Here is a 144179-nt window from a genome sequence, read left to right on the forward strand (position 1 = left end):
AATATTTAAAAAACCATAAAAAGAACGAAAATTACCTATCGTACTTGTTAAACATTTAACAAAATTAATGCCTAATTTGCTAGTGAATTAATTACATGTAATGACAAACGTGGAGGAGGGGGTAATCTCTTCGGTTCTAGTCAGATATGCGAACGGCGCCACAGCGTTAAAAAGACAACAGATATAATAATTCAGTGCAGAGTATCTATTGTTCATTTTGCAAAGGGTCTATTTTTTCCGACCCACAATTGTATACTGGAGCTTTTAAATGTCAGATTATGATGAGAGGGCCACATCAAAGAAATTAGTTGCTCGTTTCAAGAATGTTTTTTGTTGGCAGATAATTTGGTAATAATTTGAACAACATTTAAGAGTTGCAGCAGCCCCGTGAAGACCCTGACTAGAATATGTGTTTAGTAGCTCATGCTTGCCATAACGACTGACAGGATCGAGTGGTCTGGCAATAATTGCAGACCTGGCTTATTTACAGACCAGAAAAAGGAATGCAAGATTCGTAAAACCGAAATCTCATAAACGTAACATTTATGTTCATTTTTATGTCTAAGATTTAGAAAATGTGTTGCTGTTCAGTATGTGTGTATGTGTATATATATGCCACCGATGCTTATAAGACATCTACGATCATGATGTCAATCACATGTCAATGCTATCTGCAGTGAATGCATTGCCGTAGCCAACAAAATTACCATGAATACCAGATGAGTTCGGCTTTCCCAGCGGGGTACCCTGAAATGTTACCGAAATAATAAAAGAGCGCTCAGCCAATCAGAAATAGACATGTATGTATGAGGTAAGCTAACATATATTATACAGCAGGATTGCTGGATAGTAAACCAGTGCTGTGTTTTTCGATTCTGGGACCCAGAGTAGGGGCTATGGGCACTGTAGGCTCAGTATTTTCTCTTGTTCCTGTCTAAGAGCGTCCTGTTGCACTTTATATGTTTTCGTGCGTCAGGACATTGTTTTGACCTTTACGCTAACACAACGGATCGCTTGGTGTTGATCACATTCGTAACAATAAATATGGCATAGCAGGTGATTGAATTATGTTATCACGATTTTTCACAGGGCATGAAAAACTTCGCTTGACGTGAAAAACATCATATCGTAATGTGCAAAAAACTTACTGCGTTACGTGAAAAAACTTTTGTAAGTCACTCAGTGACATCTTATTTCACTAGTCACACGAAACATAGCCATTTTTCCGAGTTCGTACCATTCATGACAGTTATTCGCAAACCGCAAACGAGATCGATCCAAGGTAGCAGAATGTCCACCACGTATTTCATCAAATAGCTTCGAAATGAGAAACTAAGCTATAATTCTGAGCTTCAGATCTTTGAAAAAGTTTACTGCGCTTAAACCAGATTCTATAATGAATTACATATGCGTTGCAGTTGTATAAACGACAAGACTTACTTCATGAACACCTGGTGTCATCACTGATTTTTCAGTGAGTCAGTAACGTGATTCACAGTTTTCCGTTTCACTTCAGAAGGAAATGGATTCTTAGGATAGTTAAGACTGGATATGGCTTTGCGTCCACGTTCTGTGTTGGCCTATACGCTAACACCGGGTGTCATCGGTGATTATCAGAGCGGCAATCACTTGATTCACACTTTTGTTTCCCTTTCATCAGTAATTGTAGGTCATTCGTTGATACATTCTTCGTACCTGTTTCACTTCTAATATGTTTTCGAATCTGTATCGGCAGACGTTCGAGAATGATTATTTTCTGGTTTTGATGTCTTAATATGTTAAAATGCATTGACGTTTATTTAAATGTTTAACGAAGAAAACGTGTAGCGATGTTATAATATTTCCTTGATCATTATGTGTTCATTAGTAATTGAATTATGTAAATATTTTCCTGTTTACGAATAGACACGCAACCGCCAGGTTTCAAATTTCAAAATGTGAATATATTCCTCTGTGAGTTGTATAATAGTAGGGGCACACAAATGGCTTCCGAAAGTCAATAACTCTGTAAGAGTAGTTACAGAACAAGAGAGAAACAACGAAAACGGCTTAACAATGATGTAATCCAAAAACCAAAGAAAAAATAAAAAGAAAAAAAAAACCCACAGCAAGTACACGACGAACAAAGGTAATTAACGATTGATAAAATGATCATTTAATAACACACAAACTATTTAGCTGTCAGGCCGTGTCATCCTAAATAACCTCTCCCCCATCCCCTAATACGACCCTCCCGTTGATCTACCTCCCCATCCTCTGGCTCGGCGGCAACATGCAGGTGCGTGCGCTGTGTGCTTGTTAACAACCAATACATCCTTCATTAAAGATCATGTCCTGCGATGAGGTACGCTTAATCCCACACGGCACTATGCGGGTTGTGGTTTTGTGTTAACGATGGGTAATTTCCAAAGTTCAAATGGATATTAGTGATCTTGGAAAGTTCATATACGTCAGCTAGGTGATGTAAATCAGCAGGAATATACCCGCTGCAATATTCATCACCGTGTGAAGTTGTAACTGCCATGGTATTGTCTCGGTGTGAACACGAGGTCAAGATTTATTGTAGTATTCGCTGACTTGAAAATAGGGAAATTTATTTTAAAATACGGCAAAATGTTTCTCCTGTCAAACATTTTCGTTTAATTTTTAAGAATTCTTTTAGTGATTTAATAAAGCTATAAAAGAGGGAAGTTGATGATGTTGTTTACATCAACAACATCCTACATATGGACTGGCCGGCAAGGTCGCCTGATCTTAATCCCACTGACCATGCTTGGGACAACGTTGTTGTGTTTCCCATCTCCTTGTTCAGCCCCAGACTCTGGAAGACCTTGAGTAGACGTTAGAGAGAGAACGGCAGAACATTCCACCACAGTAACAGGTTCGTTTGGTCAATGCAAACAAGTGTAGAAGCTTACATTCGTGCTCATGGTCGTCACACGCGTTACTGAACACTGCTTCACTGCCCAAAACCGACTTGAACTTTAATGTCTACATTTTGCTCCATTAGTGCACCACATTTTGCACGGCTGTTTCACGAGCACCTGCTTTTGATGGTTTCTAAATCTGTTACTGTTCTATACTATTTCATTTCATTTTGTAAACAGTGAGTGCATGTTTCACCTTTCTATGGCATCATTCAGTAACAGGCAATTTCAGTGAAAGAAAAGACTCGTGAGGGTCCGGGATAGAATAGGCCTTCAGCAACCCATGCTTGCCCTAAAAGGCCACTATGCTTGTCCTGCTAATGGGTTTAGGGGACACAGGTCATCGGGTTCCACTTGCGCAGATCGATGCTCATGCTGTTGGTTACTGTATTGTCTGGTCCAGACTCCAGTATTTACTGACCGCCGCCATATAGCTGGAATATTGCTGAGTGCCGCGTAAAACTAAACTCACTCACTCAGTCACTAAAAAGGTCAAATTAGTGTTGCTTAACTTTTTGTGAGGAGTATGACGACGTCTAGAAAGAACTATTTCCATAGAGGGAAAGTGTTTTACATGGTTTTCATACTTAGGAATGTTAGGAAAGCCTAGTGCTGTTATTTCTGGATCAAACACTGTCTATCAATCGCTTCCACTATGTTCTGGATGCTTTGAATATGTTCCCATCATTTCAGTTTTGTTTTAAAATTTCAAGTGCCTTTTCTTGTTTCTTCAAATTTCTTTTAAACAAGCATAAAAATTCGATTATTTGCTTTCTGTTGTCTCAGATGACATAATCTCATCATGATACAGCCCCCAAAACCATGGATGATCTTGGGTGGCCTAGTGGTAAAAGCGTTTGCTCGTCACACCGAAGATCCGGGTTCGATTCCCTACGTAGGTTTAATATGTGAAGTCCATTTCTGATGTCTCCCGATGTTGGAATAATGCTGAAAGCACACTCGTTCACTCACTTGGACGATCTGTTATTGTACTCGTCTGTTGCACACGGCTCTCCACAGTGTGTATTGTCTGACGATTAGAGCACGTGAGCTGCTTCAATGGGTTCTCAAGCGTGGAGCCTTTCCACGACACGCTGTCGTTACTGAATTGTGTGTCGTCTTTTCAATGACCTTGTAATTTGTGATGCATTTCCTGTTTAACAATGTTCGTGCATTGCATGATTACAAGACTCGATGCCGTTTAAATTTGTTTTTCAAGCTTTGTAACACATTTTTCACGTTTCCTGTCACAACAGTTTTTCAAACAAGCTATATGTTATTGCTGTTTTAGGTAGACCAGTGGATAAAGCATTTGCTCATAGCGAAAAAGACCCAGGTTAGATTCCCTATATGGGTAGAATGAGTGAAACCCATTTCTGGTGTCTTCCGCCGCGATATTGCTAGAATATTGCTGAAATCGGTCTAACATCACACTCACCTATCGCTGTGTGTATGACATAAGAGGAAAATAGTAACAGGCACCCCTCAACTCTTACATGTATTATGTGTGTCAGTTCTTTTGGTATTATTTGAATATACATATCACCCTCGTGAATTATCGGAAGATGTAAGAAGCCAAACAACAGACAATGGGAGATTCTTATTACAGTCGAAAAGATTATGCATTGAGTGTACAAAAATAACTGAAAAAAAACGTAAACAAAAATACGAAAATAACCCCCACCCCAACCCCACCCCATCCTTGCAAAAAAAACCAAAAACAAAACAACAAACAAAAAAAAACCCCGCAAACAAAAACAAAAACAAAAAAACAAAACCAAAAACAAAACAAACAAATACCTTTGCTTGGTTTGTCTCAACCCTACTGCAGCTGTATGGAAGCGTTAAGTAAGTATTCGAATCTAGACCATGCGATCCAGTGATCAACAGCATGAACATCGATCTACGCAGTTCGTTTCTATGTTCGTTTCAACACACCATCTAAATGTTGCTAAAACGGAAAACAAAAATGAAGAAGAAGAAGAAGGAGCATCAAAACACGAATAATGAACCCACTTGAAACATTCTTCCAAATGTACTTTAGAAAACTGGCTACTGTAGATCTATCATAAAGGTCTAGGAACAAACTCAAATTACAGCTGTGGATTTTACATGGAAACTACGAAATACGGTATTTTTCACATGATTAACACAGATGAATGCATATCCAAGCTTGGACAGATTATTTTGGAATGACATAATTAGTATAGGACCCAGTGATAATGCCAATCACGCAGTCTCTTCTGCATAGATCCGTGAAGATCCGGGTAGAACAGTCTTTCACAACCCATGCTTGTCATAAAATGCAACTACGATTGCCGGATCGGTTTGACTTGATCGACACATGTCATCGGTGCCCCACTGCACAGATCAATGCTCATGCTGTTGATCACTGGATTGTCTGGTCCAGCCTCGATTATTTAAAGCCCCCCGCTGTATGTATGTATGTATGTATGTGTGTGTGTGTGTGTGTGTGCGTGCGTGCGTGCGTGCGTGCGTGCGTGCGTGCGGGCATGCATGCATGCCGACTTGTATGTATGTATGTATGTATATATGTTTCTATGTATGTATGTATGTATGTATGTATGTATGTATGTATGTATGTATGTATGTATGTATGTATGTATGTATGTATGTATGTATGTATGTATGTATGTATGTATGTATGTATGTATGTATGTATGTATGTATGTATGTATAATTATATTATTACATAATTGAGAAATTATCAGTTGGACTGATAAAACTAAAATGAACTAAGACTGAACTCACCCACATATTTAGACGGTTCAATTTCAATTTTTACAATACTTTCCTTGTACTGACAAACCGTCATATACTCCATCCATTTATATCGTGGACTGTTTCTCACTGGAGGTATCAAGCGTGAAACGTATTAATAGTACAATCGTTCAAAACAATTTTTTCTCCAAATGTTCTTGAAGGCAACACAAAACCCAAACCGTGACTAATACTTGAGACCCTGGTTTGAATTTGTGAAATTCAGAATGCGTATTTTCTTTAGACGCTCAAATCTATTGATCAGCTCAAATTAAAGACGCACATTAAGATTATATGTTAAGCCATCAAATTCCATTGACCCAGTATTATTATAGGGTATTTATGAAGCGCACATATCCAGGCAACTATTGCTTGCTGAAATCGCTGACATTTATTTCCCCCGATCATTGGATGACAATCTCAACGGTTGCTTGCAAAGCAACATTTGTCTTTTTTCTGTTTACACATAGCAATATCAGTCGCCCAAACGTAGCCATATTTAGCAATATTTGCATCAATTTCACGTGTCGAATGATTCTACAGGGTATAAAGAAAGACTAGGCATGATATAATACATATGGACGAGAAATATGACACGATTAACAGCTGAAGAGAGCCATTGGAATGGTGCAGATGGGGTCGACATACAATGCTGTAGCCAACGCCGTCGGATGCCACAAGACTGCAGCGCTACAGTGAAACTGAGGTGATCGTGGACAGACCAAGAAGTGGGCGGCCACATCTCACAAAGCCAGCTGAAGATAGGTACCTCCGTCATTGTGGAAGATGGGTATCGTTTCTTTTGGCGTTTAGTATATAAATACGTTTAATAGAAACACATAATTTCTTTTAAATTGAAACGGAGCTTCTGTCAGATGACAGATTTAGAACTCAGACAAGAGGAAATATGTCTCGTTCTCTTCATTGCTTTACTGCTTGACAAGTATTAGATTAGCCATGACCGTACAAACGGCCCCACTTTGCATATATGGGAACATTTCGTTTGAAAAAAGAGGGAAACAGGTTGTTGTCTAAATATTGAAAAGTTCAATTTCCTCATGCGAATGGTATCGTGATGGTGTCTTGCTGAACTAAATCGCTCTACGAGACACGTGTTAAACAGTGCCGGTATTGATTTCACGCCACTGTCAGCATGTATTGCACGTGCTTAATCGCCATTCTACCCATAGCAACCAAGTGTATTCGTCCAGATTACTTTCCCCGCCTGCTTGTCACAAACGCGATCACTCCGCTGGCTCATCTAATACTTGTCAAGGAGTAAGATTGCAGAACGACCTTGTCAGAAGAGAACATAGTGCAAATTGGGACTGTCAGATTACCCTTCTCCCCGATTCTTCACCGCGAGGAACTAGGAGGACAATGGTTGGGGCATACGAGTCAATAAAATTGGGATCGTTGTGTGTGATTGTCCCGGAATGTGCTCTTTGGTCATCAGATCGGAACGCAGCGAACACAGCTCGTTTTCATCCAAATTACAAAATTGCTATCTATTATTGTCAATTTGATTAAATGTATCTGCGGCTTGTTCCAGTTTTCTATGAAAACCCTGTCATCCTGAATGTAATCCTTCAATCAAGCGTTCACAAACTGAAAACTGCAATTTTAACAAAAATCTGAAATAAAAAATGAAATAATGTTTGAATTTCTAACACAACGTGGCTACACACGTGTCAGAGAAGATATGACAATAAATATTAATGGTGTTCTCAACGAGCAGGGTGAACTTTAGCTGGGATGATTAGAGCTTAGATTTAGGCTTGAACTTTATACAAGCAGCTGCGAGTTATTTAGGCCAATTGAAATCCGTCAACAAAGTTCTCTGTGCTAATAAATAAAATATTTTAACCGATTAGTCATCGCACACGTGGAGATATGATCGCCGTTGCCGAACCGCTTGACTTCAAATGCCAGAATTGAATGTAACGATTTTAACTGAAAGGACAATAAAGATAGTTGATGAAATAAATGCTGTATAAATGAATGATAAATGTGGAACTATATTCCAGATATCGGTCACTCTGCACATCAAACACGTTGGGCAATTTAACTCAAGATTTTAAAATTTGATAAATAAAAACAAAACGTTTTTAGAAAGTCATGTGAAAAAAGAAAACACAATCTAAAAAAGTATTTAAGACGCAAACAAATTAAGCGATAGAAATCTCAATCCATTTTCTTCTATCGCATATCGTTGTTTGTTAACAACCTTTTAAATAGATACATTATCAAGTCATGAATCCGCCCGACACCTATAAAAGAACAATCATTATCGTAATGACAGCAATCAGATACACGATACTAATTACGTCTTAGATGACGCGTCCTTTAGTGTACATGTGATCTATCCTAGGGGTTGTCAAATGGCGATAAACTGATGAATATGGACATATGATCAGAACTATAGATGAAGTAAATACGGAGACGCATCAACCCTAATTTGTAGCTTATTTGGCGTGGTCTGTGAATTCTTCATGTTTGACACCATTAGGCAAAATAAGTAAAAAATGACACATCCGAAATGTCATCTCTCGCTTCCTCGTACACAATGACATTACGTGTTGTCATTAGCTGTCATTAGCTGTCACACGGTGCCATCGTCATAATTGGAATAATAGATCGAGGAATTAATAATAATGCTGAAAGATGTCTAGAATGTGACTTTTTTCGCTAACAAGCTATGTGGTAAATAGAGGCTAGTTTTAAGTGGTTGATACGGAATATCCGTCTTGGACATATGCAATGGATTTAGGTTATCACTTGTTCTGTCTACGCTGTTACTATTGGTGGCTTTTAAGACAAAAAAGAATAGTTATGGAGCTCCAAAACGTCTTGCACTAACGTTTATAAGAAATGACAACACCGTGCCCTTTGGAGAATGGCCATGATCAGTCTGTCAAAGTAAAATGCAAATTCTAGCACTTTTAAAGCGTTTGGTGTACAACAGTTACGTGGTTCTCCCTCGCTTGGTTGGCACAGGTCATCGTACCCCCGTAACGTAGAACGATGCATATGATGTCAATCACAGGATAATCTCCAGACTGCCGCCAAACCGCTTGAACATTGCTGAGTTGGCCTTAACAATAAAAAAACAAACTATATTAAAAAATTATAAATATGAAAATAAATAAAAAGACGAAACCAACTAACAAAACAAAAATGACTTTCATGCAGTGTAGGTAAACTAGGAGTTGGCGCTGTTATTTGATTATTATTAATTTTTTTGGCGTAACAAACATACTAATAATAATACTAATGAATCCCACAGCCATTTGATCGTGCCATGGTTGTTGGACAGAGTCAGAAATATGAGGTTGATTTCTTGATGACGATGCACTGTTGGTTAGTACAACGATGGGACATCTGTCCAGAGTCGGTCATTAATTAGGATAGGGTAACTGAGAAACCACAGCATATTGTCTACCTATGCGCAACATATAGACACTGTATATACTGTGCGCAACATTTAGCAATCCACTCGACACTTTCCTCTAGATAAGGTCTTCATTTTTAATAAGTGAAACAGATGGCGTTTTGGCTCTCCTGGACCAGTCACTATCAGTCGTAAACGCCAAAATGTGATTCTTCAGAGAATGGTAACATAAAAGTCGTGTCTACAATGAGTTTACTCAAACTGTTACTGAGATGTCTCAGACGTCTTCTTTGGCATAAGCAGCATGTCCCATAGGGCATGACAGCATGTCCCATAGAGCATGGCAGAATGGCTCATCACTAATATACCCATCTTCGATAACGATATGTGGTTTTCACTCTGAAGTCCATCCAAGGTACAACACTGAACTGGTCCAGGGAGTCATGGAAAATGAAACCTTTAAACTTCTCTGAGACAGGACAGAATGTGGCCTGAGGCATATATCTTCCAACAATCCTGAGCATGTTCATTCTGATAAAGGCAGTGAAACTGTGTCTGATATTGAACTGTCTGTCCCTCTTGACAGCAGTGCCACTGACAAGATTCAGGAAAAACCTCATGAATAAACAGAGTCACCCTTGCATTCCATCTACACTGTCTCAACTCCCCAAACCCATGGAATAATCCCCATCACGACACGTCTGGAAAAACCTCATGAATAAACAGAGTCACCCTTGCATTCCATCTACACTGTCTCAACTCCCCAAACCCATGGAATAATCCCCATCACGACACGTCTGGAAAAACCTCATGAATAAACAGAGTCACCCTTGCATTCCATCTACACTGTCTCAACTCCCCAAACCCATGGAATAATCCCCATCACGACACGTCTGGAAAAACCTCATGAATAAACAGAGTCACCCTTGCATTCCATCTACACTGTCTCAACTCCCCAAACCCATGGAATAATCCCCATCACGACACGTCTGGAAAAACCTCATGAATAAACAGAGTCACCCTTGCATTCCATCTACACTGTCTCAACTCCCCAAACCCATGGAATAATCCCCATCACGACACGTCTGGAAAAACCTCATGAATAAACAGAGTCACCCTTGCATTCCATCTACACTGTCTCAACTCCCCAAACCCATGGAATAATCCCCATCACGACACGTCTGGAAAAACCTCATGAATAAACAGAGCCACCCTTGCATTCCATTTACACTGTCTCAACTCCCCAAACCCATGGAATAATCCCCATCACGACACGTCTGGAAAAACCTCATGAATAAACAGAGTCACCCTTGCATTCCATCTACACTGTCTCAACTCCCCAAACCCATGGAATAATCCCCATCACGACACGTCTGGAAAAACCTCATGAATAAACAGAGTCACCCTTGCATTCCATCTACACTGTCTCAACTCCCCAAACCCATGGAATAATCCCCATCACGACACGTCTGGAAAAACCTCATGAATAAACAGAGCCACCCTTGCATTCCATTTACACTGTCTCAACTCCCCAAACCCATGGAATAATCCCCATCACGACACGTCTGGAAAAACCTCATGAATAAACAGAGTCACCCTTGCATTCCATCTACACTGTCTCAACTCCCCAAACCCATGGAATAATCCCCATCACGACACGTCTGGAAAAACCTCATGAATAAACAGAGTCACCCTTGCATTCCATCTACACTGTCTCAACTCCCCAAACCCATGGAATAATCCCCATCACGACACGTCTGGAAAAACCTCATGAATAAACAGAGTCACCCTTGCATTCCATCTACACTGTCTCAACTCCCCAAACCCATGGAATAATCCCCATCACGACACGTCTGGAAAAACCTCATGAATAAACAGAGTCACCCTTGCATTCCATCTACACTGTCTCAACTCCCCAAACCCATGGAATAATCCCCATCACGACACGTCTGGAAAAACCTCATGAATAAACAGAGTCACCCTTGCATTCCATCTACACTGTCTCAACTCCCCAAACCCATGGAATAATCCCCATCACGACACGTCTGGAAAAACCTCATGAATAAACAGAGCCACCCTTGCATTTCATCTACACTGTCTCAACTCCCCAAACCCATGGAATAATCCCCATCACGACACGTCTGGGAAAACCTCATGAATAAACAGAGTCACCCTTGCATTCCATCTACACTGTCTCAACTCCCCAAACCCATGGAATAATCCCCATCACGACACGCCTGAAACTCCGAATAGTGCATATTCTCCGGAATTTTCTTTGACGGCTCGCCTCTACATATCATGAAGAAGGGACAAGGGTACCGGAATTGACAATGTGCTCTACCAGCCAACTCCTCTCTGTAACATTTTATTCTTAATCTGTAAAAGATATTAACGTTGTCTGTGTTACACAACATGTTCATCTCCCTTGCGTGTATACAACCCAAGTTGCTAAGCTACAATTCATGGGTATATATCATGCATCAGCCTTCACTGACTTCCCTAATGGTTCAAGGCAAACTGTTGTGTTCAACATACTCCGATTACCCTAAAGCTCCGAGGTGACACGCTCGCCAAAATTGTCCAACAATTTTATAACACATAATTTGCCGTGTACGTTATTTATTGAAAGCATCTACCCAGGCGACGGGCAGACGACACACAAGTCAGGCAATTGGTTCGCGTAGTGGTTAAGCAATGATGACCTTTATTTGGCGGGCAGAGGCGAGGTGTTGGGATTCATGGATGGACAGCACGTTCACACGCATGCCGGAAATGAATCACCAACGAGCTCTGTCTAACGACCAGAGTAACTAGGGGCGGGGCACCTGACCTGACATTTCAATAAACAAGGGACAAACAAGTGCGCTTCATTTTCAGGCATTTTCCCTACTCTACTCTTCTGATCTCCTAGCATGATAACAAGCTGAATTTTGATGGAAACACAGATGCTACATCCAAGAGGTGTCAACAAAGATCTTTCAATGTTTATCAATAAGTTATGTGTTTGTTTTTTTTATTAGAGCTTTTAACGAGCGAAGCTCTTTTAGCGCTAAGATAGTAGGAAGTTAATGTTAATGTATGGCACTTACAATTATCTTAGGGCTAACAGAGGTTGGAACATGCAGGCCCTGGTATGGAGCCTTGCCTCAACAGACTAGTTTTATTGGCCAGTAATTGAAACTGCAGGTGTATTGTTTGCTAACCTACTAAAATATATGAAGAAGAAGTTCTCCAATCTGTCTGTAAGATTATACCTGATGTGATATAGTATGAACTAATGAAATATGGGTATCGTTATAGTTTTCCACGTTTTAAATCCAATCGTAGCACGAAATCCTTTGTTCCGAACAGTATTAATCTTTTAAACGATTGCTAGTGTTTGTCTTACCTTGTACCTCATATGCATCGTATGAACACAATTTAATCATTTTATCTATACTTCCCATCAAACGTTTAGACTCACTCGAGTAAATAACGCCACTTACTTCAGTCAACTGTTCTAAAATAACCTTTTTTAAAATATTCCTGTTTAAAGGTAATGTTCTCTCATAAACTGACGTATTGTTAAACATATCATAACATTGAAAAGATGATTGTCATGAGTTTAATAAATGATGAAACTCCGTGAAAATTGTCGAATTCTCAACATGACTTTATACTAATACGCACCTGTTCACATGCACGATATTTGGAAATGCTTTTCAGCTGTTTGATGCATGATCCTCGTGCAGTTCAACTGCATAAAGTTTGAAGTTGGTTGCCCAAATCGGCAGTCGAGTATAAAAGTGGGCTGCACTTCCTGACTTCCATAGGTCAACGTCCTCGAAACGCTGCGTCCCAGCCGCAACATATGCAGCATGAAAAGACGACATCGAAGACCAAGTCGTGACTGGGTTCGACCATGGCTGCAAGCTGATAGAATGATGCTATATGGGCAATAGTGCAGACTCATGGATGAACAGTGTGGGGGATACAACGGCATCCTTCAATGTACTGAAAGCTACACCAGGACGTCTTGATGAATTATTTCAGAGTCTCGCACCAAGGTTCACGAAGGATGATACCAATGCCACGAGAGCTCTTGAACCTGGTCTCAAGAGGTAGCCCGGAATAATGCCGATGTGATGTAAATCCCAACTCAACGACTACACTCAACAATGTTCCAGATGTTCTAGATACTTCTATTTGGCAGTTCCCGTAGTGGGTTCGGTTGGGTTGTGGAATTCCCCTCCCTCACCCACCCACTCAGACACAGACACACACAGACATTCACACACAGACAGACACACAGACACACACAGAGACACACACACACACACACACACACACACACACACACACACACACACACAGAGGGTCACACTCTCATATTGTACTTCGCCGCGCGTTACTGTTCGTTGGATGACGACCTTCTTGTCCAGATAGAGACCAACGGCAAGGCCTCTGTTTGCTACCATATTCATAACTCTTTAACACCTTACACACCTAGCCAGTCTGGTTGCCTTATTATTTATACGATTAGAGTGATGAAGTACTTGGAGCCTCCAATCGGAGAGCGAAAGGTCACAGGTTCGATCCCGACCGCGTCATACCGAAACACGTTAAAATATGGTTCCCGGGATGTATTGCCAGGGTACAGCAGGTACTGGTCAGCTATACTGTGTCTGAGTGGGGTATTCATGCTTAACTGCGGCAAGATATCTCAGTGAGGTCGCACTATAGAACCAGCTTAAGTCTGGGCTAGTACAAGCAGCCATACATACGCATGCACGTTGTCATTTGAGCGCAATAGTCTTAAATACCACGTGAAACCCCATTTCAGCTCATCTAGTAAGCCTACTTACACATATACATTCTGGATCCATGCAGCTTGTTAATAACAAAATAATAATAATAATAACGACATATACGGACAAAAAAAAAACAGCAACAAAAAGTCCAAAGAAATGAGAGAGCGGGAGATTTTGACAAGAGCATGGTTTGCTGAAGGCACAGATTGACAATACCACGACACGGAACAGGTGCACAGACTGACCTAGGTTACCGATACGGAGATCCATTCCGGCACTCGGACGACAATTCTCAGCCGGGGAAGAATGTACTGAGGTGTCACGCTGACACTCCCAGAAGGTGATAAGAGCTGAAAGGGTAAGTAGACACATTTGTTTGAGTGTTGGCACACGTGACTGAACTACTTTCCTTTGCCTATTTTGATATGAAGGAAATCACACGTGTCCAGTCACTGGTGACCACAAAGTCTGATTGGCGAATTCCCTACTGAAAAATGCGAGGGCAGAGTCCAGATGGCGATTAGGCACTCTGTTTTCAGTTTATTTGCATTTCTGAGATGTTTTTTCTGTGTTTGAATTCGAATCCCACCTTTCACCGATTTTATTCTTGATTTACCACCACTAAACATGTACCCACTGCTTTCGTGATGGTCGTACAAAAACTTTTGATGAGTGAGTGGGTATGAATTTAACAATATTCCAGCAGTATAACGGACACCAGAAATGGGTCTCACGCACTGTACCCATGTGGGGAATCGAACCCGGGTCTTCAGCGTGACGAGCGAACGCTTGAACCACTAGGCTACACCACCATCAGCCTTTATAGTGAGTGAGTGAGTATTAGTTTTACGCCGCTTTTAGCAATATTCCAGCAATATCACGGCGGCGGACACCAGAAAATGGGTTCATACATTGTACCTATGTGGGGTATCACACCCAGATCTTCCGTGTGACGAGCGAACGCTTTAACCACAAGGCTACACCACCGTCCCCAGCCTTCATCGGACTACGAGACAAAGCACAATCTCGTAAATGTGTTGAAGATCTCACTGTTATATCACCCACTGTATATACGTAGATGAGTGCTCGTGATGATAATCACTGTTATGAACTACGAGGGCGAACATATAAAGGCTCATATTTTTCATAAGATGCCCTAGGGCGAAATATCACTTTGTCATGGTGACGTGATGTCATGAACAATGCCATGACGTCACGGTTCTTTTGCGACGTTGCGTTCTACATGCGGCGACGCGGGTAGTCAGCCCATTGAAAGTAGATTTGGGTTTACTTTCCTCAATTTTACGACTTCGGTAATATTCGTGCACATAACATACTACGTTTACGACACTTGTGCTTAAATATCGGCATGTCCCTCTCTCGCTCTCGGGAAATACCAACATTTCGTCACTCGTGTCGTAAACACAGTATGTCTTGGACACTCATATAATATCCCCTACGTAGGTCAGACAGAATATTTACAGACCGCCGTCATAAAGCAAAAAAGGGGTGTGGAGCGTTAAGAACCTATTCAAGAAATTATTTAACCACGACTTTGATTATAGTATTAACATTTTAATTCGTATCACTCAGAAAGTGGTTACAAAGCAATATTATTTTCAATGAGATGTTTCATACAGTAGGGGTGCAACTTCCCAATTAAAACAGTATAGGGGCTGTTTGAAGCCATGTTACATATATCACAGACGTCGCACTCTGACACAGAAAATATTGTCGCGGTCATCATCTTTTGTAAATGGAATGACTTCTAATATTGGGAATGCCATCATTCAATTTTCATTCGCAAACGTATGAGCGTGGGGATTGAGGTCGGGTTAATTAACAGCTCACAAATGAAAAAGAAAATCAAACCTCCGACTGGAATATTATGCAAAAGTTACATTAAAACATTTTTTCAACTCGAGTTTATCTCAAGTGAGGATTTTCATTTCTTTGTCTGTGAATATAATACATGAACGATGATTTGATGTGAATGCTTGTATGTAACGGACATGGGAGGCGATATTTTCCTCCGCTGGTCTAGAAGACAACGTACGCGTTGACAGTTAGGGCCCGGTCGCGTTGGAAGCGTCGAACTGTTTTATCCGGAACTGGTAACCATGGAGACTGAAAACACACTCCGAATCGGGTTTAGTGAGGTAGCACACGGTGCCGAGAGCCATGTCAAAGACCTGATTGGAGCCAATCATGAAGGAGTTGGTGTCTTTGTAGTGGCCGTTCTAGGTGTATGGGAATTTTAACAATTGTTTCTGCAAATCGGTGGGGTTAGTTTACGGGTTGGAGACTTTGTTTAACTCCACACTGATTTAACTCTGTGCCAGCCTTGAGCTCCTCTCAAGAAGCAACCTTTACTAAGGTTGACTGTAACTCCCATTATTTAACATTGCACTAAGGTTACCTCAATGACTTACGGTCACCTTAGTGCTTTGTGAAAGCAGTCCCTTGGTCTAGATTTTCGAAGCTGTCTTATAAAGTCGTAGTGTCTTACACTAACATTAACTTACCGCTTAACGTTAAGAGAGCTTCGAAAATCTAGTGCCTAGGGGTGGTTTCACAACTCATCTCGTAGCACTACGACTATCGTAAGTCAATGTTACAGTATACGAAGTACGAATGCTACGTGAAAAGTTACGAGATCTTAGGCTTACGAGAGCTTTGTGAAACAGGGTCTAGGGCCTAGATTTTTGAAGCCCTCTTAGCGTTAAGATAGTCGTAAGTGCCATACTTTAACATTAACTCACGTCTGTCTTAGCGCTAAGAGAACTTCGAAAATCAAGGTCCTGGTCTACAATGTTTCTCAGCTAACACACACCGTTTTTATGAGATTATTAACATCATGATACAACGTTGTCACAACGTTAGACGTCATTTTATGATATTATTTCACAACGCCATAACAAATTACCGTAGGGAGACGTTATGCTTTGGGCTCCTTGCAACGTTATAGCGACGTTTCTTATAGCTTGCCAGCTTCAGCTTCAAAAACACAAGACAAAAACAATATAGAAATTGTTGAATAAACATTGAAGAGAATTTCTGCTTTGTTTCCCATATACTGTTCACTACCAGGATAACTATTCAGCTATCAACGTTAAACAGAACGTGTGGTCAACGTAAACTACGTTACAGCGTAAATCGTAGGAGTCCACAGAATGACGTTGTAACAACGAAAACATAACCCTATGACAATATGAAAATGTTTGCCAGGTTTACACTTTGGTTAAAGCCAAACAATCAAGGACACGTTCACAAGTTGACCGTAACGCTGAGACGTTCATTGCTTCCATGCCTTGCTACAGTTCCTTCCATATCTCACGACAGTCCTAGCAACCATCGCTTTGTGAAACGGGATCCACTTGTTGACAGTCCTGTGAACAAGTGCTGGGCCCATAACGATATGTTTTGGGCAGTGCGATTGTTGCAGTTAGAAAGCCTGAAGTGTTGCAGGTTATGTTCGTTTACTGTTTAGGTAAATGCAAAAGCAATGATATGCTACTTTGGGCTGGGACGGGTAGTCGGGATATCAGGGACGGGTAGGTAATGTGTTGCATACGGGTATACGTCTCAATAATCGGACCCCTTATGATCATGTGACTAAGGGATTAAACAAATGTTATATGTTATTCTGTGTTTTGGGTGTTTGCCAATGGGAATGTAACAACGTGCATGAAATGTCTCAATCAGGACCTTTATCGGCTTTTATCCTAGAGTCATCTGTTCCCCGATCAAACGCTTTATCTACCAGATCACGTAGGCGATCGTTGTCAAACGATAGCGTTAGTTGAATGCTGGTGTTAGACACAGGTTTGGCATTCGATGTCGGTAGAAACAGGTCATACATAGGGCTTAGGGAAGAGTTTAATGTCGATCGTAGACACAAATCCTACCGCTTTATACAATACAATGTTTTTCCCTCGATCAGTGGATGTCCATCACAACGGCACATAGTATTTTCAATCTCAACTCCCTGGGTATTATACAACTCTTGCAGCCTACCAGGCGCACCGAGTTAAGGTGGCTTTCCCATCCTTATGAGGTACCCATTCACAGCTGGGTGGACTGGGGCAGATAGTCACAGTACTTTGTCCATGTTAACTACACGTTGCTGTAACTGCAACTAGGTGTTTGCATGTATTCGTCTGGCCACCATCTGTTCATCTACCAACGGATTCGTGGGTTCTTTTAAGTGTACAGGGTTGTGTACTGTACACTAGGGGTTGTGACAACACTGAAAGAGTCTGCACATAAAGTTGACTCCAAGGTTCTTTACACCCGGTCACAGGTGGGCTCGGTCCCGTCACCTCCACGCTCGCTGGATTAGTAGCCTGGGATCTTAGACAGCTCGCCCACCGCACCTTAGACACAGATCCTTGAGTTTACTGCAGGTCTAGACACACGTGTTTCATTTTAATGTCTGTCCAAGGCACAGACACAGAGTGTCGGTCTTAGATAAATACCTTATCATAATGTCGACGATTAGCAACATCATAATGTATATTACACAATTTTCCAATATTGATCTTAGACACATGTCCTGCACGAACTAGGGCTCAACATGGCTCCAATTTCAAGACGTTAAATGTCGGTTCCCAGACACGTTTGCTACAGTTTAATGTCGGCCCTAAACGCTCAAGAGTTTAATGTCTTTCCTGTACATGGTTGCTCGAGGTTGCTTGATGTTTAGTGTCGATTTCAGACATCGGTTCTGGACGAGCAATGTCGACTTCAGACTTGTCTCTAGGCAGTTAATGTCGGTCCTGGACACAGGTAAAATGTCGGTCCTAGAAACAAGTCTTAGACGGTTAATGTCGGTCCTGGACACAGGCTAAAAGTCGGTCCTAGAAACAAGTCTTAGACGGTAAATGTCGGTCCTAGACGTTAAATGTCGGTCCTAGAAAAAAGTCTTAGACGGTAGATGTCGGTCCTAGACGTTAAATGTCGGTCCTAGAAAAAAGTCTTAGACGGTAGATGTCGGTCCTAGACGTTAAATGTCGGTCCTAGACACATTCCGTAGACGTTAACTGTCGGCCCTAAACAGGTCCTGAACGTTAAATGTCGGTCCAAGACACAGGCCCTATACGTTAAGTACTGGTCATCAACAAAGGTCCCGGGCTTTAAATGTCGGCCCTAGACACAGGTCTTAGAAATTTAATGTCGATCTGAGACACAGGTGCTATGAATTCCATGTCACCGACAGACACAGGACCTAGGCGTTTAATTTCGGCCCTAGACACAGGTCTTGACGTTACATGTTGGTCTGGGACACAAGTCCTAGACGTCAAATGTCGGTCTAATACACAGGTCCGAGACGTCAAATGTCGGTCCTAGACACAGGTACTAGTCATTAAATGTAGGTCCTAGACACAGGTCCCATGCGTTTTCAAGCCCTGTGAAAAGTATAGGCATGCTGACAGCCCAAGAATGGCAATCATATTGAATCTGGGATTCAAAATAACATCGAAAAGGACTCAGCACAAAAAAGAACAGAGCTCTGCCTCTATGGAGCTTCAAAAAGTCGATATCAATTTACATGTTCGTTGGTGTTCAGCTATGCAGCCGAGCCATACAGTAACGTCAAGCGGATATTCGAGAAACTTAAACGAATGGGCTAAATGTCATTTCAAATACACCCCTTATGGCTGAGATATTGCCGATGTGACGTTAAATAATAACTCACTCACTGACTCAAATACACCCGTCTTATCTCCCTGAAACCGTCAATCCCTTTTACTGAAATGCCGTTTCTTATTCCAGTTCTTGATAAGGTTTCAAATAGGCCACACAACTCCGGACAAGTTACTTCATGACACATATTTTGGAACTCAGTCTTGACAGCATAAAGATAAGCATGCAGTGTTTCACTCTTGTAACTTCCGCATAGGACATGACTCACGCACGGGGTAGGGGGATGTGTGTCCGCACACTGCCGAGAAGTCGCTAAGTCGGTGGCAGTTCCACTGACACGACTTGTTTGACAAATGACTTGCATAGCAACAGTGATGGTGATGATCATCATGAAATGAATGTATGAATGAATCGATGTTAAAATACCCATTGATTTTGGTTAGGACTGCCCTTCGTATTGGGAAGCAAAAAAATAAATAAATAAATAAAAATATCACCTGCATATCGCTCCGCAACCTGGGAAGGGGTACAGTGTAAAGCAAAGCAAAGTTAAGTCATTGCAATTAACTATACCAAAGAACAAACAGTTTAAGGTATGGTAGTATAAACACTTTGGTTTGAATATATTGCAATGAAAGAAATGTCCATCAAAGAATTGACTGATTATTACCATCAGAATGGGATACTTTTTTCAAATTCTAGATTTGATGCATATTATGTCATACATATCCTTTCAAACAATAATCGGATGGTCAGGCCCATTATCCTGCTTGACACGTGCCCGTGTTCGATGCTCATGTTGTTGATCACTAGATTGTCTGAGGCAGCCTAGGGTATTTACAGGCCGTCACCATATAGGTCTAATATTGCTAGGTGTGTAGATATCTAAACTGACCAAACTTAAACTCACTCACTCACATTAAGACAATATTGTTTTCAAGTGAATGAATGAGTTTAGGCAACAGAGAGCTCCAGTGTTCGAGATCCCTCATGTGTACATTATGTGCAACACATGTCTGATGTCCCCGCCGTGGGATATTGCTAAAAGCGGCGCAAAACCATCCACACTCACTCACTCACTCGCTGAATTGTGAATTTCTGACATTTCATCTTTTCATGGTTTCAGACAGCCTTTCTGAGCAACATTTACTGGATTTATTAAAATTTCAAAACAAGACTCGATTTCAAGAACAGAATTTACTATAATGTCAGATGCATGAAAACATGTATGCATGTGCCTAAGCATGCACTATAGGCATAATATAAGTGTCCCTCATGTATTTGTTATTTACAGCTAACTGGAATCCTGCTGGAAGGTAGTATTCACCTCTCAACTGTCGCCAACAGCCTTTTATTTCCCTATCATTCCATCAGAGGGCTGCTTCTCCATTGTCTTATGTATAGGGTGTTGTACCTTCTATCCGTATTTGACTCACCACGGAAATCACGGGTTTCTATACCTGTGACGTATGGCAGTTTGAATTCACATTCAACTGTCATCCGTCAGCCATCACGTGTACATGCCTGACACAGCATTTTACTAATGTTTGATGAATTCACAGGTGGGCACCCTCTTTACATATTTTTTTTCTATTTCTTAGTGCTAAATGTCTGATTATTATCAGCATTTTACTAATGTCAGCATTTTACTAATGTTTGATGAATTCACAGGTGGGCACCCTCTTTACATATTTTTTTTCTATTTCTTAGTGCTAAATGTCTGATTATTATCAGTTACGTTCAGTTAAGTTAGTAAACATATTGTTACTGATCGCGCATGAAGTAAACATTATCTATCGCGTATCTCTTACTAACTTAAGCACTAACACGTAAGACAGTGTGTGAAAGCATAATTATAACCAACTTTGTAAATCTTTTATTATCCACAACAGCTAGGTATATTTTTAGCGATAATATGCTGCATCACCACTATATGACTTATCAGGTTATTAATCACCATCATTCAATTGTTATCATCATTATAACTGAAGCACACTGTGCCATGGCATTATCACTTAAACGATTAATATGCCTGATAAATACATTCAGTTGTCATTCGTCAGCCATCACGTATACAGGGCTGACACAACGTCTTACTAATTTTGTATAAATTCATAGGCAATAAACGAGATGTTTTAAACCAACGAGGAACTCCGTCCGTTATTTTGTCTACTTGGCAACAGTAAGGCCTGAACCCGTGACAGAACAATAATATTCATTCTAGAAAAAGAAATAGCTTTACAGATAATCAAGTGATCTTCCGCTACCACAAAGGTATATGTGTCACTTATGGCATAATTAACAATGAAACGGTTCCATCGTTTTGGCTTCAACTTTTACCTCCGCCGTGATATTGCTGGAATATTGCTAAAAGTGGCGTAAAATTAAACTCACTCACTCACTCACTCAAACTTTACTGCTCCCTACATGAGTCTTATTCGGCGTCAGATGTAACACCAGTCGTGCAACACGACACAAAGCAGTTTTTGGACATACTCGTCTTCGGTCAAAAGAAGCAACGTAAAATCTCCCCGAGTACTAATCAGTACACGTTTCACAAAGCCAAATTTTCCCATAGACTTCCAGAGTAGCGTTATAATTGTTCTAAAACATCTAGGTTATTCTTAACAGCTAACAGCCATTCAATGTTTATGTGTACACATTATAGTCTTATAGCCACTAAAAACAAAATTGGCCTTGGTTAACCACTTCCCTTTCCGATTACAGGAAGTTGAACATACAACCGCAGTTCTGTACAAAATGTCACCTTTCAGCATGAGCCATTGTAATAAAAAGACAGCTGTAAATATTGAAGCATGGTTTAAATTACTGGATAGGCGTACATTTAAAAAACGCAACAATCTGATACAAAATCAGCCAATCACAACTGTCATTGATTCAGTCGAAGCTGAAAGCTGCATGCGGAAGTGTTTGTTACACGAAAGTATATTATTTGACCTACTATATAACCTGCGCTGTACGATCTGTGAAGATCCGGAATACAATGATCCTCAGTGAGTGAGTGAGTTTAGTTTGACGCCGCACTTGTTCCAGCTGTATGGAGCGGTCTGTAAGTTATTGAGTCTGGACCACACAATCCAGTGATCAGCAGTATGGCAGTCGTAACTCCCATAACACTGACTTACGACTGTCGTAGTGCTACGGCAACCGGGTACCCACTCATTACTCCACACTGATGTCGGATACCATACCAAGACACATCTGCATTGGATGGTGGGCCATTGCAGGGGCGGTGGGATAGTCTAGAGGGTAGCAAGTTCACTCGTCACACTGAAGACACGGATTCGATACATGTACATTAGTGAAGACCGTTTTGGTGTCCCCACTCCATCTCCAAATTTCTTCATTCATTCTACCTTCCCAAAGTTGTAATTCAGCACTATCTCATCCTGCCGGGTACTCAGTCCACGCAGGATCTTTAGTCCTAGCGGAGAAAGGCCTGGTGTTATTACAACAGGTCAGCGATTACATTCTACAAACGTTAACGGAAGAAAAGATTGTCCGAACGACTTCGTTATTTGAGTCAACGTCATACTTAAGACATACGTAAGAATGTCCGCGACGCTCAGCAACAGAGCACTAATTAGCAGGTCGGTAAAGCCCTTCATTTGTAAAATGACACAATAAACACGTACAGCTGTTTCGTAAATATGAGTTGGTGCCGGCTACTTATCTCTAGGTTGTTATCTTAGTCAAGTGACGAATGACAGTCGTGTTGTCTCATTCAGAACTAGATAAACATTCTGTTACACACGCGTGATGGCACAAAGGAAACTGTCCAAGTTACTACCGTAGACGTTGTGCCTCATCCACACATTCATACCTTCATATTATATATTGTTTCAAGAGATTGTGGAAAGGGTTGTTTTACTTCCGGGCAGAGAAAAAGAAAAAACATCGTGAGTGGCAGTTTGAGAAATTGTGACGTCATTACAGCTCCAACGACGGAGGTCGGGTTTGGGCCAGATACTTCAGTGATTGACATCTTGAGTATCGATCTGCACATTTGGAATACAATAACGTGTGTCAGCCATGTCAGAGAATCACGCCATCCATGCATGAGTTTTTACGTGGGTTAAGTAAATGTAATACATGTTTTAGAGCAATATCACGTGAGTGAGTGAGGTTAGTTTTACGCCGCATATAGCAATATTGTAGCTAGATGACGGCGGTCTGGAAATAATCGAGTCTGGACCAGACAATCCACTGATCAACAACATGAGCATCGATCTCCGCAAACGAGAACTGATGACATGTGTCAACCATGCCAGTAAGGCTGAGCACCCGATCCCGTTTGTCGTCTCTTACGACAAGCATAGTCGCCTTTTATGGCAAGCATGGGTTGCTGAAGGCGTGTTCTACCCCGCACATTCACGGGTCAGCAATATCACGACGGGGGACACCAAAAATGGGATCCACATACAATGCTCATGTGGGAGATCAAACCCGGATCTTCGGCGTTGCGAGCGAACGCATTAACCACTAGGCTACACTTGGCCGGCCCTGAGATGGTCGAGCATCTAGATGGAGTGAACTGATACAGTTCCGACTTGGTGTGGGACGGCTTGGGGCAGGTGACGCAACACCCAGCTAAATAGGCATCCAATCAAATCATGTGATGTTTTCAGTTACCAATGACCGTTAAACATTCTTATTCTCCTCCTACCAACAGCTATTAAAACATAACAGAGGATGACAAACACAGAAATAATTTATTCAGACAGACATTCATGCTCGGACTAACAGACTAACAAGTACAGGCACTAGTGTAAATGTAAATTTGAATGAGTGAGTGAGTTTAGTTTCACGCCGCTTTTAGCAATATCACGGCAGGGGACACCAGACATGGGATTCACACACTGGACACGCGTGGGAATCAAACCCGGGTCCCCCACGTGACATGCGAACGCATTAAGGCGACCCCACCGTCCCAACTTGCCTAATACGAAGTCTGCACTTTATGAACAGAAACGTTATAATATAATGTGATATTTTGGATTTTGGTTTTGTTTTCGAACAACAATCTGTTTAATTTCCTATCTCGTTTTTATCTGAATTTGTATGTTGTCTTAAATGTATTCATGAAAATAAATATTGTTATAGTGCACTTCAAAGTGACTGCAAATCGTATTCTTACTTCCAAATATCATTTTCCAGGGAGTTGTATATAAATTTAATTCACATCAAAACGTTTATAGTAGTACACGCACTATCAAGATATTTTTTACATCAGTTACGTGTTGAAACTGGAAGGTTTAGAAACGACAGATAATGTTAACAATGCGATGAAGGACATATTGCGGATGGATACCAATTTTCTTCACATGTGTTCCAGTTCAGCTCAGCTTGACCTTTTACCAACAATCTATTGTACCAATCCATGTAAAGCCAAATTCAAACTGTTCATGTCACCATCAGACTGTAAATTTATCAATAATTTAGGCAGCAATATTTAGTATGCAATGTATCAAAGATAAAGTATTAGTTGTACCGTATACACCATGTTTTGCCATGTCCAATCTAACCTATGCAGCTATGGGCCTTTGGTCCACACTTCACCTAAATGACACGGCAAATCTCACATATTCATTCATTCACTCATTCATTCATTTATTCGTTCGTTCGTTCGTTCACTCAATCACACCATTAACATTGTATTAAGGCAAGTGTTCATGGTGTGTTTAGAAGACGGTGTAGGCGGTGGCTACTTGTACTCCGGACGTGTGAGCCTCATCATACTGCTTTATGTTGAAATGGTAGCCGTTGAGGGTGTAGGAACAAGACGTGTTCGGTCTGGTCAGTATACAGATTGTGGCCAGGGCCATATCGAACACTGGACTGGATCCCACGATGAATGAGTCAATCTTCTTGAAGTGACCGTTCCAGATGAAGGAGAACTCTACCATCTGTGGCTGAGGTAGGAACCAACAAAAGGTATATTATAAGTAGTTCACTGGTCATGGGGGGACATGTACCCTTGACGTTTATTAATCGGCCCAGGGAACATAAACATCGCGTACATCGATCCCCGACGGACCAATGCACAACGTATTTATCTCACTGAACACCTCACTGTTAATTTTGAATTGTTTGAATCAGGGGTACAATATAAGTTGTTCACTGGTTGCGAGGGGGCCATGGGCTCATGTACTCTCGAGGTTTGTTTACATACCTCGAGGGTACATGAACCCATGGCCCCCGAAGGACCAGTGAACAATGTATTTATCTTACTGAACACCTGAATTTTAATTTCGAACTGTCTGAAGCACTTCTGCTGAATGCGAGACGAATCGACATTTTGCAGACGACACAGGGTAAACAGATTTAGAGTTATCTCATTTCTATCGATTTTCAATTGCAAAACATTGGTAATATCCGTGCTTGATGCGTGATTCAATGTTATTCGAGGTATAAAAAAATACTAACATGAAGCACCAGAGGAGTTCGGAATTCCCATCTGTGTACATTGAAAATAATACATCGCCCGTAAGCTGGGAACATTTTCATAGCCAATCAGAAAGCGACATTCATGTGTGGGGTAAGATTACATGTGTTGTAACCATCGCTAGATTTTGTAGACAAGAAAACAGATCTAGTGGTATCTCTCTTCCGTCGATTTGCATTCGCAAAACATCTGTAATTTCCATAGATCATACATGATTCAGGGTTTTTTTAGATAAAGAATTACTACCACGGCATTCCCAGCGGGGTACATCGACATGTTACTCGCATGTACGTGCGGTACATTGACTGTAATAGAAGTGTGCTCCGCCAATTAGAAAATGACATTTATGTGTGAGGTAAGTTAATTAATATCGGATCGTTGCACGCTTTCTCGCACGTTGTGGTTGTTGCTATATAACACCACTCGCAGCCATATTTCAGCTACTTGTTGATGTTCGAGTGTGGACATCCATATCCAGACACTGTTGCTATAAGCATCGATCCATAAAGCCTGATATCCGCGAAGATCCGGGTTACATTTATTGATCTTCAGGAAACTATGTTTGTCGTAAGAGTAACGGGATACGGGGTCAGACTCGAAATATTGCTAGAATTTTACTGAGTCGTAAAACTTAACTAACTCTCTAATGATAGCATTCAGCTCCCTCTCTGTTGACCACATCGGGATAAGCCAACTATGTCAATCGAGTCAGTGAGTGTGACCACCCGATCCCGTAACGAGTATTGGTTTCTGATTATCAATTCTAACCCAGACGTTTACGGACTTGAGTGCTATAACTATATTAACACTTTTATTTTCTATAATTGGTATCAATTTATTTCAGTTCTTGTAATTCCTGAAAGTAATAAGTGAATATTTCTGCGATTTCAGGGACGAGGAATCAGCTTTTTACTCTTTGTTGGGATTCGAACCCGGCGTGACGAGCGAACGCTTTAACTACTATGCTACCCCACCGCCCCATGCAGATTTATACACCTACCCCGACTTTCTTGAGGTACCCGAGGTAGTTGGCACGTCCAGCTTGTTCCTCTGAGTAGAAGCGCAGCCAGCTATGGAACCCCTCCACTATGGACGATTTGTACTCGCCAACAAACACGTGTTCGAATCCACTACTGTCCTTAGACGACCCACCAGACCTAGAGTAGGGTTCAAACCAGAGGGAGAAGATCTTGTCTCTGAAAACTGTCTTACTTCCGCTGAATGTGTCTGAAATAGATTAGAATATACGTACAAATTTTAACCAAATATTAGAGGTAGCTGGATGTTGCCAGCAGTGCGATCAGGGTCTCTCCACCAGTAATGATGGAATTATATGGGTACTTTGTTCAAGTTAATTTCACTCACTAATCTTTTACTAAAAGAAAATCAAATCAGCCATTGACAAGCGGGACATTCTGCACAAAATGTATTGTATTATAGCTAAAATACATGGAATTATCATGATACGGACCTCCTATTATCAGAAATTTGCGGGCATCTGCAAATGATATTGGACCGCTCAACCTTAACGACGGGCCATTATCAAGCCCGTTGTTAGGTGACGTCATAAGTAGCTCAGCTGTTGAAGTTCAATCACCTACGGCTCGTTTGAACTTGGTTTCATTATTGACCATATGTCAGGCTCACATTCGTCACGTGCTTGTGCCATTATGCACTTTCCTGCCTGTGCCAACCATAACAATTGTACCATAAATGACAACATACAGCAATGAAAACATCGACTTGAAGTATAACGTTGTTGATCACTGAAACCAATGGCGGCTGGTAGTATAAGCAAAGGTCAAGGTCGAATGTCGTCACTCTCAATAGTGACGTCATCAGTGCTGTTCTATGACGTGTGTATATTTGTAAAATGTTTGTCAGTGTCCTCCGTCGATTTGTTGTTGGCAGTAAATGCTTCTAAACCGATGCCGCTGTTTTTATTCTCATTTTATTAAAAATTCTTTTCATTTTAGCTATAATAACGGTAACGCTATTTTTCAGGGCAGTATCATTTTCAAAAGCCCTCGGTCTTTTCAACTGCCCACCTTCGTCGGGCAGTTAATGAAATACCTAAGGCTTCTTACAAATTATATTGCCCTGAAAAATAGCGTTACCGTTAATAAAATTACTCGCCCGTTGAAGATACCGCAGTGTAATATTTTTACGGCAATATTGCACTAGTGTAATACCGCTTGACGTATGATGTCAAAATGGTTGTCACGTCACAATGCTAATGTCGCTGTCGCAATTTTACTAGACCTTGCTTGACTCTCGGAAAGCTGAGAGTCCTCACACTGTTGACAATTTCGCCGCAGTGTCTGTCATGAAAAATGGAATTACACGGAAGGCCGTTTAGTATCCTCTATAACTCCAACGACCAATATCTCTTATGGGTAATATCAAACGGTTAATCTCTAATACACCAATCCCTCTCAACAATACAGAACTGACCTCAAACTTAACTACGTAACGTCAGCATCATGCAAGCACTACTCACGCTGGTCGACGAGGTAGTTGTATGTTGTCTCCATGACGGGGGATGCCATAGCAAGGTCAAGGAAGTTGTCGATTTCAGCTTTGTCATTAATAGACACGAGGTCCGAGGCGCCCCTTGTTGGGATGTAGTTGTCCCACAGTTCCATCAGTGCCTTGTATATAGGTTTGCTTAATGGCGCAGTATTCACATGGGTGAACAAGCTGCAACAGATTAAAGAACAGCTTTGAAAGATGAAGATGGATATTTTTTTGGCGTCGGGGCTGACAATGTTGTTCCTCATGCAAGAGTCTGTGATAAAACCCTTGACTATGAAATGTACTTGATGTAAATGCCTTATAGGTGTCTCAATACCGACCTTCGCGAAACGTGATTTTGTCAACACTATCCAACATGGCGGAAAGCGCACTTCCGGATTCGTGTAAGTGTTTGTTCGAAAACATCCCAACCGATTCTAGGTTCATCGGCAACGTTTCAGTATTATCATTAGTGATTTCATGAAAAACTGATATCGGCGATCATTAATATGATATTTTGGAAATTCAATATTCCCCGTAATTATCCGATTTTCAATTTTCAAACATTTTCTATTTTGAAAGGCAATTTTAACGACTTTAGCTTTGCCTGAGATAGTAGTCGATGGTATCAAGAAACAGGAAATTTCCCACAGAAATCAAAACTGTGAATTATACTTGTGTCCGAAATATAGGTCAAATGAGACTTCTATTGTACTTCAAAGTGAGGGTTGAAGACAAAGGACACATATGTCCGTGTGGCACCCAGGAGGATTACGAACCGATCGAACAGTTTACGAATGTAAAATAATCGAATTTGGAGGAAATTAAGATTTGCTCTTCTGAATTGGCCTTTTTTCTGTCGCGGCTGCTGCACGAGAACTAAGGCCGGCCTGGACGTACACAGCCGACTCGGCGAGGCTGACATGAGCCAATATTGAACTGGTGACATTCTTAGTGGCATCGTGAAAAGCCTTTTAGCGTACCAGGGTCAAAATAATAAAAAAAAAATACGTTTTCTGGGTAAATCTAGATTGTTGTACGCAAATGCGTCCTTTGCGAAATAGAAGTTTCGCCCAAGTGTCTCGTAGATTTAGTTACATGACGCCGACGTGATGTCGTCAGATTTGATTGAGGTGCTGATTGATACATTCAAGCTATTTACCCTTGTGAGCTCGAATTGGTACTTTTTAGACAAAAAATCGCGTCAACTATCGCCAAAGTACAAAAGCGGTCAGCGTCATCTGTTGAATTTTTCACGACATAACCCGTATTGTGTACATCCTTATATGGTCATCACGTGTTTTAATCTATGATCACAGAAATACAGGTCACATCTGGGAATGTAGGTCAAGGGTTTGGTGTAACGGGATTGTTTTTTTGTATTTGTTTTGTTCAGCAACATCGAGATCACCATATTCTTAATATTGGCGATAGGTAATTGATAGAACGAATAGTAATATCCAGCCTACACAGAGAATGAAGCCTAGTCGTTAAATCGTTTGACAGTCATACCGATGATCCGGGTTCGATTCACAGGATTTCATCTGGAAAAACGACGTGTAAAAACACAATGTAACCAAATGTCATGTAAACCAAATGTCATGTATACCAAAAGTTCCACATGGGTTTTACTGTCTGCACTCACTGACACTGAGTACAGGTACAGTTGAAGTGATATCAACTGGCCGTTTCATCTGGTTCCCATGGCAACATCTGAAAATGTTCTATTGTGACGTCATTCCGACTTTATGTCACAATAATATTTGAATGACGTCACCACTGCTACAACACAGCAATACAATGGTGTGCAGTGTTTGTACGCCTCAATACGTAGCGCATAGCCTCTAAATTTCCGAGAGTACCATTCGATCATATTTTTCAACCAATCAGATTAAAGAACACGGTGACCTTTCTTACAATACAGAATTAGAAGGGCCACCTACTTATCTTGCGACACGTCGGTTGTCTTTCCACTTATTGCGTGGTTGCCAAGGTTGATGGTGATGTCCGCCATGTCAAACTTGTCAGGGTCAACCTGCCAGAGCACGTCGGCGATGTTGTTCCTGCTAACAGGAGTGTGGGGTCCAAGGGTGTTTTGTCCTGGCGAGCTGGTTGTTGCGGCAGGCGCGCCAGTGTGACTTTGAGGAGAGGTGCCTGCATCATAGTAACGATATCCAGATAGCGCGACTTTCCTAACATTCCAAAGTATGAAAACCATGTAAAACACTTTACCCCTAAGGAAACAGTTCTTTCTAAACGTTATTATACTCCTCACAAAAAGTTAAGCAACACATCTTTTACATTTCCATTTATTGAGTGAGTGAGTGAGCGAGTTTAGCTGTATGCCACACTCATCAGTATTCTAGCCACATGGCAGCTGTCTGTAAATAATCGAGTCTGGACCAGACAATCCAGTGATCAACAGCATGAGCATCGAGATACGCAGGAGGGATACCAAGTCAGCAAGTCTTCTCGACTTTATCCTCACAGGGTGCATGGGAGAATGTATAACAGAAACAACAGAAGTACGGGTGAATATTGCTATATGCCGTGTTTATCAAATTATCGCAGAAGTACCTGTCTTCATTCATTATTCTGGAATGCAACGTTGAAATAAAATGTAAGTTTAATTTCATGGTCATTTTTACATGCTTACCCTTTTGTCTAGTCTTGTCGTAAGTATGTGTCGCCCCTTGAGCTTAGCAGTGTGTCTATCCCTCTGTCTTAAATATTTCTCGACCCCTAAGCTTAGCTATTTGTCTAGACCTCTGTCTCAAGTATGTGTCGCCACTGAGCCTTAATCTCTGGTACATTAACACGAAAAAGATCTGCATGCAATGAACTACACCCATGTCTTAACTATGCGTCACCCCTTACCTCACCATTATGTCTACCCCTGTGTCTTAATTATATGTGACCCCTTGATCTAAGACATTTTGCTCACCCCTCTGTCTTAATTTTGTGTCGCCCCTTGACCTCACCATTGTGTCTACCCCTTGCCCTAACCGATGTGTCTCGTTCTTTGTATTTCCAAACTTTACCTATAAACTAATCCACCGACCTCACCATTGTGTCTGCCTCTCGCCCTAATCGGTGTGTCTCTCTCTTCGCCTTACCCGTGCACTTCCAGACTTTCCCTACAGGCTAATCTACCGACCTCACCATTGTCTCTGCCTCTCGCCCTAACCGGTGTGTCTCTCTCTTCGCCTTACCTGTGAATTCCAAACTTTACCTATATGCTAATCTATCCGACCTCACCATTGTGTCTGCCTCTCGCCCTAACCGATGTGTCTCCCTTGGCCTCTCTCCAAACTTTACTCATGTGCTGATCCACCGATCTTACCTTTGTGTCTACAGGCGTAGTCGAAATCGAGACAGCAATCGCCGTACTTGTGACATATGTAGTTGCACTGGCATCCACGAGAATTGTCCAGGTGAGCGTAACATCGACCCGAACAGCTGTCATCCGACACTGCCAGAGAGAAGTGAGACATTGCATGAAATGGTATTCATATGTTAAGGACAGAAAAATATGTTGCTTTATCTAGTTAAAGGTGCATTTCAAAGTCTGTTCATATTGTCTAATAGGATTCAGTAGAGGGTAGTGGTGTATTCGTTGCTGTATCAGGATACTACTTCAGGCCAAGATTTGTCTGGAATCTCCCAGGACAATCGGTGTAATCCACTTTTGTTTTGAACATAAAGAGGCAACATCTCACATTCCATCAATGACACGTGCTCAACCTATATATCCACTCCGAGGCTGAGTTTGGTTAGGTGATTCCTGTTGTTTATAGGTGGGTGTAAACATTACTCCAGAAAACACATCGCTTTCCGAGTGAGTGAGTTTAGTTATGCGCTGTAATCAATACTCCACGTACATGGCGGCGGTCTGTAAATACTCGAATCTGGACCGTGCGTGGTGTGCGTGCGTGCGTGCGTGGGTGTGCGTGCGATCCGACAGCATTTGGGACAGCACAAACGAAAGACAGTTACGCAAATTGAAATAGTGTTACATGTTTTAGGAGAATCGCTCAGTGAAGGTAAACCATTCTATCAAAGAAGTTTAGTTAGATGTGTAGACTTGTCAAGAATTATGGTTAATGTATTGAATGGACTCGAATCATCTCCCCCCTCTCCCCCCTCCCCCACCCCCGGCCTGTGACAGAGGAAGTATGCTTTATGCATGGAACATAATCCATGATATTTTAAAAGCCAAGCATTGGTTAAGACCATCGGTTTGTTGTCAAAATTATATAAGGGATATTAACTGTAAACGTATTGAGAATGAAAGTCTGATTGTTTCTGTTTTCTCTCCACAGCATGACATTAACATAATAAATAATGTCATTATGTAAGCATATTTTTCCGACTTCCTGACTGGGCACCGTTTCACAAAACTCCCCTAAGCCTAGGGTCTCGTAACGTATCTCGTAGCATTCCTATATCCTATGTTACAGTACAGGAAGCACGATGTTTTGAGAAAAGTTACGACATCTTAGGCTTACGAGAGTTTTGTGAAACGGGTCCCTGGTCTAGAGCCGGTTACGTGACCGTCGACAGAAAAGCATATTGTCTCTGCCAGTGACCAAAAGTTATACTGACTTGTGTTACTAAAAATAATTCTATATTTTACATGTCACAACATTGTTAAATATCGCTGTTTATTTATCGTGAAAATAAATTTAATTTTATTGACTAAATGAACATGTTCTGTTTGTTTGCTTTGTTTTTTTTATCTTATTTCTATAATTGCATAATAAAACAATTATAGACAGGTGAATTCGCTCAAGACCTGTTTTTATGGACCAACGAAAAGCAATAGTAACCTCGGCGTTCGTCCTCGGTCAGTCGCACTCACGAAATGAAAGAAGTTGTTATCCATGGAATTTATGCAATATTAAACTCCAATCAGGTAGAAACAAATTGTCCCTGCGTCTGAGGAATATATCAGATGATGTGAACGTAACACCGGGTGTTCTACAAGCATCAGTACGGAGGAACCAGTTTCTGCCATGTCTCAAAGCGAGGTCATCAGCGGTGCTATCTTAAGTCACCTAGTTCTATAAGGCCAAGAAAATAGACCGCACCTCTCTTTGTTGAACTCGATGGCCTGTGGCCAGATAAGGTGATCATGACGAAATCTGTTTGATCATGTTTGATCAATCTCCATACTCGTTTGAACATGTTCCTGTTTTTGTGGAGGGCGCAATTCTTCAGAGTAAGAAAGATGTTTTCTCTGCAAGTAATCGAAAAGGTTTGTGGTGTTTCCACTGTACTTCAATACACATCGATATTTGCTACAGGCAACAAGTTTGTTGTCGACTGTACTGTCTTCTTTAACGAATCCAAAGTGGTTCCAAACTCCAATGAATCCAAAGTGGCATTTTCCACGATGTCGAAAGCAAGACCAGCCGCCATTTTTCACCATGTGATCAGGGGCAGAAAACTCTAAACCAAAGTGGTTCATTGTCGTAATTGCGCGTTTTCAGACGTTTACACACATTGACTATGAAGTGAGTAGCTCAGAAATTCACATCTCTATAAATGCCGAATATCTGAATATGCAGTGGATCTAAAATAAAAAGAAAACGCTCAAATATATGTACTGAAAGTTAACATGAGATATCACAAGACAACAAACACTTAAAAAGCCAAGTATGTAAACTGAAGTACATTTTTAACTGGATCAAACCATCACATCATGATCAGTAAATATGAGAGTTCTTTGATATCGAGTGAAATATTCAACGTATGTACTAATTATTACATAAACAATTCGAAACCCAGACGATGGAAAGAAGTTTCTCTTTTGATAGCTCTCATATCTTTCACATCTATATGTAATTAACACATGACAGATGCTTATGTGCTTATAACCCAAGCATCAAAGGACTGGCCGATGTGTAATTTCCTTTGATATTAGCCTCAAAATTAAATGTCAAATGACATATAGAGACAATGCCAAGTTCAAAACAACGCTCAGTGTGATGGTCATGCAATTGCATTTAATAACAAAAGTAAAATTCCTTGATTCATAGACAATATATTTTGCGAAACAACTCAACGACCTAATAGAATTATTTGAAGGAGCAAAATGCAATGCTCTTAAATGAAGACACCAAGAAACACAAGATACAGCAATTGACAGTGATGAAGTTTCGGCAACTTACTGATGAAAGCAGTAGTTACGTGTAGTCCCACCAGGGAAGAAACAATGATGGTCAATGCGTTCATGGCGCTGGCTTCGTGAAGACTGATTCGATGTCTTTGGGGCCCGCCTTTTTATCTCGGCCAGAACATTAACAGTACATATATTTGCATAATGTTAGATAAAGAACCAGCAAGAATGGAATCACGAAGGAATCATATGTGTAACCGGCGACAGGTGGTCCGATGCGTGTAAAAACAATTTGAGACTCCCTGCAGTACTGCAATATGGCCCCCATAAGCTCTTCTGGAAGATACATTAACGGTACCCGTGAAGATCCGCGTTAGAATTGATCTTCAGTAACCTACGCTTGTCGTAAGAGGCGACTAACGGAATCAGTTGGTCAGGCTCACTGATATGATTGATCGATATTTTTTATCACTGGATTGTCTGGTCCATATTCAGTTATTAGCTGGAATGTTGCTGAATGCGGCGTAAAACTAAAACACTCACTCAGTAAACGGCTAACAGGAAGTCAGTTCACAAATTTTAAATGCTTTTGACGAGTGCCACCTGCGGGGTCTCCTTTCACGAAACACTTAGGTGATCGCAAGTCACTAACGTAGCCTTAGTTCAATGTTAAAGAATGGGAGTTAAGGTTAACCTTAGTAAAGGTTGGTTCGTCAAAAGAGCCCCAGGGCAGGATCCGATCGTCATTGTGCCAACAGGTCGCGTCATCACTATTTCACATTTCGAACATAAACGACGCTAAACGGGATTTAATCCTTTAGGAAGTTTTTGAGAGTTTTGTCGCTTATATTCTAGGCCGAAGAACGAAGGACATGTGACACATGTGATCTCAACTTTGGTAAGTGAGTTTGTTGCCAAGGGCCTCTGTTCACCCAGCAATGAATGGTATAAGATGGTCATATGACTGTTTACCTTCTAGCGCCTCAAATACAGCTTGTGTTAATTGGGTAACAATTTTTTCGCGTAATATGTACGACCCGAGAAGGTGCGGAGTAGAATAGGACTTCAGCAACCCATGCTTGCGATAAAAGGCGATTATGTTTGTCGTAAGAGGCGACTACACTCACTCACACAATTTAGTATACAAAGTGACTGTTGGTGTGTTAGCCGGCGCAACACCACAGTATTCCTATCAAGAGACGGTGGCGTGTAGTGGAACCAGTTAGGCCAAAGGTCAAGTGACACGACTTACACACATGACATGAAGACTGTGATGACGTGTACATACTACAGTTGTCAAGCGCCTAAAGTACTGTAAACAATGCTACGTAAATGGTTATCGCCTTGTATTGTCTCATCGCAAAATTGTCTCTAAAATTTCAAGTAAGGTAACAACTACCTGGTTGAGATTTCCAGCTTTATTGAAATCACCAATCCAGTACAATCGTTTTCAGAGGGGAAAGTCGGAAGAACTGGACGGCCAGGTGTGTGAGAAAGCATGGAGACAGCACAGCCAAGGTTAATGAATAAACAGCTTTCTCGGCACTTGTGCGCGTGCTTCCCGAACACCTCGCTGTGCCTTGCTCTGGACGCCCCCCACGTACAGAGTTGGTATGATGTTTTGATTATGATCAGCGTTTCATTGAGTATGTTATGTCTATTGGTTTTCGAGCTAGACTGCAATTCATCGGTCTGCTTTCAGCCATACACACGGACTATACACGCGTATACCGCATGCACGGGATTATTATGTTATGTAGAGCCTACACATCTCACACTCAAAATAACTGATATACTACACATTTTCGAGGCCTTAACAATGGAGACTGATTTCAGTTTATGATTGAACTAATGGTCTATAGTACTGTTCAATTCTGACCTGGGTGCGAGACCAACTGCATAATTAAAGTCTGCTTCTTATTAGTGTTGTTCGAACCACCGGCTGCCATGGCCAACCATTGTCAACCTCATCCATTTTAATTTACAATTGTAAGTCCTAAACCTTGTCAGAGATTGCCTCCTCATTTTATCATAAGCTACCATTGTCAACCATTATCTAACCACCTCAACCATTACCTTTCTAAGCTTTACAAGATCCCCCAAGCCGTCAAGCAGTCACTAACGTAGTCAGCCATTATTAACCCTCATCAACTCTAGTCCTTATCAAACCGAATCAGCCATTATCTATTACTTTCTCTTTTCTAGATACGCAATGACAAACCATACAAAACATTACCAACCAATTATCTAGCCCAGTCAACCATCATGAGCTCTTTTCTACTCAACTGAACCATTGTGTCACATCTTAGCAAGTCGCCGCTTTATCGTCCTCAGCGAATTACAGCCTTGTCTTATGAAACCTGTCAGCTTCCTTTGTCTAACCTACATAATAACCGGCCAACTCCTATCTAAGTTACTCTACCTTTGTCAACCCTTTCTAGTCTAGTCAACCATTGACAGACAATGCCTAACTTTTTCAACCATAGCTTACCTTTATGAAGCCAGTCACCCATTGGCAAGTTTTAACTGAGCAGCGCAGATTCCGAAACAATGCACAGAAATAGCATTTCAAATAGTAAATTTTAGACTACATGTATTTGTTTTGTTAGTCGCCTCTGACGACAAGCATAGTCGCCTTTCATGGCAAGCACGGGTTGTTGAAGGGCAGGTGAGATGAGAAGGACAAAACATAAAGATATATCGGACACGAAATATCCACGAACCTAATTTTTCCCTTCAATATAATTATTACACTGAACAGGTAGACTGGAATGCAGGCATCATTCCAGAATTGACGGACTTAAATATTCTCATGGCCTAGGCTACAAAGATGTATATACAACTGATATCGGACTTGTGATACTTGGCGGGCCATACGTTTGATAAGTAGAGTCTAACTTGAAACCACGGTATCCATCTGTTGTATAGTTAACTTACCTGTGAAAATCCGGGTTAGAATTGGTCTTCGGCAACCCATGCTTGTCAAAAGAGGCCACTAACGGGATCACTGGATAGTCTGGTCCACACCCGAATACTTACAGACCGTTGTCATATAGCTCTAATATAGCTCGAAGAGGCGTTGATAAACAACGAAACAAAGAAATGTATAGTAATTTGCCAACGGTCCACAAGTATCGTACATTCCACGAAAGGTAATTTAAACAAAATCCAGTTTCTGCGGACATACTTTGATCTTTATTCAAACATTACGGAGAGGGGTAAGAATTGGTGACCACAATCCCTTGTCTGTGAGTCACGACACTGAGCGAGGTGTTGTCGATCTTATAACTGCAGGTGCCAGTGGTGTTGCTGAGAGCACAGATGGTGCTCAAGTTGATGTCAAATATAGGACTGCTGCCGAGGAAAAAGCTAGTGGCAGCTGAGCTGGTGTAACTTGGCATTGTGAACACTGCTTCAACAAGGAACTGGAATATAGAAGGTAGGATGTTGTAATGATCCTACTGAGCACAGTAAACTCTGCCTTAAACAGGAACTGGAATATAGAAGATATGATGTTGTAATGGTCTTACTGAGCCTGCCTTACACAGGAACTGGAATAAAGAAAGTGTAACGGGTTTGGGGTGGCGGAACGTGGTTGTCAGGTTAATTGAGGTTTGGTTCCACCTCAACCGTTAGTTTACAAGATATATGCAAAACGGATTAAACTCTAACCGATAAATAAAGTCAATGAAAATCTTTAATTTCTGTTGTTTGTTATTTCTACATATACTACGATTCAATTTAGAGATAGGCAAACTGCATGATGAACTTAAGGTTTGCTAGTCTAACGACTTGTCCATTACGACGGTCCAGAAAAATGTATTCTGCACTTTCTATATTTTTAATTCTCCAGGGATAATTATTGTGCGCCAAGCATTGCTCACATTGGAGCACCGTAATTATTACAAATTCTGACGTATAACTCTAAAAAATACCTATGCAACTGGGAAATTTCCTAAAACTTATCTCTGCCCGAAAAATCAACAACTTACGTTGGCCTGTTATGTCTCCATCTGCTTCAGAACGAGAGCATGCTATATGTGACGCCATTCTACTTCCGGTGACCAAGAAGCAGAAGCCGCCGTACGTTAGAGCGAGAAGAATGCAATCTAACATCCAAATAAGACGTGACGTTACGTAAAATGGATTTACTGTTGCTAATACCACGTCCGGAAACTTGTCTGCGTGAGTAGTTTTTAATACTACTTTGTAACTTCGTAGATTTAATGTGTTAAGCAATCTCTGAATCAACGTAATCGCCTGGAGATCGCGGGACAATTCGAGCCTGCCTCTCGAGCGACTCATAACTGTTAGATCTCTTACGAAAAAATATATTAATTGAACTTGAAGTTCAATAAACAATGTGATAAGATACAATCACATGACACTATCTCGAGAACGTGACACAAATGCTAAGTCCTCGATCTTTGATCACCTGACTATTACAGAAGGTAAGATGTTGTAATTGTCTTACTGGGCACAGTAAACCCTGTCTTAATCAGGAACTGAAATATAGAAGGTAATACATTGTGGGCACTGTGCTGGGCACAGTAAACTCTGCCTTACACAGGAACTGGAATATAGATGGTACGATGCTTGTATGGCCCTACTGGACACAGTAAACCCTGCCTTAAACAGGAACTGAAATATAGAAGGTAAGACATTGTGATGGACCTACTGGGCACAGTAAGCCCTGCCTTAACCAGGAACTGGAATATAGAAGGTAAGATATTGTAATGGTCCTACTGGGCACAGTAAGCCCTGCCTCAACAAGGAACAGGTATATAGAGTGTACGACATTCTAATGCTATTGCTGGGCCGACCACAATCGGGAACTGGGGTACAGAGAAAAACACAATCGTGTTAGTTGTTTGAGCCTGCAACAATGAGAAAAAGAACTTTTGGAAAATGTACACTTGTTGAAGTAACCCAGAGCGTCAACTAGAACAGCAGAAAAAGCGTTTGAATATTGTGACCGGTTACTACGTCAAAAAGGACGTTTCAGCTGTTAATCCATGATACTGGACTGGAAGATCAACGATCCCCAAGTTCTTTGAATCGGTTTGTAGCCCAGGAGGTGCTAGGAGGTGACCAAATATTTGTCTGTACGGTGTAATGTGACTGATACACCTTCATCGAACCCTTTTGTATTAAACATTATCGATCTGAGTAATGCTACATGTATTTTATTTCTTGTCAACCTACGTCTGTTTTCTTGGTGTATCCTCTGTAACGGATTCTGCCAGTTTTTTCTTCAAGATAGAATCGAACCCAGTTATGGGGCCCAATGAGATTGGATCCTCCCTCTTTGCCCATGACCATCATCTGAAAGCCTGTGACGTTAGACGTTGATCCGCTGCTTGTGTAGGGTTTAAACCAGAGATGGGTTACAGTGCGCCGGTAATCTGACAAGTTGCCGCTAAAATAGGCTGAAAAGTGAAAGTAGGTTTATACCATTCCGCAGCAGAGTTAGTTTTGTTTTATTGCAAAGTTATATTTGATCACCTCAAGTAAATTATGCCTAGTTAAGTTACGTTCTAAGCTTTTATTCCGCTTTTAGCAATGTTTCAGGAGGACACTCTGCAAATAGTTACACACAAGTCAGTTATGCAACAGGTGTCACCGAAGACTCAAACAAACACCAGGCGTTTCAGAATCATATGACTGTGGAGGGGAATCTCGGTTCGCTGACTTTGACAACACAATATCCGTACAGTGGTATGTGGAAAGAACGGTAAAATAGAAATTCTGGCATTGTTTTAGGCCTTTCCGTACACATCAAGCTGACACTCTGTGAGGTAACTGGAAAATACTGCGGAAGCGGAGTGAGTTTAGTTTTACGCCGCATTCAGCAATATTTCAGCTATCTGCGGCGGTCTGTAAGTAATCAGATAATCCAGTGATCATCTGCATGAGCATCTATCTACGCGTTTGGGATACTATGACATGTGTTAAGCAGATCCCGTTAGTTGAAGACGTCGGACATCGCAATCGCGAATTGCCTTTCAGGATCCGCTTACAGTGCGTTTGAATATTTCCACACAATATTATGATTTCTGGTTCTTAGGTGCGGCCCTGCTATTCACAAAATATATGATCTTCGTGGATTTGGATTTTCCTTCTTTAGTAACCGGGGACCAACTGATTTAACACAATGGGAAGACATTATTACTATGATCAGCCCTCTTCACGTTACCCCGTAACTCGTGTAAACTGAGCACACTCATAGTCTTCATCATATCATGTTGTATTCTTGCATAAGAAAAATCCTCTCTTGTGGAACTTACTGTTTTCAAGGAGATGCGCATGCGCCGTTCTTGTCACCTCGGACGTAAACAATGAATCTAAAAAGGCATCCACAAGAGATTGATCAGCTTGAACCCCGGAGTTTGTGTGATCAAGTGGAGGGTCATAGCTGTTCATAAGAGCGATGAACGTCTTGTATGTGGGATGTGTAAAACGGCTTTCGTCCACTTTGGTAAAAAATCTGGAAATGAAATCGCTTATATTGTCATGATGGTAATTTATGTTACAAGCTGTGTCTTGCAAAATCCTTTTGGTCATGATTCAAATACAGGTTTATCTACTAATATCAAGGACCTTAAGATTTTCTAACTTGATGAAAACAAACCATAATATAATTTATTCTCAAACAAACATTAGGTCGTGACGCTTTTAAGAAAATGGCGACGCTTTGTCTGGACCATCTGTCAGGTAAAGAATAAATACTATTTAGGTTTGTTTTCACCGAGTTACAAAATCTAAACAACTTGCTCCTGGTAGTCAGACATGCAGTTGATTGACAGACAATGTGACGTTTGCATGACATTATAACACAACAGTTGTACATAATAATGATATAAGCATGTACGTCTAATGCCGCAGAACGCGGCCGGAGTGTAAATACAGTTGCCTCAATCTCCCAAGTCCATTAGTGGGATGGGTACAAAATGTCATGGCCATTTCTGTTGCCCCTTGCTACTGGAATTTTGCTGAAAGCATCGTAAACGTCATTCACTCACACATTAGTCAGACATTACCCCAGGTTTGGGCTGCAGAAGATCTGTTGCCGGTTCTACACAGAACTCTACATCATTCTTTCAACTGAACGCACTGGCGACTAAACAGTGTAATGTATGTAGATATATAGCCTGCTTCCGCATATTTCAGTATTACAAATACTCACGGTTGTGCTGACTGGCTAAAAGTGCCGTTTACGGCCGTTCTGGATCCGTAGTTGACAGTGATTTCGTCTGGTTCAAATCTGTGCACATCAATCTTCCACAACTTGTCTGCAATCAGAGTTGCTGCTGCCGCTGACGATGATCCACCTACGTAGAACAGAAAGACACTGCACTTCGAACGACCATATTGTGCATTATAGTGACGTCATACAGATGGAACTTAATCATGACGTCACGTAGGGGTTATTGTGTCATACAAGTAACGTCATACAGATGCCTAGAGATGACAGTCATGCCATAAAGAAGACAGTCTATCATCACTGTTACGTCAAATTGAGGTTATCCTGTCATCGTAATGACGTCATATATAGGCGTTTTTATCATCATAGTGATGTTAAATACAGATATTCTCTCATCATAATAACTTCTTATAGAGAATATTATACCACGGTAGCAACATCATTTAGATGTCGGGGTTATGGTTCGAGAGGATGACAAGAAAATCAAGTGATATGGAAGCACATTTGATGCTTTTATTTTTTGTTGTTGTTGTTGTTGAAACCAAAAATTACGTAACCGTTTTTTCTTGGATTACAGCTGCTCTGGAAATAGTGAAGAGATTCTGATGCTTATACGTATATCAGATACGTCACCTTTATCACAAAGAGTCTTGTAATCGCCACAGCAATTACTGTATTCGGAACAGCGATCATTACATTGACAGGGTAGTGCCGAGTCGTAGAAATTGTGGCACTTCCCCGCACACGTGCCTGTGGAACACATAGATACCTGCATTAAACTAGAAAAATACATAACACACAGAGATCTACATTAAACAGGGGAAATATGAAATACAGAGACCTCTAAACTGGTAACAAGAACACCAACGTTAGAAGTATCTGCGTGCCCGACCACCCGGGGCAACGTCTTTTCATTACGGACAGCCAGATTCTCAGATTCACCTGTCCGACGGTCTCGTTTAAATTTTTAACATGCAGATCTATGAAGATGTATCTATGAAGACACTGACATATTTCAGGATGATAAAAGTTATTAATGCATGATTAATAAATGTTTAAATCGGAAATAAACAGCAAATTCTTTTCTAACATTGGTACTACTAGCTCTCAATATTTTACAAATGATTTAATTAGGGTACTTACCTTAATTTTCAAATTTTAAATTTAAATATTCTGTGGGCAAGTAAGCTTTGTTCCCGGTCTGGCTAGTTCTACACCTAAGTAGTCCCGCTTTACTCACCGCATTCGTGTTTATAGTCGGGACAGCAGTCCCCATGCCGTATACACTGGTCGTTACAGAAACACACGCTGTTGGCGATATACTTGTGACATCTTCCTCGACATGACCCGTCAACTGCAAGAAGCAAAGAAACATGGGACCGCCACTTAGTGTAACCTTGCTGAAAAGCTATTGTCTCTGCTTATTTCTAACAACTGATATCTCGATGTACGTTTGATGCTGGAATAGATAAGGCTGCCAGATATAGCTGATGGTTACTACTTGAGGCTACTACAATCTGTCAGATATCCCTGGAAGTTACTAAGTAAGGGGCGCCAGGCTAGTGAGCAAGTGAGGTTGAGGTGTCGGGATCGAGCCCACCTGTGACCGGGTGTAAAACCATTGGAGGCAACTTTGTGTGCAGACTCTTGCCGTGTTGCCACAACTACTAGTGTTCAGTACACAACCCTATGCACTTAAAAGAAGCCACGAATCCGTTGGTATGTGGCCATATGGTGGCCACATGAATACGTGCATACACCTAGCTGTGGGTACAGCAACGTGCAGTAAACCTGGACAAAATACTGTGACTATATGTCCCAGTCCATCTAGCTGTGAATTTGGTACTTCGTTAGGATGAGAGCCAGGATAAACTCGGTGCGCCTAGTGGCAGTAGGGGTTGTACTCTCCCCAGGGAGCTGAGATTGGTAATACGATATGACGCTGACATTAACATCCAATGATCGAGGGAAACAAAAGCTGCATGCATATGTCCGCTATATTAATACCTTGTCTTGTCCTATCCTATCCTATAATATCCTTACTGCTACCCTCCACATAACTCTGGAGGTTACTGCGACCTTTCAGATAGCACTACGGGTTACTAAGATCTGCCAGATACTCCTGAAAGTTCCGAAGATCTGCTAGATACCAGTTGCTGTTACTAAGACAAACCAGATACCCTCTCTGATTACTAAGATGCCGGATGCCAGATACCACAGGAGCTTACTAAGGTCGGCCAGGTACCCCTGGTGGTGACTAATATCTGCCAGGTATGCCTTGTTTTACTAAGATCTAACAGATACACCCGGTGTTTACTAAGACGAGCCAGATACAGCTTAGCCTTACTAAGATCTGCCAGATAGACCTTGTGGCTACTAAGATCTGCCAGATACACCCGATGGCTACCAAGACGGATATAATGCTTCTAATACCCAGTGACGAGTTACGTCCCTTAGATATGTCAGAATCCCAGTTTCGCCCTGACTATGTTTAGTGGCTTGTAAGGACCATATCCTGGATCCAGCTTCCGTATACGTCTTGTATCAGGTCCAGTCAAGTTGCTACGGCGTCATGGAATCTCGTCAACGTTGTGACGACATTCCCGCACGTCAGCAACACCATGACGTCAAGTTTTTTCACCCAAGTTGACAAGATGGTTTGACAAGATGGCTCAACAATTTTGCCACAACGTCTTAGCAATACGTATGCCGTATGAATCTTTTATAGGAACCAGTGATCGACCAATACGTATGCCGTATGAATCTGTTATAGGAACCAGTGATCGAGCAATACGTATGCCGTATGAATCTTTTATAGGAACCAGTGATCGACCAATACGTATGCCGTATGAATCTTTTATAGGAACCAGTGATCGAGCAAAGGAACGACACTGTGATGGACTGTCGTGAAAGGGTGGGGAATTGTACGTTTTGATTCACGATGCAATTTTGCCACGGTGTAGCGGCCACAAAATTTCCGAGTCCCTTGCTGGGATTCCAACGACGGACTTTCTGTTCAGAAATCGAACGCCTCGTGAACATGATCAAAGAGGTTAACCCCGTCAGCAAGCTGCCAAGGACAGGATATCATCTGTGGGATGACTCCACGCCCTACTGCATTATATAATATTATGTGATTATAACAACCCTCCCTGCTTTCAGTTGGCAATTAAATCTGTGTTAGCAGTTATTGGCGATTGTAAATTTGCATGGTCAAATATCCCGTAAAATATAACATTTGACGTGAGTGAATTACGTTTTACGCTGCACGGTATTCCGGCTAAATGGCTGCGGTATGTAAATAATCGAATCTGGACCAGACGATCTAGTGATAAACAGCATGAGCATCGATCTGCGCAATTGGGAACCGATGACATAGGTCAAGTCAGCGTGCCGAGTCAGCGAGCCGAGCCACCGGTACCCTATCCCTTTAGTCTCCTCTTACGGCAAGCATGGGTTACTGAAGATCCAATTGTAACTCGGATCCTCGCGGATATGTTGAATAGTACTGCAACATGGATGAAACATAACCGTGATAAAAGACGACAGTACTTACATAGAAGTGCTGACACGAGTGGTACACTCAACAACACACATACCAAGCACGTCGCCATTTTCGTTTGAATCATGATAAGATAACATATCTTGTGTGAAATGGGCAAAATATTCATTTTTTTCCACGATCGCCGCGTGCGCCCTTCCCCATCGATACCATCACACGTGGCTCACTGAGGCTAAAGCGTTACCTGACCCGTGAAGGTCCGGGGTAAAATGGGCCTTCAGCAACCCACGCTTGCCATAGAAGTCGACTGTGCTTGTCGTAAGAGACGATTAACTGGATCGGGTGGTCAGGCTCACTGACTTGGTTGACACATGTCATCGGTTCCCAGTTGCGCAGGTCGGTGCTCATGTTGTTGATCACTGGATTGTCTTTTCTGGACTCTATCATTTACAGACCGCCGCCACATAGCTGGAATATTGCTGAGTGCGGCGTAAAACTAAACTCACTCACTACCTCACCTGCCATGTCAGGCACCATCTCCGTATTACATAGCTTTACCACATATCGTGATTAAACCGTTATACGATGACTGATAACCGTGAAGGCGTTGGACATAGTGATTGAGTATGGTCTCACTCACTCACTCACTCACTCACTCACTCACTCACTCACTAAAGTGTTACCTCGTTACGTTGAATGCCGAGTTCGCTTCCCCACATGGGAACAACGGGTTACCGGTATCCGGTTTCGATTTTCCATATCGGTACAATGTGTGAACCAATATTCTGGTGTCCCCCGCCATGATATTGCTGGAATATTGCTAAAAGTTACACAAAACTAACTCACTCATTAACTAACAATGGTTAGGCCCATTTTCGTTGTCCCCATACAGTGACATTTATGGACCGTTGATTAAAGGGGCATAAAGCCACCAACACTCGCCATTCGGTATACTAGGAGACATAGGAGAAGCAGGTTGTTTGGCAGTTTTAGCGTCCCTTTGCCTCAAGGATCCGCTGACTGACAGACTGAATAGCAGATTCGACCACGCAGTTTGCCTTTCAAAACAGACTGAGACTACAAACAGGTTGGATGTTTACTTCAAAATCACAACACCAGAGAATAATCGAACTATATATCGGAAGAGATTCCATTTGTGGCATCTGTCAAAACTGTGGAGAAAACTATATACTTGATCACGGACAATCTGTGATGACACCAGTGTATAGTGTATGTCAAGGAAACAAATCTGCGAGAGTATGAACACAAATACAAGACTTCCTTTGAACAACAGAATGATATTTTATTGGCATCTTCAGGAACAGTTTGGACATATTAATGTCTATAATAAAGACACTGTAAATGTTTACAGAAACACTCAATGGTTGTTGGGAGCATATATGGAAAGTGGACAGGAAACCGACAAAAAGATTCAATTCTGACAGGAATGTGTTTTTTATTTCATTTCACTTTCAATTTCGTTCAGGTTTAGCTACAGAAACAAAGATCTAACTTTGACAGGAATTGTTTTCGAATTTCTACATTAGTTGATCCTGCAGCAGAAAAAATTCAAAGTTGACAGAAAATTCTTTATATTTCGGTTTGGCTACATAAAAACACAAAAAAAGAAATTTGTTTCCAAAGTCTACTTATTTTGTTTTGGCTACAGACAAACGTCTAACATGGACAGGGAATCTTTATAATGTCTTATTGTTGGTTTAACCGAAGGCACAGCTTGATGTCAATGTTAGTTTAAGTGCACATGTCCTGACACGTGCACTCATGTCATGTTATGGCATGTCGTGACATAGGCAGTGTCATCATGTTCTCCCTGTCTGATAGTACCCGCCATCTGGAAAAGTACACACACACGCCAGTTCGACAATTACACTGAATCACGGCACGTGATTACCATTTTTCCCAGATAGTTTAACATGAATTTCAGTACATACATAAGCATCTTTCTGAGGTAAGAACTTCTTCAAACCTCAAAGTACGTTGTCTCATTTTGGTTTGATATGATACACCACATTCGCTATCTAAGAAATCGATATACTATGACTTGTTATTTATTTCTACTTTATTTTATTTTTATTTTTTTGATAAATAAACGTGGCACTGGTTATTAGCTTGTTGTTTAGAACATTGTCGTTTTGGGGTCGATTCGCAAAGCGTTCGTAGCGCCACGTCATTCGTAATATATACTTACGATAGTTCGTAACGTTGCGAAGACCCTGTGCAATCGGAGCCCGGTTCTCAAACGAGTGAAACCTCTTGTAACATTATGCGATATTAAGTATATTTGTGACTGTTCTGACTTTTGGTTTCGCTTCGTAATCACTGAAGAACATATCATTATTTTGATCATCAAGAATTCCTGCATTATCCTTAAGTGTTTAGACTATAATATGAACCCGGTTGTCTTAAAACTGACCTTTATAACCATTTATATTCCTGGTTTAGCTACAAAAAACACAGATCTAACGTTGACAAGAATTGTGTTCGAATTTCTACATTTTTGGACTAAGCGGCTCTCAAGAATTTCATTTATATTCCGTCATAAGCAGTATAGGTAGAATGAAAATACTGAAAATTTATTGAATTCCGATTTTTTGCGTTTTCTATGTTATAACTTAATAACTTAGAACAGTAAAAATAAGTATTCCTTTTTCACTATTATTTCGTCATATAATGTTAAATATCTAACTGTTTGATATTCACTACCTGTCACCAATCTTGTTTATTATGTAAACTCATTACCTGTTGATTCAGTAATCCGGTGCTTCACTCTCCGCATCCGGACGCTAATCGGCGGTAACAGATTAGCTAATTACACACAGTTTTGCTTCATTAATCCGGCGGTACATCATAAAGGTTCGGATAATCCCTTCACACCATGAGCCCGATTCAGTGGTAATTGTTAAGTGACACTTACGAGTTTGTGATTTTGATCAATGAGTAGGTCTCACTTTTGGTTAGTTGGAGTAATACCTGTCATGCTGACTTCATTCATAACCGTATCATATGCACGTTTATACCCTTATGGCATATATTCATAACCGTATCATATGCACGTTTATACCCTTATGGCATATATTCATAACCGTATCATATGCACGTTTATACCCTTATGGCATATATTCATAACCGTATCATATGCACGTTTATACCCTTATGGCATATATTCATAACCGTATCATATGCACGTTTATACCCTTATGGCATATATTCATAACCGTATCATATGCACGTTTATACCCTTATGGCATATATTCATAACCGTATCATGTACATTTACATCCATATGATACACATTCTAACCATTTCATTTACATGTATAGATATGACGTACATACTTAACTATATGATATTTTAAGTTGTTCACTTGTCACGTGGGGAGCATGGGGTGATGCACCACCATTAATATATTCTGTTGTTGTCATGGAAACCAGAGTATACATGCATAGTCATTTAAAACATATACGTAGACAAGCAACACGCTTTCGAATATATAATTATCGATACACATTCATAATTGCATTTTATTGGCATGATTATTAAAACGGTGTCCAGCGACCCATGTTTATCATAAGAAGCGTGTAACGGCACCGGGTGTTCAGGCTATCTGACACAGATGGTACATGTAACAGAATCATAGAATAATACTTTATTGCCTTTTCAGGAATATGTGTTTCATCAACAATCAACAGCTACTGACACACCAGAGAGATACAAATGTGTAACATATGTACATAAATTCGTGTATGTTTAAGTATCTTCCCTTTTGTTTTGATAGAGATATCGTAACAGAAATAAAGGATGTTTGGGCTGTCTTTGCTTCCACAACTGGACCTTTGTAGCGGAGACCTGAAGGGAGGAGGTTGTTTTCCGTATTTAAGTTGGGTCATCCATAATACTGAAAGCTTGATTCACGATTTTCCGCTCAAATATTGATGACAAACATTATATTCAGACTGGACTTCAGTGGTGTTACTTGCAGCTTAAACAGTTTTGTCTGTTTTAAACTTGGGATGAACTGTGATATTTGTATCCTAGTTGCATAGCTCGATGCAAGGAGTTGTTTAATCCAGCCGCCATTATTTGTAGACCGTCGTCACATAGCTGGGATAGTGGTTGAAAACAAAAACAAAAACAAAAACAAAACCGAAAAAAATAAACACAAACAAATAAACAAAAGCAATATTTGCAAATGGAAAAAACAACATATTTTCCATTTCCATTAAAAAACGTAATATAAACGGAGTTTTTGGTAATAACCGTCAAGCACTTCCAGTTTACAAACAAAACGTCAAATAATGACAGTCACTGAAAAATACATAAACATACAAATTTGTGGTGTCAACACTGAGAAGATTCCTATGATTTTACGATCGCTTCGATCCGTTAACGCGTAAGGAATGTGAATGTGTATGGTTTTACGCCGCCTTTAGCACTGTTCCAATCATATTACGATGGAGGACACCGAGAAGGTGCTTAAGACGTACTTTCAATTAAAGATTCTGCACTCTACAGCATCACCCGATACCTATATACACATACACTGGTCTCTCTACTCTTTTCTGCTTTGCGCCGTAAGTTCCACGTCAGTATCTCTCATCTGATATACAGATGGCGAACGTAAAAGCCGGACAATGTTTTTCACAGCAATATTCGATACTGTGATCCATTTACCATGTTCACGGACCAATAGTAACTGCAATACGAAAGGGACTGTTAAAATTTGAAACTAGTCCAAGAATATATGTCGGTTTTAGGAGTACGGGCCGCTGTCTGTTTCGAATCATTCTGATACCTATCTTAGGTTATACTATGTAGATCATATCGCATTTACCTGGAAAAAGTGAGAAAATAAATTTGTATTTTGTATCCACGCATATGTTGATTGACTACCCAGATGGCTTTGACCGGACCGTTTACCACGATACTGAAAGTTTCTGAAGTCGACCCCAGTAAATCAGCCTTGATAATCCATCGTATTTTATCTCTGCATTTTCCCTACGTAACGAAAGATGTAGATAAGGATAATTAATTTGAGCCATAAAAACGAAAAGTCAACAGGTGAATATCAATGACGTCACGTTTGTAATAAAACTGTTATATCTAGTACATATTCCTTGAATCCTCGTCAGTGAGCATATAGATGTAACGAGAAAATCATCAAATAGCAACGAATAGCGGCACCCTCATGATTCTGCACCAAATAAGCACTGACAGAAGACAGAACAGGACTAAGTGAATACTGACTATGATTGCAGTGAATAGTGATCACACAACAGTAGATAGTGCGTACAATAACAGTGGGTGAATACTTGGAGTGAATAAAATCTGTAAACTGTGCATGGTAGCGTTTGGATAAAAAATTCTTTGTCACATGAGATGATTAATAAGACGTAAAACACAACGGGCAAATTCATGTACACCGAAAATTAAATACCACCCAAACTTTGCTTTTTTTAAAACAAATAAAAGTGACAAAGAAATCTCTTATAGAAACTATATTAAATCTATTGTACAGTTCTAATTTTTCTTTTATATCACTCTCAAACAGGTGTTCGAGAAAAGGTGGGAGTATCCTGTCGCACCGACGGCAATGTCACCAACACTTGGAAAGGAACACCGGTTCTTCATCGGTATACGTCTCATATACGTCCCCAAAACATGTTCCACACTTCACTGTCACACATACTTATCCGTATGTAAGTACTCAGAACCAAAATAATATGTAAATGTTAAACAAATAACAATCAGTTGGATTGCAGACAGAAGTGCAAGTATAGGAACGAAAAATATACACCTGGAAAAGGTTACGATTCGTTGATGACGTATGTCCACATTGAGATGGGACTTGACAAATCGTATCCTGCTTCTTGGAACAAGAAGTTCAAATGTAAAGACTGTTAAGATATCTAGGAAATGTCTTGTAACTGTTTGTTTGCAACACGCACTGTACTATCCTCCAAATACTTACTATTCCATGACTGTTCTTCTGGGTGATGCAATTTTTAACAGTGTCAAAATGCAAATATAGACGAAGTGGAGTTTTCAAGGTGCAATTTCAGGCGCGTTGCAAGTCGATTTTTTCCTGTAAGCACGATAATTTGCAAACCTTATTTAAGATGGTATTGGGAACGTGTCCAACCTTGTAAGCAACAATCATGTGTAAGCCAGGGCGTTTTAACTATGAATTGTGAATTTCCTCCTTGAAACATATATTTTACCGCTTCCTGTTACTTGGTAGATCAGTTAGTCAGGTGTCTTCCACGCCCATTCTATTCGTAATTGCTAATTGTTATGCTGATATACAATTTGATGGCATTTTTCGCACATCGAATAAACCTCGCCAGTTGGCGATTGGTCCTAGCCACGTAAACACAAGACACCGATGTGAAACACAGGGAAATAATTGATATTTGAATCTATGATGGAGCTAGGATGCCGGCTACAACGCTTAAGATGGAGATCAAAATAATCCTACGAACTAACCTAACAGCCCTTTTGTTTCACAATAGCTATAAAACACATTTCGTATAATTCTAAACATACTGGACCTATTTTATAGGTAAAACATTCAACACAATATTGTATCTCACAGCACGAAAACATGATTTTTACACCTGTGAAATATAGTTAATGCAACATCATGTTCAGTGATCAATGAATATTTCTTGATAAATTGTAAACGTTGTTGGCAGACAGTTTAACGTGACGTAACACGCAATAATGCTGACACGGAAATGCTGTAGTAATGCTGGAATAATGCTGTAGTAATGTTGCAGTAATGCTGGAATAATGTTGGAATAATGCTGGAATAATGGTGATCCGTATCTTGAATCAAGCTTGTGGAATTTTCACGCCAACAGATGTCTGTGCAGCAGAGTTGTCTCCCCTTGCGTCATCTTTCGACGCGGATTCTTCCGCAGGACTATTTGCTTTTACGTCGTGTTCTGAGTCATTTTCATCACTAACAGACGCTTCTTCAACTGTCAGAGTTGGTATATCCATGCTTGTAGCGTTACCCAATACTGGCCCTGCGTCTTGTCTTTCGTCCATAGCGTTCATGACGTCACGATCCCCATCCGGGTCTTTTCTGTTTTGACCCTTCTCCGTTAGGAAGAACGCAACACTTACGTCATTGATCGGATTGGTTACAAGGGAACTACGTTCTTGGACAACCTCTTCCTTAGAAGGCTCTGTCGGAACCACAATGCCAATGTCGACGTCTGGTGACGTGTCTTGCTCACTCGTCTGCAGCGGCTCCATTGAAGTTCCATCCGTTAAGCTTGGGAGTTCAATGTCCAAGTCTTTAGATATCACCCGTTCATCGTCAGCCACAGCTTCTTCACATTGTGTATCCTGCTCCTGCTTAGGTTCTTTCGTTGGATTTTCCACGATTTCCTCTTTAATTTCCTCTGTCTCCGCAAGGATGGTGACAGTTTTAGCACTTCCGGGTTGGGATCTTGCTGGAGGAACTGCTGGTGAGCTGATGATGAGCAGATCATCGTTCCAATGATTCGAATCACCGGATACAGATGGTACATTGACAGATCTGTCGACCAAAATCGGCTTCGGTTTCCGTGGCTTCATCATCGGCTCCTTGCGTGGCTCGTCGTCGTCCTTGACCTTCTCTTCTGTCGTGTGATTCGATTTATCCGCTCCGTCCTTGGCCGACATGGCATTTGGTGTTGGAGGTGGCTGGTTGACTACTGATGTTTCCTCCACAGGATCACGTGACTTCCGCATCCGCTCCATCGAGATTCCTTGCACGGACGGTAATCGGGAGTTCAGTTTGGGCATGCTGTTTGCTCGGCTCAGAGTGACACCCATTCCACGACCTGAAATGTATTTTATGTTCTTTGTCTCGTGGATTTAAAGGTAGAAATTTCCTGACTTTATGCCGAACAGCCAAAGAAACGCAACTCTGCTTTTTTGTTAAGTTTTGAAATATAAGACATAAATGTAAACGCTAACTTTCATGAGATTTCATCTGATCGAAACTTGCGTTTCATTTGATGTTCAGTAATATATCTACAGTTAACCCATCTATATCGTACATTATCTCAGTTCGTTTAAAGAAATGCGATTGCTTCCGTGGACTGCCCTTGGATATTCTCTTTATACTGCTTGTTATATATGTTTCACAGGAAAGTGAATTTGACCTTTCAGACAGTATTCCAATTTTGGAAGAAGAACGCGCTGTTTTCATTTGCTTGATAATTTTCTTAAAGATATGTATGCCACTGTGATTTTTCATCATAGTTTGTGTGTATTCCTTGAGAACAATACAGACCTTTCACGTTTAATCCAGTTGGCCAGAATATCAGCTCTTCATAAACCCTCCCATCGCCACACTTTTCAGCCTCGTTCCCATTACTGTCGCCCCAAGCTTGTTTTGGCTGGGTGGTAGACGGAGTTGGTCTTCGGCCGTAGCCGGGAGCTGTCGTTGGTCTTCGGGGGGTCATTGGGGAGGACACTTCATCGACGTCAGAGCGAGGCGAGTCTGTGTGTGCAATAATAGGGTGAGTGAGAGAGGATGGTTAGCATGCGGTTTTAACAATATTCCAGAAATGTCACGGCGGGGAACATCACAAATGGACTTGTACAGATCTGAGGAATGGAACCGAAGTGTTCGGTGTGACGAGCGAACGTTTAACCGCTACACCACCACTTCTAATGGTAGGGCCAGCTACGAAAGGAAAATATAAACGACCAAACCCTTTCAACGCCCATGAGAAATCTCCGATACCATCCAACTGCACGATACCATCGTTAGTATTTCTGAGTTTTTGTATATTTGGCTGACTGCTTATCAACTTTACACTTGGGCATGCATGCATACATACATACACACACATCATGTAACATGCATGTCTTACATACACTAGTCATATAAAGAAAGTGTGCATTGTCAAATTATCATACCAGTTGCTAAGTACGATAACAATGCCAAAGGTACATGTAAACTTTAATGGTGGACTCATTTGTAAAAACAACATTTCTCCACCAAAACAAGGGTTTGCAGACATGATTTCGGCACCACATTCGGCGAGCTTGTCGATGACGTGTCATGATTGGTTGTATGGCTGGATGTCGTGGTCTGATCCCGTGATGGGGGGGGGGGGGGGGGGGGGGGGATACGGTGAAATCCTGGGATGGTCTGGACAGCCATCAAAGCAGTCTGAAACCCGTGGCGACGATGGGTCACCCCTATCCATTCTCTCCTCTTAGTGGTGTTACACGTGGACGTCCACTATCGTGTTCTATCACTCGTGCAGAATCGGTGTTCCGGTGGCAGTGGCAATGAGCTGTCCTTGTCGTTGAGACATTTCCCCCACGGACCACCCCAATGGCCTCATGACGTTGTTTCAATGGCCATTTAATTTTGAACGATATCAAGGGCAGGGGTTGAGCTTTCCAAAGAGACAGTATTGTGTGGCATTCATTTACTCTGCTTCTCTATCCCGGAATGCACGTGCAACAACGTATTGCACGTCTCAAGCACGAAGCCACTAACGCCACGGAATGTGGCACGTGCATACATGTTGGATACATGTCACTTATGTCTGGGTTTAAATCCTTATGTGTCTACACAGGTTTGATAACTTTAGATTTTAACTTTTTGCATGCACTGTTTCTCTTTGTGCCTAGTATACATACATGTAAGGACCTACCTGGACATGTCGAGTACCTACCTGGAGGTGCACAGGGAGTTTCGAATACATCCTTCAGCTTATGACCACCAGTGACAAAACAAGCTGTAGGATTGGTTCTGGGCATGTAGACTCCATACATCGTCAAACTCTTAGAATCCAGGCAGTGCGCCCTGTAATTAGAAAGACACCTATTGTGTCATTGTAAGTCAGGTATAGTATGTTTACAATAACCACAGGTGTTTCTTTTATAAGGGTGGGTATTGCAGAGAATTTTCATATTGCAATATTGCGATTCGAAAGCATACATTGCGATATGTATTGCAATATATTGCAAGAACATTTTATTCACAAAAATCTACTTATAATCGAGTTAATGCTTGATTTAAAAAGCAAAACCACAACAAAATCACTATGCTTGATTAGGCTTTAATAAAACCGTTCAACCATGTCATAATTATGGAAACAAGGAAAAGAACAATTTAACATCAACACAGTGGTAACTAGTTTTTCCACTCTCACAAAAGCCCTGGGATTTTAGACAGCGGCTTGACCTGTCAGGACATATCACAGATCACTCGTCATTAATGAGTAAATATTTATAACATCCAGATCCAAAAACATTACGAAACATTGAGATTTCGAGTTGATATGCATTCAATACGAAGAGGCTTAGCTACACACCCACGTTGCAAAACAATACACTCATGTAGGGAGTCGAACCCGGCGTGACGAGCGAACACTCTAACCGCTAGGCTACTCCACCGCCACCAGGTGACCTAAGCGACTGTTGTTGACGCACTAAAACGAGTACCAGCAAGTAAGTAAGGAACCGGTTTGATACATTAAGTTTGTCACAACGAAACCAGTTGCTCTGTCTCACCTGTTGTAGCGTGCTCCAGTTATGAAGGAATGGAAGGACTCGCCATTGGCTGCGTGGAGTTCTTGAAGGAACCTGCAGTTACAGATGATGATTACAGATATTACGTCCTCATCGCCAAGCAATGGTTCCAGTTACTATCAGAAATGTTGACTGAATTATTAAAATGTTCTGAAAACTAAAATCTTTGGGTTGATAAGTTAAAAAGGCGTTCTTAAACACGTTGAACGGTGACACTAATATGAACAGCTGTTAACCAATATCTTGGATGTATTCCAATATGTTCTTCGAAAGACCGAATAGTCGGTCCATTCGCCACTATGGTATGGTCAATCCAGAGTGCAAGTGGCACTAAGACACTTAATGGTCAGCAATATGAACACATACAGAATTTATTTGAACCTACTTTGAAAGATTTAAACCTTTAACATGTCATTTCCAGCAGGCCAGAACATGTCCTTGTCATTTAATCACATCGTTACGTGAATATATAACATCGGGAATCAAGATCTGGGTCTCATTTCACAGAGGACTTAGGTGACCATACATCACTAATATTGTTAACAACCAGACACGTGCAATGGCTTGATTACGCCTGGAGTGCTGTTACCGTTACTGGACAAAGGAACAATGCCAGTGTATGAATTTAAACATTATAACGTCATAAAGTCTCAGTCCCACCCGTGGCTTCTACCTTTATCATCAGTTCTACAACCCGGCTCATGTTTTCAACCGGATTGTTTTTTCAGTCCCGGTGAATGTCGGTTTAGACAGCTTCCACTGTACTACATAATATGTACACTTACTCTTTGGGGTTTGTGTAGGCAGAACCAATTCGAATCTCTCCCTCGCCTGAAACAAAATATACATAAAATACAAGAGTAAAAATACAAGAATATGTCAATTCTATTCCCTCTTTGGTATCTGTTCTTTCATCGTTTTCTCGTGTAAAACGATAGATATGTACCACTGTAATTTGATTTTGATATACAAAGTATATTAAAGTAGTGAAATATGAGAACGTGTTTTTAACTGTCATGAAATAGATGATTGAAACATAGAGCTTGACTTGATCGACTACAGGGGCTCGTTTTTGGCGATCGGCCACTAGAAATATTAATATACCAACAGAGAAATTCAGTGTTGCATATTTGGACAATGCAATTGTTAACATCTGTGTTAGAGTATGTGTGCATGCCTGCATGTATTGTTTAGCCCAATGTTATGTTTACATGACGGCAACCTGGAAACGATCGATCAGTGATTAATGTTATGAGCGACCTTCCACGCATTGTACACTGACCCGCCGTCCCACATAGCCCAAACACGTGAACCAGTTATTGCTTTACAAGTATTGGATGAGCCAGCACAGTGAACGCGTTTGTGGCACGCAGGCAAGTATACATTTGGCTGCTACGGGCAGAGTAGCGATTGAGCACGTGCAATACATGCTGACCGTGGTCTGACATGAATACCGGCTCTGCTTAACATGTGTCTCGTAGAGCGATTTAGTTCAGCAAAACACCATCACGACACGATTCGCACGAGGAAATTGAACATTTCCACATTTGGACGACAACCTGTTTTCCTCTTGTTTCAAATGGAATGTTCTGGGGGGCGTCACCAAATATGCAGATTGGCGTCATTTCTCAGGTCGTGGCTCAACTAATGCTTGTCAAGCAGTAAACGTCATTTAGAAATACGGTGTATCGCACATGTATCTCCCTAACAGTATAACTGGAGAACAAGGAGATGATTGGATCATTTATCGTTTTGCCAGCCTAGGAATATAGGTAAAAGTACTCACGTTTCATAATTTCTCGTCTCACTTCATAGGAATTCACGGGTGCAGAATTTGTTCGTTGTCTTGCACGAAGCAGTCTGGAAGATACAGACACAGCCTATTCTTGACTGTAGTACGCTATATAGTGCCATTGATTGTAGTGTTGTTAGTGTTTCATATGTATGTTTGAATATTCATTGATTTACGCAGATTTAAGCTCAAGCTTACATGGGTGGCTCGTAAATGTTTCTATTGGTGTTTGTGACTTCAGCAATATTCTGTGATTACGCAATGCCATATTCGTGTGGTTTCTCGGACTTGAGTACTGGTTTGAATATTGATTGATATGGCGATTCGAACAGGGCCTAGATTTTCGAAGCTATCTTAGTGCTTAAGATGCCCGTAAGTACCATACATTAGGACGCGGCCATGGGTGTTACTCGTGATCGTGCAGTTTATTTATCACACTGCCCAAACTCCCCAAAACAGCTTGACACGTTTTCCCCTGCTTTCATCATTGGTGTGGTGAAGAATCACGGACAAGTACAATTTTACACTATCAGCTTAAGTGTCAGTGTCTGACTAATGGCTGTGATCATCCTCAAACCTTAAACTCAACGAACAAGTTTCAGGAGCTTACCAAAAATATCGGAACACGGCATTTGGGCTAAATGTCGCCTGTCTGCATCCTCATGCAGCAACGTCACGGATGTTTGCACAATTTCCTTTTGTAATTTAATTGTTTTAAATTGTTTTCCAATTAGTAACCCGTTTTGTTCTGTAATTTCATTATTTTCTATCCTTTCACTTTCCACTCACGTCGTTCTTGTAGGTCGGCCGTATTTCAGGTTGACCTCATTTTGGCTCTGGTCCTTCAGTTCTGTGGCAGTAAGATATTGATGGGTTCTGTTTGGCCGGTAATACGTCACACCGTCCCGTGATAATGGTGGCTGACATTTGTTCGGGTTCAGTACTGCTGACTTGCTGAGTCGTATATACTGATGCTCCTCCTGAAAAATATATTCCGTTTCATATCTTTAGTTTAGTGAGTATAGTATTACGCCGATGTTAGCGATATTCCAGCAATGTCACGGCTGGGGAAACGAGAAATGGGTTTCACCGATAGTACCTGTGGAGAATAGAACCCGGGTCTTCAGCGTTACGAGCGAACGTTTTAACCAATAGGATACCCTACCGTCCACCATACATTGGACGAAAGGCTTCATAAAAGTGCAAACAGTGACGCCCAGTATCATCTCTAAGTGATGCGAATCAACACACAGAAAGATCATGTATTTACCAAATATGTCGAACTCCTCCTTCATCTGAAGTGTCTGAAGCCTTCCAGCAGCTACCCACCTATGTCAGATTGTCACAACCTTTACCTACCTTTGAGGGAGACATAAATCTGTGCAAGAAGAGCGGCGACTCCCCGCTGTGAGTGACCGCCTTGCTGGCCTCCACGCTCCATGTCGGAGATCCATGGACCTCCAGAAACTCCTCCTCAAACAGTTTGTCGATCTCCGCGCGCAGCTTCCGGTGGTACTCCCGGCTCTTGTCCTGAGATGTTGGCGTGGGTGGATGTTTCCGACATCCTGCAACAGAAGTAGCCGGCGGTCAATTTGGTTACCTGGTGTTTGATGGAAAATTGAATTGTCATGCATAATCGCTGGTATCTTAAGTTATTTCCTAATCTATCAATTTGGCATCTTACAAAGTGGGTCCAGTGACATACAGTCTGAATCAGTATCAGTGGTTGATACAAAGATTTCTGCGGAGTGCCAGCGCTATATTTGAAGGACAGTGGATAATTCTGAGAGAGAGTAGACCCGGTATCTTCAATTTTATTCCGACCACTTCCTTTAATGTAATCGAAAATCTGTTATGGCGAACTAAAATTAGGGGTCCCTGAGTTCGTTATAACGTTAGTACATTGCATATATCGAACCATGTACTAGTACTAAGTCAACCCTTTGTCTGAAAGTATTGTCTCTCTTTTCATAAAAAAAGCAGTTGTAAACACATTGAAAAGGATCCATATTGACATGTCATGGAAGAGTTTTTAAAATGTAGACATGCTTTGTGCAGAGTTATACCCGCAAATTTAATGTTATATCGGCTCCGCTTACTCGTCGCTGATTTTACTGTTCTAGTTGAACTAGTTCAACTTTAACGCTGTTTGCCGTGAAGGAAATTAATTATTTAAACCATTTCAAAGTTCCTCTAGGCCAAGGTTAATCATATCACTTCTTGAACTTCACAATCGCCAGAAAAAGTAGTTCCCTGTTCAAACTTCAACACGTTTGTTATGTGCACACTGCCTAAATCTGACAATGATGAATAAATCATAGTGTTAGAGTTATAGGTGGAATTGCCATGAAACCGCCCTCCAGCTATCAGATATGAGCCGGCCGCAACAAATGATAATGGTCAGCTGATTCCGTAACGACGAGCCATTAACACACTCTCTTAACCAGAGTTCCATGCGGCCAGCCAGCAGAGTATCTCTGCCACAGGCCAGAAAGATGTGACGATTCTTCACATCTTGCACAGTCCATTCAATATTATGTACACAGTTTCTTAACTCTTTTAGTTTTGATGAGTCTACACATCTAATTAAACATCGTTGTTAAAATGGTTTAGTTTCACTGAGAAAATATGCTAAAACGTGTAACACTATTTCGATTTGCGCAGCAATCCTTTGCTTAATGGCTTGTACGGCTCCACGTGCTCTCACCGAAGCCTTATGGAGAGCAAACGATGCAGTCGGTTTGAAACATAGATATATGTTGTCATAAAACCTTTTTGTCGTAGTTGTAGAAGAATATTTACGTAAACGTGTAAAACTGTAAAACTTGCGCTGTGCCAGTCTCGGCCTGTTTATGAATATGCGCGTTTGTTTACAAACAAGCGAAACGTCGGGTCACGTGATATGCAAATTAGCCTGTTGAATTAATGTCGCTGCGCCGGAATGTGCCATTAACCCCCTGGATGCCGAGTTTTTTTTCAAGCGCACATTTTCGTAAGGTTTGAAAAGTGAACGTTGTGCGAGATTTGCGCTCGCGTGGTACTGGATCTGCGTACGGCTATAAAATTGCACAGAAATGTAGCATATTTAATTTCCCATCAGTTGGTATAAATATATATGCGGCTACCTCAGGGGTCTATAGAAATAGACACTGCTAAAAGTTGTCCAAAACTTTTGTGTGTGTTGAAAAACAGTAAATTTCTCCGTTTTTTATCGTGCACCAATAAAAGCACTCTGCTACGGTTTTTTTAATTTGGCATCTTTGCGGAAAGTGTGAGCGAAGAAAATACAGCTTGATATCTGAACGACATAAGTGTATAAGAAATGGATGTATGTACTAATGCATAACGTCATAATCACAAAATCAAAAATGACCTGCAATAAATGTCAAAAATCGATTTTCTACCATGACGTCAAACGTCGACACAGTATTCATGCACGTATAAAGATAAGGGGGCATAACTCAGCTATGGTTTACATTAGGTCAATGTAACTCCGATCACATGGAGAGAATTTGCTGTGGATACCGACAGTATATTTTCGTGATGTTTTGTTCACAGTGAACCAAACTATTCCAATACAAAGTTCCCCAATGTGAGAGGATACCGTTTGGTAGATTCACAATTTGTAAGATAAGATGCCAGTGTACTACATCAAAAAGCAGGTAATAGCGATTTGGATTTCCCTATCCGATACATATTTTAGTTCTTAGATTCCAACATTCTCCTGTTTGTGTATATGTATTTTTATTAATTTTGCATCATTATTAACGAAGTAACAGCCACATTTTCAAATGTAATGAAATAATTGAAAATAATGCGACATTTTAGTTGACGTCACGGCATGTGTTGTGCATTTTGTGACGTCGGAAAAAGACGAGTGTGGTTGCTGATTAGTATATATCTAACCTAATTTCCACTCAATGTGTAAAAGATCTCGGCTTCTGTGTCGGAATTCAACACTTTCTAGCGAAAATATAAAATGAGTGGTTTTACCACTGAAATAGTGTCCTGAATATATCAACAATTACACGGTTTTACTACATATCTTATTGTCAGCAACACGCGCACCTGCCTAGCATTAATTTAGCGTAGATGAAAATTTCACAATACCTGATTATTCATTGAGTATCCATTTAGGAAATAGACTTTTCTTCTCATGATTATGAAATCAATTCCCTTCATAAGTATGCACTCAAAGGTACAAAGGGATCGGTTTTTCTGTACAGAAGTATTAGAATATGGACGTAACGCTTGTCCAAATTAAGGCATGACCTGGTTTATATATTTTTAACAATTTTCGTAAAAATATTGTTTGAGTTAGATATTCTGCCATCAGATATATTTTAATCGAATTTGAATTGACTTAAGTTTATTATCGAAAAAAATGATAATGAATCATAAAACGTTTTTGACAAACTCGCACCTGGTCAATTAATATGCTTGAACATTACTTAAATATTATAGCTGCTGATCACCCGGACAAACAACTATTTCTAGCTGGTGACCTAAATGCTAGGACTAAAGACTTTTTAGACTTCATTCCTCATGATAATATTGATTTTATTGTAAGAGATGTTGATAATTATCCCTCAGATGATTTTGAAATGTCCAGATCAAGTAAAGACAACATACATCATAACAACTTTGGTAAAAAACTGATGGAACTGTGCTGTGCATTTGGAATCTATATCATGAATGGTAGACTATATGATGATAAACAAGGACAGTTTACTTGTGTTACACATAATGGTTCTAGTCTAGTAGACTACATGATTGCATCAACATCTGTGTTTCCTAGAGTTGCTAATTTTGGTGTTGGTACATGTGATGTGTCTGATCATTTTCCTATTTACTGTTCTCTGAATATCCAGCCACCCAACATTACTGGTGTGCTCGAGTCACCTGTAGCAACAGATCCTCCAACTAGCAATTGCATAGAGAGTAATTCAACAACAGTATGGACTAAATACGTGTGGAATGAAGAGCTCTGTGATATGTTTATCTCTAAGTTCCAAAGCCTGTATGGAAAACTACGTAGAGAATTATATCACTATATAGACATTGATATTGAAGATTCATTAAATGTTTTTACTGAGCTGTACCAAAGAGCTGCAGAACACAATAGGAAGGTATTTTCAGGTTTCCATGACATTAATTCCAAACCTCAGCCCCCATGGTGGGACGAAGAACTTGAACAATTAAAAAATATAAAGCACTGAGAGACCATAGAGATAATAACTTAGATATATTGATTTATAAAACCCTACGTAAATCATTCAAGGAGACTTTCAACTACAAACGAACAGCTTACTTTGATATTCAAAAAGAAAAACTTATGGCAGCAAGAAACAACCCAAGAGAATTCTGGAGAACACTAAAGCAATCAGGTTCAATATCAACACCTGACAAAACATACGATATACGTTGTGAAAACTGGTACAATCACTTTTCAGGGCTTCTTACTGAGTGTTCTGGTAATGTGCATGACATAGATATCAATTCAGAGGTCTACAAGGATGAAGAGCTTGTAACATTAAACTGTGACATTACCGAAAATGAAGTCTTATTTCACATTGATAAACTGGCAAAAAACGAGTCCCCTGGACCAGATGGTATTGCAATTGACTTCATTAAAGCTTCTAAGACATTTATCAGTAATTACTTAACAGTGCTGTTTAATAAGATTTTCCAGGAAAGTATTTTTCCTGTGCACTGGGGCAGAAGCATTATTTGTCCTTTTTATAAATCTGGTGGCAAAAGTAACCCTAATAATTACAGAGGTATTTCTCTTATTGATTCAGTGTGTAAAATATTCACTTCCATTCTTAACAGTAGATTACAGGTTTGGTGTGAGGAGAAGAATATTATTCATGAAGCACAGGCAGGATTTAGGAGCAATTATTCTACCACTGACCACATTTTCTCACTTCAAGCTATGGTTCAGAAATACTCAGTTAAGAAAAAAGGAAGGTTCTACTGTCTGTTTATTGATTTCTCTAAGGCCTTTGATACAGTTAATCACAAAATTCTGCTGTCAAGTCTGAAAAGAGTTGGTGTGGGTGGTAAATTCTATAACATCTTGGTATCAATGTATGATAGGTTGTCAGCCTGTGTTAGAACATCTAAAGGTCTGTCAAGCTATTTTGATTGTAGTATAGGTACTAGGCAGGGCTGCATCCTCAGTCCCCAACTGTTTATTATCTTCATTAATCAGCTCATGCAAAGTATGGAGCAATTTGGCGGCCGTGGTGTATTTATTTCACCTAACGTTAATAATCTATATGCTCTAATGTTTGCGGACGATGTTTCCTCAGTCTCAGATACAGCATTCCAGCTACAGAAGAAGATTCATGGCCTTGAGAATTTTTGTCGAGTCACTGGTATGAAGGTCAATATTGATAAGACTAAGGTTATTGTGTTCAGAAATAGTGGGCCCCTTAGACAGTATGAAAAGTGGTTTCTTTTTGGGCAAAAGCTGGAAGTTGTTTCATACTACAGGTATTTGGGTATCGTGTTTACTCCTAGGTTAGTGTGGACTAAAGCTCACACTACTCTTGCATCACAAGCCAATAAAGCCGTTATGGCTATCTTTAGATTCCAAAAACGTGTAGGTTTTCTATCATGTGCAGATCTTTTTAGAATATTTGATGCTATGGTAAAACCGATTCTCTGCTACGGTTCAGAAATTTGGGGTGTTACCCACTGCAAAATCATCGAACAAATACAGATAAAAACATGTAAATATTTCTTAAAAGTTGGTAAAAATACTTGCAACAACATGGCACTAGGTGAATGTGGCAGATTCCTTCTTCAGCTTACTTATATGTCAAGGGCAGTTAAATATTGGTGTAGACTTTTAACTCTCCCAAGTTGTAGGTTGCCCCACCAGTGTTATTTAATGCTAAAGTCACTAGATGAATCTGGACGAACGACTTGGGCATCTCATATCAAGAATATATTATATAGACTTGGGTTTGGCTTTGTCTGGATTGCACAGGATATTGGTAATATTGATGTCTTCATGTCTGTTTTTAAACAAAGACTATCTGATAATCTTTCACAAGACTGGTTCTCATCGCTACATAATACAACCAAGTGTTCTAATTATATACTCTTTAAGTCCACCTTGAATGTCGAATCTTATCTCTCTATAGATATTGCCCCATATTTGAGAAATTCTTTAACAAAATTTAGATGCGGCAAATATAAACTTTGTTCTGAGACTGGCAGATACAACAATATCCCTTATGATTCAAGATTCTGTCACTTTTGCTATCAAAAGAATTTGTATGTAATTGAAGATGAAATACATGTTTTACTTTATTGTAAAGCCTACCTAGACATAAGAAAAATGTTTCTGGATAAATACTTGAAACACCCTATATCACAACACAGTTTTATAAACATTATGACTTCAAAAAATATAGATGTTATAAAAAACTTATGCCTATTTTTATATAATGTTGGGAAAATAAGAGATTCTGATGTATTTAGATAAACGCATGTAAATTCTAATTATACCTATGTTTGTATTTTGGGCCACTGGCCTATTACTGAATAAAATGTCTGTCTGTCTGCCTTGTCTATAAAAACGACACAAACCAATACAATGAACAAGACAATTCCTTTAGATAGTAGTATGTGTCCCCTACATTTCATAAAATGTACAAATCATTTTCATTAATATTATCCGTTTTAATTATAAATTGAAATTAAATCGCTGTTTATTAATCTGTTCATATGAAACTGCAATATTTGTCCCAACGTATTGAATATTGCACATCACGGGAACTGAAGCACATGTTGCAGTAATGGCTACGTGTGATCTTCCAACACTTGTGTAGAGGCTTAAAATGTGGTACAGTACACTTACTGAGTCAATTTCCTATGTAAATATCATTCAAACAATCAATAGCTTTCAAAGAATAAAAACGCATACCTAATATCCACACATGATATGGTGTTGAACATGGATATATGTACATACTGAAATCAATTTCATGAAAAAATATCTGAACGATATGCAAAATACATATCACAATACTAAAAGTGCAATCGGAATGGTATGGGAATTGTGTTTACTCTTGTTCAACCGACCTTCACCTCAAAGAAATTGCCTAATATGTGCAACAATGTTGACGTGTGACATCACTACCGATGACCGATTTCTTTCAAAATGGCGGCTTCGCTGACAAGGGTACACAGGGTTTTGCGTGGACTTTTTGCTTGATTCAGGGATCTTTTTGTTTATAAATGTGAGATGTAAGTAATCAGAATTATTCTATCTGTGTATTGTTATATGTTTTTGTCGTTTACATTGTAAACGACGGAAGAAGCCAGAAATGCCGATGTCGTTCTGAGTGATTTTGCGTCAGTCATGGCGTCACGCTGCACTGAAAGTTTGACAGTTTCTTATGAATTACCAAATGATTTCATTGTATCTATTTTCAATTTGCTTTTTCTTGCTACGATACTCTTCCCCTGAATATACTAAGCGTATTGAGCCATTGCAAGCAATGATTAGACGTCTGCATGTTGGAAAATTTCCGAAAATGCTACGCAGTGTAAAATTGGAATTTTTCTTTGTTTACATTTCAGTCAAGCGCTGTCTTTCGAGCACAGCGTTCGTTTTCATACCAAGTAGATTTTGTTTCGTTTTGTCTAGACAGTTGGTATTGGTGACAAAGACCACTTGTAATTTAATTCTAAGATGCTTGGGGAATTCAATGATGCATTTGTCGCAGCTAGCTATGAAGTATACATGATGTAATAGGCGTCTCAACACCGGCTTTCTCGAAACGTGATTCCGTTACCCCAATAGTGTATTGATACATTAAAGGTTTTTGTGAATCGTTTTTCAAATTGCGACGGTATAATCAGCATACACTGTATATAACGTGAATTATAGCATTGACCAGCCAGAACTCGTGTTACATACTAAGTTGAAGTAGAATAATATGTTTCACAGATTGTTGCTGTTGTTGTAGTAGCTGAAGCAGTAGTATTAGTAGCAACAGCAATAACAACAGTAGAAGTAGCAATGTCAGCAGCAGGTGCAGTAGTAGTAGTGGTAGTAGTGAGTGGTAGCAGTAGTAGTAGTAGTAGCAGCAGCAGTAGCAGTAGTAGTAGCAGCAGTAGCAGCAGCAGTAGTAAGTAGTAGTAGTAACAGTAGTAGCAGCGGTAGTAGCAGCAGCAGCAGTAGTAATTGTAGTAAGTAGTAGTAGTAACAGTAGTAGTAGTAGTAACAGCAACAGTAGTAGTAGTGGTAGTAGTAGCAGTGGTAGCAGTGGTGGTAGTAGTAGTAGTAGTAGTAGTAGCAGCAGCAGCAGCAGTAGTAGCAGTAGTAGCAGTAAGTAGCAGCAGCAGTAGTAAGTAGTAGTAGTAACAGTAGTAGCAGCGGTAGTAGCAGCAGCAGCAGTAGTAACAGCAACAGTAGTAGTAGTGGTAGTAGTAGCAGTGGTAGCAGTGGTGGTGGTAGTAGTAGTAGTAGTAGTAGTAGCAGAAGCAGCAGTAGTAGCAGTAAGTAGCAGCAGCAGTAGTAAGTAGTAGTAGTAACAGTAGTAGCAGCGGTAGTAGCAGCAGCAGCAGTAGTAATTGTAGTAAGTAGTAGTAGTAACAGTAGTAGTAGTAGTAACAGCAACAGTAGTAGTAGTGGTAGTAGTAGCAGTGGTAGCAGTGGTGGTAGTAGTAGTAGTAGTAGTAGTAGTAGTAGCAGTAGTAGCAGTAAGTAGCAGCAGAAGTAGTAGTAAGTGGCAGCAGCAGCACCACCAACAGCAGCAGTAGTAGTAGCAACAGTAGTAGTAGTAGCAACAGTAGTAGCAGCAGCAGCAGCAGTAGTAGTAGTAGTAGTAACAGTAGTAGCAGCAGCAGCAGCAGCAGTAGTAAGTAGTAGTAGTAACAGTAGTAGTAGTAGTAGTAGTAACAGCAACAGTAGTAGTAGTGGTAGTAGTAGCAGTGGTAGCAGTGGTGGTAGTAGTAGTAGTAGTAGTAGTAGTAGTAGTAGCAGCAGCAGCAGCAGTAGTAGTAGTAGCAGTAGTAGCAGCAGCAGCAGTAGTAAGTAGTAGTAGTAACAGTAGTAGCAGCGGTAGTAGCAGCAGCAGCAGTAGTAGTAGCAACAGTAGTAGTAGTAGCAACAGTAGTAGTAGTAGCAACAGTAGTAGCAGCAGCAGCAGCAGTAGTAGTAGTAGTAACAGTAGTAGCAGCAGCAGCAGCAGCAGTAGTAAGTAGTAGTAGTAACAGTAGTAGTAGTAGTAACAGCAACAATAGTAGTAGTGGTAGTAGTAGCAGTGGTAGCAGTGGTGGTAGTAGTAGTAGTAGTAGTAGTAGTAGTAGTAGCAGCAGCAGCAGTAGTAGTAGTAGTAGCAGTAGTTGCAGCAGCAGCAGTAGTAAGTAGTAGTAGTAACAGTAGTAGCAGCGGTAGTAGCAGCAGCAGCAGTAGTAATTGTAGTAAGTAGTAGTAGTAACAGTAGTAGTAGTAGTAACAGCAACAGTAGTAGTAGTGGTAGTAGTAGCAGTGGTAGCAGTAGTAGTAGTAGTAGTAGTAGTAGTAGCAGCAGCAGCAGCAGCAGCAGCAGTAGTAGCAGTAGTAGCAGCAGAAGTAGTAGTAAGTGGCAGCAGCAGCACCACCAACAGCAGCAGTAGTAGTAGCAACAGTAGTAGTAGTAGCAACAGTAGTAGCAGCAGCAGCAGCAGTAGTAGTAGTAGTAGCAACAGTAGTAGCAGCAGCAGCAGCAGTAGTAGTAGTAGTAACAGCTGCAGCAGTAGTAGTATCAGTAGCAGCAGAAGTAGTAGTAGTACCAACAGCAGCAGCAGTAGTAGTAGTAGTAGTAGTAGTAGTAGTAGTAGTAGTAGTAGTAGTAGTAGTAGTAGTAGTAGTAGTAGTAGTAGTAGTAGTAACAGCTGCATTAGTAGTAGAAGTAGCAGCAGCAGCAGTAGTAGTAGCAGCAGTAGTAGCATAGATTCTATTAAGGATGCAAAAGTAATGTGTAATATCCACATATTTTCAGCGTTCGCTCCATTAAAATATCCAACTATATATTACTATATAGAATACTTTTCGAAGCAGGTAACAAGAATGCTTAAGTGCACCTGTACTTGCACCAGCAGCTGTAACGAGACCTTTCACGTTTAAGGTTTAACGCAAAGGGCTTCTGTATGTGCACCGAACGTTCCTGTGTAGACAAAGGCTGTAGTACTGAATTTCGCTGAAGAGTAGATAATATTCTCATCAACTCGCGTAATACACGAAACATTGCGCAGCAGCATATCAGAAACACATTGTCAACAACGTGCTCTATCTAATTTGCCCGGATACGTAATATTTCTTCAAAGAATTCCAACTTTTGAATGCACCAGGTGCGTGTTTACAAAACACTCTATGTGCATTAAGACATTAGCGGGAGATCACAAAAGGTGCATTGACAACAAACGGAACGAAATCTATGCAACGGGCTCGATTCACGAAGCGGGTAGCTCGACGACTAAAGAAGGACTGTACAGGAGACCTTAGCAATTCAAGTACGTCTTTTAAATAGAACTGAATGGTTTTGGAGATACATGGAATGTAGGGAACACATACTTTAAACGCCCTGCCCTTTCTGACACTGCCAGGGGAAAACGGTTTTAAATTATGACAGTTTAACATTGGACTACGATCAGACAATTTGAATACAAGATATGGTCGTGTTTGTTGGTAAGTGTCAAGCTCGATGCTGAGATCTCTGAATAAAGGTGACGGATGATTGACAGTCTCTTTATTACCGACCGAGTGCTAGATGAAAAGGTGTGATAGATGAAAGGTGTTTTCAAAGTTGAAACGATCTTTGCGTCGTGTTTGGAAATTTGTACGTTCACACCTAGATATTCCTGCTGTGTTATCGCTGACTAGACTGAGTGATTATGGTTTTACGCCGTGTTTTGGCAATATAAAAACATCAAGGCGAGAGGTATCTGAAATGGGATGCATAGTGTACCCGTATGGGTCGTACGCGTGATGAGAGAACGCTTTAATCAAGATGATGTCCCACCTGTGTCAAGTCAGCCTGGACCTGTGACCCATGCTTGTCGTAAGAGACAACTGACATCGTATACCAAGCAGCTAGCTCGATGCTCATGATGTTGATCACTGGATTGTTTGGTCAGGATTTGATTATTTACAGACCACCGTCATATAGCTGGAACATTGATGAATGCAGCCTGGAACAATTCGGGTATCGATCTGTATTAGACAGACCGGCGACTGAATATAACTTTATGCAGCGTTAAATAGTACTCACTCATCACTCTCTGAATCCTCGGATCATTTGGGGGGAACCAATGAGTCACTTAAAACGTCTTCGAAAACAGTATGAATGAACGATTCTTTTTATTCTTGTAATCCAGGCTTCAAAATTAACCAAGTGGTCAATATCAAGAGCAATATCTGACATCGATGACACGTTACGATCGATTAATCGATATTCCCCATTCTCACAGTCTGGCCATCGAAAAGAAAACTTTACGACAATACCGCTGCAACACGTAAGATGTTCTCAACCAGTGTTTGTTTGTATGCGTACGTGCGTGTTTGCGTGTGTGCTTGTGTGCATGCGTGCAAATGGGCTGGTAAAAGAGTCTTTATAAAAGTCAGTTCGGTAGAAAAGTAGTGAACTATATGTTGGGGACACAGGAGATTAAAAGTGCTGAATCAGTGTCATGAAGCGTCATTGCATCCGAACGTCTTTTAACTTTTAACTCAACATTGCCATTCCATTGGCTACTAATAAAATAATGTGTATGTATGTGTGTGTGCGTGCGTGCGTGCGTGCGTGAATGTACGTATGCATGCTTGAATAAATGTCTTTATCAGATCCCTTTGTAATAAACACACAGTCAGCAGATAAGAAACACGGGCCTATATATTTTACCGCAGGTTAAAATTAGAACTGAAAGAACTGAATCATTTGATGATTTTTTTCACGTGAAATGATCATCAACGTACCGGTAAATAGTCAATCAATCAGTCGATCTCTTCATTGAAAAGTCACCTGCAATGGCTATACTTAATTACAGTGTGTGTCACCGGAGTAACAGTAAGCAAAGAAATAAATCGACACTGGAGCAATTACCGAAGCTTATTTGCGTTTCCATTTTTATCTAACTATTGATTTCACTTCTACCAAACATCACTACCGTGCGCTCGAGGTCGGCTATGATGTCGGGTGTCGTACATCGTGGCGCTATAACCAAACGGACATATAATGAAAGTATTTTAGTAGCTCGTGCAAGTCAAACAACTTTGTATGAGAATCGATGTGCGCTTGCCGTATCAGTACTGGAGGTGTCTATAGCAAGGCGATATTTCATGAACGCGCTTCTTCGGTCTCGCCTGTGCCCATCAAAAAACCTATATTTTGATTTATTATGCTGATTTCAAATATTCATTCTTTCCATAACGATTTATTTAAACTTACCACCCCGTGGACAGGAACATGTATACTGAACAGCAATGGAAACGCAACTCTGATTTTGTCAAGTTTTGAAATAAAAGACATAAACATGAACGGTTACTATTATGAGATTTCGGTATTTTTCGAAACTTGAGTTTCTTTTGCTGGTCAGTATATTTGCAGGAAATGCATAATAATCATAGAGCAACTCCAAAATCAAAAGAAATATCTACTGAAAGCAGAGGCGATTGCTTGATCGTCACAGTATAGCAGGTACTGGATACCCTGTCGAGTAATGATGACAGCTAGTGTTTGCTAACAGGTGTGCGTATCCGATCGAAACCGTCACAGTTACACGCAATGGAAAGTATATTGTTCACCTAAAGTATGAGGAATACAATAAAAATTTGTCGTTGTAACAAAGCGCGATGACCTGGGGCTGCTTCACGAAGCAACCGTTACTAAGGTTAACTTTAAATCCCATTCTTTAACATTGCACTAAGGTTACCTAAATGACTTACGATCACCTTAGTGCTTTGTGAAAGAAGGTCCGGCATATTGATATTGTGTAGGGCATTGTATTAAGTGAGTTAGTGAGTGAGTTAGTTAGTTGTAGCAAATGATAAATAGCGTCTGTACCTGTGAAAATAAACTAAGCATTTGCTGTCATCGTGACATTATTACTCCAAACTTTGAAAACACCTGCAGGTTAGGCTGCACTTGAATAAATGACAGCGCTTGCATAGCAAGACAGAACTATAATCTCCTGGCTTGTTATAAGCTTTGATGCCAAGAACAGACAAATAAATTAGGGTCATTTATCAAACAGATGTCATGTAGTCATATAGAAAAACTTTTTCATCAATCAAATCTCGGGACATACCCTCAATACATGGACATTAGAACGTCAACAGCCGACTTGACCTCCCGAGACATGTTGTGGAAGACCGTAAGCCAAATGTACACAACGTTAAGAGCTTCAAACGATATGCGCATAAAGACTGATTGAACACGTGCTAGTCACGTGTTATACTCAGTAAGGTATCGAAAGGCTCATCGTTGTGACCGTATTAATGATGATGGCGACGACGACGATGCTGCTGCTGATGGTGATGACGATACAATGATGATGCATCCAGACATGTAAATGATATATTTCTTTAAATTCCTTAAATACCGGAAATCACCATTATTGTGTTTCAATCTGAACTCTGATTTCAGTTTTACATGAGTAAAATATACCGTGACAGATATGTGTTCGCTTTTCGTCTCATGGTTTTGTACAACGGCACCCGGGCTAGTTATTCTCGAAACATTCGTAGCCCTACGAACTTCTTAAGCGCATTTTAGTTCAAGATGAATGGATAAATGATTGTGTTCAATCCAGTCAGTGTTGAATCTTAGAAAACAGGTTAGCCGCTGACAGATAAATCACCTCAATACCCCCACCTCTATATGAGTACCCCCAGGGAGTATCTCATGCCTTCCTTTTGAACAGACCGCGGAGGTTCGGTGATTTTGCCGACAGCGTGAATTTGTCACATTGGGCAGTGGCGTGGATCACTGTTGCGGATTCGACTGTTGAATGTCTCAGTGCGGCTGTAGCACAACATTCGTGTTCCCATTTTACACGCCGGTAGAGACGGTATTGGAGTGGTATTGTAACCGATGCAGTTGTGGATGAGCTGTAACAGATACTTTGGGAGCGACTGTAACCGGTGGCTTGGTAACAGATACAGTAGTGAAGGCGAGGTAGCAGATGCAATCGTGGTGGCTAGAAGACATGTACAAACAGTGGTGGCGTGGTAACAGATACAGTCGTGGTGGCGTTGTGACAGAGACAACTGTGATGGTGTGGTAACGGGTACAACTGTGATGACGTGGCACCAGATACAACTGTGTAGGCGTTGTAACAGAAACAACTGTGATGACGTTGCAACAGATACAACTGTGATGGCGTGGTAACAGATACAAGCGTGATGGCGTGGTAACAGATACAACTGTGATGGCGTTGTAGCAGATACAACTGTGATGGCGTGGTTACAGATAAAACCGTGATGGCGTTGTAACAGATACAAATGTGATGGCGTTGTAGTAAATACAACTCCGGTAGCGTTGTAACAGATAGAACTGTGGTGGCGTTGTAATAAATACAACTGTGGTAGCGTTGTAACAGATAAAACTGCGGTGGCGTTGTAATTAATACAACTGTGGTAGCGTTGTAACAGAAAGAACTGTGATGGCGTTGTAACAGATGCAACTGTGATGGCGTGGTAACAAATTCAACTTTGGTTGCGTTGTAACAGACACAGCCATACTGTTTGGTAACAGATACAACTTGCGTACCGTAATAGACACAACCGCAGTGGTTAGATAATAGACACAGTAGTGGTGGCGCGGTGCTGCAATCAAGTAACATCGCAACAGGTCCGATTTCTTGTGGCGCTGTAGCATTTACAATTCTTCAAACACACACACATAAAAACATATACATTTGTAATTATCTATTTAAGTTAGTGAATGAGTTTAGTTTTACGCCACACTCATCAATGTACCAGCTATGTGGCGGGATCTTTAAATAATCACGTCTGGACCATACAATCCAGTGATCAACAGCATGGGCATAGATCAACGCTACTGTGAAACAATGACATGTGTCAACCAAGTCAGTGATCCCGTTTGTGGCCCGAAGGACAAGCATGGGTTACTGAGGACCAATTCTACTCCGGATTTTCACATGTCTCGTTGGAACATATTTTTGAATATATTTTATTTATCAAGAAAATGATTAGGCTTAGGAAAGCCCACTCCCGACATATACACAGTTCGCCTTATAACAAGTACACAAGTGACAGACAGAGGCAAGGATATGTACAACAAATGTTAACTGAGAGAGCGTTTAGTTTGAGAAATATAGATATGTACATATTTGAAAACATTCTGGTTTTCAGTATTGATACGGGGGGCTCAGGGCCTCAAATTTGTTTAAAAGCCTTGTGGCAAGTGGCTTTAAGTAAATACCTTGTCCTGATTTTATGACATAACCATGATGACGTAATTATGAAAGAATAAATTAACATATGCATGGTATTTGATGTTTATGTTTAGTGGACTGTTTATTCAGAATTGTAAACCAAAAGTCACTGTGTTCTGTAATCTGATTGGTTGAAAAACATGATCAAATGGTATTAGATTCCCGGAAACTGAAAGACTATTCACCGCGTATTTACACGTAAACAATTGTTTTGTTGTGCCATCAACAGTGGTGACGTCATTCAAATCAAATTGTGACGTAAAGTTAGAATGACGTCACAAATGAGCAACTCCAGATGCTACCATGGGAACCAGCTGAAACGGCCAGCTGATGACACTTTACTGCTGTACTCATACTCGATGTAAACGAGTGCAGACAGTAAAACCCCTTTGGTTTACTTTTTTGTTTACAATGTCGATAAACATCATGTGTTGGCCATTTTCCGGGTGTTATTGAGTATTTGAAGCACGGGAATATTTCATTTGAAACCTCCGGCTGACGCCGTCGGTTCCAAATGCATTCCCGTGCTTCAAATACTCAATAACACCCGGAAATTGGCCAACACATGATGTTTATCTCCTAAAAGTGATAAATAGCAAAGAATGACAACTCTACTAATTATCTTTGTGAAATTTAATAGCTACATTTTGAGCAGATATGAAATGAAATCCACTTTGAAACCGTAAGCCGAAATTATCTAGAAGCCCATGAACAAGTTAAATATCATTATTTGATTGCCCAAAATTTAAACAGACTTGTCGCTGGCGTCGGGTGATGGGATTATTTTAACCCCTGTAGCAATGCCGATTATACAAGTTACCTATAGCGGTGCCCCGTATAAACACACGCCATTACAGAGCCATGCCATTTGTTTATTCGCCAGTTCTTACTCATAAAGGGTTTTTGTGTTAAAGGTCACCCAACAGTACACGCACTTTCACTGGAGAGATTTATGAAAATAGGCATTCTTTGTTGAGATCGAAAAATTGTATTGGCTGTAGGGTGTAGCCGAGCAGAGAAGTGGACATACGGTAGCTTGTTATTGCCTGTTTAGGACCATATCCATGCGACGATTGAGATCGTACGCGTACTGCCTGGAAGAACGAACGGTGAATAAAAGTGCAAGACAGTATATACGAAGTGTAAGAACAGTTGTTAAAAATAGAATCCTTAAATGAACGCTGTTGACACACAGATTCACCATTGTAATAACAGAAAATAATAATTATGATTATCTGCGCCATTACCCATTCATCATGAGTATGGAAGCACTATTAAATAATGTTATTATATACAGAGAATCTCACCCAAGTGTCTACTGATATAAAATATATCAACACCAGTTGATAAAGTAACCTGTATCAACGAGTGTTGATTTAATAGATATCAGCAGACACCGGGGTGAGATTCTATTTATCATCCAAGATCATTGTTCATTAGTTTTCAATGAAAAATGTACGTCTCTGAACACAGCAATGGCATTAGATTTGCATTGCAACGACGTCATCAAGTTCATGACGTCATAGCATTGTCAGGGCATTGTGCAAAATCCACTGTCAAAGCGATATCTCCTAGGGCACAGGGTCTGATTTCACAGAAGAGATATCTCCTGTGGAAACAGTTTTGGATGATAAAGTGATATCAATTTATGCTTTTTAAATAGTTACATATAAAAGCTGGGGAGGTGAGGTTGCCTTTTGGTTCAGGCAGCGCCTCGTTGCGCCGAAGACCATGGGTTGATTTGCTACATATGTGTGGAATGTGTGAATCCATTTTCTGGCGCCCGTCGTCGTTATATTGATGGAATATTGCAGCATAAAACCTTACTCACTTACTTATCTACACTTTGACACCCGTGATCGGTTCCCGAGATAAGACCAGCGTAAAGCCGAGGAAAAATCGATCCTTTTAACCTTTGTCTTAATCAGCAGTGAAGAAGTTTATCAAAACCGTGCGTGGAGGGTACACCTTGAGACTGGATATGTGATTGTGACACTGCTAGTCTCAGCTATCTCATTATATATACAAATATCTACAAAACAAATCTTACCAATGGCATAATTTCACGCCACACCTAACTCCTCTGAAATCTAACATTTGTTGACGCAGTGGACAGAAACAAAATAGTTTTCTGAAAATTCAGATCGACAACATTAAGTTGACTGATCCAGTCGACGGTATGTGTTGAATACCGTCGTTTTCATTAAGGGTCAGAACTAACAGAGGAACTCTGATAGAAATATTCTTGCTATATGTTACAAAAGTTCTTAAAATAACTCTTTGATAAGGTAGACATAAATGATAGGTCCTTCAAAGCCTTACCTTCCTTTGATAAACCCATTTACGTTTTATCCAACGAATACCATATAACATCCACAGCGGTAGAGTTTTATCTTAGCAATACTTTCCTATAGGAATGTCCACAAATGAACCAATGAAAAATTATCCCATTGGGTCGAACTGAATTTTATGTATTTTTTACCTTTTATGTTATTTAACAATATCACCTAGTACGTTACGTTTAGTACGTTACTTTTATATGCAGCATGTCCAATATGTATATAGTGTCTCGTAGCTCTATGTTGGCCGGACACTCTTGTGAAGTGAGTGACACATTTTAATAATACGTTCATCGTTCGTCTTCATTCTTCTATAACACAGCTTATACAGCGTGCTCGGGGTTGAGAGACTCCCGTGACCTTGCGATACGGCCACTGTGACCGAGATAGTGATGTCACGTTATGGAAGGTTTATATCGATAAATCGATTCTTCACTGCCAAAGCAATACTCTTGATCACCTAATCTCCTTACCCCAGTATGGAGCACCGCCCTGACAATACCGACCGTACGATCGCCGTCATAAAGCACAGTTGCTTTCACATAGCACAGTTGCTGTACAATGATCACTACTAACTTACTGCTGATGAAATACCCTTGTAGATTAATTTATGGATGAAGCAGGCTGTGTTATTAAAGCCCTTTGACAGAAACGTGCCCATCTCTGGTTCTCCCTATATAAGGTCTGTGGGGTAGCCATGCGGTTTAGGCGTTCACTCGTCACACCGAAGACCCGGGTTCGATTACCCGCATGGGTACAATGTCTGAAACACATTTCTGGTGTCCTCCCTCGTGATATTGCTGGAAAAGTGCTAAAACTAAACTCAATCACTCACTTCTCCCTATCAATATGTTTGTTACTGTCTATCCATGAGTCTGTTTTGGTGTTGCTCCATTGTCCATCAAGACGTCTGTATGTGCCTCAAGGTGTCTATCCACGTGTCTATGTGTCTATTCAAGTGTCTCCCAATGTGTCTATCAAAACGCATCCCAATGTTTCTAGAGTATGTTCAGGTGTCTGTCAAGGTGTCTATTTATATCTGTTTTCCCAATTGTACGTGTTTATGAAGAACACCTGTTAACGGAACAGTTTAACACAAATATGACATACTGCAATTGTTATGAAGGAAAAGGTATGACCGCGACAGTGGTGTGCCGTGCACCTGCTATACAACACACCTATGAACGCGACAGTGGTGTACCGTGCACCTGCTATACAACACATCTATGAACGCGATCGCTTCAACGCGAGCCTTGTGCATCATCCGTATTACCCAGGATGTTAGTGACACCACTGTGCATATATTACCCAGGATGTCAGTGACACCACTGTATATCTATTACCTGATATCAGTGACACCACTGCGCTTATATTACCCAGTATGTCAGTGACACCACTGCGCTTATATTACCCAGGATGTCAGTGACACCACTGCACAACTATTACTCAGTATGTCATTGACACCACAGTGCAACTATTACCAAGTATGTCAGTGACACCACTGCACAACTATTATCCAGAGCGTCAGTGACACGGCGGTACAACTACTAGTATTACCCAGAACACCAGTGACACCACTGTACAGCTATTACTGGGGACACCAGTGACACCACTGTACAGTTTTCACTGGGGACACCAGTGACACCACTGTACAGTTTTTACTGGGGACACCAGTGACACCACTCTACAGCTATTACTGGGGACACAAGTGACACCACTGTACAGTTATTACCCATGACTTCAGAGACACCATTGTACAGCTAGTGGTCAGGGACATCAGAGACACAATTCAGAGTAGTTATTACGCGTGGAAGGCTACGACATACCCCCCCCCCCCCCATCCCCCAAACTGATAAATGTTTCTTACGCATATTTCACACACCCCTACCAAGATCAGTAAACAAAGAGCTTCTACATACCTAATGTTAATGTTATGACCTCCGCTGACGTATCGCGATCAGATTTTCGCACTGGGATCTTGTTGCGTGTCAGACACTTAACTTTGAGTCGGTGGAGTGGGTTGTGTATAGGATATAACCTATAACCGTAACAGTCTATATCAGTCTGGCTGTGGGTCATTGTTAGCTTGAATTAACTGATTCGCAGATCAAGCGTACTGGGAAGATATGCACATGTGATCATTACACTTCGTTGCTGCATGGTTTGGGAACGAGTCCTGATGAGTGAGTTAGTGAGTGAGTGGTCGCATATGTTATTTTGCGTTTGTACCACCGAAAATTGCCCAAGACTTTGTTGCTTGTATGACGGTTAAAATGAGTTTAGACTATACTTGAATACACGATAGTGGTTGGTTGGTTGGTTGGTTGGGTGAGTGAGTGAGTGGGTGAATGAGTGAGTGAATGAGTGAGTGTGATAGTGAGTGAGATGGTTTAAGGGTGAGCAAAACGTGGTTTACTGAGTGAGTAAATAAATCATATGGTGGTGAGAGAGCGATATTGTGGATGAGTAAGTGATATAGCAACTATTGTAGATATTGAGTGAGAGAGTGAGTGAGTGAGTCATTGCGTGCAAGACAAAGAAAAAAGGTTTTGTTAGAAAGTGAGTGTGTAGGGTTCGGGGTGAGTGTGAGGGGATAAGTGATCGAGCGGATTACCAAGGAAGTTGTACAGTGTAAGCGTGTATGAAAGTTACCAAGAGATTAGGTGACAGCTGCAACTGACTGAGGAGCTGAGTGAGGGATACCCATAAACAAATAACCCTATAATAGACAATAGACAATAGTGACGTCATGTGGGAAGTCTTGAAAACCCACGTCTACAGCGACAGGTCAAGAGCGTCATCTATCGACGTTGTCACGGAGATTATCGACGTTCTTTCAAGGCCATGAAACGCCACGTTCACAGCACTCCAGAGATCAGACTATGTCAGACTATCTGGAAAGAACAATCTAGCTAACGCCATGTTATCTGTGTCCTAGGCAAACATGATACCCATGGGAAAATATAGTGTCATCTTTGGCCGGGCACAGATCTCACCAAGCTAATCACGTTTACTGACACAAACCAAAGGTCATTATATTAATAATACTTCATTGTGCAAAAATGTATTTATTGTATCAAAATGATAACGTTGAATGTAACCATATATTTTTTTAGTTCATGCAAATAAAAATGCATACTCACTCACTCACTCACTCACTCACTCACTCACTGAACAACACTGGAGTGGTACTGCTGACGCATGAGTACGACTGCCATACTACGGTGAAAGTTGAGAAGTACATGCACCCTGCCACAACGTTGGAATTATCTTGAGTGTCGTTATATGACAAAACCTACAGCGCAGTCTCGACACATTGAATGGGAAGCTAAGGTGAGTGAGTGAGTGAGTGAGTGAGTGATAATCGAGTCTAGACCAGACACAACAGATATCAATCAGCATAAGCATCGATTTACCTATATGGGATTCGATAACGTGTGTCAACCAATACAGCGAGCCTGACCACCCGACACCGTTAGTCGCCTCTTACGACAAGCATGGGTTGCTGAAGGTTGGAACATTGAATGAATGACGTATGATTGGTGTGCTTGTTGACCTCCGTGTTTTCCGACAAAAAACATGGATGAAAACGTTGAATGATTATTAAAGAGAGATTCATCTGTAGTATCTCAGAAGCCGATATTCAGTCCAATGTCTCCAGCCAAAGTTAGTTACAAAATTCCAAATGGAATTTGGATAAAAAGAATTAAAACAAATATAGCTCAGTGGCTTTCTGAAGTGGCCAGAGCTTACAAAAATATCCGGAAGGCTTTAGACGCCTGTTTTACACTTTTGCACGAATAAAAGCGGTTAATATACGTTCAATTTGCTTTAACAACAACAAGAACAAAAATATACAATAAATATAACCTATTCCCAATTTTGACTGAATCCATTATATTACGTATCAATATTGTTAATAGTGTGTATTTTCTGTATATTTTGTTATTAATTAAAGGTCACATGCAACCAAAAAATCAAACATAATTAAAAAACAATTATCACTTATTCAAGACATATAATATACATTGCTGCTTGTTAAAAAACAAATAAACAAAATTATAAGCGTGCAATCACGATTCAAAAGTACAATATTTTGTACTTGGGCTTACTCCCCTCGAAGCGAAGCCCTCTGGAGACCGAACCCAGTCATAGCGGGTGACTGTGCACTCAAGTGTAACGACGGCTTCCGATTGGCTTTCATTGTGCTTGATGCATCGTTTCAGTATGGATTTACATACCGCTGTCAAACAAAATAATTTACACTAGAAGAAGTTGTTATCCATAGAGAATGTATATAGAGATGTTGGGTTTTGTAAATACACGTTCTCGAATTTGAGTTCGATCAAATAAAAAATCAACTCAGCACAGTAGGTGAACTACTGCGTGACTGGAAAGTGTCATTCGTCCAAGTACAAAGCAGGACTTGAAGCTGACAAGAGTTTGCACCAGTTTCCGTCAAATCCAGTCATCCGAAAAAATGGATGGAGTTTGTTTGCAACCCACAGACATAAAAACTTGTCATGTGTACAAGTATCACACCTGCCTATATTACATAGCGTGGCAGAGGCAGGACTCGGGTACACGAGTCATAAATCAAATTATTTTGTTTATAGCGTATAGCCTGATATGTGTTGAGTTCAAATTGCGTGTGGTCAATGATTGAAGCTGTGTATTGTATATTGTCTGTAGCAGACAGGCAGGCAAGCATACAGGTGTCAATAAACCAGACATAAAACTTTCTCTGTGACAGAGGCCGCTTACTACAATCAACAAGATTTTTATGTAACGAGTAGATTATTTACTTGTTTGTTTACACAACCAAGATTAGACCACTGCTCACGACCTCATACCCCGGGCATGCATACTGTTTCATGCGCCGAGAACCTATTTACCGCGCATGCATTATTGGCGCAGCGCAGCTGTTGAAACCAGCTTTTCCCCAAAGCGCTGGGGGAAATTTAGTGAATGGTGTGAACTCCGATTTTGCGGGGCTTTTTATAGGCTGAACTGGAACTTTTCATGATTTGTTTCGGTAAGTGCATACCGAAAGGTATCAGAATCTGCAAATCTGATTTACGTTGCATGTGACCTTTAAGTAATAATTATTATTGGGATACACATTCACATAACTGGAGGATATACATCACCGCCAACACTTGATCATCAAAACCCGTTAACGCCTGAATCTACATTATCTGCTGTCAGACCGAGCACTGTCTTCACATTCTGCATAGTTGATCATCTCTCGTACTGAGACTTGGTGAGTTATATCTTGTAACCCATTGCCTTAGATTTTGTCTCATTTGTATTGAATTTGTAATGAGCGTTGTGACTATTGACTTGCGACTTTGTATACCTTGCTCTCGTTGCATAATAATACAGAATTTGAACGTTTACGACTTGTCTTTGTTCTGTTTTGCTGGTTCACAGGGGATTTCTTACATAGTTTGTCCCGGTAAATTCTTAACCGTAACCATATATTTGATCAATTGTTACATCCAGGCGCATTTCTGTACGCGTGAGGCCAACTGAATAAAACAAGATGTAATTGTTTATGTATGAAAATGTCTAATATTACCTGAATAAAAGTCTTACATAAATACTGTATTAGGAGAATGATCATGGAGCTCACTGTTGACAGTGTAGCCATGTGAAATATACAACTCACGTGACACACTGCACTGACATCCACGTCATACGGGACAACATTGATTATGAAATGTAATATAAACCTTCAAGGACTTGTTTATGAATTATGAAGTAAGATTATGATTGACAAACCGACAACGCCTCTACAGAAACAGAAAAGAGTGCATATTGTAATCAAGGAGGAATGCTTTCACCATCTTCGCTGAGGTGGTCCACTGGTTAAAGCGTTCGCCCAGCACGCCAAAGACACGGATTCGATTCCTCACATTTGTACAAAGCGTGATACCCCTCCTGAAATATTGCTAAACACGGCGTAAACCATACTCACTCATTTCTCCAAAGCAGTTAACATGCACCATGTTATTTTGAAGGTGGTCAAATATAACGCGTTATATTTGATATTACACATTCTCAGTAAAATACACACTCGTGCACATCTTTGTTGATCGATGAGAGTCCCATATGGGATTCGAAATTACACGTTCGTGCCCGCGATCTAACCCACCCAGCCAACTATTTTTCACTTTGAAATTATGTTCATGAATTGATGAAAATTGGTAAAAATGGAAAAGTTATCACTGAGCGTTGATGGGAGGTGGGTGGGGTGGGGGTGGAGGTTATTAGGCGGGAGATGCCGTCGGTTCGATGGTCATGTCGAATTTCGATACCAAACATGCCATCAGAATTTAAACAATTTGATAATAGTCCGATGTTCCTGAGACCTATCTGAAACACTGCTAAACGCGACGTAAACCACCAAGTACATAACTGATACGTGTGTATTCAACAGGATTACTTTAAATAAGTTGTTGAGTACACGAAAAGAATATTTGGACAAATTCAGTGGAGTGAAAATATTATCAAACGAAACAAAGCTTCAAAATTGATGAACCTTCCCCCTGTACAAAATTCCCAGTAAAATATCTCGTGCATGTCATGGCCAGCTGAATATTAGGATATCGTTGACTCAACAGTAATCAAATGGTGCGACATACTGTCTAATCAAATAAAGGCACACAAACATGAACAATCTACGAAACCACATGAAAGAAAATCGGAATTTCAACTAAATTTGTGAGCCGGGGTGGTAGGATAGCCTCGTGGATGAAGCGTTCGCTTGTCACGCCGAATACCCGGGTTCGATTCCCGATATGGGTACAATGTGTAAAACCAATCTGTGCTGTCCCCTGCCGTGATATTGCTGAACTATTGCAAAATGAGATATAAAACTAAACTCACTCGTTTGATTGATTGAGTTTATTTTTACGCTTCACTCAGCAATATTCCAGGTGTATGCCGGCGGTCTGTAAATAATCGACTCTGGACCAGACAGTCCAGTGATCAACAACACGAGCTTCGGTCTACTCCCATATAAGAGAATGCTCAGTTGTTAGACTCCCAGTTGACAGACAGTGGAGTAGGTATTTAATAAATATAGCACACAATACTCCCCTATGTGATAAAAAAATGGCGTATAGTGACACAGAGGACATACAACATATTGATACATATAAAACATTGTCCACTGTTTATTAATTGGAGAGTTCAGTGGTGAATAATCAAAAGTCATTAGATAAACCTTTTTGTTTAAATATAAGGATGATTGGGGAAGAAATTGATGCCTAAAGGAATTTAATCAGATGCTCATCACAGACAGATGATGTATAAAGTTGGCAGATTCTATTACATGTATATCTTTCAAAGCCGTAGAGCCTCCTGTGGTTTGAAGTTTGAAGTTTAGAAAACCAGCGTAATTGTAACCACAAGACTCTTAAAGTAGTCAATACTTATACATTATATACTGATAAACTTTGGATGAGTCTACATCAGAGCGCCACGACAATCGTACGTTTAAGCCAAGCAATGCTAGGTATTAGGTACAGATTGGGTGAGCCGAATACATGTATAATACAATCCAGTGAAAAATTCAAATCAGCATTTGAAGAACATAAACTTTACATAGCCTCATAAAATACTGTATTCAACTTGCCATTTCAACTTAACATTTTAGCCCAGTGTGATATGATTCTAACTGATACTGATAGGGTATCTACTAATTCACCATAAGAGGAAGAGAAATTAATTTGCATGCTTAGATTTACAGGTTTGAAAAGGTACCAATAACTGTTTTAACTATAATTAATAAAAATGGATTATATGACCGCCATTTGACCACTCTTTTCGATCACCATTATGACAGGCCTTCAGCAAATACCGATGTCAACCCGACTGATCCATATCGTTGATAATCTGTTTCATTATTTCTGTATCTATCGATGGTCTTCAGTGAAAACAATAAACGCTCTTTAACGAAAAACAGTAACTCATTAATGAACTATGACTTCTCGTGGGTACTCTTCAGCAACAATGTGTCAACCAAGTCAGCGAGCCTGACCACCCGATCCCGTTAGTCGCCTCTTACGACAAGCATGGGTCACTGAAGATCAACTCTAACCCTGATCTTCACGAGTTCACCGGTTTGAGATGCACTTTCTGTATTCAGAAAAAATGGATGCTCTTTAACTTTATGCGAGAAGCTGATTAACTGTAATCATGTAAACAAACAACCCGTGAAGGTTCATGGCAGAATAGGCCTTCAGCAACCCATGCTTGCCATAAAAGGCGACTCTGCTTGTCGTAAGAGGCGACTAACGGGATCGGGAGGTCAGGCTCGCTGACTTGGTTGGCACAATCATGCCATCGGTTCCCATTTGCGCAGATCAATGCTCATGTTGTTGACCAATGGATTGTCTGATCCAGACTCGATCATTTTCAGACTGCTGAAGCTGGAATATTGCTGAGTGCGGCGTAAAACTCAACTCACTCACTCACATAAACAAACGTGTTCTTTAACTTCTATTGAGTACTATATGCTGCTTAATTGATCGTAAATATAAACACTCAGTTCGCATTCCCCAATTGGCGTGCGCGTGAACACACAATAGAGGCGTTATATAACCGATCAGGCGCTATTGTTGTTGTTCAAACATTACTATTGGCCAAAGCAGGAAGTACAATTGAACATGTGTACGGGGAAATATATTACACCTCCTTATAGATAAGCTTCCGGGCATAACATAACACTTTCTTTGTGCTGACGTTAGGGTAGCTTATTTACGTATGTTTCGCAAGTGGTACTAGGAACATTTTCTGTCACTGATATTCATTTTCCGGGAACCTGTCCATAGCGGACGGTTTTACATTCTGGGCACTGTATTCATGAATTATTAATCGGTATGTTCATTTGTGTGGTATTTTGTTGACTTGCTTTTGTGTCTTGGAACGTGCATATTTGTAACTTGAAAAAAAAATTATATACGAATACGCCATGTTTGAGTTTTGATTGATCGTTTAGAGAACAGTAGCTGTTTGACGAACTTTGACGATGTTTTCATAAATGCATTCGTTTAAAACCTAAAGTTGTGTTCAATGAAAGAGGTTGGGGAAAACAATAGATAAGTGTTACCTAAATTAATAAATATTTGTATTTTGAATAGGCAGTGCCTTTCAGTTAATGCTATATAACATAACCTGCCACGCCGAGTGTAACAGGCATGACTATCAAGAGCGTCACAGACGATGCATCCAAAAAACGGGCTCGAACCCAAGACTAGGCAACCCATTTGCCTCATAATAAAACTAGTTATCCCGGCGTCATATCTTTAAGTGAGTATAATTTTACGCCGCGAGCAGCAATATTCCAGCAACATCACGAAGGGGGACACCAGAAATGGGATTCACTCAATGTACTCATGTGGGGATTCGAACCCGTATCTTCGGCACGACAACGCTTTAACCACAAGGCTACCCCACAGCCCTCGTAATATGTAAAACAGATCTTTAAAACTGATCGTTTGACAGAATGTGTGAATAGTGATTACTTGCAGTGTTTCCGCTGATTTTAGCAATATTCCAGCAATATCCCGAAGGAAGACACAAGATATTAACTCCACACACTTTACCCATGTGGGGAATCGAACCCGGACCTTAGTTTCAAGCACTAGACTATCCAATCGCATCTCAAATAGAAATTACGTCTGTCAAAACTAGTATTAATTCTTCAAACACATAAAAAGCATACCCATTTGTATTTAAATATTTAGGTGAGTGAGTGAGTTTAGTTTTACGCCGCACTCAACAATATTCCAGCTATATGGCGGTGGTCTGTAAATAATCAGGTCTGGACCATACAATCCAGTGATCAACAACATGAGCATCGATCTATGCAACTGGGATACGATGACATGTGTCAACCGTCAGTGAGACTGACCACCCGATCCCCTTCGTCGCCTCTTACGACATGCATGGGCTACTGAGGATCAAGTATAACTTTTCTCTTCACGGGTCCTAATTAACTAAATCCTTGTATCATTCAATGTTATCAATCAAAACATAGAGATACTACTAACTGTTTGTTCTTTTAGTCAATAAACATGTTGGTACAAAAACTAATCTGGACAATCCAGTGATATGATGACATGTCAACCCTGACTGACAAATGAGATTTAAAACGTACTTATATGGTGAGTCATAATAGCACACAGTCCTCTTGAACGTAAATTATTTCATTTTTCTCTTTCATCCTCGCCGCACAAAACAGTATTCTGTCGGGGACTAAATACACGAACCTGGACCAGACAGTGCAGTGAGTGACTACATGAGCATCGATGTATCCAAACGAAAAATGATGACGTGCTCAAACCAAGTCAGCGTCCCTGATCACCGGATCATGTGAATCGCGCCTCACAAGCATGTGTTGCTGAAGACTAAATCTACGGGACTTTTTACGGTTCACATACTTTAAAAAGAGATACATGCAAATATTTACATTTCATTCATACGTATCTATACCATATCTACTCATAAAACAGTCAGTCGTGACTCACAACCTTTGTCATCACACATGTTCTTGCATTTGAATTTATTGCACTATTGAGCTTCCATACACTAAACACAGTTACCTTTGTAGCCGCCGTGGGGTCGTCTCCCGTTGCTGATGCCGGCGCGCTGAGCCTGGTCACGTCCTTCAAATGACAAGTCCAGATATCGCAGCCTCGGCTTCTTAGCACACTTGGTCTTGTTGGTCATTCTGGGAGAAATAACGTCATTTTGCGAGACTTAGGCATTTAAAACTCCAGACGGCGTCACATTCCTGCGGCGATCAGTCGGCGACTTGCCTCGACTGTAGCGGGGAGCTGATTGAGCGATTACACCGCCGCCATGTTGTTTACTGGTTGTCAATGGTAATGGCTTTACCCTGAGTGGGGACAAAAACCAGCCGGTTCTGTTGACAAAGCCCAAAGCGCTCACAAACTGCGATCAGTGGTACTGTACTGTTTGACAGGCTTAAAAAGTCACTAACCGCTAGTTTGGCCGCTCCTTATTGCTGAACGTGTACGCGAAATATGCCATTCCGACGAGGTGAGCCTGTAGGTATATATCGTTGTTGGGACACAACTCCGAATGAATAAACGGAGATATATCATACGAATTCGTGTGACACGCTAAGATCTGTCTGTGAGGTTAGGCTTGTAAAGAAATGCTGGAATCTCTAAGTTCCTTCATTGATTTCCAATTCAATAACAGTGCAGGTACTGACATTTGGTGTCAGAAGTTTTGAGTAGGGCATTTGGACGGGAATGCACACACACACACTCACACACACACACAGAGAGCGATAGATAGATAGAGAGAGACAGAGAGAGAGCGAGGAAATATGTTTTAATTTTGCAGAAATAAATTTCATATGCATTAAATCGAATTGAGAAGCATGATGGTATCTGCACACCATATGGCTATATACCTAGAAAGATCCGGGTTAATTAGGAATTGTCTTCGGCAGCTCGTGCTTGTTGTGAAAGGCGATTAAGGGGATCGAGTGATCAAACACGCGGATTTCGTTAATGGACATCATCGTATCACATTAACATAGAGTGAGTGAATGAATATTTAGCGTAACATCGTCAATATTGCAGTCATATCCTGACAATCGAGAACAATTTAATTTATATCAAGACAAAAAATTGAATATTTAGAATAAAAAATCTGCCATTATTACAGCTCATTAACACTGTAACGCTATCATAAAAAGTGTATCAATCGAGACAACAGTATACTGTAAAAAAGGGCTATAGTTCACCAGCATCTGAGTGAGTGAGTTTTGTTTTACGCCACACTCCGCAATATTTCAGCTATATGGCGGCGGTCTGTAAACAATCGCCCAAGACAATCCAGTGATCAACAGTATTACCATCGATCTGCGCAATTCGGAACCGATGGCATGTGTCAACTAAGTCGCCGAGCCCTTTTAGTCGCACAGTCGCTTTTGTGGCAAACATAGGTTGCTGAATACCGTCTATCACGGATCTTCACGGGTCCCGCATTTCAAGTCTAAGCACCATACTAGGGACCGTGGGGACTACGTTTTCAAATTTCACATTGATGGATGCAGATTATGACGTCAATCACTCGATTGTCGGGTTCGGGCTAGATTATTTACAGACCGATGCAATACAACTGGAATCGTGTTGAATTCGGAGTTGAACAACACAAAAAAACCATAAGCTTATTCTTAACTGAAGACACCCGCGTACAACATTCACTTCAACAAATGTGAAGGCTGTGTGTAAACGTAAACACGGAATCTGAAACAGACAACGGGTATTGGTCCGCACAGTCGTGTTACGACTACATGAAATAATAAAAAGCCGGATCAAAATCACCCGGTCCAAAATGCCGATACAGCCATGTTGGTGGGACCAATATCCTCACCCGGAAAACCAACGGGTGGAACAAAATGAATTATTTGCCCCTGAGGATATAAGTCTTGTGTATAAAGTAAAGGTCGGTATGCAAATATCAATGTGAAGATGAGACTTTGCAGCGGACATAATACGATATATTTGGTCATCACGGTTTGGAGCACCAAAGCTGACTGTGATAACCTCTAACAGGAATGTAACAAGATTTTCAGTTGAATATTCAACTCGGGATGTGCTGCGTTCGCCAGATAGACGTGTAGACTGTGAATGATCCAAAGATCTATCACCATTGACAGGACACTGACAGGCGCATTTATTTGCTCTGTTCGAACCCCGAGTGACCTTCACTGCAGGTCGACTTATTGCAACTTGCTGAGAAGATGAAACAACTGGCTGTTTAGGACGACGTTTGACATTTGCAAATGACACAGGCATAGTAGTGTTGTTCTCTTTGACCATTTATGGGACTTCGTCTTAAGAAACTTTGTTCTCAACTTTTACACGTTGGATTTCAACCGCTTCCTTGTATTTACTACAACATCTATAGGCTGCGCTGTTTTCCTCCACGATTTGGACATTTCAAGGTATCTTTAGAGGGACAGGCATCATAAGCATGATCCCCACTGCAGAAACCTGAACTGTACTTTTACAATTGGTTGATGTATGGCCGAAACGCTGGCATTCATAACATCTGAGGGCTGGTGGTCCATATGTTCTTACCGTGAAAGACTGACAGTACATGTATACATGCTCAGGGAGTGTAGTACTTGCAAAAGTTAACAGAACTGATGTCTGCTCTTTTCCCTTACCTCTGGTCAAACTTTTAGCATCAGTAACTTTGAACGATTTCAACTGCTCAACTATTTCATCTTAAGAAATCTCCAGATCGATATTGTAAATAACACCTTTTGTTTCTGGCAGACTTTTGGCGGACATAAGCTTTGATTTGTTTCCCGCAAAGTCGCGTCAGAGAATGAGAGCCATTTTGGATTGCTCATCCGATCTGCAGTTTAACACACTGTCACCTTTATCCAACCTCTTCAGGCTATGGATATCACCAACATGTTTTTGAATGTCCTTAGCTAGTGCAACGGGACTGACGGATTTCAAACCGACACTAGTGTCGACCGAGGAAAAAAATAACAATGGATTTCAGATTATATTCATTAAAATTCAATTTTGCCTGAACATCGTCATCATGTTTTCATTTCGGGCGTTTAGCCAACATGGCATTATATTTCTCAGCGAATTCGACATGAATGGAAGTTTCCTCAAAATCATCAGGAGCCGACCAGTCGGTTGTAAATTCCCCATCAGAATCTGAATTGATAGCCGTATCTGCGAAGCAAACGCTATCACTGTTGTCGACAAGCATAATCCGCGAAGTAGGTTCTGCACGAAAAAAACGTGCCAAACGCACGCACAAAGCCGAGCGTGCTCAGCCAACCGAAAAGCGCAAGTGAAGTTCACGAGCACAAACTTACAACTAAAGGCAATTGCAAAATATAATTACTAAATTAATTACCAAAGCAAGTTTTACCAACTATGCTTATGGTATAGTACAAAGGACACCCCCAACTAACTACTGTAAATCTCAGCGGGAACAATCTACACAGGACCACTGACTCAGAAAGCGAGATAAACACGTCTGTCCTCGTCAGCAGACCAAGCAAGAGACCCTCTCTGCAGCTGCTCTTGTGGATCGATAGAGTAACCTCCCTTTGCAAACGATTCCTCCCATAACGGTGGGTGTAGTTTGATCAAATGTCGTGTCGACATTTTATGTATGGAATTAATAACTCGGACTGTTAGTGGTTGTATCCTCGTGCTTTACTGCAAAAATATTGTCCTCCTGAGAGAGTACGGTCCAAGCCCCCCATATTCAAAGTACATGAAAACATGCAACTGTTCTTAATCGTATCATATCATGTTTTCTTAGCCTTTAGGTAACATTATTCACAACAATTGTATGAAAGTCAACATGATGACTTTGCCATACATCCCCACAACCTATTGAAATTAACAATTCTCGCATGTTAGTCACCCAGTTAGTCACCCAGTTAGTCTTCCCGTTATCGTACATTAATATCATATCATAAGACTGTATAGGGTATCTATCAGATGGCATATTTAATAGACGTATCCAATATTTTATTATTCTAGCTTTAGTAAAAATGTATATGGGAAATCTTCCACAATCTCCATATACCATGGTATTAGGTGTACCTGTTTTAACTCCTAAATTTGTTTTGCAAGTATGTGAAGGTATGTTCTCAATTACGTTAAAATGATTGTAACCCATTACTTCGGAACCATACAATAGAAGAGGAAGGACTTTTGTACCAAATATTTGGAAAAGGAATGATCATCAAAGTCTACGTGTTTGTCAATGTTTTTGCGAACCCCAATAAGTACCTTTTGGGCTTGGGTGGAACAATATTTAGCATGTGCTGAAAGACACGTTTTTCCGTTTCAGATAGTTTGCCCCCATTTTGTGAATACAACTATTCTAGTTTTCTCAGCATTAACAATTAATCCTGCCTCATTGCAGCAATGCTCCAATTTATGTATATGCCTTTGTAATCTAACAACAGTAGTCGTAAACAAAATCACATCATCATCAAACAACAATAAAAACAAACATGTTGAATATGGGTGTAACGGGATACCACATGTACCATTCTGTTGTATTATCGTAGCCAATTCATTAATAAACACTGAGAACAGGAATGGACTCAAAATATAGCCTTGTCAAAGCCCAACATTACAACTGAAGGTATCTGAGATTTCATGAATCAGATTTATTTCTGATGCAAACTTTCACATTATAATATATCATCTGTAGCAATCTATGCGTCTTTGAGAAAAAAAACCCATGTTTTTGCATTACCCCCAAAGTTGTACTCTGTATTGAATCAAACACTTTCTTAAAACCAACAAACAAAGCATACATGTTCTTTCCCCTTGTATTTATACGCTTTTGAACAATTGAATTTAGTATAAAGGTGTTATCAACAGTGCTGTAGCCTGCACTAATGAAGGCTGGAGATTCATCTATTTTATCAAAAGTGTTTTGCATATGAAGCCAGTGTCTTTGTGATGATATAGACGAAAACCTTTCCAAATATACTTAACAGATTTATACCTCCATAATTATCAACATACTTAATGTTCCCGCTTTCATGAATTGGAATAATAATTCCATTTGTCCAAGACAATGGAAAAAACTAACATTAAAAATCAGAGTCTTCAGAGTCTCTAATAAAGTCAGCTAAATATCATCAACACCCTATGCATTATTTACCTTTAAGCGTCTGGTAAAAGGTGAATCTAGAATATCGCTAGTCGGTAGGTCAAAGTCAGTTGATATGCTTGTAGTACTTTCGTGGCTAGCGCTGACATCCTCCGTTACATCACTGCTAGTTGATGTAAACAATTGTTTGAAATGTTCAAACCAATCACTTGTACTGATGTCATAGTTAGTAGACTGTTTACCATTCACGCCTTGAAGGATTGACTAAAACTCTTTAGAATCTATAATGTTTTTATAGCTTTATCTGTTTTTGTTTATGGTACTCTAATTCTTTCTGCTTACACTTAGCGTTATATTAGTTTGTAACTAAATGATACTCATCTAGGTGTTGTTTGTCTTTATAATATGAACTGACTTCAAACGCGTACATTCACTATCAAACCATGGGCTGTTCTTACTGAAATATCTATGTGTCAGTTTTCATTTCATACCCATTGCGGATGAGCACAAATTCAGATTCGATTATTTACCGGCCGCCGCCATATACCCGGAATAGCGAAAACTAAACTCACTCACTTACATATTTAATTACAAATGTATATGTTTTCTAGTGTTTCAAGAATTAATGCTAGTTTTGACAGACGTACGTACTATGCGAGATGCGATGGGATAGCCATGTGGGTTAAACGAAGGTCCGGGTTCGATTCCCTACATGGGTACAGTGTGTGGAGTTCATATCGTGTGTCTTCCGTTGAGATAATGCTGGAATATTGCCAAAAGCACCAAAAATACTACAGGTAGTCACTATACACCTATGCTGTCTAACGGTCAGTTTTAAAGATCTGTTTTACATATTACGAGGGCTGTGGGGTAACCTAGTGGTTAAAGCTTTGTCATGCCGAAGACTCGAGTTCGACATGTGTGAAGCCCATTTCTGGTGTCCCCCTTCGAGATATTGCTGGGATATAAAAGCGGCGTAGAACCGAACTTCCCCACTCAATGGTGAACTAATTGCGGTAGTTGATTCGGAAATATTTCTTGTGAGGTGAAGCGCCGTACAATGACAGCGACGCGCCTTGGCCTGTGTGTCCGATGCTTAACTGAAAGTGCTTGGATGATCAAACTCAAACACTTCAGAAACATTCGAGCGGCGAAGAGCACTATAACCACGCTTTAGTCAAGTTGAATCCTCACTTGTATGAAACACAACCCATCCTTGTCGCAAGCGGCGACTAGCGGGATCGGATGGTTTGGCTCACTGACTTTGTTACCACATCTTATCGTATCCCAATTGTGAAGCTGTTCAAGTTTTGTAAATATGTGTTAAAAGTTGGGAAGTCCACATGTAACATTATGACCTAAGGTGAATGGGGAAGAATATAGGTACAGTTTACTTATATATCTAATGCACTAGACGTGTGAAGGTCCCGGGGTACAATAGGTCATCAGAAACCCATGCTTGCCATAAAATGCGACTGTGCTTGTAAAAGGCGACTAACGGGATCGGGTGGTCAAGTTCGCTGACTTGGTTGACGGATGTCATCGGTTCCCAATTGTGCAGATCGATGCTCATGTTGTTGATTACTGGATTGTCTGGTCCAGACTCGATTTTGTACAGACTGCAGCTATATAGCTGCAAGATTTCTGAGTGCGGCGTACAACTAAACTCACTCACTCACTCTAATGCAGTAAAATATTGGTGTAGACTCTTAAACATGCCTGATTACAGATTACCAAAATAGGATTATCGTATGTTATTATCGTTTGACAATGTAGATGGCATTTCATGGGTATCTAAAATGAAGAATATTCTTTTACAATTTGGTTTTGGTTTTTCTTGGATAAGTCAGGGGATTAGTAATCAAACAGTCTTTGTGAAGCTATTTAAACAAAGATTATCTGACAATTTATTCCAGTCATGGCAATCATCTTTACAAGAGAACGGTAAGGGTACTTATTTTAAACATTTCAAATCTCTGTTTACTGTAGAGAAATACTTGTTATGTAATGAACTTCCTCAATATTTAAAAAATATTATATTTGCTAGAGTCAAATGTTGCAATTTTCGACTAGCCGTGAAAAGGGGCAGATAATCTGATATTAACTATAATGATAGATAATGTCTATATTGTAAATCTAATGGTACTTTATTAATTGAAGATGCATGGCATGTATCTTCTGTATGTGATGCATACTCTAGTATCAGAAATAAATATTTTAAAAAATATAGGGATAGCCAGGTGGTTAAAGCGTTCGAAGACCCGGGTTCAATTCCCCATATGGGCACAATGTTTGAAGCCAATTTTCTGGTGTCCCCCGCCGTCATCTTGCTGGAATATTGCTTAACAACTCCTCAACATGGCCTGAAACATTTCATATAATTATCACACTTAGAAAAACACGCACGCACGCATATACGTACATATGGATCGCCCCTATGGTGTAATGGTTAGAACGTCCGCCAGAGCAGCGGAAGGTTGCGGGTTCGATCCCCGATTGCGTCATACCAAGAGACGTTAAAACGTGGTTCTTGTTTGTCTATGCTTGTGCCTAGTGCTCAACATTAATGGGTTGGCTACAGCAAGGAAAGGTCGGCTTGGAGTCATGAATATTGTGTTTGAGTTGGGTATTCATGCTTCACTGCAGCATGGTATCTAATTATAAGTGAGCCAGTACTACAAAGCCAGCTAAAGCCTGGACTAGTACAACCAGCCACATACAGTCCATTTGGGTCAAAATGTCCCCAGGGAATTGCACTCGAACTCAAAAATAAATAATCGTAAATGATTCAAACTAACGCTAAAGTAAAAAGGAAAAACACACCAACTCTGTAGAATTTTGTTACAATTTTGGTCAACAAAAAATGAAGGTTGTTTAACAAACAATCATTATTTTCATTCGATACTGCAATATTTGTGATGCGGGTGTGCAGGTAAGCGAGAGGAGCGGGCAAATTGTCACGTGACGGTTTATCCTACTGAATGAGTGATTGATTCATCTCACACAATGAAGTTTACAGCTGATGTTAAAGCTTTAATTTGCAAGGCATACGACTGCTTCACGTCTGAATCTCAACGGGGCAGACCATTTTGTGCACTTGATAAATGTCTTAAACGTGCATCTTATGCTGTTGGGGTTCCAGATCAGCAGCTGAAAATATTTTTAAAAAAACGACAAACTCCATCGTCAAACACGAGTGCCATGGAGGGAGGCGTATCAAAATCCACGAAAAATGAAACCTTGATTCGTTTCGAAAACAATTTATCCAGTACCAAATCCGAAGTCTATATAGCAAGAATAGGCAATTATCATTACATGCATATGTATTCTGCAAAATGAAAGAGAAACTCAGAGAAAGAGGGGTTTCAAGCTATTTTGTTGAGAGTTGGTTGAATACAAGCCACACTGCAGAAACGCAATGGGTCGCTAGCACTGAAGGGGCATGTTCCAGACTACAAATAAGCAAAGGAGAGCGACTCTCGGTGCTTCATGCAGGTTGTTTATCTGTGGGATTCTTACTTGGGTGTTCTCTTGTGTTTAGGGCTAAAGCCAAAGAAAACCGAGATGACCACACCGAAATGAATGGACAGTTTTTTTATGGAATGGATAGAAAAACAACTGGTACCGGCGTTGTCATGTAAGAACTTAATTGTCATGGACAATGCTTCATCTCACAGAGGCCGGGATCGTGATACGAAAGCCCCAACTTCAAATTGAAGGACCTCAGACGTGATAACAAGGTTAGAAAAACATAACGTACTATTTCCACACAACACAACAAAAACAAAAGTTTCTGAAATCATTAAAATCCACAAAAGATCACCTGTGTTAAATTGACCAGGATCTGAAATCTGAAGGTCATGATGGCTTACGTTTGACTCCTTATTATTGTGATTTGAATCCGACTGAACTGATCTGGGGTATCATCAAACCTAACATTGCTCGGAATAACACAGCGATTGAAAATTACAGACGTTCAAAATCTAGTCCACGAATCCATGGCTAAGATTTCACAAGACGCAAAAAAAGAAATCAGTTGAGAAAGTTGAAAAATGCTGTGGAGCATCAGTAATGGCTTCAAATCGGTTTACAACAGGCAATTATCAGTTACAACAGGCGATTATCAGTCCTGTTATCATCCGAGTGCACTCTGATGACTGACAGCACCGACTCCATGTCCGATTCAGAAGCTCTGTGTGACGACTTTTGATGCCATCCCCTACCAATGAAATCAACATCGCACGTGTCTCTCGCTTACCTGACTGTCACCTCAGCCCTTGCTATACCCATGTCACAAATCTTGCAGTATCAAATGAAAATAATGATGGTTTGTTAAACAACTTTTGTATTGTTTTGACAAAAAATATAATAAAAGTTCTACAAAGTTGGTGTGTTTTTCCTATTTACTTTGGCGTTAGTTTGAGTCATTTACTATTATTTGTTTTTGAGTTCGAGTGCACTTCACTGGGGAGATTTTGACTCAAATGGAATTTGCACACGGAAGCACGTGGTCACCACTACATGCACAATAATAACACGTATACACGCCTGAACACACATAGATGACTTGCTACATGCATTTTGTGATAAAATCAAATATCAAGGGGAACATATATTCTACTTCTTTTAACGAAAACTTTCTGTGCTTGGTACAACTATTCAGTGGTACCGTCATTCTGGCTATCTCAGTCGAAACTAGTGCATTTTCAAACACAGTTTACACAGAAAACAATAGAAATGAAACTTTAGCGGTAACGACAAACAGACTGAGAAACATTCTTCTTTCCAAAGATTTAAAATATTTTGTTTTCATGTATGGTGGCGATGGTACGAAAGCCTATTAGGGTCAAATCTGAAATTTGCGTGTTGAATTATCAGTACCAGATTAAAATACGTAATTACGAGTTTAAAAAGTCGTAGTTACTAAAAAAGTACTTCCGAGATTTTAATAAAATCTCGTAATTACGACTTTTAATCTCGTAATTACGACTTTTCAAGAAAAATCTTGTAATTACGACTTTTTTAAAAAAACTGTCGTAATTACACTTTATGAAAATCTCGTATTAAAAAACTCGTAATTACGACTTTTACTCTCGTAGTTACGACTTTTCAAAAAGCAAATTTCAGATACGGATTTGATCCTAATAGGCTTTCGTACGATGGACAGTAGAATCTCGATGAGCAAATCTTTAAGCCAAAATCAAAGTCAACACGAGGACCTTCCACGTGCAGCTGACCTCAAATTATCGTGGTGCACGTGCAATATGTGCGAACTGAAGAGTCACTCATGGGAATGAAGTCATGAAAAGACCTGACAGTGTTCACCAGGTAAGTCGTTTTCAGGGTATTGCCATTTTAATCCCGATTTAATTACATTACTTTATGGGTTCCTGCCTTGAAGCTAACCTTTTGATTTGCAAATACAAGACAAGAGATGTAAACAGTTTGTTATTTGCGACATGATCCATAATTCGTCTTATTGTCTTGACTTTTGTGTGCCTTGTGGCTTCCGGGAATGTCGCCGTTGTCGGCCATGAGGGGAGAAAAATGATAGAAATAGAATTATCTTGTTTATTTCTCACATTTGTTAAAAGTGTAATCTTAAGCCAACCCCGAAATAGTGTTGTGAGATGTTTGGAAGGCTTCTTTTCTCGATGAAACGGCATAATGTCATTACTTTCTCGGGCCAGTGGGGGAACTCGTGCACTTAGGCCTTGAACCTTTCTAACAACATGTCATGTTGTATTTGATTTACTTGAAGCATGGCATATGTCAGATGTGTGGTAAATTTGAACAACATTCATCGCGGAGAGTTGTTTCATTGTTGTTTAAAGCCGCTCTCAGCAACACTTCAGCGATTACGGCCTAGTTGAAACAGGCTTGTTTTGGGCCTGTTTTTTTAACTATTGCAGGGAATTAACTCGCTGATCTCCACACCTTCAAAAACAAACAGAGAGGAATCTCAGGCAAAGCAGGAATCTTTATTCTTTAGACAATCAATCAATCAGTAAACAGAACAATCAACGAATCAGGTCAATCAGTTGCAGTCACTGAATATTCGAGAATAACTAGGTAAGTCAAGTAATCAACATCATGGGTGTTCTGGCGTAATACCTATAAATGACTAAGTATAATTCACTGACGAACCTAAAGGATTAGTCATTAACTTTTACTTTAAGAATAAAGGTAACTCGAATACTTGATTGAACAGTGACAACTACTACAATTTTATCATTGTCGACTATTAGAGTAAATACAGTAAATGGGGATCAGTATTATGCAAAAACTTCAACGCGATAATTTATTTGAAACATTCAGAGTTTTGATTTCCAAATTATACGATAACAAGCATACATGGCAATAACTAACGAAGCGGTTCACTTAAGTGTACAGTTGCCATGGTGACGATGAGGTTGAGCCTCACGATTTACATACTTCCTCGACGTCCGTGTGTGTGCCTGACCGTGACGGCTTAATGATTACAATAATATATGTCTTATAACGAAAAGTGGATACTCTCTGATTATTTCATACTAAGACTTATATTAAAGAAAAATGCCTGTATATCTTGAACTATTCTAGACTAGTACTACATCGCCGTAGCGTCATGATAATGCGTGTACACTACATGAACATATGTTTATAAGACATTGCCAGAATGTGCGCGTTTAGCTACATAAGTTTACATAAAGTATTTTTGTATTCTAGAACATATGCAGTCACAAACTGGATATCTTGAACGTAAATATACATATGGGCTTCTGGCGATAACATGACATAAAAATCGTACATACATGGCAAGTAGTATACATGACAAAGATGTGACTATCAATTGGGAAAACTTCAATAACGTTGCACACGTTAATGTGTTGTACACAAACTATTTTAGCATCCACGACCCCGTACAATAATAAGCTATTTTAACGTGAAAACCTCTACAATACAATTACCCTTCATACCAAACTGTATTATGTTTAGTACTGTATTTGACGACACAATTCAAATGAAATATCCCGAAAAACTAGTGAGTTGGAACGGCATTTTACGAATTTTGACTAAATGTAACTTACATTCAGTGTTCAAGCAGAGTACAAGAGTTATAAGCAGAGTCTGACAAAAATGACAAAGTAAATTGACTTACCTTCAAAAACAAACAGAGAGGGATCTCAGGCAAAGCAAGAATGATTCTAGTGTGCAACCATCCTGTATATATACCAGAGGCCTCCTGTCCGAATTTGAAAGCAAGACCGTACGGGCAAATTTAATTGTTAGTTTCGACAAAAGAATCTGTGACATGCTGGTTACCTTACACAAGTTTTGGAGGACAGATGTTTAGCACTGAATACCGAAATAGTGGAAGTTAGATAACCAAAGATTATCAATGTCTCTTTATTGTTACAATTTGTGCTGGTTCCTTTGATAGATTATATTTGACTTGGTCAGCTGTGGCTACACTATCAGGCTCCCTGCGTGACAAAGCCCTGTGTTACGATTAATATGCAAAATGACCTAACATTTAATTGCACGTAGTGTCGCCTGACCGGTGGTGGTTGTATGTAGCATCGCTTGACCAGTTGCGACAGCTTGTATCCTGAGATAATAAGTGATAATATGCCAGCTCCCAGGCACAAGTAGACTTAGGGTAAACTAAAGTAAAATATACATTGTAGAATATTTTCGCATTTTAGTAAAAACTAGAAGTAAAATATGACAAATTTGACCCTGTTATAGTACCCCTGTGCGTCGTGAAGCTTTTGACCTCAAAAGCCTTTTATAAGTATTGAACTACACTATGTCAAAAACAAATACGTACTGATAATAAAAATGCATACAAATACAAAGTACACAATAAACCTCAGTAAGAGAATGTACAAACAATATGACAAAAGGTATGTACTGCGCAGACTAAGAATTAGACTCGAAGAGAATGTGGAACAGACAGAGAGAGGTTTTAGTTAATTCGTTTGTCACAGTGAAGGCAGGCCAGACAACCGTCAGAGTAGGAAAGAAGTATCCAGAGATTTGGAGCTGTTCGACAGTGTAGGGAGGTTGAATGTCCCAGTAGGTAGGACATAGACTGAGAGATAGAATAGGAACAGTCACACATTCTGGACCAGTGGTGAGCTCAAGAACAAGACCGTTGTGCGTCCGGGGATTGTGTTTATAGATGAGAAAGAGAAGTAAGGATGCAACCGGAAGTGTGATCACTCGAAGAAGAATTGAGACATGATAGCCAGCAAGATCAGAGATGACAAAGCTAGGACTAGAAGTTGTTGGTGCATTATAGTTTAGTGCTGGAGGCTGAATTGCTTTAACGGGGGTGACACGAGTAACGAGCAATAATGCAGCCGAGCGCGCATACTTTGAAAAACATCCAAATGAATAAGACAACGGACACAACAGAAGTAGCTGAAGCTGTGATGGCAATAATGACATTTGTATCAGGCCAAGAGATAGGTAAACTAATCTGACCATCACGCAAAGGTTCTGCAAAAGTTTGAAATATAGTTTCTGTTTTTCGTGCACTTTCTGCAGTACGCTTCAGACTTAGATGAGATTTTTCATCATTTGCCAAAACATCAGAAATTTCATGGGAATACATATTAAAATTTGGAATTGTAAAGTTAAAAGCTTTTTTGAAGGTCGTGTCACCTGCTATACTAAAAAGGGTTGAGTCATCGAAGAAGTGCTGCAGAAGAGCAAGGTTGACAGGGTGAAGGTGCGAGATTTGGTTGTGTGAAGCACGACATGAACCAAAGGGTGCCGGATAAAATTGATCTTCAGTAGACAGAGAACAGTAACAAGGAGTGACAATAAGACAGCAGGTACATCCAGAAATTACGCGATGAGTACCAGGACAGTGGAGAGTAAGGAAAGGAATTCTATAGACAAGAACATTTGAGGCATCAACAGAGATAAGCTGAGGTGGCTGAGGTCTGGTAATGTAGCAAAAATCACAAAGGGATTTAATCAACTCTTTACTATTTTGAAAGAGAGCTAGGGTACATGATGGTTTGGGAGAGGACCGTAATGCTATTTGAAAAGGACAGTGTATGGTAAATTCATCACCTGAACAGGAAGCTCAGTCCAGACTGAGAAAATGCTTGGAATCAGATGATATGGCAACATAAGGCAGAATATCAAGGAGTTGAGTAGAGTGGGATGATGTCTTGTTCACAGGCACTGGGAGAGAAATAGCTTTATACATTTTGAAAGGTTTGGCCAAAGAGGATAAGGGGAATTTAAGAGATATGTACACATGGGACTTAGCACGGGCAAAGATAAATTTAGCTTGGGAATAATAATAGGTTGGTTTGGTTTGGAGCAGGTGGAAATTTAGATACTTACTTGATAAAATGGAAGAAAGATGGTGGATGGTTTGTTCCAGAATCTGCGGGGCAATAAGTAGAGGAGAAAGTTTGTTTTGCGAGGTCTAAAATGCCTAATTTGCGTTCTTCGAGCTGATGCTCAATGGTATTAGAATTTTGAATATTTGGTCTATCAAAAGGGAGGTGAGTGAAGTAAATGTAGACTGAATATTTCTGTCATTATTCCCCATCGCAGTGGCTGTGGACGTAATTGCATTGTGAATGGCCTTCACACCTTTCAAAGCATTCTTAAACCCTTTGTTGACAAGTTTCATAAAAGAAGAGAGGTGGGCTGAATGCTGTTGCAAGACATTTGCAAGATTAATATCATGTTTGGTTAAGGCGTTAATATGCTTGGCAAGTAGACTGACATCGTCAGTGGTGGCTGTGCCAAACAATGTTTTGGAAAGGGATCCTACAAAACTAAGGACTGCTCGCTTGGAACGACTTGAGGAAGGGACCTTTGACTCAGGAATGAGTTTTATTATTTGTTGTTTAGTTTCATTTAGTTGTGCAACACACCTGGCTTTTATAACATTCAGGTGCATTTGCATTTGGTGCAGTAATGCACACGTTGCATTGCCTTGGTGACAACCGTTCAACCGTTCGGGACATGGGGGAGCTTGACCTCATAGGTGTGTACCCAATACTCTGTTGAAAAATGTACTTCAGTGGTTGGCTTAAAGACAATTCCATAATTTAGTCTTTGAACAGGGCTGGTGCTGAAGACAGGGTGGGCTAACAGAGCGATAAGCCACAGGATAATCAAGCTCCAGGATGAACCTTTGATGAAATGAAAAATGGAGCCATTAGAAGAGTTGACCTGGTTGGAAAGAATGTCGTGGCCACAACACCAATCCTAGCACTGAGACACAGAAACTGAGTAACTGCAAAAGGGGTGGGTCACTCATAACAATGGCTGACACAATTCAAATCATAAAGGGTCGAGGCAGCTTGGTGACACCTGAGTACTGACTCAAAAAAAGTACTTGCGTCTGTGTTTGCGAGCTCTACCAGTCATTGTTCTTGACTTATGGAAATGATTGATCAGGGATGGATCAAGGTTGGAAGCAGGCTCCCAAGTCGTTTGAGAATAGCCTAACCATTTTATTTGGTACATCTTGGTACCTTTTGACATTTTGCATCTGAGACTTTTGTCAACAGGATAGGTTTGTTCATCTTGAGGTTTGTCATCCTGTTGGGAAGCGGATGGTAGAGGACCTGTATCATTTTTCTGGCTCTTGAGAGACCATTTGTTGTTCTAAAGGAGTGCTAGCATCAGCTGGTGTGCCAACATGAGGAGAATGATGTGTCCTCATCAGCAGAAATGCTGAGAGAAGGCAAATGACTTGTGTCAATATCAGCCAAAGTGCTGGGCAAAGGAGAATGATGTGTATCATCATCAGCAGATGAACTGTGAAAAGGGAAACGACATCCATTGTTGGGGACTTGATCTGGAAGTCGATCATTGGCTTCGCGAGCAACATAAGGCTTTATGTGATTGGCGTGGATGAGGGCCTTGTGTTTTTTGCTGGTTTGAACGTGTCATAGTTTGAAGGTTTGATTTGGACCAGACTCTATAATTTAACCATTTAACTGAGGGCTTTGGGGACCTACCAGGATGAATATGTTAGTTTTTCATCAGGACCAAATCACCTACAGAGAACTGGGGCTCTCTAGCTTTGAGGTCAGTACGCTCTTTGTTGGTGTCTTGGGAAAATTTCATATTGTCCTTGGCAATGGTCTTGGAGATTGTCCAGAAGGGTCTTAAGATGCTGCTCTGCAGTTTTGCCTAGTGATGGCTTGGGCAGAAGGGCAATATCAATAGGGAGATGCATCTCCCTGCCAAAGAGCAGATAGAATGGAGTGTAGCCAGTTGATGCACACGATGCAATGCGCATTGACATCATTACACAAGGAATAAGGTCTGCCCAGTTGGACTGATCAGAGTCACAGTATGCTCTGAGTGCCCTAATCAATGGTCCTATTGCGTCTTTCACACATGCCATTGGTTTCAGGATATGATGATGTCAGATGGTGCTTGATGTCCAAAAGTTCACATAGGGCATTGACAAGTTTAGAAGTGAACTGCCGACCTCTATCAGAAAGAAGAGTTTTGGAAGCACCAAAACAAGTAATCACCTAATTGAAAAGAACATGGGCTACCACAGTGGCATCTTGGGTTTTCATGGCAAAGCCTTCTGTCCAGCGAGAAAAAGAGTCCACTATTAGGAGGACATACTTAAAACCATCTTTTGTTTCAGGGAGTGGACCAAAGATATCAATGTAAATGCGGGAAAAGGTATCCTCTATGGGCATTGGGACCATAAAAGCATGTCTACCATGAGTCATGGGTTTAATTTTCTGACATGTCTCACAGGACCTAATGTATTTGTCTATTTCCTGATACATGCCAGGCCAGTGGTACTTAGACAGGAGCGCTTGAAAAGTAGAATCCCTTCCAAGATGACAACCGCCTACTTTTGAGTCATGATAGGCAAACAGGAGATCTTTGCGCTTGATAAGTGGGACCACTACTTGTGTAATTTAAGGAGGTCTATGGGCCTTGGTACCTCTATGTTTAGCTTGGTAAACGTGATAGAGAATACCATCTCTGACAACATATTCCTGTGAACGACCTACAAGACCTTTGACTTGAACATCGTTGCAAGTTTCAGCTTTGGAAATGTAGTCAATAATGGATCGAAGGTCAGGAAAATTGTATTGTTGCGTAACAAATTCATCATCATCTGTGTCGACTGCTGCAACTACTTTAGATGGACCAGGTGGGGGTGGTCTGTTAGCGTAATACAAATCAATCGCGAGTGGCTCAGGGGTGACTAGGTCCTGGTGAGAAGATAGGGAGGTTGAGGATGGCTTAGTAGAAGGGACAGAGGTTGATGTGGAAGGAAGTGGTGATGCTGGTGTGATATCAGGGGTTGAGAAGGGTACAAAGGGAGATGTAGATACGACAAAAACAGCTTTGTCTGTGGTGTTGGATTGGCATGAGACAACCTGAGCAGGCTTTCTGTTGGAGGGCAATTGCAATGGAGGAGATGGAATGTCATCTGTGACAGGTGTAATCTTAGGCTCAGGGTATTGTGCATTGGACAAGGCATCTGCATTGGCACTGGATTTCCCTGGCCTGTGGACAATTTCAAAATCATAGTCTTGTAACATGACTTACCATCGACCAAGGTGACCAGTTTCTTTCTCAATATTTTATGAACCAAGTAAGTGCCTTGTGATCAGTGTAAAGTTTGAATTTATTTCCAGCCAAATAGACAAAAGTTTCTATACCCTCTACAACTGCCAAACATACAGGTTGTGTAACTCCCCAATTCTTTTCCGAAGAGTGAAGTGATCGTCCCCCATAGCAGATGACATGTTCCTTACCATCTGGACCAAGCTGCCCTAAAATATACCCAAGTGATGTAGTGGAAGCATCTGGTTTTGAAAGGTTTTGTAGGATGAGGATAGACAAGGATGGGAGATGTTGTCAGTTTCTCCTTTAAGAAAGCCCATAGACATCTGTCTGTGCAAGGAAATTTTGCATCTTTCTTCAGCATGTCATAGAGAGGTGCTGCTATAACTAAGAATTTGGGAATGAATTTCCTGTAGTAACTGCAAAGACCGAGAAAATGGCAAACATCATGAACGTTTTTGGTGGCAGAATTTGTGTGACTTCTTCTATTTCAGATTGATCAACTTCAATACCATTTTTGGTGAAAATGTGCCCTAGATATTGGACTTGTTTTGCTGCGAATTTACATTTGCTTGGTTTCAAAGTCAAGCCTATTTGCTTTATCTTTTGGAAAACACATTTTGGGTGATTCAGGTGTTCTGGAAATGTTTTGGAGTCGACAATGATGTCATCCACATAAATAAGAACATATTTCCAGTTCATTTCTTTAAGAGCTTCTTAAATGGTACTTAGAAATGCCATGGGAGCATTTTTTAGGCCAAATGGCAGACAGTTCCATTCAAAAACACCATCAGGAGTAATGAAAGCAGATTTATGTTTTGTTTCTGGGTGAAGAGGAATTTGCCAAAAGCCACTAGCGCAATCCAAAACACTGAAAATTTTCGCATGACTTTCTCCCACTGCATCAATGACATCTTCAAAGAGGAACGAAAATTGGCTGGGTGACAGAATTCAGACGTCCATATTCCACGGAAAAACGATAAGTGTTGTCACGTTTCTTTACCATAACGACTGGGGAGTGCCACTCTGATGAACTCGGTTGAATAAGTTTGGCATCTATCATTTCTTTGATTTGTTTTGAGCACTCTTTTCTAACTTCAGAACTTCAGCATTTTGACGGTAAATGGGACGCCTCACAGGTGAAGATGTGTTTGGCCCAGTTCATACCAATTGTGTGCAAAAGCAGCATGCTTAGAGTGGAGGAAGGAAGGAAGTTCTCGTTTTTGGTCAGGAGACGGGTCTGAATCAGAAAGGTCAAAGGATAGTTCTGAAGGAGGAGTTTGATTGCGGTGAGATGGGGACTGGGATGGAGTTGTAAAGGCATAGGGTGTAGATACAGAGTTAGTCTGGCCTCGTGTAAGGGATGCAGCACTAGCCTTAGGATGAGGGCGATGTGTGTCATGGGGTGTTTTGGGTTCAATTTCAGGGAAATCTTGCAAAACTGAGACACTGGATGGGTGCACTTCAGATGTTATGGCTAGCACTCTTTTAGTATTGAGATAGATATGAGAGTTTGTAGGGTTAAGGAAGCGCATATAGACACCTTTCTTGGACTTTGTCACTAAACATCTGCCGCCCTGCAGATTAGCTCGTGCAAGCTCAGGAACAGGGTCTAATAGAAGAGTAGAGCCTAATCTATGGTGAGAGATTTGGACAGGAATGTCCACCTGGCAAGAAGGTGGAATGGTGATTGGTTTCTTGGCCCTAGCATAGCTTTCACTAGACTCTACTAGGGGAAGAGTGATCAGACCTTCCTGGATAATCAGGCACCTGTCAGCTAGGGAGATAGCAGCCTTGTATTCAGAAAGGAAGTCGATGCCTAATATCAGAGACTGGTGTAGAGACTGAAAGACATAGAAGGATTGAGAGAGAAGGAGATGGCCTATGCAGATATCAAGAGAAATGGACCCTAAGATCTTATGAACTTCACCACCTACACTAATGACTTCACAAAGGTCAGAGTCTTGAGTAAGTGATGTAATGTGTCGCCTACTTTTTGAAGGTAGCTCATGCTGACACAGGACACAGAAGCACCTGTATCAACTAGAGCTGTTGTCTTCACTTGCTTCACTAGATCAGTGTTCTTAACTAAGGGAGCCACAAGTGAGACCAAAGGTTTCTCATGCCTGACCGCAGATCTCTGAGAATCAGGCGCGAGTCCCTATTGCCTCGGCCATTCATTCTGAGAGTGATATGCCCTTATGCACACACTAGAATGATGACCTACTTTATTGCAGAGAGTACACGGGGTATTAAAATGTGGGCAATATAACCTGTCTGAACAGTACATACCACATCCGATGCATCTTTGCTGCAGGAACGGGGGTACTGGGTACTGTCGGCGCTGATGATTGCTTGACTGTCTTGGCAGGAACTGATGCCTTGGCTATGATTGGCAACTGTTGCTGTTGTTGTTGTGGAGGCGGTCTGGTGGCTTCTGTAGCCACGGCCTGAACTGTTGGATCCGTTGTCTTGGAGATTAGGGTGGCCTAAAGTTCTGAAAGTTGGTCCACCTTCATAGCCATGTTAATGTCCTGAGATTTCACACATGTCTGGGATCTCTAAGCCAGTTCAGCATGGTGACAGACATCTTCAAGTGTGGCGGGCTCCTTATTAATCACCCCCTGGCTAATGCTAGACCTAAGCCCATTAACGGATACTGCCACAGTCACGGACACTGGCAGTGCTAAGTTATGTGTAGCCTTTCGTAGCCTTGTCAGAAAATCAGTACTGGACTCTCCTGTTGACTGTGACATTTGTAAAACATTCACATCGAAGGTTCGTGGCTTGTGAAACCTTGATGTGAATGCTGCCTCCAGACAGTTCATACTTTGTTTGGTGACATCGGGAAGATCTTGGTGCCATACTTTAGCTGTCCCCTCTAAATAGAAAGGAAACAGCAGGCACTGACGTTCTTCGTTGTAACCAAACAACTTAACAAAGTTGGTAAAGTCCTGCCACCAGGATGCTGGCTCCTCTTGTCCTCTGAAGGGCTGTAACTTGATCTATGGTGTTGCCATGCCAAAGGTTGGTGATGGAGGCATTGATGTCGCTGTTGATGTAGATGACACTGTTGATGCAAGTGATGACACAGCTAATGTTGTGGACGATGGTGTGGGTGTGGTCAGGGATGGTGATGTTGGGAAAGGTGAAACCTGCTCCTTGATCAAACTGGTCAATCGCAACCTTGGATCCTGCCATCGAAAGTCTCTGCTTGCAATTTGTAGGCGTGGCTCCGGACATCTAGGATTGACTCCACCAGTTGAAACAGGCTTGTTTTGGGCCTGTTTATGCCTAGAACTATTGCAGGGAATTAACTCGCTGATCTCCACGCCTTCAAAAACAGAGAGGGATCTCTGGCAAAGCAGGAATCTTTACTCTTTAGACAATCAATCAATCAGTAAACAGAACAATCAATGAATCAGGTCAATCAGTTGCAGTCACTGAATATTCGAGAATAACTAGGTAAGTCAAGTAATCAACATCATGGGTGTTTGCCATGCCAAAGGTTGGTGATGGAGGCATTGATGTCGCTGTTGATGTAGATGACACTGTTGATGCAAGTGATGACACAGCTAATGTTGTGGACGATGGTGTGGGTGTGGTCAGGGATGGTGATGTTGGGAAAGGTGAAACCTGCTCCTTGATCAAACTGGTCAATCGCAACCTTGGATCCTGCCATCGAAAGTCTCTGCTTGCAATTTGTAGGCGTGGCTCCGGACATCTAGGATTGACTCCACCAGTTGAAACAGGCTTGTTTTGGGCCTGTTTATGCCTAGAACTATTGCAGGGAATTAACTCGCTGATCTCCACGCCTTCAAAAACAGAGAGGGATCTCTGGCAAAGCAGGAATCTTTACTCTTTAGACAATCAATCAATCAGTAAACAGAACAATCAATGAATCAGGTCAATCAGTTGCAGTCACTGAATATTCGAGAATAACTAGGTAAGTCAAGTAATCAACATCATGGGTGTTTGCCATGCCAAAGGTTGGTGATGGAGGCATTGATGTCGCTGTTGATGTAGATGACACTGTTGATGCAAGTGATGACACAGCTAATGTTGTGGACGATGGTGTGGGTGTGGTCAGGGATGGTGATGTTGGGAAAGGTGAAACCTGCTCCTTGATCAAACTGGTCAATCGCAACCTTGGATCCTGCCATCGAAAGTCTCTGCTTGCAATTTGTAGGCGTGGCTCCGGACATCTAGGATTGACTCCACCAGTTGAAACAGGCTTGTTTTGGGCCTGTTTATGCCTAGAACTATTGCAGGGAATTAACTCGCTGATCTCCACGCCTTCAAAAACAAACAGAGAGGGATCTCTGGCAAAGCAGGAATCTTTACTCTTTAGACAATCAATCAATCAGTAAACAGAACAATCAACGAATCAGGTCAATCAGTTGCAGTCACTGAATATTCGAGAATAACTAGGTAAGTCAAGTAATCAACATCATGGGTGTTCTGGCGTAATACCTATAAATGACTAAGTATAATTCACTGACGAACCTAAAGGATTAGTCATTAACTTTTACTTTAAGAATAAAGGTAACTCGAATACTTGACTGAATAGTGACAACTAGTACAATTTTATCATTGTCGACTATTAGAGTAAATACAGTAAATGGGGATCAATATTGTGTAAACACTTCAACGCGATGTATCCAGCTTGTATCCTGAGGTAATAAGTGATAATATGCCAGCTCCCAGCCACAAGTAGACTTAGTTAGGGTAACCTAAAATCAGATATACATTGTAGAATGTATTCCGCATTTTAGTAAAAACTACAAGTAAAATATGACAAATCTGACCCTGTTACATAATTATGAACAGTCAGATCCGTCGAATCGTGCTTGAGTGGTTCTGTGCTAATCAGTCGAATTTGTTAATACGCTTTAGCACGTTTGGATCAAAAGCGGACCGATGAATTGCAATGTACATGTAACTCGAAAAATAATAAACATAACTTACTCAGTGAAACGATGATCATAATCAAAACATCATACCAACTCTGTGAGTTTTTTACAGAATTTTTGTCCTAATAAGAATAAGGTGTTGCACGAGTTGTATTTTACACATGGTTATGTAGAAATTGTAAGAAGATGGCGTACATAAGGTTCAGATATCTTGACAGTTTTTTTCAGGACATATATGGTAGTATTCTCAACAAGTTGCTTATATTCTGACATGTTGGGGTAGTTATAAAAACAATCACTAATCAATGTCTAAAGTTCATTCCCTAGTGCTTTACATCTAAATAATGAAATTCATTTGTTGAGAATTACCCAATGTAGAAAATCTCTCTTCATGAGGAATGCTTGATGCTTTTCTATTGGCAATTTGTGACTACAGAAAATGATGATCGCTTGTTAAACAACTTTTTTATTCGGGTGTCCCAAATTATGAGACACATCATCAGAGTTGGTCTGTCGATTTCATGTGGCTGTGCAAAATTTGGTTTTGTTGCAATGATTACATTTTGTGTTAGTGAGCAATTCGTCGGTCTCAAATGGAATCAAACAGACTGTACCTGTACTAAAATATAGTAAAGGTTTATAAATGTTATCTGTGAGTAATAAAAACTTTTCAAAACATGGTGAACCTTTGATAGTCAAATACTAGAAATCTTTCGGGGAATTCCGAATGTCACTTCTCCATCCTGCAAAAACTGTTCCCTTAAAATTAGAACCACCTTTGCCGTTAACCATACTTTTGAAAGAAGATGTGGATATTCAAAACAATGCGGGATACCACAAGTTCTTAAAATATCTTTGATATATTTTAGCCAAGGATGAGAATAGCCATGTGTAAATTTACCAGTCGCGTAGTTTAGCATACATGAGGCAGTTGTATGGGTAGTGTTGGGGCATGATAACTTGCATCAGTATGCTAAAACACGTTTATCTGTTTGTATGCATACCGGTCTTTTCAAATTCGCCGTAAACCATACAGCTGGGTGTTGACATCCTCAGACCTGCTGCAAGTTTTAGAAATTTCAAGTGTACACATTAAATTAAATTAGTGTTCTCAAACCGCCAGATTTCACACCCGTAAAGTAAAACCGGGAGAACAACTTTATCGAAGGAAGGGATCAAACAATCCAAAGGTAATTATTTAGCCTTGTGTGAGAATATCGAGTTTTGTTTGGTCCACATGACTCTGATAAAATACCATGTACATCCATCACGATCCGCGAGCGGGAGTATAAAAGTCGTGTACTCCCGCTACGAAAGTCATATTACCCCGCTACGCCTCCGTGACGACGCAAAGTGAGAAAAGCGTGGATCGAGAAGCCTTTTGTCACGTGCGGTGTATTGAGGTTAAACAGTGGCATCTCACGTATATAAACACAGGTCGATTCGATGCGTGTTGTTTTGTTTTAAATTAGGGAAAACATTCAGCTGGATAAATGCGTTATCACCTCGTGTCTAGGGAAACGAGGGACTGATAAAACCGCGTATTTCCCTCAACACGATATGATAACTTATATTAAGACTAAAATGTGAAAATAATGTCAGAGATCTAGCAGAGGACAAAGCATTATCAACAATATTTGTATCTCTACAGGTTGTATTGGCTTCCAGTCTATCATAGTCAAGTCGGCCATTACACATAAACAAATTATGACTTTTACATAAACCATTACGTTTATGTCCATAATTGTTTGGGTTACCTCTGTCTTTTGTAGCTCTTTGCCTTCGTAAATTGAGATCAAATAGTACAGATTCAGGATCTAGTTCTTGTCTCATCTCATCTACGTCCAAGTCTAGACCGTGAAGGTCCCGGGGTAGAATAGGCCTTCAGGAACCCATGCTTGCCGTAAAAGGTGATTGTGCGACTAAGGGGCGACTAACGGGATCAGGTGGCCAGGCTCGCTGACTTGGTTGACACATGTCATCGGTTCCAAATTGCGCAGATCGATGCTCATGTTGTTGATCACTGGATTGTCTGGTCCAGACTCGATTATTTACAGACCACCGCCCTTAAGCTGCAATATTGCTGAGTGCGGCGTAAAACTAAACTCACTCACTCACTCCAGTTCTAAATCATTTATTATGTGATTACAAAAAGAGCAATAATCCTCCAGTTGTTTTGTCCTTGCTTTAAAATTCCCAGAGAGTATCATGAAGTCAGATTCTGACTCAAAGTGACATACGCTATTTTCAATATCCTGGAACATATCTTCTCTGTAATATCTGGAGCTTTCAGGTGGGACGTTTTCTACCACTCTAAACATGTCCTAGGGTATATAAAGCAGTTTACCAAATACTCTAAGCCACGGCATAGTATCGATATCATCATCAACATCAGACACACTATAACTATATCGGGATCTTCTAGCGAATGATTTTCTTTTTTTCAGGGACACCTTATAACCACTAATAGCAATGTCATCTGAAGGGTCTGCCTTTGTTTCCTGTAGTCCAACAATACCATATTTGCGTATAAAATCAACAAAATCGGGGTAATCTAGCCTGTTTCTCAGACCACACACATTCAGGCTAAAACATTCCAGGTCATAAGACTGAATCACAACTCCAGTTTTACATCTTGGTCCAGGATTGAAAAAATAGCTGTTATTTGACGAGGACCATGCTCAATACCGATGTCTTCCCTCTGTCTAAGTCTGGGTGTCTCGGTCGGTCTGGGGAGCTGGTCTGGACGAGGCTTGTGTGGAGGAGTGATGGGTACAGGGCGTTATCTACGTTGAGTCTGGCCACAGCAACCTGAGCTTTCTTGTTTTTCCTGTCTTCCCTCATAAGTGGGGAAAAAGACATTGTATATTCATTCACTTTATTAGGGAACTGCTTCACCATTCGGTATGGCTTACCCTGGAGTTCCCTGCCTGCCCTTTTCACTCTCTCCGTTTCTGCAGTTATGTTAAACTTATCTATAATCGATCTGGGTTTAGTAGAACCACCACTAGCTCTCCCTCGGGTCCTATTCTATGAACTCTATGGAAGTTGATCTGATCAGCATCAACCTTAGGTTCATCCTTGATACATTTTCTCAGTATCTGTGTAGTATCTTCGGGGACTTGTGATGTGTCTTGTACTTCGATTCCCGTGAATGTAAGATTATCCCTCGTTGATCGACAACGTAGATCTATCATGTATTCCTTGGTTCGGAGGTTCTGTGTCTGTAGATCAGAAATCAATTTGTGTTGCTCAGAGATTTGCTTCTGAAGCACCTGTAAATCCCACTCCAGGTTTTATTTATAACAATTTTATATTGCCATTTTGAAAAATATAATTGATTTGGCCGCGTCCCGATCATCCATTTATCAACTCTAATAATGAGTGTCTGTAAAAACGAGTGTGATTGAATCTACAGATCATTAACGCGTGCTAAACTGTTCAAACTGTATTTCTGAGAGAGAGAGAGAAAAAAGACTTATAATGTGTTCCTCCCTCGTCACTTTTTTCTACCAAAAATTGAAAACAAGTCCAACCGCCCTCGTCACTTTTGGAAAACTGTGACCAAGAAACATTTAATTTCTTTATGCAGTCATATAAATCTTATACAAACCAAACTTGAAGCATTAACCTTCAACTTAGCAGTATTCGTTTATCATATATTTCAGGTAAAACAAAACTATAACTTAAATTATCCATGAATGTTTATTTTCTTTTAGTGCTATATTATGATAAGTAAGATCTTGATAAAGTGGTTAGAGTGGAGGTAAGATGTTAGTAATGCGCTTTTGAAAATTGTGCACTATATTTTCATGATGGTCGTTGACCTATTTAAGAAATAAACCAAATGAACCCAAATACTACTAGTATGTCACGACACAGTGGTCAGAAGGCGCTTGGACATTTGATCGGAGTATGGTGATCGTGTGTAACGTTCCTACAATCTGAAAGTATGTCAATGAAATAATTGTATTTTTATTAAATGCAGATGTAGATATATCCTTGTATATTTTTCACTCTATGAATGCATTTTATTTAATGATTCAATTTCAATCATATATATGTTTTAAGAATGGCATTAGACGTTAAAGTATACTTGCCGAAATTCAAGCGCATGCATTCGGTCTGAGACCCATGTAGGCAATGTGTTAGGCGACTGATGAACCATTGGTAGATGAGCCACTACCTCACAAATGTCACCAAGTTGTATACATATACTATTTTCTAACTTTTTATGTGTTTCACGTGACCCAATGTCGGTGGCTTGTGAATGAATTTATGTGTAATGATTTATTTATGTTGCATGGTACGCTGTCTGTCTCTATGGGAACGCCCTCCAGAACATTCCATTTGGAAAACAGGTTGTCGTCTTCAACTTGAAAAGTTCAATTTCCTCGTGCGAAGCGTGTTTTTATTGTTACATCATACTAAGTATGTGTATAGCTAACGTCCGTAGAAACTGAAGCAAGGCAACTATATCTCCATTTACAAGACACCCGATTCATGTGCTAGAGACAAGTACATTTGTTATGTTTACAAACGGATTTATAACCGACATACAGTCTGCTGCATCCTCTCCTACCAGAGGACAAAAATCCAAAAAGATCCATGATAAGATTAACTTTACTGTTTTAGGCGTACTTCGGGCGTCAGTCGTCAGTCGTCAGTCGTCAGTTCTTGAATCGGACCACATTTGTTGACTTTTGAACATTGTATCGTCAAATGCAATCTTGTGCCTTTGTAACCCTGTTCTGATATCACTTTTGTGTCAGCCGTTGTTGGGCATTTGTTTGGGCATCTGTTATACATATATACAAGAGATATAAACATATATCTACATCAGGGCCATTCCGTACAGAGTTATGAAAGACTAAAATTCTTTTTAAAAATACGTGTACATGTATTATGAGTAACAATGAATAAAAATCAATGTTGCTGATATTTTTCCTTTTTAAAATAGCATGACAGGTTTTGACAGCTACAGAACAGATGATGCAATTGAACATGATAAAAACAGCTTTTTTCTATATCAGTAAGATTAGTAAATGTCTGGCAAAGATCATCACAAGTATTTAAAAGACTAAAACGTGCATCACTATAAACCGGGCAATTGATTAAAACATGAATTCATCTAAAGCACGGTGTTTATAATACTAACATTTACTATCGTTGAGTGGGATAATATTATATCTACCAAGTTCAATATTAATTGGTGCAGTGCCTCACTTGAGCTTATAATGCATTTCTGAATGGGCGGGGCATGGGTGCGTTATATCGTATTGTTCTATATATACGATAACACATGGGGATGTAGCCTTATTTCATGGCCAGAGCCCAACTGCCGAACTTCGTTCGGACCTCCCGGGATATCCCTCGCCGCTTACCCTCGCGGGTCATCAGCCGGTGATCCCGGGTGTCCGGAGAGCTCAGCGCAGCTCAGCCTTCCTTATAAGTACATACATTGTACAGTAATGTAATCTGTCTAGTCTACACATGCACTAAGTTCTTAATTCTACGTTCCCTACTTTCTTCCACTACGTTTCCTTTATATTTATACCAAGTGCATAATAATTCATATATCTATAAAATCACTACGACATATATATATATATATATATATATATATATATATATATATATATATATATATATATATATATATATATATATATATATATATATATATATATACCTATACCTATATACCTATAACATCTATAACATATAACATATATATATAACATCTACAACACCTGTACATCTAAAACATCTAAGTCATCACTACGATAGTTACTTAAAATCCTGGGGCACAACCATCCTTATAAGTACTATAAAAACGTAGCTTTTTAGTCCCCTGTTTAGATGGACCACAGGTATTCCCAACCGACTCCTTCCGTTCCTGTCTATAAATATCAAATAATTTCTGTGTAACGCTGTGTACAATAAATCTGCAATTAAAACTATTACATGTAGTTGGGGAAATAAAATGCTCAAGATCAACATCGATTAACATTTTGTGGATTTTAAAATTTAGGTTTCTTTTTCTTCTAAAAACGCAGTGGTTACCCAACAGAAAGATTGTGTCCGTTAGTCGATATTGATCCAGCTCACAGCTGCATTGGGTGCAATTTTTTCACATCAGAAAGAAAAAAGAACGCATTGCACGGTTGCACACATAACATGTTCCCCGTACACATGCACCATACTCTAAAACCGACCACACCACGGAATCAAAAGGTTTGGCAAAAGTTCAGTACTCCATAGCACCAATGAACCTAAACTTAGAGATTAACAAATCTAGAGCTCTGCTGGCTGAGCTGGCAGCGGCCTTTGCCATTCTAGAGTAATCTAGATGTTCATTAAGTAACAGGCCCCAATAACAATAAGAACCAACAAATTCAAGATTTAGATTCAACACGTAAATGTACATCTGGTTCTATCAAATGACTGATTTTCTAAAATGTATAAATGTGGATGTATTACCACTGACAGACATTTTTATTCGTGTCACACCATGTGTTAAATATGTAAGAATCTGAGTTTCTTTATATGTAATGGCAGAGTTAGAAAAGACAAAAACGTAGGCAAAACAGCATGTAAAATCAAGTCTGTCGTTCATTGTGTGGTATCATAGCAGAGGTGCCTATCGTATATCCCTCTTAAGTTTGAAATACTCGACTTTACACCTCTATATTCTGATGCCCATTGTCCAGTTCATTTCACGCTGTCGTTTGCAGCTGCTAATCCCGTAGTGGATGAACAAAATTAATTCACTATAATATCATAGTTCTAAAATTCTCCATATTTTCCTCGGTCTTACATAATATTTCTCAGTTTATAGAATAGAACTAAACAACCCAGTTTGTATATTTTACTCAAAAACAAGAATACCGAACGCTGTATCTGTCATTGGTGATCATTTTCCAGGTTATCCGATAAATAGCATTGTGTGTTAAGCTTTAAGATTACAGGTATGGTCCGTTCCAAGTATATTAATCCGTCAGTGAGATATGCGCTCGTCTTAATTACTAAGTTACTCGATAAGCGTTATGTACTAATCGTTAAGAACACATGTCCAGAGAGAAAGGTAAAGATTACTCTATGATAACACACTCGCCGAGAAAAATGTTAGATAATTTTACTCATTTCTGCATTCTCAAGTCTTTGAAGCTACGCTGGTAATCTCAAAATTCAGATAGGCAGCAGTGTAGATTAGTAACATTTGTAAGTATTGTTTAAGGATTACTCAGTTGAACTTGCGTCCATATCACGAGCTCTGAGAGCATCGGTGGTATATATAACGGCCTTTATTCGGGGTACGTCACTCATGAAATGCACCGAATAAAGACTGGCCACTAATTGATGCAGCTTCTCTTGGTTATTTTGAAGGTAAGCCATGTTCATTTCATTCAATGTATGTTCGTAAATTATGTTCATGTTTTCTGTTGCGTTCCATACTGATAGTTTATACAATATACTGTCACGTAAACTATGCAGTATAGGCTAAGTACACCAGGGAATATCTTAGTTAGGTAAGACCATGTAGCACCACCCTATATATGTAGTCTACGTCAAAATAGCTTACAGTATAATTTAGTAGCGTCAGGCATAATCTAACTTTAGTAAATCACATTTACATATAATCGGACTCGTGGAAGCAGAGAAATCATTGTGTACGTCTTGTATATTTTATTGCGTGTTTACAATCAAATGTATACCAGTGATTGTATTTCTAAATGATTATTGTGTGCGTTTAATTCAAATGTATTACATGAGGTAACTATACTGTACACCCAAAACTAGGGAGCGCGCATAACCTTGTTGTTGCATTCTGCTGCTCAATATTGCTACGTTTTCAGTATTGTTAAGCTCTAATTATATATACGTTGAATACTTTCAATAACATGATGTTCGACATATGATCTTTTGTATCCCACGATAATCTAGATGTAGAAATGTGGTCATATGATTCAACTAGCACACTGACATGTATATTATTTGTGTATTTATATTGCGCCCTTTAAGTTGTGTTCCCTGTCATTTACGACCTCCACAAACAGAAGATTATTTTAGTTATTGATAACACATGTATTACTTATCTTACTAAAACGTTACCTCATCCGTCTCTATGCTTATTTGTCAGCTGCGCTGGCTTCACCTCCGTGTAACCCTTGCAATTGTTTATTGTAAGGTATTTTGTCAATAAGGTTTGTGTGTTTGTTAATTCACATGGCTTTCATATGTATTATTTGTACAAGTTTGAAATATTGCTAATGATTTATTATGTGATGTGATGAAATGCACCGAATAAAGACTGGCCACTAATTGATGCTTCTCTTGGTTATTTTGAAGGTGTGCGGTCCCAAGCTAATTCCCCGACAACAATTCTTTTATTATAATTATCCTAGGCCACATATAAACCCTAAAAAGGTTACTATAAGGTCAAGGTTATTATAATAAGATAGAACAAGCTCATAATAAAACAATGCTCAAGAGACCAAAGCGTTATGATATAAACAAATAGGGTAATTTATGTAATAACTTGGGCATAAAAAACTAGAACATCTCACAAAACAAGATTGTGATAGCGCAAACCTTAGTGTGATGAAATCGACAACCTGCCGCAGGCATCGCGCACGTGCTTGTTCAGGTGACCCGTGATACATTCAGAGTGCCAAGCCGCCGTGATAAGTTACTACCCAGGTGTGAGATAAGATGACAATTTATCGCCGCTACTGTTCTCCATATTTTATAAATGATGTAGAAAGTCTTTCTTCATGAAAACAATTGTAAAGGTGCTGACCTCGAATGTAATGAAAATATGGATATGCTGTCTCTGTTACAATTGATTAATGTTATATGCTGCTGACGTTGGTCTTTTTAGTGACGACCCAGTTGAAATGATATAGTTCAACAATATTGTTCCAAAATATTGCTTTGGATATATATGGCTCTCACAATCTGTGGAAAATGTTAATACGTTCATCACCGATTTTCCACAACGTTTGATTAATAACTTTCGGCAAGACTTGCAATTGGTATCTACGTTAAGAGACAGTTCACGTTATGTCACCCATGTCTATTTTAAAAATACTTTAGAACCTGAAATATATTTATCTTGTCTTCAAGGTAAAAATATTAGAAACGCAGTCGTTAGATTAGGCTTGGTCTTGCAAGTCTCATAATCAATGAAGGTAGAAAACGTGTTATAGAAAAGTCTTTACGATTATGCCCTTTGTGTAGTTCTGGAATTGAAGATGAATTCCGTTTTATGTTTTTGTACCCAACTTTTAAGTTACTGCGAAGAAAATATATTGGCGAACGTTATTGTCCAAAACATGTCAGCTATACCGTTTTCGCTAATCTCTTGGCTTCCAAACATGAAGCAATGTCGTCTGATCTGGCATTTTAATATGTATATCACGCACTGAAATCTAAGACATTCTGTTGTATGATTATTTCACCTGCACACTGAATGTCAATACCCACGTTTCTAATTATTGAATGAAAGACTACAGCAGCATGAATAGATTCACATACTGTATCTGTTGTTTGTATACAGGCCAATGGCCTATCATGCAGTAAACACTTTGGACCTGAACATGGAAATTACATGTAAATCTCTCAGAAACAAAAGGCCTTAGTTTTGATAGCGGACCCGCGACTAAACCAATCAATATATTCGTTTATCACGACCAAAACATACAAATAGTCGACGTGTACAATTAACTTGGAATAAAACTTCATAGGAATGGTAGATATGTAACCACAATCAAACCACTAACCGAGAGTGCAACAAAAGACATGTATGCTTTATCGAAAAAAGCTGGGAGTATAAATTTACCTCTAGATTGTATTTTATCAGCTTTTGACACCATGATCGTACCTATTATGATATACGGATCCGAAATTTGGGGATTTGAAAATTTACTCATCATTGAAAGATTACACCTAAAATTCTTGAAACTTAATACTCACTGAGCAACTCTACTCCAAACTTTGCTCTCTATGGTGAATTTGGTAGAGAGCAAATTTATAAGAAAAATATGTAAACGAGTAATAACCTAGCGGCCTTAGATCGCTACTTCTAACAATACCTTGAAAATCTCCAGTACACTGTGTAAGTATACAGCCAACTCTCGTCAATCCGACACTCAATGATCCCACATTCACGTTAATCCGACCAAAAATTAGGGAACCATTTAAAACAGTGATCATTACCCTCGTTAGTCCGACATTCTCACATTCCGACTCCGACATACCAAGCTAGCAAGTGATCATTGTAAATACATTGTAAAAACATTCGGTAATCCGACAATCAACATAGCTGATCAGATAACCTGAACCTAAACAATCACCCAGATACGGTGGATAGACTGAGATATAGTTTCCATTTGGTAAAAAACATTCTTGAAGGTCACATGCAACCGAAATATCAAACATAATCAAAACGCAGTTATCATTTATTCATGATATATAAAGTGCATTGCTGAAGAAAAAAAATCAAATGAACAAAATTAACAGCGTATAATCGCAAATTATAGAATTAGTGGATCGTTTGAACTCCGTTTTCGCTGCATTAGTTATATGCACACTATAAGAGTCTTCTCGAGCCAGATGGGTGTCTGTCCTTAAATTTGGAATATAAATTACTTAAAGTATTGGGCAAGTTCAGAGCTGGTGTGTTACGTTTAAAGAACAACGTAGGTACGTTGCAAAATATTGATGTGTCTCAAAGAAATTGTTCTGCATATAAAGTCGATTTAGAAGATGAATATCACTTTTTGTTGAAATGTCCAGCTTATAAAGATTTTGCATGACGGCTCTTGTAACAGAACTTCAAGAACGATTTATAACCATTATGACAACAAGCGATTTTAACAAAATTGTCAATGAAAATAAGTAATAAGCAAAGCAGGTGACAAGATTAAATGACAATGTATTGTGAAAACAGCTTTTATTTTTCAAAACAGTTGTCACTATTTGATTTCTAGACAAACCTATGAATAAGATAATTTATCTTCGGAAATGTTGATGAATATTACAGCAACCTACATTAGTATACCTTATATCATGTCACGGAGGCGCACTCCACCCGATTGGTTGAAATTTCGTTCGCGGGAGAGAAATGTTCAGCGTCGTCAGCAAAGTAATTAAATGTCGAAACAAATAGTTTTAATGACGGTGTTACATTTATAACGGTGTCAATAACTTATTTCAAGTTCGTGCAACATGACTGGACTAATAAAAGTAGGCCTACACGCACCACCATCACCTTCCGCTTTGATAAGCTTTTGATGTTGCCTTGGAAAGACCAGTAGGAAGGCTACGTTCTAAAACAGTGTCTACTTTCTTTGCACCCTAATTTGGACATGTTAAATTAATTAAAATCTGCAAACATTCAGCAACTGACTCTTGTCGAGATGCTGTCTTGCTGAACTGTCGAGATGGTGTCTTGCTGACCCCAGTCGCTCTACGAGATACATGTTAAAAAGAAGCGAAATAGATTTCACCCCACAGTCAGCTTGTATTGCATGTGCTGAATCCCAGATCTACCCGTAGCAACCGAGTGCAGTCGTCTAGATTCCCTGCCCCGCCAACTTGTCGTGAACACGTTTACTGCGCAAGGCACATCTAATTAGTGTCAAGGAGTAATGATTAAAGCGTCCACTCGTCACGCCCATGACCCGGGTTCGATTCCCCACTTGTGTACAATGTGTGAAGCCCATTTATGGCGTCCCCCGTCCTTATGTTGCAGGAATATCGCAAAACTCTCTCACTCACTGTACACTTGGCGGAACTACATCTGTTTCAGAATCGAAAAGTTTTGATTTAAGAGTTACATACTGGGAGTTCGAGCTGTTAGGACATGGTAAGTTGTACGGGGAAATGCAGATAACGCTACTCATGACTGTAAATGAAACACTCACGAAACATTGTTGGTTCGATGGTGTGTATTTGTCACGGGTATCTTAGACGTGCTTTGGATATTAAGTGTGAAGAGCGTCAGAGACTTTTAGCCCAGTAACGTTTTAGTAACAATGATACAAAAAATGTGTCCTCCGAATGTGTTTCCGGATGTTGAGTAGATGAAGGATGACTATTTGTCATGAATACCACTTTCTTGACTACGACTTTAGCATCTGTTGAAACGTCACCTATACAGAATAAAGAAGTTGTTTATCCATACATATAGTCCTCATTCTTCATACACCCAGTTGCTAGAAAGTCAGCCAAAGAAAACATCTGCCATGAATTTTTGTTTTGCTTTCACTTTGCAAAATGACATTTTTCCACCTGTTTCTCGCTAATCTGACAAACCCACGTGGATATAATGTGTGAAGCCTATGTTTCTGGTGCTAGCTAAGTTGGTTGACACATGTCATCAGTTCCCAACTGCGCAGATCGCTGCTCATGATGTTGATCACTGAATTGTCTGGTCCAGACTCGATTATTTACATACCGCCGCCATATGGTTGGAATATTGCTGAGTGCGGCGTAAAACTAAACTCACTCACTCAAAGCAGATAATCCACGTAACTCAGCGTGAAGCGATAGCGTCCGAATGAGCGGGAGTAATTGCACACCAATGTCCTCAAATAATATTTAACGATACGAAGATAATTGTATGCATTAATGAAATACTTTTGTAAGAGTCAAAACCAACCTTTAAAAACAGATTTTGTCGCCTGCTGTAAGCCATTGATCATTGTCAAATTACTTTTGAAAGAAATTAGGATTGCCACTTCCCAAGAGGTTTGTCTCGTATTTCTTGCATTTCCTTGAATCTCTAAGGAGAACACATAGCGCAAATAATATTCCAAGATTTAATTGGATTTTACCTTACTGCAATGTGAATATTGTGGAGGAGGGCATCTTTTTACATTGATTTATCCTAAGTACAGGAAGTAGCCAGAGAGAAATTGCCTAACACACTGTTTTGACACTGTTTTGATTTCATTTTGATTTCATTCATATTGTCTTCATGTAATGTTAGGGGCGGTGGGGTAGCTTAGTGGTTAATGCGTTCGCTTGTCACGCCGAAGACCCGCGTTCGATTCCACACATGGGTACAAAGTGTGACGCCCATTTTTGTGTCCCCTGCCGTGGTGTCGCTGGAATATTGCTAAAAGCGGCGCAAAACTAAACTCACTCGCTCATGTAATGTTAAGGTAATCATAAACCTTGGAGTTGATGTTGTAGTGTAGTGGAAACAGCGTTCGCTCGTCATGCTTCACCACATGTGTGAAACACATTTCTGGTGCCCCCACCGTCATATTGCTGGAATATTGCTAAAAGCGGCACAGAGCTAAACTCGCCCACTCACTCACTCACTCACTCAAAACATTAACGTGAGTAGTTATTTGATAACCTGTTCTGCATTTCTGAAATATTACGTATATATATACGAAGTATACACGTTTGGATGTGGAATGTACCGTCCGGATAAGCGGTGTTTCAATCATGTTTCGGTTATGTTCGATTCAGGGATAAGAAATTCACTGAAGAGCAAGAGAAACGCAAGTTTGGAAAAAATAAAATCTCATAAATGAAGGAGATCATGTTCATATCTCTTATTTGAAAAAAAACCCATCTCTTTTCCTGTTCAGTATACCATTGTAAATGTCAAGACTTTTGATCATGGTCTGCTAAATGGGTTTCGTAAACTCCAAATTTGTTACATTTTGTTTAGAGAAGCGAAAATGGCATAATGCTGATCCAGACCTTTAAACGTGAAGTTGAATCTACAAAGAATTGTTACATGTTATCCAGTGATCGAGTGTTCGAGCGTGGCACGTAGAGAGCTAATGTACGTGATTTCCTTTTCTCCAAAGTTGTTATATTAATCTATAGTTCTAAGTGAGGTTCCGTGAAGGTCGGGGTAGAATAGGCCTTCAGCAACCCATGCTTGCCATAAAAGGCAACTATAATCGCTGACTTAACTGGCACATGTCATCGGTTCCCAGTTGCGCAGATCGATGCTGATGTTGTTGATCACTGGATTGTCTGGTCCACACACGATTATTTACGGACTTCCGCCATATAGGGTTTATTAAGGGTTTTATGCAACTGATAATCAGGGATTAACTAATCATAGTATAATTAACGATTAAAGCTTTGTTAAAGTTTGATACAACCGGGTGCATCTATAAATCATGGTATTATCAAATCAGTACATAACTTTATTACCACTTCAAGATTTCATCAGTCTTTAATTTTGATCTGGCTATTTGAAAAACTAAAAGTATGTTTGCTATATAGATATTTATATTCATGTATGGTGTATCCTTTGTGTTTATGATATTATGTACTTTTGTAATCATGTTATGAATGCTAGTCGCTTAAATGTTATTTTGTCTGGATAGGCACTAATATAAGCTTCTTGCTTGTCTGCCAAATTGTGAACAAATCAGAAACAAATATGTTTAAACCGAATTTTAATATCACAAAGAAACGCACGCACACTTACATACATCTAAAATCCTGTCACATTGTAGATACAGACTGTAGCCCGTAAACAAAGGCTCACGCTTCAGTGGTTGATGCTATTTACCTGGGCACCGTTTCTCGTAAGCTTAAGATCTCGTAACCTTTCTCTAGTCCTAGGCCAAATGTTAGAAAAGTCCGTATCTTTTAGGATCTCTCAGCAGCAGTAAACGTGTTATTCAGTAATTAGTATGACACCTCCCACCCGCCAAAAATTCTTGTTGATGTGGAACTAGCTACAGGAGGTATCAGGTTACTAAAAACTAACTGGGTTCAGTCCACTGTTGAAACAGCGTCCACATGTTCATAGACAAACTGCTTGAGTATTGATCACATTGTCTAATGGGTGGTGACAAGCACTGGTGTTCAGCATGGTCAAGATCTGCAGTATGGGTGATAAGGCTGAGTGTATCATGATATCTGATTTTCATGATATCTCTACATTGGGCCTAGGAGTATCTCCTAGAATGCGTACCTCCTGTGTTACAGTATTGGAAGTATGATGCTGCGAGAAAAGTTACGAGATCTTACGTTTACGAGAGTTTTGTGAAACGGGGCCCTGTCTCGCATCTATCACATAGCAATAGTGCAATGTTGAATTAACAAGAGCCTTTTGGTTAGGCTCTGTCTAAGTGAGAGCGTCACCATAACGACGCGAAGGCGAAATCTGTCACTGCGAAATCTGTCACGCAGTGAAGCCCCACTACAGTGTGCACGTAAGAACAAAAATAGGATTATTTGAAATTTCATTATCTTCCGTGTACTCTCTATTTTTGGTTCCAGATGTTAATTAAAGGATAATATTTGCAACTGATTCACTGTGGTATAACACAGGAAGTCTTACATGTCTTGGAGGATCCTAATTTTATTTTGTTACTTGAGTACCGTCCAGGATTCATCTAATTACTTTTCACCTTGTTATTATGCATTGTTTTGCATTTCTTCTTCGTTTTATTCTGCACTCACCGATATTCCGTCGGCAGTCTGTAAATAATCCAGTATGGACAAGACAATCCAGTGATGAACATCATCAGAATGGATTTTATACAAGTCTGATACGACGATACGGGTCAGCGAGACTGACCATCCGATCCCGTTCGTCGCCTCCTATTACGATAAGCATGGGTCACCGAAGATCAATTCTAACCCGGATCTTCACGGGTCTGTGAGCAACGAATTATGGTTTAGTGTCCTATCTGTATAGCATTTGGCTCGCACGTGCAAGATCCAATCAAATTGAAATCAACAATCCCGGCGAAGGCCTTCATTGCTTGATTTACAAAGAAGTGCTTGACACATGGGCGTCGAAATGCGTCTTTAGATATTTGCGTGCAGAATGGTATTGTAGGAAACGTACATTCTTGAAAAGTAATGACTACGCGTTAAGAAATTGTGTGACGCGCGTTTTGTTAATACACTGACATATAGCGACCATTAGCGGTGTTAATCTACCGTGTTTATCACAAATGCACTTTCCATAGGGCATATTTGGTATACCATTATTCAATAGACTTTTGCAGGTTATTGAAGCAAAGGGACAGAAAGGCATGTGTGGGCGCGCCGTACTCCTAAAGGTTATTATTATACATTACAACTAGACTGCGTGCATTTGTTGAGAAAAGGGCACAGTTCGTGACAAATCGTGGTACAAAAACGGCTTGTGGCAGTTGACGACGCATTTAATTACTTTTTACTTAAAAGAAAAAAATCCAAGGGGATCTTGTATAGGCGAATCTGGAGAGGTTAAAGAGCTGGGGGTCAAGGACAGAAGGCGTTGGTGAGGGTAAATTTGAATTTCCTTGGAAACTGTTTTAAAACATCTTTTTGATTTTCTACATTGTAGTTTACTTATAATGATCATACTTGTTTCTCCCAGAGGTTTGTCCGTGGTAGATTATTGTATTTGCCCTTACGGGCAGTTGCAAAACGTCAAGGATTTCCGAGTGACGAGTCCTTACTTCCTTGTGGCTGACTGAAGGACCCGTGAGGGGGTAGAATAGGCCTTCAGCAACCCATGCTTGCCATAAAATGCGAGCATTCTAGATCTTGTCGTAAGAGGTGACTAACGGAATCGGGTGGTCAGCCTAGATGACATGGTTGATACACGTCATTGGTTCACAATTACACAGATCGATGCTCATGTTGTTGGTAAGTGGATTGTCTGGTCCAGACTCGATTATTTACAGACCGCTGCCACATGACTGGAATACTGCTGAGTGCGGCGTAAAGCTAAACTCACTCACTCACTCAGCTGACTGAAGGCAGGACGGACTCCAGAGTTGTGTTGAAACTTGACCACTTTATACTTATCTAGAGACTAGATTTACCTTTTAGAGGCCGGCGAGTACATGGCTCCGTGTGATGTGTGTTGATGATACTGATGTGGCTAGATGTGATAATTCTAACGTGAGTTTCTATCCTCTCAAAATGTCCTGTGACGTTGGGGGATACTGTTAATAGGTTAGAGCCGTCGCAGAAAGATCATTTGTATATAGATCAAGCTTACGACATAATTACGGACACAGAACTGAAATGGAGACGGTTTTACCTACAAAACGAGTATTTATCAACATGTCTTGCAGAATTAATAGGCGTAAGCGGACTTAGGAGAGCTGGTGGTGTGACAGGCTAGCTCTCTTGTCGAATGACCTGTGTAGTGCTGAAAAGCAGCGGTGTAGGTGTAAAGGATCTCGTAAAAGTGTTCGTATAAATGATTCTAAACAAGATATTCCGATCAGCAAATACAAAAAGCGAAACGTTAACACAATCGCTTCAAGAGTTAGAAGAACTGTGTAGCTCTAATAACGGGGAGTTTGTGTGTGTGTGTGTGTGTGGGGGGGGGGGGGGGGATAGGACAAGCAGGGGAGTGAAAGAAGAAAGAAGTTTCCGATGGAAGTGACGCGTGAAGACGGCAGTGTCAGTGTAATGAGGTCACTGAGGTGTTACGGTGTGACAAAATGTGTAAGAAATCCCCTCAGAACCAGCAAAATATAACACAATCACTGATTCTTGAGCATTCCAGCAAAGTATCGAACAGTGCTCGCGTAAACGCCGAAACCTCCGTTTTTCATACAAAAACATCATAACACGCAAACAATATTTTGTGTGCGTGTTTGGACGCATAGATTCTGATATACTTAGTTTGAAAAAGTACCCTAAAGCAACAATATATAGAAAACCAGTACAAACTGAAATGATTCAGGACTGTAATGAAAATTTTACGCGCAAAAGATTTGGACTACATATACACAATTTTATTTCTGCACGCACTCTTTCAAAACCTACCGCGAACACTGAAGATTTTCCGATCGGGCTCGAGTTTACCAACAGTCAAAACACACCAAAGCGATACCTTAAATTAGTGCCGCTAAAAGACTATAACCGATGATACGAAATGTCACCCAATAATAACTATCACCCAATCAATAACAATACAAATTACAGAAAAATACTCTCGTACTAGTGGTACTAGAGACTTGGCGCAAGGCCTACACTGACCATTTAAACTGTAACAGTACTAGAGACAAGGTCCACTGTGACCATTTGAACTGTAACAGTACTAGAGACAAGGTCTACAGTGACCATTTAAACTGTAACAGTACTAGAGACAAGGTCTACCGTGACCATTTAAACTGTAACAGTACTAGAGACAAGGCCTACAGTGACCATTTGAACTGTAACAGTACTAGAGACAAGGTCTACAGTGACCATTTGAACTGTAACAGCACTAGAGACAAGGTCTACACTGACCATTTGAACTGTAACAGTACGAGAGACAAGGTCTACAGTGACCATTTGAACTGTAGCAGTACCAGAGACAAGGCCTACAGTGACCATTTGAACTGTAACAGTACTAGCGACAAGGTCTACAGTGACCATTTCAACTGTAACAGTACCAGAGACAAGGCCTACAGTGACCATTTCAACTGTAACAGTACTAGAGACAAGGTCTACAGTGACCATTTGAACTGTAACAGTACTAGAGACAAGGTCTACAGTGACCATTTGAACTGTAACAGTACTAGAGACAAGGTCTACAGTGACCATTTGAACTGTAACAGTACTAGAGACAAGGTCTACAGTGACCATTTGAACTGTAACAGTACTAGAGACAAGGCCTACAGTGACCATTTGAACTGTAACAGTACTAGAGACACGGTCTACAGTGACCATTTGAACTGTAACAGTACTAGAGACAAGGTCTACAGTGACCATTTGAACTGTAACAGTACTAGAGACAAGGTCTACACTGACCATTTGAACTGTAACAGTACTAGAGACAAGGTCTACACTGACCATTTGAACTGTAACAGTACTAGAGACAAGGTCTACAGTGACCATTTGAACTGTAACAGTACCAGAGACAAGGTCTACACTGACCATTTGAACTGTAACAGTACGAGAGACAAGGTCTACAGTGACCATTTGAACTGTAACAGTACTAGAGACAAGGTCTACAGTGACCATTTGAACTGTAACAGTACTAGAGACAAGGTCTACACTGACCATTTGAACTGCAACAGTACCAGAGACAAGGTCTACAGTGACCATTTGAACTGTAACAGTACCAGAGACAAGGTCTACAGTGACCATTTGAACTGTAACAGTACGAGAGACAAGGTCTACAGTGACCATTTGAACTGTAACAGTACGAGAGACAAGGTCTACAGTGACCATTTGAACTGTAACAGTACGAGAGACAAGGTCTACAGTGACCATTTGAACTGTAACAGTACGAGAGACAAGGTCTACAGTGACCATTTGAACTGTAACAGTACTAGAGACAAGGTCTACAGTGACCATTTGAACTGTAACAGTACTAGAGACAAGGTCTACAGTGACCATTTGAACTGTAACAGTACTAGAGACAAGGTCTACAGTGACCATTTGAACTGTAACAGTACTAGAGACAAGGTCTACAGTGACCATTTGAACTGTAACAGTACAAGAGACAAGGTCTACAGTGACCATTTGAACTGTAACAGTACTAGAGACAAGGTCTACACTGACCATTTGAACTGTAACAGTACTAGAGACAAGGTCTACAGTGACCATTTGAACTGTAACAGTACTAGAGACAAGGTCTACAGTGACCATTCGAACTGTAACAGTACTAGAGACAAGGTCTACAGTGACCATTCGAACTGTAACAGTACTAGAGACAAGGTCTACAGTGACCATTTGAACTGTAACAGTACTAGAGACAAGGTCTACAGTGACCATTTGAACTGTAACAGTACTAGAGACAAGGTCTACAGTGACCATTCGAACTGTAACAGTACTAGAGACAAGGTCTACAGTGACCATTCGAACTGTAACAGTACTAGAGACAAGGTCTACAGTGACCATTTGAACTGTAACAGTACTAGAGACAAGGTCTACAGTGACCATTTGAACTGTAACAGTACTAGAGACAAGGTCTACAGTGACCATTTGAACTGTAACAGTACTAGAGACAAGGTCTACAGTGACCATTTGAACTGTAACAGTACTAGAGACAAGGTCTACAGTGACCATTTGAACTGTAACAGTACTAGAGACAAGGTCTACAGTGACCATTCGAACTGTAACAGTACTAGAGACAAGGTCTACAGTGACCATTCGAACTGTAACAGTACTAGAGACAAGGTCTACAGTGACCATTTGAACTGTAACAGTACTAGAGACAAGGTCTACAGTGACCATTTGAACTGTAACAGTACTAGAGACAAGGTCTACAGTGACCATTCGAACTGTAACAGTACTAGAGACAAGGTCTACAGTGACCATTTGAACTGTAACAGTACTAGAGACAAGGTCTACAGTGACCATTTGAACTGTAACAGTACCAGAGACAAGGTCTACACTGACCATTTGAACTGTAACAGTACCAGAGACAAGGTCTACAGTGACCATTTGAACTGTAACAGTACTAGAGACAAGGTCTACAGTGACCATTTGAACTGTAACAGTACTAGAGACAAGGTCTACACTGACCATTTGAACTGTAACAGTACGAGAGACAAGGTCTACAGTGACCATTTGAACTGTAACAGTACGAGAGACAAGGTCTACAGTGACCATTTGAACTGTAACAGTACTAGAGACAAGGTCTACAGTGACCATTTGAACTGTAACAGTACTAGAGACAAGGTCTACAGTGACCATTTGAACTGTAACAGTACTAGAGACAAGGTCTACAGTGACCATTTGAACTGTAACAGTACTAGAGACAAGGTCTACAGTGACCATTTGAACTGTAACAGTACAAGAGACAAGGTCTACAGTGACCATTTGAACTGTAACAGTACTAGAGACAAGGTCTACAGTGACCATTTGAACTGTAACAGTACTAGAAACAAGGTCTACACTGACCATTTGAACTGTAACAGTACTAGAGACAAGGTCTACAGTGACCATTTGAACTGTGACAGTACTAGAGACAAGGTCTACAGTGACCATTTGAACTGTGACAGTACTAGAGACAAGGTCTACAGTGACCATTCGAACTGTAACAGTACTAGAGACAAGGTCTACAGTGACCATTTGAACTGTAACACTACAAGCAGTGATACACAAACTTACAACGAGGACACAACGGAAATATTTCAACACTAGTATATCTGTCGATTAAGTAAGAGTTATTCAAAAAGCAAAGGCGGGAAAATCCCCTGGATTCGATGGTATCCCATTTGATGTGCTCAAGAATAAAACAGTGCTTGAAAGTGGGTGTGTGTCGTCAAGTTGGGTAAGGGAGTGATTACACCCATCTCGATGTCGCGTGCTGAAAACCACCGTTACCCCCTCTCATACCGGTGCATCGCTTTGGTTAGTGGCCCATATGAATTTTATTGTGGTGTTCTAAACAACAGGCTCAGTAAATTTGCTGAAGAAAAACTTTACACATGATCATCAAAATGGTTAGTGGAACACATCTCAAGCCTGACGTCTATAAGAGAAACAAGAAAATCACAAAACGTATACTTTTACAGCTTTTACTGACTTTAAAAAAAAGCTTATGATTGTACTGACAGGTCTTTACTTAGGGAGAAAGTAAGATGTCTTTGTGTGAATGGTGACACGTGTAAAGCTAGACGCCCGTCTGTTCCAAGAAGTAATGTTTTATTTCTATATAGTGATATGGAATTGGAGACAACAGATTGTTTTAATCATTTAGGTTTATTTTTAACAGAGCATTTAGATTGCAGTCGAACCCCATTGTCTCGAACTCGGTTGAGAAGAATTCTCGGATGTGTCGAACTGACATCTCGGTCCCTGCCGATTTCCTTATATTTATCATTATTTTAACCCTGATGTGTCGAACTAGATGTGTCGAATTCCCGGTTGTGTCGAACTCATTTTAGGGTCCCCAAAGGCTCTAACAAGTACAAATTTGTATTTACGTATGGCAAAAATCTGTAGCTACTCGGGCTCTTGGCTTGTTAATAACTAAATGTAAAGTGTTAGGTGGCATATGCCACATCAAACACATTCCAAGTTGTTCTATGGTTTGGCCCACCACTACTAATGGTGTATCGATATGGGGCATTTATAGCTTTGCATGTATAGGTGCTGTACAAAACCCTGCATTGGTTATACGTGACCCAAACAGTGCTGTAGCATGGGTTGATGCCACCACTTCATTAATCAGTGGCGAGGTGTCAGACGCGTCGACTGTCAGACGGGTAATTATCAGATTAGTCATGGTTGGTTAGTCAGGCATTAGTTACCTGTTTACCTTTCAGTAAAATGGAATCGACCACAACAATGCTCTTCAACTTCCCAGCAAGTCCCAGGAAAGTTTCAATAACCTTTGCTCTTTTATTATCTACACATCAAATTATCAAATGTAAAATATGGTGATTTGATGATTTTATATCGCAATCTTTATAAGTAATGTAAGCACCAACTTTAAATCTTAAATCTTGTTAAGAAATGTAAGTACCATCGTCTCCAACCAGGCATCATGCCCATCAGGAAGAGGAAGTAGGGGAAGTCCAGCCGCTCTTGGAATCCAGCTCTGTACTTGGGGATCTTCCTTGTACGGGACAGCTGAGCCCAGGTCCTGGGTTTTCCTCCAGATGACCTGGGTGTAATGGAAGAAACACCCCTTGATGTCTGCTGCAGGAAATTCGGTCTCTGTTGCTCGAATGGCCGCCATCTCGAAGTCGGTCCTTCTCTCTTCAAACTAGGGAAGGAAGGCAGATGAGGGACGTCGTCTGGAGGCTGGAGACCAAAATCCACTGTGCGTATGCCAGCCATAGCAGCGATATCGTACTGACTTTAGCCTTCATGTTATATATCACATGTGAGATCCAGCTTGAGTTACGGAGACCTTTAAACCACTTACGGAAGTACATGCAAACCAGTTAAAGCTTATTTAATAATGTTTACTGCATTCTACATGTTTCCTGTATTTCGTATAGTTGGACAAATTGCTACAAAATCACATACTAATCAAATCAGCGGCAACAACAACAGCAGCAAAAAGAGTTTAATCTCTTTCAGTTAACAAACTTGAGCAGCTGGGATCAGCCTACTCACCGTGCCCAGAGTTTGGAGCAGTTCATTAATTAGTAGGTAAGGCCAGGCAGTGAAACTGGTCACACTTCACTGATTTGTCTAATGATTTAGCCGTCTGACAATTGGAACGTCTGATTCTTTGGAGTGAACCGTCAAGATTATCTAGACGACTATGTAATTTAGATCCAACCCGTATAGCGAATTTAGTGTTTGTATAGAGAAATGTTTCTGCTGTTTTAAGGAAACAGAAATTAGAGTACTCAGGCAGTTGTCTGATCTTGATCTCCAACATTTTAGTAATATACATGTTAATCATCATATTCCTTTTGACCTTTCTGAAGTGACACGTAATTTATTTGATCGCTTTAAAGCTTCTTGGAAAAAGTCTGTTTCAGATATAAACGGTACACCGAGCAATGGAGGTATACGTTAAGAATTTGTGTTACTTTTAAAGATGAATATCATCCTGAATTTTATTTATCTAGCCCCACGTCTCGCTCGTATAGACGCGTTTTAGTACCTTTTAGATGTGGTGCTGTTCACTTAAGTGTTGAAAGTGGACGTTATAATTGTACTCCTCTAAAAGAAAGAACATGCTTTTACTGCAAAGATTTACTCAAATAAATTGTCTGTCTGTCTGTCTGTCTGTCTATCTTTGTATTAATAACGTGATTGCTGATGTCTTCAGAGAAGGGATCCAACCAAGAATGCAAAGTAAACACCTATATGAAAACAATGACGATATCCATAGCCGTTAAACGTGAGCCAAAGTACTGTCGGAAATACAAACCTGTTTTGAGGCTGTTAATCTGTATCTAAAAAAAATACATAACTGCAATAAGAATATGTCGAAACAACCTAATTTTCCCTAACTGGGCATTCAGGGGGATGCGTAAGAGGATGTCCAGAAACGCATGTTTTCTCGTAAAATCGGGAAAAAATACAAGCCGCCGAAAACAATAGATTAGACTATAGATGGCAGTTTTGTCGCTCAGCCAGGTATGACGACTTACCGTCGACGCACCTGGCATGGAATGTATTCACTGCCTACTGGCGCAAGGGATCATCTGAAACATATTTTTTTACGTTTTCATACGCGTTGAATATGTCTCATCTGTTGATTAATATCTTACGTGTCTTTTTGTCGTGACGTTTATGTTGAGGTGAGTCGACTATCCGTCGTGATCTATTGTTTTCAGCAACCGGTCGCATTTTTTCTGTTTTGCCCGAGGTTTACGAGTAAACATTCCTCTTACGCATCCCTCTGAATGTCCAGTTTGGCCGAAGTGAGTTATTTCGACATACCCTGTTTGTATCTGTGTAAATTTGAGGGATACAGAGTAACAGCTTAAAACATTTTTTTTCTATTTCTAGTTTTGGACTTCAACAACGAAGCACATGTGATACATATGGCCTCACCTTAGGCATGTGAGTTTGTTCAAATATGCCTCTGTTCACCCAGCAACAAATGGGTACCCAGTGGGATAAGTAATCTGACTGTTACCTTTCTAGCGTCTCACAGGTAGCTTGGGCTATTCGGCGGGATGATAATGAACTGTCTGTATCTGCTTCATGCAAGCATTTGGTGAATGGAATTTAGCGCTATAGAAATACACAATATCATCATCATTATTATTAAAACTTTTTTGTCCAGCGATGTCTGGAAGGAATTCCGTCAGTTTGAACCTACTGCCATGTAAGCTCCAGGAAGCGGTTTTCTGATAGGCTGATGCAAGTTCGCTGAAGGTTCTAACGTAACTCGTTATGGGATATCGTCAGGTTTTTGTTTTAAGGTCCATATTAAATTCAGATCAGATCTGTTCGCTAAATTTGTTCGATCAGATATATACAGTGTTTATTACTTTAGGTTTTTCTTTATGGGTATATGTTCCAAAAGGCCCCAAGGTAATTTAATGTCGGACCACCATTGATTTGGAGATTATTTTCTTAGTATTGAGTGGTGTTGTACAGCTGGAATATGTATTAGGTTCACGCAGGAAAACATACACATCAGAGCAGTCACAGATAGTATTTTGTACGTTCATACAATCCCAACGTTCTGAAAGTGATTAGACCCGTGAAGGTGACCCGTGATAGAATAGGCCTTCAGAAACCCATGCTTGCCATAAAAGGCGGCTATGCGTGTCGTAAGAGGCGACTAACGGATCAGGTGGTCAGGCTCGCTGACTTGGTCGACACATGTCATCGGTGAGATCGATGCTTATGCTTTTGATCACTGGATTGTTTGGTGCAGGCTCGATTATTTACAGACCGCCCTCATATAGCTGAAATATTGCTGATTGCTAAACTCACTCACTCCGAGAGTGATTAAACTGTTCATCATTGAAACCGATTTCGAGACACTAGCGTAGACTGCTACAGGTAAATGTGTAATTTCCAAAACATTTATTGTTTCGTAGATACCATAAGTGTAAGAGATGGATGGTGCCGGTGTATGTTTATTCTACGCTATTTATTCTGAAGTCTACAGGATTTCTGGATCTGAATTCCATTTGCCAACTTGTAAAATCAACCCATTTTCACTTAGGCAAGTAATTGACCGTTTTTGGTTCTAGATTCGGACAAACAAGGCTTTGTTAAGACGAAATAAGCTCTCTTTTGATGGAATGTCTTTTAATGGTACACTCTTTGAGACTTGAAATAGTTGAGTTCTGTGTATGGAAGGTCGAGTTTTCGACTTACACGAAATGTCAAGTTGAAAGACAGTTTCATTAACCAATGTCTCTCTGGAGTCAGTTCACGGGATGAGTCTTTGAAACTTGGACATCACGTTAATGAAAGAAAATAATTAGTTTTAAAAATATTAGTTTTAAATCACGCCGAGTGCACCGCAATCAGACAAATAAAACCTTTCACACAATCGTCCGGTCATCCAGCTCATGGCAGGAATATTCATTCACTTTAGTTCAAGTAACTGTCTGTTGAATTCTTGGTGCGTCACTGACAATACCTGCCAGTGAAAAGTGAAATGCAATCACAAATGTTGAAGATGTTGCGTTCATCAATCTGATGCTCTTCCAGTACATTAAAAGAAAGAAAGTCTGACAAATGTATCAAATATCAAGAAACGGTGATTAAGTCGAATCTTTTACCGATTTCTTAGTGAGGGAGATGATAGTTATTCTTTGGCGTGGTTTGATTTATTTAATGGGACGAGATACGAACACATAAAACGAAAGGAAATGTCAGACACGTGTCGTGAACTGTGCGGCAGTTATATCCCTCAAATGTCAATGTTACATTGCACACAATACTCAGCTATTGTCGTGACAATGTTTTTGGGTGTGGGGATGTATTGCTTGTGCTATAGGTCAGTTTTGAAGAGTTGTGTGGGAGTGTGAGCAAACAATGGTTCGTATCGCTCTGTATTATCGCATTCACGACCAAGGATAGGGGCAAAGGCAGCAGTAGGGCTTAGGAGAGCAGGAATGTTCTTCCAAGCGTAAGAACCGTGAAGGTTCGGGGTAGAATAGGCCTTCAGCAACCCATGCTTGCTTTAAAAGGCGACTATGCTTGTTGTAAGAGTGAGTGAGTTTAGTTTTACGCCGCACTCAGCAATATTCCAGAAATATGGCTGTTTGGGCATCAGCGTGTAGACATGAGCTGACCAGGACAACATTTAATTCCACATTTACCTTAACAATCCGACCCGTGAAGGTCCCGGGGTAGAATAGGCCTTCAGCAACCCATGCTTGCCACAAAAGGCGACTATGCTTGTCGTAAGAGGCGACTAACGGGATCGAGTGGTCAAGCTCGCTGACTTGGTTGACACATGTCATCGGTTCCCAATTGCGCAGATCGATGCTCATGATGTTGATCACTGGATTGTCTGGTCCAGACTCGATTATTTACAGACCGCCGCCATATAGCTGGAATATTGCTGAGTGCGGCGTAAAACTAAACTCACTCACTCACTCACTCACTCACTCAAAACAGTCCCGCTGACCTTCCTCATTTCGTATTGTGTGTTCTGATTGGTAGGAACAAACGTTGTGCCAGCCAATGGACATGACCCTCGATTTGTGCTCAGCTAAGTGAGAACTATGATCTCACTGTTTGTTTGTTTTTTTTTTGCTTCAGGGGCACATTGTTTTCACCTGTCATAACACATCCATGACGATTCCACCTCAATATTTACCCGTGAAGAGCCGGGTTAGACTAACGGGATCGGGTGGTCAGGCTCGCTGACTTGGTTGACACAAGTCTTCGTATCCTAATTGTGTAGGTCGATGCTTATGCTGTTCATCACTGTATTCGACCGGATGTTTACAGACAGCTGCCATATAGCTCGAATATTGCAGGAATGCAGCGTTTACCTATTATTCCCCAACTTTTTACACACTGCTTATTTTCAAATATAGTTTTTATCTTTGGGTTATGATAAACATAAATGTGTGTTGTTTTCAATGTATCTGTGTATTTTGTTAGAAATTGCAAAATGTGCATACATTCTAATGAGACCGAAGGTCTAAGGGTCTTCTCGGCCTTATATTTCAACAAAAGTGACAATTTCCTTGTAAATTAATGGCAACTCCATCTAATTATGTTCTTACATTATTTCAACTTAAAATTTAACCAAGTGCTGGTAGATTTTACCAACTCATATAAGGATATAAAAGTAAACCTTTATTAGATGGTGTGATAAATATAGAAGCATCAACACAATCGTCTTCCTCATTGACACTGACAACATCATGTAAATTATAAATTCTGAACACATTAATCATGCTGTTTCATAATAATAATGCGTTCCGCTGTCTGACAAAAAATGAATTATTACGAAATTATAACACTTTTCCATTTTAGGTCCAGGAGTTAGCTAAAAACTGTCATTTAACTGTCACTTGATATCTGTAAATGAAAACCCCGGGGACCTTTACTGTTGAGCACCCTATTGGGGTGTGTTTAAAATCATGTCTAAAATCAAATATCTCAAATATCCCTGAACAAATGAACCATTGTTCGAGTAAATTACACAAAAGAATATTCATATGGAAAATTAAGATAATTAAGGTAGATAGTTTTCAAAATTAAACATTGACATTGCTAAATGCCTCAAGCGCGCCGCATTTTCTTTCATACATGTAACACCCAAACAACTACAGTACTTGTCTAAAGTACTATATCTCTAACAGCTGGGTAGTAGATGTCAAAAGGTATTTGTAAGTATTTTTCAGGATGCATGAGAGTTATCAATCAACCAGCCAACCGCAAAATTTGTCAAAAGCCACCAGTGCTCATTTTAAAGAAGCAACGGGATGGACAAGGGATGTCAGACTCAGAGAGATGGTATGATCATTGTTGTTCTCGACACGGAATGACTGAAATATTGCCGATTTGATGCTAAATATACTCTCACTCTTGACCACTTGGATAGTGGTCAAAGGTGGCTTAACACCACCTATCTTATTCACACTCTATCAGCTATTCACAGTACGTGTATTCTCATTTGTGGGTCGATTATTTACAAACCTCCGTCATATAGCTGGAATTTTGCTGAGTGCGGCATATAACTAAACTCACCCACTCACTCATTTGTAGGCAAATTGGCATTTGGTTTTCATTCGTATTTCCGTTTCACGTTTAGGGCAGAGGCAATCCGTTGTGAATTCAAACGTGATAAGCAAACTGCAATGTAGGGAATTAGAAACTGGATGTTATAATTAAAAACAAAATCATTCTTCAGGAAATCGACTTCGATTGAACGATCCTACAAGAGCCCCCGTTTTTCTACCGATGATATAACCTTTTTAGAATCACCTCCTTCAGATTACATTCGATTACATTTTTTTTAATTTGAATAAATTGAACTTTGTATTATGTTCAGCGTTAACTGTCACGACACGTTTCAAGTAACTTAATCTCTCGCTGTAACTTGAACCGTGACCTTTCATAAGAAGGAAATGTGGGTTTCTGTCGATAGTGACCCACTGACCAAACATGAGCAGCTATGCTTTACGCCTGTGTGATCCACCAACGCACAGACGACGCACCTACACAATAAACCATATGTTATTTCACCACCACATATTATAAAATGTCTTACTTTCTGATTTATACCATTCCCCCTGCAATAGAAGTTTGACATGAGTACAAATGAAAGTTTCCGGCAGCAAGAGTCGCCATACGAAAAAACGTGTTAACATTAAAACGTCCATTTTACCGCCCATGGGCGAGCGGGTTTAAATTTTGAGTTTTCGAAAAAACTTTTTTTCATCCTTAGCACATATACATAACAGCTGCATGTTTAATTTTGCCAAATCCCTTGTGAGAGAGTGGCCACATTGCTGAGAGTTTCTGGACTTTTGTGAGTCCAGAATTAAATTGTGACATGTTAAATGCAAATATAATTGTGTAATCTGACCTGTTTCAAAACTAATATTGCTCTGAATATCGTCCACAAGGGACCATTTTTTTAAAAAATCACGCTCTATGAAGGATCATTTTAATAATACAAGCTCTCATTTAATTATTGTATTTTTGACAGATTTTATTTGTTAAATGATTTGTAAAAATATATATATATATATACTATGATTAGCAATATAGATTAATAACTGAGATTGTTAGTGGCGGTTCCCTCACACGGGGTTGAAGTAGCGTGAAAGTGTTGTCCTCCTGAGAAGGTACGTAAATCCCGAACTATTCAACTGGAAATTTAAATTTACCATCGGTTTTAAATGTAGCATTTTTATCATTTTAAATTTGGCTACATTTGACTTCAATCGCCAGCTGCTGAAGGGATTATATAAAGCCCTTGTATGGTGATCTGACTTCAGTTGTTGGCGATCTATATACTGTTTTTATATTGTAACGTCTTCTCTAGTTAAAATATTTTAGATTGCAAATGGCAAATTTTAACTGATTAAGTGTTTTTATCGCTATATGGCTGTATTCACTGAGTATCGTCCTGTATGTCGTTTGAGTGCGGTGTAAACCTCAAGCCAGTCTCTCACAGATACGTCGTATCACCTCACCATCGACCCGCGAAGGTCCGGGGTAGAATAGGCCTTCAGCAACCCATGCTTGCCATAAAAGGCGACTATGCGACTTGGTTGACTCATGTCATCGGTTCCCAATTGCGGAGATCGATGCATATGTTGTTGATCACTGGATTGTCTGGTCCAGACAGACGGCCGTCATATAACTGGCATACTTCTGAGTGCGGAGTAAAACTAAATTCACTCACATCACCATCACATGGTCATTTATAGCTTACAAGATGAGTGATAATGAATAATCCTTGTGGCAGACTGGTCTGCTGTTGAGGGTACTGGTGCTGATAGATTAAGGGCTGTTTTATCGCTGATCTCCAGTGATTTCCTCCCAATCATGTTAATGACATTGACGTGCGTATATCTTTGTTGATTGACACATGTGCATTCTTGTCAGTGAGAATTGACTCTGAAACTAACAACGAAGGAACGAATACACAACACACATTAGAAACTGGTAACATATCCTGTCTGATATATGCACTTTCTCTTTAGTTCAGATTCTAATACGTTTTTGTCTGAAATGAGCCCTATCATCCAGAATTCGAACCAAAATGCTCAGAGTCAGACACCTATTGGCCACCACACTGTCATCTGACCCACTCACCCACCGCGGTCGAGTACATCTTGGAACATCATATTGTTACAGATAAATGAGCCATGTCAAGATAAATCGTGGACGTCAGGTTTCGGCTTGTTTGACAGACAACAGTAAGATGTTAGAAGTTTGTTCAGAGTGTTAAGTGAAACGCATCTTCTAGACTTAGCAATTACTACACATTCCACAGCTTTTCTAGTTTACGGAAAATGTGTATATGCTCATTTAAACGCTAAATATAAATAGTGGAGGAAGGTGCAAGGGAAACTGTTACTTCTCCACACTTTTCCAGCGATTAAAAGCAGTCATAAAATGTTAAAGGTGTTTAAACCATAAACGCGTCAAAGTTTGAGGAAAATGTCGCGCTTTTGTACATGAGTGAGGTCGTTACAAAGTCTTAGAGGTTTTTGTCTTGCATTATGAACTGAGAGAAATACATATAGCAGTACAACGATTTAAGGCAATATCTAACCACATTGTGTACACAGGGTACTCGCATATTTCTTAAACAAAGCGCACAGTGGACGCATTATCTGCGATGTCACAACTAATAGTTAAAATAATTTATTAGTACTGGTACATGTTCGTACGAAAAATTGTCTGTTTTTCTGTTTTTTATTTTTCTGTTTTTTTTTTTCTGCTGAACCAATTACTTTCAATGGATATTGTTCAGTATGTTTTAACTTAAAAGAATTCAGGTCGAGAAAGAAATCTAGACGTCAACAAAACAAGCGTGTAATGTAATTTCAGACAAATGTAGAAAGTTAAGATGATCAATTCATGCGTTCCCCAAACTCCCCATCCGAAGAGATGCTCCTGGGTTCATTTCTATTCCCAACACTTCCACTGTACACCTGAAGGAATCTGTACCTGTACGACTGGATGTTCTGCTTCACGGACGTACAACACTTCCACTGTACACCTGAAGGAATCTGTACCTGTACGACTGGATGTTCTGCTTCACGGACGTACAACACTTCCACTGTACACCGGAAGGAATCTGTACCTGTACGACTGGATGTTCTGCTTCACGGACGTACAACACTTCCCAGTGTCAGAGTGTTTTGGAATTTGTGTAGATTCTCTTTCTGTGTCAACACATAAGTATTATGTTCCTCAACAGTTGGATGTTACAGCTGGACACACGACTTCAATCAATCAACCTTTATTCCGTACTGACGATGCCACAGTACATAGAACATTCATACGTACATGTTCTCCAGAGTTGAACTTGTACATTTGTCAAATATCATTAGTTTTCTTTCTTTGTAATGTTGGATGGAAATGTTTGTACTTGTCAGCAATTGATTTAGCAACTCTAGGGTATCTGTAAAAATGATTTGGTAAATATCTTCTTCTAAGATCTGAGTACTGCCGACAAACAAGGACATGGTACTCATCAGTTTTAAACGACACAGTTGGGTTGGATTTCCTTTTCCCCCACGACTGTACACACACAATGCGAAAATTCAAATGCAGTGAAGTCGACGGATCTCAATACTCTTTTCTAACGTTTTCCAATATTCCCGTCTAAATTCCGTCTACTGGGAGACATTTTTCACTCTGCATTGGGACTGCAAAGAGTGAGCCCAGATGAAAAAACATTTCCCTTTCAACGGTACACTCCTGTGTGACTTCAATCAAACGGAGTTATACTTTATTGAGGATCTTGCAATAAGTGCCAGATGAAAGACAGTTTCATTCAACATCGTCTGTCAGTCGACCAGGGGATTCTGTGAAACCCGTACATCGTGTTATTGGGACACTTTGATTTAAAACACTAGATTTAAAGGAAGGCGAGTGTGCGGCTCCAAGATCGATCAGGCAAAGAAAAAGGCTGGTATACACATTTCAGTTGAAGACTTTTTAATTATTCTTGGTGCGTTGCTGACGAAACCTACCAGTGAAACTTCACGTTATGTATACCATTCAGATAATGGAGAAGGAAATATTTAGTATAATGTCAGTTAATAGACTTTTTTACAGCGTGTTGCAGCGGAAGATGTACATGTACACCGTTAGAAAAATAGGGGATATTTGATTTCCAAGACTGATAAGATACAAATGATGAAACGATGATGAGAAACTGAGGAAAACTGTGACAATGTATTCCATGTAAGTTGTTACGGTTGATAAATTGCCGTGACAAAAGGCATAAGAGATCCCCCTTTGAACAGGTCTAAAATATTCAATAATATGTATGGAGTAAACAATGATGAAATTACAACGAATCTGTATGGATTCCTAGTACAATGCAACTGAGTCAAAAGTCTAAAGTAAGGGTCACAAATATGAATTCAAATGCTATCTCACAAGAATCCTGACATTTCAGAGAGAGCAGAAATTCTAAATGAAGCTTGTTTCAGCCTTGACCAGTCAGGCGTGGAGGGTCAATCGTGGACGTTGTTGACAGTTGACGATATGCAGAAGCATAGAACTCCAGATTAAAAGTCCGTGTGTACGTCTGTGTGAGATCCTCAACACAACAACCAGTCTTCATATACATTGACAGAGTCGGAAACATTTGAGCAAAGTATGGCTGCATCCGTTTTCAGTCAGAACGTTCAGGAGCAGGAAGCAAATACTAGATTACCAAGCACAGGTGAAAAAGAAGACTGCCGCTAAAACACTATTGAACATGCATGACATGAAGAAAAGTGGCCCACAATTCACACACAAAACTCTAAACATTATGCCCCAGTTATATCTATCGCTCAGTCAATGATAATAAATTACAGAAAACTCACTCTCGTAAGACTTTAGATATGTTTCATCTGTATGGATATATATTTAATTTACCTTTTCTCGTATACATTGACACTGGCTAGTGGTATGCTCGCAGAATGGAATATCTCCTACTTTTTATGGTATATAACACTATGACAAATATTAGAGATGCTTCCATCAGTCTCATGTCTCTCGGATGTCAAGTGCTCACAGATACATTTTGATAAATGTTTCAGATATGGAAAACAAACATCACGAAGTCAAACTTTTAATCAAATATGTTTCTTTGTTCAGGGAATGAAAAAACGAAATAAATTATTGTTATGTTATTTTACGTTGTTTGATTTATTTGATGGTAGGAGATATGAACAGAAAATGTCAGGAAATGTGAGACACGTGTCGTGAACCATTCGGCAATCATATTATACAATGTCAGTGGTGAACTGCCCCCAATATTGAGATGGTGGTGGGATTGGGTGTGGGAATATCTTGTTTGTCATAAAAGTCAGTTCTGGATGATGTTCGTGTGGGCGTGTGTTGCATACAATGGTTGATGTCTTTCTGGTTCAGTCACATGTACGGTCAAGGAGAAAGGTCTGAGGTAGGAAGGGAAAGGCTGGTTTGTTCATGTTTAACGAAACACTCAGCAACATTGATACTGTATGGATCCGGTATGTAAATAACCGAGCCTGGACCACAGTGATCAACATCATGAGTATCGATCTACTCAGTTGGGATACAATGACATGTACAGCGAGCCTGACTCAGGGAAGGCGTTTAAGGGGCAGGTGGGGAAATGTCAAGAGGTGAGGTGAGGTGAGGTGTGTTGATGGAAAGACGAGAGAGAAAAAAAGTACTTTTGATTCTTGTTTTTTTGTTGTTGTAATGTTTTCTCTCTTTATGAAATCTCTAGGTGTAGAAATATATCAATATAATTATTATTATGTGTTGGTGCATTCATCTGTCCCACTTAATCTCTCTCAATGAATCTCATTGACTTCCGAGAAGGCAGTTTTAACCATTATTGCTGACAATATGATATCTCAGAAACTGTATCATTCAGCTAAGGGGTGGTGGAGTATCACAGTAGTTAGATATCCTCGTCACGTTGACAACCCAGGTTTGATACCCGACATGGATACAACGTGTGAAGCCCATTTCTGGTCTCATTCGATGGACATTGCTGGATATTGT

The 144179-nt window shown here is 40.2% G+C and overlaps 3 protein-coding genes and 1 pseudogene across 3 annotated transcripts; all 4 read right to left on the reverse strand.

The window, feature by feature from the left end:
• Positions 1 to 25237: 25237 nt before the first annotated feature.
• Positions 25238 to 34752, reverse strand: LOC137282094 (uridylate-specific endoribonuclease-like). Its single transcript, XM_067813826.1, has 6 exons — positions 34689 to 34752; positions 31859 to 31987; positions 30459 to 30669; positions 28502 to 28701; positions 27002 to 27228; positions 25238 to 25468 (listed from the first exon to the last, which is right to left on the reverse strand). The coding sequence occupies exons 1-6, from the start codon at positions 34750 to 34752 to the stop codon at positions 25238 to 25240; spliced, it is 1062 nt and encodes a 353-aa protein (XP_067669927.1).
• A 3090-nt stretch (positions 34753 to 37842) lies between these two features.
• On the reverse strand, positions 37843 to 45454 carry LOC137282095 (uridylate-specific endoribonuclease-like). The gene is made up of 7 exons (XM_067813827.1): positions 45397 to 45454; positions 43081 to 43194; positions 42474 to 42590; positions 41823 to 41967; positions 40924 to 41123; positions 39842 to 40065; positions 37843 to 38061 (listed from the first exon to the last, which is right to left on the reverse strand). The coding sequence occupies exons 1-7, from the start codon at positions 45452 to 45454 to the stop codon at positions 37843 to 37845; spliced, it is 1077 nt and encodes a 358-aa protein (XP_067669928.1).
• A 3540-nt stretch (positions 45455 to 48994) lies between these two features.
• Positions 48995 to 87394, reverse strand: LOC137282583 (uncharacterized). Its single transcript, XM_067814354.1, has 9 exons — positions 87117 to 87394; positions 59063 to 59268; positions 58493 to 58683; positions 57698 to 57771; positions 56697 to 56742; positions 55894 to 55965; positions 55053 to 55183; positions 53651 to 53860; positions 48995 to 53195 (listed from the first exon to the last, which is right to left on the reverse strand). Exons 1-9 carry the CDS (start codon positions 87241 to 87243, stop codon positions 52195 to 52197), a joined length of 2058 nt encoding a protein of 685 aa, XP_067670455.1. The 5' UTR covers positions 87244 to 87394; the 3' UTR covers positions 48995 to 52194.
• A 10930-nt stretch (positions 87395 to 98324) lies between these two features.
• On the reverse strand, positions 98325 to 107985 carry LOC137282096 (uncharacterized; annotated as a pseudogene).
• Positions 107986 to 144179: the final 36194 nt, after the last annotated feature.

The sequence above is a fragment of the Haliotis asinina genome, chromosome 4, assembly GCF_037392515.1.
Source record: "Haliotis asinina isolate JCU_RB_2024 chromosome 4, JCU_Hal_asi_v2, whole genome shotgun sequence".
Lineage (NCBI taxonomy): Eukaryota > Metazoa > Mollusca > Gastropoda > Lepetellida > Haliotidae > Haliotis > Haliotis asinina.

Coding starts and splice junctions, on each gene's coding strand:
- LOC137282094 (XM_067813826.1), bottom strand. CDS start 34,752: ATGAACGCATTGACCATCATTGTTTCTTCCCTGGTGGGACTACACGTA. Junction 31,988..34,688: donor CGTAACTACTGCTTTCATCA/GTAAGTTGCCGA, acceptor TCTCTCTGGCAG/TGTCGGATGACAGCTGTTCG. Junction 30,670..31,858: donor CTACGCCTGTAGACACAAAG/GTAAGATCGGTG, acceptor ACTATGATGCAG/GCACCTCTCCTCAAAGTCAC.
- LOC137282095 (XM_067813827.1), bottom strand. CDS start 45,454: ATGGCGACGTGCTTGGTATGTGTGTTGTTGAGTGTACCACTCGTGTCA. Junction 43,195..45,396: donor ACTCGTGTCAGCACTTCTAT/GTAAGTACTGTC, acceptor TGCTTCTTGCAG/TTGACGGGTCATGTCGAGGA. Junction 38,062..39,841: donor GATACACCAAGAAAACAGAC/GTAGGTTGACAA, acceptor TCTATATTCCAG/TTCCTTGTTGAAGCAGTGTT.
- LOC137282583 (XM_067814354.1), bottom strand. CDS start 87,243: ATGACCAACAAGACCAAGTGTGCTAAGAAGCCGAGGCTGCGATATCTG. Junction 57,772..58,492: donor GGCCGACCTACAAGAACGAC/GTGAGTGGAAAG, acceptor TGTATCTTCCAG/ACTGCTTCGTGCAAGACAAC. Junction 53,861..55,052: donor AACTCCCTGTGCACCTCCAG/GTAGGTACTCGA, acceptor TTGCACACACAG/ACTCGCCTCGCTCTGACGTC.